Genomic DNA, 144,179 nt, shown 5'->3' with positions numbered 1-144,179 from the left:
GCGTGTCTATTTAGATGCTGAAATGTTAATGCTTTTTGTGTTAGAATTTCTAACACAAAAAGCATTAACAAGCATTAACAAAAAGCATCAACATTTCAACACAAATTATTTTTGTGTTAGAATTTCTAACACAAAAAGCATTAACATTTCAGCATCTAAATAGACACGCCTTGTTTGGGCATGAGCTCATTGAGTAAATAGACCAATTTTTTTTTTTTTTTTTTTTTTTTTTTAATATTAACTGATAGACCGACAGCAATAACCGAACAACGACGTTAGCGACGGTTAATCGATTAACGGTTAACCGTTGACATCCCTAGTCCCCATCATATAAGAACAGCTGGATGCTAAACTTGCATATGTTGAGAAATTTGCATAATTAGCATTAATTAGCATAATCAACTATATGGACAATATTTCAGCAACTGCTTGGCTGATTTGGAGAATATTGGAGTGGTTTGGGCGGTTATTGAGGATGCTGAATCCATTTCTGGCATTGTCAAAATTCAAAATGGCTGTTTAAGCCAGAAGTGGCCACATCTCAACTCCCGGTGGGGCCGATGATGATGTTTCAGCCAAAAGACGTTTTAGAGGACGCTGAATCGATTGGATTGGACAGATAAATCATTTATTTGAAATAACTGAAATCATTTTATTTTAATTCACAAACCATTGGAGGTAACAAAGGCATCCAACTAGAATATTATGTATATTGCTAAATAATATGCTCAAAAAAGAGAAAGGGGAGTATATTAGTGAAAATGTAGGTAGAACAGGTAGAAAACACGAGTCCTGGAACTTGTTGTAAAGAGAAGTTTACTCAATCTGATCAGAGCAGAAAACAACACGTTACAACTGGAAAGCTTTCATCAAGCAAGAGCACCTTGTTCTTCTAATCTGCACTGTTACAAACATCCTCATCATCATTGTTACGAGTCAATGTTTACATGTGTGACCTCAGTTGCTATAGGACCAATCAGCGTGACGTCACTGACACCCAGTATTGCAGAACCCCGCCACAGTTAACTAGTATGAGTTGTGCCAAACAAATGTTAATATCTCAAAAACATCACATCGCTTATATTTTGACATTCTGAGTGAGAGCAGAATTAGCTCAAGAGTTTGATATATAATATATGCATGTCGTGTTAAAGTTGTGTGAGCTGTGGCAGTTTTTAAAATGTAAACAGGGTCAGCCAGCTAGAGTCAGATGCTCAAACTCAGGCTCCATAGGGTTCTATTGCCGGTGCCACCCAGTGACGAGGTTTGTTTACCAAAATGCTGCTCGGGTGATCCCTCGTATACACATTGTGTCATGCTGTAACTGTCCTGTACATAAGTTCACTCTGGGTGCAGTATTGTGAATGAGCCACTGTGAGGCGCTAAAGCGATAGGGGAGGATGCATGCTTGCTTCATCAGTCTGAGAGGTGTGCCCCCCTTGCTTGTGTTCAGTGTGTTCCTGTCAGTCGAGCTGAGCAGAACGAGGTGTTAACAGCACTGCTAAATAAATAAGCTGTGAGGCTAAAGAGAAGAAAAGTCTCCACGAGTTATTCATCATCATCATCCCTATTATTAACAGACACAAGGTCCAGTATAAAAACAGACAATACATAAAATCATTATGACCCAGGAGATCATATGTGTATTTTGTATCCCGATGTGCTGTGTTTTCCCTCCCTGCCTGGCGTGGAGCTCTCCACAGTTTACTCTTGAGTTCTTACTGCAGGTGCGGCTGGTGATTGGTTGGAGACTGATGCGGGCCGGCTTTAAAAAGAGGGCTGTGCCGAGGCCTCCTCACTCTCTCCTTTCCTGCTCCCAACCAGCCTGTGCCACACCAAGAGCTAGCTTAGTCACTCCTTTGTTAGCCTAGCTGGTAAATGGGTCATTGTAACCTTGCTCACCTTTGATCTTAACACCTTAAGTGCCATAGCCGAAATAATTCGTCTTACATAATCCAGCGCTTGAGTGCCAGAGCCGAAATAACTCGTCTTACATGTTTTTTTGACGGTGGGACATCAATCAACCCCTTTTACATCTTCGAGATAACTATTTGGAGCAAGAGCATGTGTGTAATCTATTTTACCGACCACTAAGTGGCGACAGAGACCGAGAGAAGTCACAGCCACGGGACCCAAAAGCCACAAAAGCAGCCGCCTCCCGCGGAAATGGCTTGGCGATTTTACAGTCAGAAGCCCGGACACACACACACAGAACGGACAGAGATCCCTTCCCCCCAGAGCCGCGCAGCAACGCGCGAACACACACACACACACACACACACACACACACACACACACACACACACACACACACACACACACACACACCGCGGGAGAAAGCCATTCAAGGAAATGGCGACGCGATTTTACAGTAATCCATTTCAGACTCGTCTTGCCCGACAGGCAGACAGGCAGGCAGGCAGCAGCAACGCGCTTCTGACACGCCCGCTGTTAGAGCCAGGAGGAAGGAGGAGAAGACACACGGAGGGAGGAGTTTGAATGAGAGGGGTGTTTCCTGTTGTTATGGAGGAAATTACTGTTCAAAACTATTGTTTAGAATGTCTGACGGTCTTACTGATGCCAAAAATGAATGGTTAAAGTGACTGTTTCACAAAAAGCCATTTATCTCTGAATAAATTTCCAGACGCTGAAACCATGCTGTACTCAACGGCTAATATCTACATAACTACTAACTCTGCAAACTAACTCTTTTAGACAGAGAAAGCACACATTCTATTAGTTATTTTTAGATGATTGGTGTTCATGAATTCTTAACAGAAAAGAATCCTCGGCTCTTCTAAAATGAGCCAGAATCGTCAAAAACACCCCTGGCACAACTTACCTACAGGAATGAAAACATGGCTGGCATTCAATGTGTTAAAAGCAGTCCTTATGACTGTATGTAGGGGTGAGAAGCCCTGATTTTTCTTTAGTTGTTTTCTCCTGTGTTTACTATTAGTTCATCAGGTAAGGTGCCTGTTGTTTGTTTGGGGGGGTTTTGTTTGGAGGTAAGATTAGGCCTTTAAAATAGATTGTGTTTATTATTTTGGGTATGCTCACCCTGATGCTCTCTACTGTCATTTCTTCATTAAAACATTGATGTGGACTGCAAACCTCTGTGGCATGGTCATCTTTGGGAGAGGGGAAAGGGGGGGAGTCGCTTTTTTTATGTTATGTTTGGTGTCCCCTAGGCCGGGCATAACAATGACATACACCAATACAATATTAACTCCGTCAAGTCGTTTTCTCCGGGTGCAACGCGGGAGAGTTGTGCATCTGCCTTCTTTACCGTCACAATCATCAACCTCATCCTCACTGTCTGCTCTGTCTTCATCTTCTTCTCCAGACTCGATGTTCTATTCCTATGAGTGTGTGAGCAGGTTTCAACATGTACTATGGTGCAGCAGCACAGTAGCTGGTACAGGCCTGCTGTTGTACCTGGTTTTGAACCAGCTGTGAAGCTCCAACTGATCATTTCCACAACAGCTGGCCCCTTTTCTTCTAATGATGTTCAGCAGAAGTATTATGAATGAATCTCTGGTCCCTACTCTATCCCGAGGCCTGATTCCTCTCATAGCAAACCTAGAAAAGATCATCACTGATTGATCATTGCCGCCCTGAATAATCATTATAAATTACTAGCTTCACTTCTTTTTTTTCTTTTTTTTTAATCTTTTTTCCAGAGTTTTTTATCCCATTTTTATCCCCCGTTAGTGCTCATTTTCATTTATTTATCCTGGTTGCTGCTCCACCCTCTGCCAATCTGGGGAGAGCCGAAACTGGCTCCATGCTTCCTCCGAGACATGGGCAGTTAGCCAGCCGCTTCTTTTCACCTGACAGGGGAAGCTTTACCGGTAGGACATAGCACGTGGGAGCAGGGCCGTAACCAGGGTTCCGAAATAGGGGAGGTCCAGCAAGGGGAGGCGCATTCGGTGGCGCCCGCAAGGGCGCCGCGGAAAAAAATTTGAGGGTTTTTTTCACCCTTTTTTAGCCATATTTAGAGTAATATATCATTTTAAATCAACATTAGGATTATACTGTTGTGATGTCATTATTCAGTATATTCTCTTTCATGTCACCACCTGCTCAGCTCTCCTGTCAACATAATTGTAACTAACAAACACAAACTGTTTTAGCCAAATTCATATCAAAATGACACCTACAAACACAGGTACACAACCCAAGCCGTACACAACACACAAAGTCATCATCGATAATTAAAAAAAACATACAGAGGGACATTTATTTATTCCTGATAGGAACGATTGAAAAATAAAATAAAATATATTATGTTGTTTTTAACTTTACACCACCTCTTTTTGTTACTTATTGGGTCATGAAACTGAAACCATGCATATAGCCACCTGCATACCTGACTTCGGGAGCTTGGCAATTGACATCATGCATGATTAGCCAGTAGCATCCCAACGTGTCACACAGGTAACATTACTTAAGAGACAGACTAGACACTTACTTTCTTGGTTGTTGCTAAAAAATCTGTCAGTGTCACTCACTGTCTGTCGTTCACTCGCTCACTGTCTCGCAGCTCGCTCACCTTCAATTATCTCGCCAGGCAGACAGACAGTCATCACTCACCACCATGCTGCTGCTCTCTCGGAATCAAGTTACCGCGGACGCGGCGTCAGATGACTTCCTGCCTGACCTGCCTTTCGTTTCAAAATAAAAGCGATCCCGTGTTTTTCATGCTTTTCCATGCAGATTGTTTTATAAAAAAAAAAAAAAAAAAAAAAAAATTTCCCCCTCTGAAATATTAGGGGAGGTCCGGACCTCCCCGTCCTCATAGCTAGTTACGGCCATGCGTGGGAGGATCATGCTATTCAAACGAGTTCCCCTCCCTCTGAACAGGCGCCCCTAACGACCAGAGCAGGAACCACATCAGCAACCAGGATATTGCATGTTTTGTTGAAGGGGTTCCTATATGAAGGAAACCCCCGGGAGGCACGGGGAGAACATGCAAACTTCACACAGAAAGGCCCTTTTGACGACCCCACCCGGGCGGCGGGCACCTGTATGTTGTTACAGTAACATCATGTTTTCTGTTTTGTATGTTACAAGCTGTATTTTCTCTCTGTGTACAATGTGCTTTGGCAATACAGTTATTCGTCAGGCCAATAAAGCCTCTTTGAATTGAATTGAATTGACAACTAAAGCTAAGTTCACACTAGGCGCTCCAAGCGCTTGGCGAGCTGATTTTGTTGCTCGGGGACAAACCCCTCCTGATCACAGGCAAATCATGTTGTCTCAATGCTCGCTTGTTAAGGGTGAACTGTGCAAAGACACAAGCGGGGAGCTCCAAGTACTCGCTGATGAGCCCATCATAGCCCAGCCTGCCAACAGCACCAGCCTTACACCCTGCATGCAAGAAAAAGTAAAACTGATTAGAAATGGGAGAAACCATAGCATGAGTGGGTCAAGTCAAAGAGGATCCCACAGCAGGACCACTGAGCCCGGGCAAGTGGTCTGTCCTCCCAAGAGGGTCTTGGACCACGGGAACACTGCTCTAGAAGAATGATTATAAACTTTTAACATGTTTGAAGCCAAAGTCTCCTAAAATAGCATCACATTTAATTTGATAAAAGTATATTAGTGAAATGTGGTCATATTCACCCAGCTACACACGACACAACCAAATAGTCAAAACACAGCAAATATACAAACACACAGAGACAGATTATGATACAGCACCAGGCAAAGCCGTACTCCCCCCCCCCCCCCCCCCCCACCACACACATGCACGCACGCACGCATACGCGCGCGCACACACACACATACAGTACACACACACACACACACCTCCTGTGCTGACACACAGGACATTTTGGGACAGCTACAGGCACGTACACACACACACACACACACACACACACATACACACACACCTCCTGTGCTGACACACAGGGCATTTTGGGACGGGTACAGGCAAGCACACACAGAGGCAACTACACACGATCACCTGAATCTCTACTCTACATTCATACATACATTATGGTTATTAAAATGATTTTGAATGTTTATATCTTGTTGCCACTCGTTTCTGTGCTAGAAGAGGAAGTGTGACTTAGAGCTGTTTGCACCATGTTCACAGGAAACAGGAAACCAGCGGTGACGGCCAAATGGAGCTTTGTGAAGCTTTGTGGGTTCCTGTGTTGAGCACATGATGCTTCACTTCAGATGAGACCAGACTTATGGCCTCTATAGTGAACAGGCAGAAGGCCTGACAGCTTGGAGCAGATTGACTGAAGCTTGACCCACTGTTAAAACACACAGTCTACAAAAGAACAAGAGTTTATCAATACCCTCCTCTTACAAATTCCAAGTCCCATTTTTCCCTAAGGATTAAATTCCCTCTTGTAAAAGTACAGTGTTCACTTTGATTCACTTCTGTCTAGATTGTATCCCACAGTAAAATAACAGAAGTGAAAGTGCATTCAGGCTATCTGCAAAGCAAATGTCAGCTAATTCTGTGGATCTAATACAAGAACGTTTTGGAAGACAGTGAAAAACAGAGAGGAGAGGAGAGGAGAGTAAACCCCATCCTGTCAGTTACCTAATTCTAATTCTAATTATAGAATTATAGAATTCTAATTCTAATTCCTAATTAAACAGTTATGTTTAATTTTTTTTACAGACTTAACAGACAACAATACATCCAGCACAAATAAAATAAAATAAAATAAATAAAAATAAACAAAAAAGCAGATAGAAATACATAGAATCGCTTCGACATTAATAACTATTGTCCCACTCCTCACTAGAGGTCTTCACGGGTCCAAAATGACCCGGACCCTGATGGACCTGGGAAATGTGTTCCCGGACCCGGATTCGACCCATCTATTATTAGAAAGCTGAGACCCGGACCTGTATAGAAGCGAGCTACCGGACCCGTACAGAACCGAGAAATACCGGGGCTTGAGTGGTGCCGATGTCAAAGTTGCTTGCTAATTGCTATTACAAGTTGTATAAATGGAACTTTAGTGCATCTTTCTTACCTAATGTTGACGTTAATGTAGCATTCTCCCCTGGCTGCTGCTGCCAGACAGTGCCTGACCATGACGTCATGCATAATCCATTCAATGAGCCTTGCCAAGAAAGTTTGTAATACAAATAAATCCACGTTTTCTGTTATTCTTCTTGTTGATTGAAAAGCCATGGTTAACATTAATCCACTCATCATTTACTGTCACAGATCACATAAATGATGCATTCCCTTGTTTTCAGCTTTGAAGTTGTTGCCATGTAGCATAATAACAGACGCAATGATAACTTGACTGTCATTTTGAACTATGAACTACTAGTGGACCCGTGGGAGTTAGACCCCTCTGGTCTGGAACACAGTGGTCTCCAAAACCTCCGGGACTCAAATTCAGCATCAATCACTGATATCACTTATCTATAATAACAAGGGCAAATCTGGCACAGGACCATGTGCGTCATGTGGCAACCATGGGAGCAGGCTTGCCTGGGTTGTGTCTAGATGTGGTACAGCCACAGTGTGACGCGACATCGTGGCAATCGTTATTCCATTTTATGTGTTACTCCTTGTATAGTGTCATGAAAGCAAAGATATAACACAGTGAGCTAAAGAACACATCCTCCACAATATTGAGTGTGTGTGTGTGTGTGTGTATGTGTGTGTGTGTGTGTGTGTGTGTGTGTGTGTGTGTCTGTGTGTGTGTGTGTGTGTCTGTGTGTGTGTGTGTGTGTGTGTGTCATTTTTCGGATCAGCCAAAACATTTTTAATGCAAAGTCATAGTTTTTCCAAACTTAGTGCTGTATTGTAACCAGCAGGAGGCCATTGATGTGTGACGTGATTTTGGTGAAGCTACAATGTACGACAGCAAAGTTATAGATTATTTTTGTAGTCTGTGTTGCACTTTGTAGACGGTCCCTCAGCACTCGGCTCACAGTCGGCTGCACATAGAGACCAATAACCTGTGACGTATGACCTCCCGACAATTCCGGGTCCAAGTGCCAAGCCGAGAAGCCTCTCTGCGTTGTCAATATGCCGCAGTGCTGTTTCCTTCATTGTTGGAATAGATCCAAGACAAAAAAAAAGATTCAACTGTCATTCTACCGCTCTCCTTGCGATGAGAAAGAGAAGAGGACATGTTTGCAGTTAATAAGGTTCACAAATACAACAAAGTTTGGCACTAAATCTAAAAAGATTATCTATAAAAATGTATGTTAAAGGAACACTCCGCCCATTTTCAACCAGCTTTGTATCATTAGAACATCAGTAGTATATCAGAAAACGGTTTTGAAGTCTGTCATTTAATTTGACAGTTATTGAGTGTTAAAGTGTGGACCAGTGACGTGACATCACTGGTCCACACTAACTCAAATTAATAACTCATTAACTCAAATCAACTCTCAAACTGTAAACGGTTTTGAAGTCATTCATCTAGTTTGACAGTTATTGAGAGTTGATTTGAGTTAATGAGTTATTAATTTGAGACCAGTGATGTCACTGGTCCACACTTTAACACTCAATAACTGTCAAATTAAATGACAGACTTCAAAACCGTTTATAGTTTTCTGATATACTACTGATGTTCTAATGATACAAAGCTGGTTGAAAATGGGCAGAGTGTTCCTTTAAGTTAAAAAATGATTTATATAAAGATATCTAAAAAGATTCACGGGATCCGTCATAGTTGTTTTGAATGAGGCGAATGAGGAGCGGTGCCGCTTGGCCCCGGAGGTGACACGGGGTGAACATCTGTCATCAGTCTTAACAACCGATATTTGTCCAGCTTGTCCAGGACGTTTAGGTGAAAATGAGGTTGTAGCTCGTGGTCTACCTTCTTAACCTGACATTGCCAGATGGGGGCGGTATTGAGATAATCCAGCTTGATTGCAAGGTTAGGTCTTCCTTACTAAGGTGGGAAAGAGGCGTGGTTTATGTGCATTATAAATGCTTTGCTTCTGAGCTATTGATCTGGGAAGTGTGAATCTGTCAACGGGACTATTGCAATAGCATTTTCTCCGGCCTCACTAAAAAAGAACTTGGACAACTCCAGTTCATCCAAAATGCTGCGGCTAGAGTTTTAACCAGGACTAGGAAAGCTGATCACATCACTCCAGCTCTTAGGTCCTTACACTGGCTTCCAGTATCCTATAGAATAGATTTTAAGATATTGTTGTTAGTATATAAATCGCTAAATGGCCTTGGTCCAAGTTACATCGCCGACTTGCTCCCACGCTACGAGCCGTCTAGACCTCTCAGGTCTGCAGGGTCCGGCCTATTAGATCTTCCTAGGATCAACTCCAAACACGGAAAAGCCGCGTTTGGCCACTATGCCCCCACTAGCTGGAATAAACTTCCTAGAGACCTCAGGTATGCCCCGACATTACTTGCCTTCAAGAATAGACTTAAGACCCTGTTGTTCTCAGTCGCCTTTGACTGTTAATCAGCTCTTCCACTGCCACTTTTAACCTATTTTTATTTATCCTATCCTATTTATCCTATCCTATTTTATTTTTTGATTTTAAATAAGGCGTGTGTGCCTTTGTTTTCTCCTTTTGTAAAGCACTTTGAGTTGCACACCCTGTATGAAAGGTGCTATATAAATTATTAAACTTGAAACTTGAAACTTGAACATATTTCCAACTTTAGTGAATGTGAGCGGAGCTGTGTTTTAAGGGAAGGCAGACGAGACAGGCAGTATTCACGCCGTAAGTAAGTTGCATAATCGTCACAAACAATCTTGTCATCTGTTTCAGGCAGTTACAGCACTGAAAATGCTAAAGGATTTTGCACACAAAGTCTGTGTTTTTCGTGCAAAATTGTCGCACGTTTAAAAATAAATACAACCTTATGTTGTGTCACCTACGTTTACACACTGACCACAAAACCTTCGTCAGTCATTAAAGTTTTCGGAACAGGTTTGATTTTCTCTGTTTTTTTCCTATCAGTCAAAAGGCGTTTGCGAGCTGTTTGACCCATCTGTGTCTGTTTTTGGGGGGAGGAGAGAGACAGCGGCCGAGCGGGACTCCAGTCTGAGCAGAGGCAGCAGCTCGCTCACTGGCCCCTCTCTGCTCCCGCTTCCCGGGGAGCGGTGCTGCTCGCCCACCCAGCAGATGGCCCGCTGTGCAGGCTTGACATTACAATTGTTTGAGTGAATATCACTGTTCACATCATGGAGTGCTCGAGTGACATCACTGATGATGTCATAGACATTGTGACAACATTACTGACAAAAATCATCACAATTCTCACAATGTGGGACCAAAATTGCAGACAGACAGACAGAGACAGACAGACAGACAGACAGAGACAGACAGACAGACAGACATAAAGACAGACAGACAGACAGACAGACAGACGCCACTTTGGCAATTTGATGTATGATGATGATGATGGGAGTATAAGTAATCAGTTGTGTATATAAATAAATAAAGGAGCAAAAAGAAGGGAAAAAAAGAAAGAATTTGGGTGTGTCCCGGAGGCTTTGGAGACCACGGGGAGGTCTAACTCCCACGGGTCCACTAGTGTATAGAATTGGTGATGTCACCAGTGATGTCACTCAATGCGGATGTCATCAGTGAGTGATGTCAACAGTGATGATGTCACCAGATTATGTCATCATTGCTCGAGTGACATCACATCATCATTGCGTAATTAGGACAATCATCATTAGGTAATTAGGGAAATTAATCTGCCCTAATTACCTACAGTAATTAAAGTGTTCTTCCTGAAAGTTTCAGCCCGATCGCCCGTAGAATGGCATAGCTGTGGCCGAACAAAATTCTGCTGTGTTTTGGGGAATTTTTGACCATGTTGATCAATTCTCGAGTGATCAAAATGGCTAAATCTAAATCTGGCACCAGATATGTGCCTCAATCACATCAGTGTCAAGGCAGGTCTTTCCATGCCTTTAGTATTTGGCCTTTGCCCATTATGGGCGTGGTTAGAGAATGTTGTTGTGCATCATGTACTGTAACTGCCATGCCCCCAACTCACTTCCTCTTTTCTGCATCTTAAAGCTGTAGGCGATCTGACAACAGGCACAGACTGACGGAAAACTCTGTCTATGTTCTCTTCATTAAAACCAGGTCAGATGTCCATCCCATCTCTATAGACCTCTAGAGAATGCCAGGTAAGATCTGTGCAATTAATGATTTAAGTGTATAATGTTGCTGTTCTTATTATGTTTTTCTTATTGCGTTTATTGGAGGGAAAACCATTACAAACTAATTCTAAGTTGCAAAATGCTCTGCCTTAAAATAAAAATTAAATAAAAGGACCCACTGACTGCCCCCCTGCAGCTACCGTGGCCAGACAGCAGATTTTGAGACATTAATGTGCAGGCAATCAAATGCATTTGCACTGTAAAAGATTTTTTTATACCTAGAATAATATGTGTGAAACTTAGAATTATCTTTTAATTGTTTTCTCTCATAAGTGCTTCAAGCTAAGTTTGAAGAAGCTAAAGACTCAAACCAATGATGCGGTGCCCTTTACAGGGAGCTTGACCGTGTTTTGAATTATTTTATTTTAGACAAGGGATTGCATATACAAGGAAACTGACTTAGTGTGGTTGGTGCACAAGTAGCGCCACTGTCTGGCGGAAACGTCATATCTCCAAAAAAGCAATTTTTAACAAAGAAAAAAAAAATCATTCCCATTTTAACATAGTGTAATAATAACAACTTTAATAACAAGTATAACATTTTTTGCTGTGCCAAAATACCTGAAACTTTCACAGGTTATTTTCTACCTACTAAATCTTGAAAATGTCAGGATCTCTGTGAACTCTGTTTTGTTATTCTTGTGTGGCCTGCTTCCTCCTGGTCACTTACAGGCTGTGTGTACAGGCTGCTGAGACGTTTGGAAAAGCTGATCTTCTGGTTGCACGTCTTTGTGCTCAGTGTCTGGCCATTATACAGTATGTCAGTATAGTTGTTGGTTTGTTTACACATTGCTATGAATAGCTGTGCCAGGCAGCTTTCATGTCAGTGGCACAGCTCAGTGATTAGGACCCTCTCTAATTGATGACAATAGGTTTTGGTGTCTCAACAATTCATCCTACTTTATAGACCGTTATTCACATGCAGTCTTATTTCAGACAATGACTACTAGACATTACAGTATAGCTTTTGTTATTATTGTCTGTATAGTCCCTGTGTACTGTTTCCCCCCACCTGTTGCCTATGTTCCCTCATTAGTCTGCCTTTTCCTCCACCTGTTGCCTATGTTCCCTCGTTAGTCTGCCTTTTCCCCCCACCTGTTGCCCATGTTCCCTCATTAGTCTGCCTTTTCCCCCCACCTGTTGCCCATGTTCCCTCATTAGTCTGCCTTTTCCCCCCACCTGTTGCCTATGTTCCCTCATTAGTCTGCCTTTTCCCCCCACCTGTTGCCCATGTTCCCTCATTAGTCTGCCTTTTCCCCCCACCTGTTGCCTATGTTCCCTCATTAGTCTGCCTTTTCCCCCCACCTGTTGCCTATGTTCCCTCATTAGTCTGCCTTTTCCCCCCACCTGTTGCCTATGTTCCCTCATTAGTCTGCCTTTTCCCCCCACCTGTTGCCTATGTTCCCTCATTAGTCTGCCTTTTCCCCCCACCTGTTGCCTATGTTCCCTCATTAGTCTGCCTTTTCCCCCCACCTGTTGCCTATGTTCCCTCATTAGTCTGCCTTTTCCCCCCACCTGTTGCCTATGTTCCCTCATTAGTCTGCCTTTTCCTCCACCTGTTGCCTATGTTCCCTCGTTAGTCTGCCTTTTCCCCCCACCTGTTGCCCATGTTCCCTCATTAGTCTGCCTTTTCCCCCCACCTGTTGCCCATGTTCCCTCATTAGTCTGCCTTTTCCCCCCACCTGTTGCCTATGTTCCCTCATTAGTCTGCCTTTTCCCCCCACCTGTTGCCCATGTTCCCTCATTAGTCTGCCTTTTCCCCCCACCTGTTGCCTATGTTCCCTCATTAGTCTGCCTTCTCCCCCCACCTGTTGCCCATGTTCCCTCATTAGTCTGCCTTTTCCCCCCACCTGTTGCCTATGTTCCCTCATTAGTCTGCCTTTTCCCCCCACCTGTTGCCCATGTTCCCTCATTAGTCTGCCTTTTCCCCCCACCTGTTGCCCATGTTCCCTCATTAGTCTGCCTTTTCCCCCCACCTGTTGCCTATGTTCCCTCATTAGTCTGCCTTTTCCCCCCACCTGTTGCCCATGTTCCCTCATTAGTCTGCCTTTTCCCCCCACCTGTTGCCTATGTTCCCTCATTAGTCTGCCTTTTCCTCCACCGGTTGCCTATGTTCCCTCATTAGTCTGCCTTTTCCCCCCACCTGTTGCCCATGTTCCCTCATTAGTCTGCCTTTTCCCCCCACCTGTTGCCCATGTTCCCTCGTTAGTCTGCCTTTTCCTCCACCTGTTGCCCATGTTCCCTCATTAGTCTGCCTTTTCCCCCCACCTGTTGCCCATGTTCCCTCATTAGTCTGCCTTTTCCCCCCACCTGTTGCCCATGTTCCCTCATTAGTCTGCCTTTTCCCCCCACCTGTTGCCTATGTTCCCTCATTAGTCTGCCTTTTCCCCCCACCTGTTGCCTATGTTCCCTCATTAGTCTGCCTTTTCCCCCCACCGGTTGCCTATGTTCCCTCATTAGTCTGCCTTTTCCCCCACCTGTTGCCTATGTTCCCTCATTAGTCTGCCTTTTCCCCCCACCTGTTGCCCATGTTCCCTCATTAGTCTGCCTTTTCCCCCACCTGTTGCCCATGTTCCCTCATTAGTCTGCCTTTTCCCCCCACCTGTTGCCTATGTTCCCTCATTAGTCTGCCTTTTCCCCCCACCTGTTGCCTATGTTCCCTCGTTAGTCTGCCTTTTCCTCCACCTGTTGCCCATGTTCCCTCATTAGTCTGCCTTTTCCCCCCACCTGTTGCCCATGTTCCCTCATTAGTCTGCCTTTTCCCCCCACCTGTTGCCCATGTTCCCTCATTAGTCTGCCTTTTCCCCCCACCTGTTGCCTATGTTCCCTCATTAGTCTGCCTTTTCCCCCCACCTGTTGCCTATGTTCCCTCATTAGTCTGCCTTTTCCCCCCACCGGTTGCCCATGTTCCCTCGTTAGTCTGCCTTTTCCTCCACCTGTTGCCCATGTTCCCTCATTAGTCTGCCTTTTCCCCCCACCTGTTGCCCATGTTCCCTCATTAGTCTGCCTTTTCCCCCCACCTGTTGCCCATGTTCCCTCATTAGTCTGCCTTTTCCCCCCACCTGCTGCCTATGTTCCCTCATTAGTCTGCCTTTTCCCCCCACCTGTTGCCTATGTTCCCTCATTAGTCTGCCTTTTCCCCCCACCGGTTGCCTATGTTCCCTCATTAGTCTGCCTTTTCCCCCACCTGTTGCCTATGTTCCCTCATTAGTCTGCCTTTTCCCCCCACCTGTTGCCCATGTTCCCTCATTAGTCTGCCTTTTCCCCCACCTGTTGCCCATGTTCCCTCATTAGTCTGCCTTTTCCCCCCACCTGTTGCCTATGTTCCCTCATTAGTCTGCCTTTTCCCCCACCTGTTGCCTATGTTCCCTCATTAGTCTGCCTTTTCCCCCACCTGTTGCCTATGTTCCCTCATTAGTCTGCCTTTTCCCCCCACCTGTTGCCCATGTTCCCTCATTAGTCTGCCTTTTCCCCCACCTGTTGCCCATGTTCCCTCATTAGTCTGCCTTTTCCCCCCACCTGTTGCCTATGTTCCCTCATTAGTCTGCCTTTTCCCCCCACCTGTTGCCCATCTTCCCTCATTAGTCTGCCTTTTCCCCCCACCTGTTGCCTATGTTCCCTCATTAGTCTGCCTTTTCCTCCACCTGTTGCCTATGTTCCCTCATTAGTCTGCCTTTTCCTCCACCTGTTGCCTATGTTCCCTCATTAGTCTGCCTTTTCCCCCCACCTGTTGCCCATGTTCCCTCATTAGTCTGCCTTTTCCCCCCACCTGTTGCCTATGTTCCCTCATTAGTCTGCCTTTTCCCCCCACCTGTTGCCTATGTTCCCTCATTAGTCTGCCTTTTCCCCCACCTGTTGCCTATGTTCCCTCATTAGTCTGCCTTTTCCCCCACCTGTTGCCTATGTTCCCTCATTAGTCTGCCTTTTCCCCCCACCTGTTGCCCATGTTCCCTCATTAGTCTGCCTTTTCCCCCACCTGTTGCCCATGTTCCCTCATTAGTCTGCCTTTTCCCCCCACCTGTTGCCTATGTTCCCTCATTAGTCTGCCTTTTCCCCCACCTGTTGCCTATGTTCCCTCATTAGTCTGCCTTTTCCCCCACCTGTTGCCTATGTTCCCTCATTAGTCTGCCTTTTCCCCCCACCTGTTGCCCATGTTCCCTCATTAGTCTGCCTTTTCCCCCACCTGTTGCCCATGTTCCCTCATTAGTCTGCCTTTTCCCCCCACCTGTTGCCTATGTTCCCTCATTAGTCTGCCTTTTCCCCCCACCTGTTGCCCATCTTCCCTCATTAGTCTGCCTTTTCCCCCCACCTGTTGCCTATGTTCCCTCATTAGTCTGCCTTTTCCTCCACCTGTTGCCTATGTTCCCTCATTAGTCTGCCTTTTCCCCCCACCTGTTGCCCATGTTCCCTCATTAGTCTGCATTTTCCCCCCACCTGTTGCCTATGTTCCCTCATTAGTCTGCCTTTTCCTCCACCTGTTGCCTATGTTCCCTCATTAGTCTGCCTTTTCCCCCCACCTGTTGCCCATGTTCCCTCATTAGTCTGCCTTTTCCCCCCACCTGTTGCCCATGTTCCCTCATTATTCTGCCTTTTCCCCCCACCTGTTGCCCATGTTCCCTCATTAGTCTGCCTTTTCCCCCCACCTGTTGCATATGTTCCCTCATTAGTCTGCCTTTTCCTCCACCTGTTGCCTATGTTCCCTCATTAGTCTGCCTTTTCCCCCCACCTGTTGCCCATGTTCCCTCATTAGTCTGCCTTTTTCCCCCACCTGTTGCCTATGTTCCCTCATTAGTCTGCCTTTTCCTCCACCTGTTGCCCATGTTCCCTCATTAGTCTGCCTTTTCCCCCCACCTGTTGCCCATGTTCCCTCATTAGTCTGCCTTTTCCCCCCACCTGTTGCCTATGTTCCCTCATTAGTCTGCCTTTTCCTCCACCTGTTGCCTATGTTCCCTCATTAGTCTGCCTTTTCCCCCCACCTGTTGCCCATGTTCCCTCATTAGTCTGCCTTTTCCCCCCACCTGTTGCCTATGTTCCCTCATTAGTCTGCCTTTTCCCCCCACCTGTTGCCCATGTTCCCTCGTTAGTCTGCCTTTTCCCCCCACCTGTTGCCTATGTTCCCTCATTAGTCTGCCTTTTCCTCCACCTGTTGCCTATGTTCCCTCATTAGTCTGCCTTTTCCCCCACCTGTTGCCTATGTTCCCTCGTTAGTCTGCCTTTTCCCCCCACCTGTTGCCCATGTTCCCTCGTTAGTCTGCCTTTTCCCCCCACCTGTTGCCTATGTTCCCTCATTAGTCTGCCTTTTCCTCCACCTGTTGCCCATGTTCCCTCATTAGTCTGCCTTTTCCCCCCACCTGTTGCCTAGTTCCCTCATTAGTCTGCCTTTTCCCCCCACCTGTTGCCCATGTTCCCTCGTTAGTCTGCCTTTTCCCCCCACCTGTTGCCCATGTTCCCTCATTAGTCTGCCTTTTCCCCCCACCTGTTGCCTATGTTCCCTCATTAGTCTGCCTTTTCCCCCCACCTGTTGCCCATGTTCCCTCGTTAGTCTGCCTTTTCCCCCCACCTGTTGCCTATGTTCCCTCATTAGTCTGCCTTTTCCTACACCTGTTGCCTATGTTCCCTCATTAGTCTGCCTTTTCCCCCACCTGTTGCCTATGTTCCCTCGTTAGTCTGCCTTTTCCCCCCACCTGTTGCCCATGTTCCCTCGTTAGTCTGCCTTTTCCCCCCACCTGTTGCCTATGTTCCCTCATTAGTCTGCCTTTTCCTCCACCTGTTGCCCATGTTCCCTCATTAGTCTGCCTTTTCCCCCCACCTGTTGCCTAGTTCCCTCATTAGTCTGCCTTTTCCCCCCACCTGTTGCCCATGTTCCCTCGTTAGTCTGCCTTTCCCCCCACCTGTTGCCCATGTTCCCTCATTAGTCTGCCTTTTCCCCCCAACTGTTGCCCATGTTCCCTCATTAGTCTGCCTTTCCCCCCCCACCTGTTGCCCATGTTCCCTCATTAGTCTGCCTTTCCCCCCCACCTGTTGCCCATCTTCCTATACAGACAGATATAAAGATATCAACAGTATTAACAACCAAGTGTGGCAAACCAGCAGGTTATATTTTGGCTGATCAACCGTGACAGCTTTGTTTGTTTGATTGTGGGTCAGTTTAGGACTGTGAGCAGGTCACACTGGAATCTGGTGTTGGGTCAGTTCAGGACTGTGAGCAGGTCACACTGGAATCTGGTGTTGGGTCAGTTCAGGACTGTGAGCAGGTCACACTGGAATCTGATGTTGGGTCAGTTCAGGACTGTGAGCAGGTCACACTGGAATCTGGTGTTGGGTCAGTTCAGGACTGTGAGCAGGTCACACTGGAATGATCTGATGTTGGGTCAGTTCAGGACTGTGAGCAGGTCACACTGGAATCTGATGTTGGGTCAGTTCAGGACCGTGATCAGGTCACACTGGAATCTGGTGTTTGGTCAGTTCAGGACCGTGAGCAGGTCACACTGGAATCTGATGTTGGGTCAGTTCAGGACCGTGAGAAGGTCACACTGGAATCTGATGTTGGGTCAGTTCAGGACTGTGAGCATGTCACACTGGAATCTGATGTTGGGTCAGTTCGGACCATGAGCAGGTCATACTGGAATCTGATGTTGGGTCAGTTCAGGACAATGAGCAGGTCACACTGGAATCTGATGTTGGGTCAGTTCAGGACCATGAGCAGGTCACACTGGAATCTGATGTTGGACACATTAAAAAACAGTGCGAACAAACTACAAATTTGATCTGAGCAATAAATCAGAATTGAGCACTAAGGTTTTAGTGACACAAACTGTCTTCCTGCAGTTGTGTGCAGAGGGGAGAGAGAGACAGAGAAAGACAGAGAGAGAGAGAAAACAGGGAGGGGGCAGAGACACAGAGAGGGGGATACAGGGAGAGGGAGAGAGAAAGACAGAGGGGGCAAAGACAAAGAGAGGGGGAGACAGAGAGTAGGCGGGACAGAGATAGAGGGGGGCAGAGAGAGAGGGGGCTCAGGGAGAGAGAGAGAGAGAGGGGGCTCAGGGAGAGAGAGGGGACAAAGACAAAGAGAGGGGGAGACAGGAAGAATGCGGGACAGAGAGAGAGGGGGCAGAGAGAGAGGGGGCAGAGAGAGAGAGGGGGGGCAGAGAGAGAGAGAGGGGGACAGAGAGAGAGAGGGGACAGAGAGAGAGAGAGGGGGACATAGAGAGACGGGGAGAGAGAGAGAGAGAGAGAGAGAGAGAGAGAAAGGGCAGAGGGAGAGAGGGCGAGAGACAGAGAGAGAAAGGGGGCAGAGAGAGAGGGGGGCAGAGAGAGAAAGGGGGCAGAGAGAGTGGACAGAGAGAGAGAGGGGAACACACAGAGAGAGAGGGGGACACAGATAGAGAGTGGGCAGAGAGAGAGAGGGGGCAGAGAGACAGGGGGGGAGACAAAGAGAGGGTGAGAGACAGAGAGATAGGGGGCAGAGAGAGAGAGAGACAGAGCAAGAGGGGGGCAGAGAGAGACAGAGCGAGTGGGAGACAGAGAAAGAGGTGGAGACAGAGAGGGAGGGGCAGAGAGAGAGGGGAAGAGACATAGCCGCTTTCACACACAGATCGCGCAAAATTGCAGTTCAGAAGGCCCGCAAAGCCGGCAGCCTCGCCACAGAAATTGCTTTCACACACAGCCAAGCATCACTGCCACATTCCCGTCCTGGGGTGTGCTTTCAGGTGACAGCCACCGCTCCGGGATTGAAAGGCGAGCGGAGGCATTTCCACCCAGCTCCTCCTAGCCCAAATAAATATTTTCATAGGTTTCATAGTGTAGCCTAGGCTACTGTATAATGAACGAATTCATTCAACAACCAAACATCGCCGATGTACGCCAGCCAACGACGTGCAGCTGCGGTCGTTAAGGATACAATTATTCGGAGGCGAAACACGTTCGATATTAATACATTTGTGTTCAATCAAGCGTGTGCTCCTTCAAGCCCTGGCTGAAGTGTCAACACTGCTGTGAGTACAGTCGTTGAGTAAACAGGGTCATTAACTAAGTCAAGTCAAGGCAAGTTTATTTGTATAGCACATTTCATACACAGAGGCAATTCAAAGTGCTTCACATAAAATGGTTGACAGGAAAAGAAAAGAATAGAAGAAGAGAATAACATGGACATTTAAAAGCATCACCACAACAAAACTTAAAAAAAATATATTTTTTTAACACGTTCACTGCCAATGACGTGTTTTTCGATTTTGTTTTTTTGACGGTGGGACGTTGATCTAACCCTTTTACGTCTCCTATACCAGAATTGGAGGTATTGAATGTGTATAATCTATTTTACCGACCCACTGAGTGGCGACATGTCTCTCCACAGTAGGAGAGGCGAGCCAAAACTATAGGGAAAAGCGCGAGGAAGCCGTTCTCATACAGTAAAATGGATGGCGAAAACGCTTTCACTTTCGCGCTGATGCACAGCGGTGGCAACGGTGGGGGGTTCCAAGAATAGATTGGATGCACACTTTGAAACACGCACCATAAATAAGCCCAGAATCGCAAGAGCTTCATCAGAGCTCTCAACCGGACCGCCAAGAAACCAGCGAAACCCATCCAGCGAGCCCCATGCAGACTGCCAGGCAGCAGCAGCAAAGCAGCAACTCGTTTGTCACAGACCCGCCGCAGAGCCAAGGAGAGCGGAGGAGAACGCCCACGGAGGGAGGAGTTGGAAGCAGAGGGGGGTTTCCTGCTGTAATGGAGGAAATTACTGTTCAAAACTATTGTTTAGATGTCTGACGCCAAAAATGAATGGTTAAAGTGACTGTTCTATCGAATTTCACAAAAAAGCCATTTATCTCAGAATAATTTTTCTGACGCTGAAACCATGCTGTATTCAACTGCTAATGCTTACATAACTACTAACTCTACAAACTAACTCTTTTAGACAGAGAAAGCACACATTCTATTAGTTGTTTTGAGATATTGTGTGTTCACAAAATCTTAGCAGAAAAGAATCCTCGGGTCTTGAAAGATGAGCCAGAATCCTCAAAAAAACCCTCTGCCAGAACCTACCTACAGTAAAAAAAAAACGGCTGGCAGTGAATGTGTTAAAAGGGTATAAAAAGTGCATTAACTCATTGAGTGCCAGCCACTGTGGCACAGTGCCAGAGTTTCAGAGCTTTTTTCAGTGATTTCTCGAGGCCCACAGAATATTGTGTGATATTACTATGTAAACAACGAACACGGAAAAAGAACGATGAGACTCTCTTCTATCATCAGCAAAAACAGGTTTATTGATATCATTTTCCGTTCTTTAGTTATCAGCCGGAGAAGATAGCTTGATTTAACCAAAAACAGCCGTTTTTTTCTAGAAGCTGAGATAATGAGCCTTTTGTGAAATTAAACATTTCAAGCACATCACTGACTCTGAGGATAATATTTTCTGATGTAGTCACACCTCAAAAATAATTTCCTTCAATAAAACAGTGAAGGCCAGGGAATTTTGTTTGGCAGAATAATATTTTTTAGCTGCAACCAGCAGCGCTGGCCCCTGCGTGTGCTGCTGGTTGCAGCTTCTTGCTGGTCTTGATTTGCTGCTGGTGGGCATCGGATATTCTGGCTTGCGTTTGCCAATCCTCTCCTGCTGTCTGGGTCTGTCTGGGTCAGTGTTGTGTGCTGCTCTGCGTGCCCCCCCCCCCCCCCCCCCACCCCCCTCAACTGCAAACCCCTCCTCCAGTCCGTGGGAGTGTCTCTGGTGGCTTTCTACTGCGTTTGCTGTGCACAGTGAAGGGTGCGCTACATCCAGCTTTTTTACAGCGTTCCGCGTGTGTTTGTCACCGGCTCCCATGCTTCCAGTTGAGAATAATAACAACTCCACGGCTGATCATGCGGATGGGCTGTCGCAGCGGACATGGAGGGGCTCAATTGTGGCAGCAGATTGGCTGCTGCAGGCACAGCTAACGTTATGCTTCATGCATATCGATGCATACGGATGCGATGCGATTTCCGTTTCCCCAACGACTTCTTCTCTGTTTTTCTCTGCCTTTCTGTAATCTGGAGAGCACTGTCGCCACCTAAGGGTTCTGTAAAATAGGTTATACACATTCATTAGCTCCCATATTTTTATAGGAGATGTAAGAGGCATAGATCCACGTCCCACCGTCAAAAAACGCAATTGACGACAATCGTCGTCTTTGGTACTCTACGTTACTAATTAAATTGACGACGATTATCGTCATTGGCACTCAATGAGTTAAAAACTTATAGAGGAATAGACTATATAAGAAACATGACTAGACACACATATGATAGTGATTGAGAAATAGCTGTCAGCAGTTAAAAGCGACGGTAAACATACAAGTCTTTAGTCTATTTTTAAAAATAAGTAAGGTTGGGGCAGATCTGAGGTTTTCAGGCAATTTGTTCCAGCTAGCAGAAGCATAGTGGGTAAATGCGGCCTTCCCATGATTTGATTTGATCCTAGGGACAGTTAATAAGCTGGACCCTGCTGACCTAAGAGTTCTAGACGGTTCGTAGCGTGGGAGCAATTCAGCTATGTATTTTGTCAGATCTTGACATCTGACAAAGTAAACATCTCTCAATCTGGTGTGTTACCAGTTGGAGTCAGTGACCACTTTGTCACATACTGCACAAGAAAGACCTGTCGCAGTCAAATTGGCAGACACAGCACTGTCAGGATAAGGTCAATGAAAAAATATAAGCCTGAAAACTTCCAGAAACTTTTACAGACCACTGATTGGAGTCAGGTTTTAAAGAGTAACAAAGCCGAAGAAGCATGGACCAATTTTAAAGTCATTTTTGTATCCATTCTGGACAAAGTCTGCAGCCCCCTCAGGTCGGTCAGAGTCAAACAGCGTTCGCAACCATGGATTGACTCAGACATCCTGGAACAAATTCAGCTAAGGGACAAAACCCTAGCAAAATTCCGGAAATCTTGTGATAGAAAGGAAGGAAGCGACAGTGCGCTATATGATGAATATAGACGTAGGCGAACTAAAGTAACTAATCTGGTGAGAAAGGCCAAAAAAGAATACTACGAAACAAAAATACACGAATATAAAGACTCCCCAAAAAATCTATGGCAAACACTTAAAGACCTAGGGGCTCCCATAAAAAAACAAATGTGCAGCCTCTTTAAAGATCGGTCTGGTGATTGATAAGGAAATCTGCTTTGATAGCGCAAAGGTGGCCCAGAAATTTAATGATTTCTTTACCACAGTGGCGTCATCTCTAGTCAGCAAGCTTCCCCAACCCACTGGTCAATATGACCAAAATCATGTGCGTAATTTCTACGCCGATAAGGTTGCTCAGGATGCTTTCAAGCTCCAATCAGTTGATAAGGAACTGGTGTTAGAAATAATACAATCCCTGGGCAGTAATAAAGCCACGGGTATAGATGGGCTCCCAGTGAGGTTTATTAAAGATGGAGCGCAACAGATTAGTGCATCCCTAGCTCATGTCATTAACCTGTCTATACAGCAAGGCAGCGTTCCCAATGACTTAAAATGTGCCCGTGTGGTCCCACTTTATGAAAAAGGAGATAGGACTAATGAGGGAAACTATCGCCCAGTCTCTATACTCAGCATCATCTCAAAAGTCCTTGAAAAGGCTATCTTCAATCAAGTATCAGATTTCCTAAACAAGACCGATCTTCTGTACAAGTTTCAATCCGGCTTTCGTCCTGGGTACTCCACGGAGTCCTGCCTCATCCATCTCACCGACCATGTCCGGACCCAGATGGAGAGCGGCAAACGCACTGGTATGGTCCTGATTGACCTCCAGAAAGCGTTTGATACCGTTGACCATCAGATCCTTCTGGAGAAGCTCAAATCCTGCGGAATGGACAGTGGCTCGGTGAGATGGTTCAGGTCGTATCTAACTGGAAGGACCCAGGTCGTTAGCATTAACAGCGTATCATCCTCTTATAATCCTATAACATGTGGAGTACCGCAAGGGAGCATTTTGGCTCCAATGCTTTTCTCGTTGTACATAAATGACATGGTCTCTGCAGTGTCTTGTAAATTATTACTGTACGCCGATGACTCTGCACTTCTGATATCCGGAGATGACCCAAAAGAAATCCAAGCTGGTCTCAGTAGGGAGCTGGGAAATCTTCATAAATGGTTGGTGGACAACAAGCTCTCGATCCATTTAGGAAAGACTGACTCCATTCTTTTTAGTTCAAAATATAATCTGAAGAAATGCTCTGAACTGGAGATCAGCTGTAATGGAACTAGTGTCATCTCCAAAGACTGTGTCAAGTATCTAGGTGCAGACCTCGACCAGACTTTGTCTGGAGAAACCATGGCCTTGAAGGTTATTAAAAATGTCAACACAAGGGTAAAATTTCTGCAACGTAAAAAAATGTTTTTATCATTAGACACTAGAAAACTACTTGCAAACTGTATGATTATGAGCCAATATGACTATGCATGTACATACTGGTACAGCAGTGTCACAGCAAAAAACAAAAACATGCTGCAAACTAGCCAAAATAAAACCCTAAGGTTAGTGTTAAACATGCACTCACGAGCCCACATAGGACCAGCTCACTTCAAAAAGGTGGGCTGGCTCCCTGTGGAGCAGAGAGTCTCGTTTCTGAAACTAGGATACATGTATAGAATGGTTAATGGAACTGCCCCTAGGTATCTTAGCTCCTGCATCGTTCTGCGTGGCCAAGTCCATGGACGGCAGTTACGGTCAGGGACACTAGCCGTTCATGAGCCTAAAACAGGCTCCAAAGGTTTTTTATATACAGCAAGCCGGCTGTGGAACTCCCTGCCCAGGGCCATCCAAAACATCCCCACTTTAGCCAGCTTTAAGAGAGCTGTAAAAAAGCAGCTACAGGCATAGGTTGCAGCATGCACCAAGTAGATTTAATGTTTTGAATTCAAAATGTCTCATGTATTTTAAAAACTCAGAATTCAGAATGCTGAAATCTGAATTCTCGTGTGTGTTTTATACAGTATGTGCTCTCTCTCTCTCTCTCGCCTTCTCTCACTCTTACTTCTCTTCTCTACTACTCCCACTTCTCTTCTCTCACTCTTCTTTCTCTTCTCTACTAGGGACCACATTGGAAATAAGCTCCAGGACTTCAAAGCCCTGGGACTTTCATGTGTTTTTTTTATCCCTGTACGCCAATTCTTTGCATTTTACCTCTACATGAAATGTTTATGTGCTTGTACTAAATAAAATCAAATCAAATCAAATCTAGGGCCTAGGCCATTTATAGACTAATAACAGTATTTTAAAATCTATTCTATGACACACTGGCAACCAGTGTAAGGACTTAACAACTGGAGTGATATGATCAGCTTTCTTAGTCTTCGTTAGAACTCTAGCAGCAGCATTCTGAATGAGCTGAAGTTGCCCAAGTTCTTTTTTGGAGAGACCAGAAAAAAGGCTATTGCAGTAGTCTAACCTACTGTAGATGAAGGCGTGAATTAGTTTTTCTAGATCCTGTCTGGACATGTAGCCCCTAATTCTTGCTATATTTTTAACACATTCACTGCCAGCCATTTTTTTTTACTGTAGGTAGCTTCTGCCAGAGGGTTTTTTTGAGGATTCTGGCTCATCTTTCAAGACCCGAGGATTCTTTTCTGCTAAGATTTTGTGAACACAAAATATCTCAAAAGAACTAATAGAATGTGTGCTTTCTCTGTCTAAAAGAGTTAGTTTGTAGAGTTAGTAGTTATGTAGGCATTAGCACTTGAATACAGCATGGTTTCAGCGTCTGAAAATTTAAGCTGAGATAAATAGCTTTTTGTGAAATTCGATAGAACAGTCACTTTAACCATTCATTTTTGGCATCAGTAAGACGTCAGACATCTAAACAATAGTTTTGAACAGTAATTTCCTCCATAACAGCAGGAAACCCCCCTCTACTTCAAACTCCTCCCTCCGTGTGTGTTCTTCTTGGCTGCAGTGGGCGTGTCACAAGCTCGTTTCTGCTGCTGCTGCTCCTGTCTGCTGGCGGCCGCTGGGCGAGGATGGGCTCGCTCGTTTCTGGGGGGTTTCGGTTGAGAAACCCCAAGAAACGGGGTTTCTTTTGCGATTCTGGTCTTATTTATGCTGCGTGTTTCAAAGTGTGTTGCACCCATAATCTATTATGCAAATTTGCAATCCCCCACCGCCAGCAATCAGCGCGAAAGCGAAAGCGTTTTCGCCAATCCATTTTACAGTATGAGAATGGTTTCATCGCGCGTTCCCCTGCAGTTTTGGCTCGGCTTTTTCTAGTCTGGAGAGCGCTGTCGCCACTTAGTGGGTCGGTGGAATGGGTTGTACACGTTCGGTGGCTTCAATATTTATATAAGAGATGTAAAAGGGTTAGATCAACGTCCCACCGTCAAATTTTTTTTTTTTTTTTTTTGACGTATCAACACGTCATTGGCAGTCAACCGTTGGATTTTTTTTGACGTATCAACACGTCATTGGCAGTGAACGTGTTAAGATGATAAAAAGCTGATTTTCTGATTGACTTAATGTGGGAGTTAAAGTTGAGATCGGAATCAATAATAACGCCATGACTTGATCCTTAGGCTTCAGGGATCGAGACTCAAGGCATGCAGTGATTTTAAGCCTTTGTTCTTTGGGACCAAAGACGATCACCTCTGTTTTGTCTTTGTTTAGCTGTAGGAAATTCTGGCACATCCGGTTAACTAAGTCAACATCGAGTCCTTGAGATTGAATGGGGGGGGGGGGGGGGGGGGGGGGGTGTTATCTTATAAGGGGTCCTTGGCTGAAAAACATTTGAGAACCTCTGCTCTAGGGCAACACCACTTCCGGGAACCCGCATCCTGTGTAGTAGTAGGGTAGTAGGTAGGGTTCCCAGAGTAAAACCTGGCCATTTCCACCACTGCTTGGTGTCAACGAGAATACCCTGTGGCAGTGGAGGGTAGCTACATAAATTCTAATTTATTTGACTAATCAACACTTACATCGGTTGAAGCCTTAGACATGTTCTCTGAATATGGGTGTGGAATGTGCCGGACTACAACATCAGAAAAGGGCTTGAAGGCATTGAGATGGGTGGTAAGGATTCGGCTTCCAAGGATAGTGAATTCCCTCAGAATGTTGGCACTCTTTCCTTTGTTTACTAGAAACATTTGAATGTCACAGTCCAGGGGCCTGTACTACGTAGCTAGATTAATGCCTTATCCGAGTAAGTTTGAGTTTGAACCCGGTTGCAACAGCAAGTTAACTTCTAATCACAATGGCAACTCATGCTGCAAAGCTAACCTGGTCCCGACCAGGTTAGCTTCAGAGGATAAGATCAAAATCCATGACAGACCCATATAATCGGCTCTCTGGAGTCACTCACCATTCATATAAGATCGCCATTTGAAAAATAGATTGCAGTCAACTGAGAATAGAACAAGAAAAACATTCGCGGCTCTGTAGGCTACATAATTAAATTAAGCCTACTTACCACTTTAGAACAGCTGAACGATGTGTGGAGAAATATGATCACTATTAATCACCGCAGCGCATATCATAAACAAAGCCTCAAATGGAGTGAGGGTGATATTCTCCTACATGCCAGAAAAGCCTATACATATAATATAGATATGGGATAAATATGGGATAGCCCCAATACTAAATATGCAGGCTACTCTTGCATGTTTCAGCTGGAACTGTGTCCTGTAGGGTAGGCTGTATGCCAATATATGAGCAAAAATAGGCTAGTTTTTATCAATGAAAACTATGCCCGCATCGTCTCAATTCAGTTCAGCAGTTTTCTCTTTTATATTACGCATCAGCATTATCATTATTTTATATATGAATTATTCGATCAGTGCAACCACGCACATAATGAGTGATAGAGATCATTATTCATTGAGCATGCGTTTCTAAATCTATGGTCTAAATAGGCTTACAGATTGTGGAAATTTATAGACTGAGATTACACATTAACATTTACACTCGCAAAAAGCTGCTGTAGGAGACAGAAATCGCTGATCAAAGTAAATCAAATGACTGATGTGAATACAAGCGGCAGCTTTAGCAGTCCTTCAGCAGACTATATCCAACGCAGATTTTCATTCTGACATAGGTTACATTAAATATCCGCTAAAACTCTGATCACACTGGCTTTCATTGAACGAGGAAATGGGTGTGGAAATGGGTGTGGGCGTGGATCAACTCAGCTGTTCATAATGTGATTGGCTAGCGCACCTCTTTCGCGTGGACGCGCGCCTGTGCAGGAGCGAAAAACGTGCGCGTGCACAGGCAGATCCCAGATAAAGCCAGCTTCAGTTATCGAGTAGAAAACCAGCGTCGTAGTATCGTTAAACTAGATAGCTTTGATCCTGTTCAGTCAAACCAGATCAAAGTGACAGATCGCGGGTCTGTTAACTCATTGAGTGCCAATGACGACTTTAGTCGTCAATTGCTTTAGTAATGTTGAGTGCCAAAGACGACTAAAGTCGTCAATTGCGTTTTTTGACGGTGGGACGTGGATCAAAGCCAGATCCATCTCCTGTAAAATTTTGGGGCATGTTGAATGTGTAAAAGCTATTTTACCGACCCATTAGCTGGCGACAGTGCTCTCCAGATTAGAGGAAGGTCCGGAAAACTGCAGGAAAAAACCCCGTGATCAAAGAGAAACCGCTCATGCTGCAGCCAGAGCCATATAGATGGCTCTGACTGCACTCTGACTGCAGCTGATGTTGGCTGCCAACAGCAGTCAATCTGCGCACACAACTGAGCTCCTCTGCCTCTGTCTGTCTGTCTGCATAGTTTCTTCACACGATTAGCCGCCAGAAAGGCAGCACCCGACGCCGAAGGGCCAAACCTTTCCCTCCAGTCCGGTTTGGCATTTCCTTGTTGCGCTGGGAGCAAACGGAGCGCTCCGAAAATAGACTGGGTGCGTGTGGGGAGGAGTTTGCAGCTGAGGGGGGGAGAGGGGGGTGGGGCACGCATGCACCACACAACTACACCACGTCACTACATCAGAAAATATTATCTTCAGACTCAGAATGTGCTTGAAATGCTGCATTTCACAAAAGGCGGAATAACTGAGCTTCTAATTTGAAAAGTGGCTTTTTCCTCAAAACAGCCTATCTTCTCCGGCTCATAACTAAAGAACGGAAAATGGGATCAATAAACTTTTTTTTGCAGTTGATAGAAGAGAGTCTCATCGTCCTTTGTGCGTGTTCGGTGTTTACATAGTAATATCACACAATATTCTGTGGGCCTCGAGAATTCACTGAAAACGCTCTGAAACTCTGGCACTGGGAGCGTCCGTTCTCCAAAAGTGGCTGGCACTCAATGAGTTAAGATAGCTTCGTAGTATAGGGTACAGGTCAGCCTGGGGTTTGGCGCTGCTGAGGTGGTGGGTGGGGACTCTGTCCTCCACAGCCATATGAGTCCAGTGTATTGATTTGTTGTTGCCTTGGTGTATGGACTGGTGGTGTGTGTGACTGTATAAGTCCAGATTGTCAAGTATTATGGAGTAGCTGGGTGGTGGCTGGGGCGAGAAGCCTTGGTGGTGATGCTGGTGCTGCTGCTGAAGGCAAGACATCGACATCCATATCAGCTAGGTCTTCATTCCTCAACAAACAGCATGTGAAGCCACCGGTCCCCTGAGGTCTTCCTTCCGTGCCCCGGAAGTCTGCTGTGACACTTTCCCCCTCAGTGCCTGGAGTGTTTGGTATTGCTCCCTCTGTTGAAAATGATAACAAAAATAAGCATAAGATATTATACAAAAACAAACAATAAGAAGAAATTACAAACATATTCACACCTTGAGCCTTTTGAGATTAGAAAGTACAAAAAATAATAAATAACTGCCCCTCTTACCAGACAAGTCACGATGCTCCATGCTTCTTGAATCCTCAGTCCTCGCCAGCTCTGAGTCGATGAACGATTCATTTGCGACTTTGAGCACCCGAAGTCCTTCACCACATGTGTTTGCCAGCGCCTCCTGCTTCCTTACTGCACAGGAATGAGAGGTTGCAATCCCAAACTTGCTGAGCCTTTGAAAGACAGATTTTTTTGCACCACCATACTAGGGTTGTGCGATGTCAGGAAATTATCCATCGTGATTATTCCACAGTGAACCATCGTGATCCACGATGGCATCGTCATTGGCGGGGGTGGGGGGAATAATTAATAATTTATTAAGTCGCTGCGGTGCGGTAATGCCATTCATTGCAATGCGTTCATTACAATTGGACAGCTGAGCTCTTCACGGAGACCAGCGGGCTTCGATAGGCTACTATTAGCCTCTGTGCTAACAGCACAGAGCCAGGTGACTGAATGAAGCAGTGGCTCTCACTACCAACAATTTGAACAGCGCAAATAACAAAACGTTAATGTTACAGGTCCTCACCAACAACGTGTGTGTGTTGAATTTAACTAGCTGGCAGTAAACTGACTGAATTACTGGCTGATATAACGTTAGATTCGTGTGGGCTTTTGAACCTAATGAGAGCGATTTGACGAGAGGAGAGTTGAGAGAGAAACACAGCTGCTGCTGCTGTAGCCTCAACGCGAGACTGATCAGTCATTCAGACTGATGCGTCTAGCGTTGAGGCTGCTGCTGTGAGCGACTTCAACTTTCACTTTGGAAACAGGCGAGTTAAATTCACAGTTGAAGACTTGTACTCACTTTGGGTTGAAAACAGGAAAGAATGTGAAGTTTCTTCTTTGTCTTAAAAGTTTTCGCAACAAAAGAACTGACTTCTCATGCGCGGGGGACGCCTAGGCGACATTAAACAAGCGCTCCCAGTGCAGAGAAGCACTAGAGCGGAGGAGGGGGAGGGGAGGCTTCTCTGAGTCTGAACTGGCCGCGCTCGTTTAATGCCGCCGGCGCGTCCCCCACGCGTCACGGTGAGTGGACTTGGTATTTTTTATTATTAAAACGTCACAAATTTATTTCGAACAGATAATTAATCACGATGATCCGATGTAGACGGCTCAGAGGTCGATGGGGGTCGGCCAATCACGATGGTCGATGCCATCATCCATCGTGCCAACCCTACACCATACTGCAGAACACTGTTGATGTACAGGGCAAATGCTGACAGTTGTCGACTTCTTCCCCTCAAGGCAATGGCGGCTGCAGCACAGGGAGAACAGAAATGGAGCCAGACGCTGGAGATCTGACTCCATCCGCGCAAATGAGAAGGCCTTCAAGTCCTCAGGCGAACAGCGCTGGAGTATGAGGTCTGCAGACTGGCAAAGCCTATTGCATTCAGTGTCCAGCATAACAAGCACGCCTTATTTTATTTTGTCGATCAGTCCATCGTGTTTCCTCATGAGGTTGGCAGCAGCTGACCAATTGCCCTTATATTCTCCACAATACCTGCGGCTGATGTGGGGCATGGCACTCTGGTCTGTTTGGAAGGGTATTGAATTAATACCTGAAAGAATAAACAGAGAGGACGTCAGTACTTACAGTGCAAGTTGTGATAAAATAAACAGATCATGACAGGAGTCTATCCGAGAAAACACATTATTGATACACCTCTTCTAAATATTAAGTTGTATGCAGAACATAATTAATGTGGCATGGCCCAATATGGTTTATTGAACAATTGTTACTGGCTGAAAACCTAGGATTCAAGATTCAAGAGTCAAGATTCAAGATTCAAGATTTTATTACGTATCACGTGTGAAATTCTTGTGCTGTAGGCTCCGTTACAACATAGTGCAAAAAATAAAAATAAAAGATATGTAAATAAAAAACAAGAGGCAACGGGCAATAGAGCAGTAAGACACGCCACAGACAGTGGCGTATTCACTGCCCATAGTGCAAATGGCATGAACATACTTTAAACATAATTAAACATAATAACATTCTGTTAGGTGCAAATAGCGTATACCTAATTAAACATACTATTGAACATTAGTCATACATAATGGTGGCATCTACAGTGCGGTACAGTTCGGCTACTACACTATTTGTATATGTTAACTCATTCAGGGCCAATGACGTCTTTGACGTGTTATCAGGAATAGCCCAGAGGGCCAATGACGTGTTTGACGTGTTTTTGTTTTTATTACTGCAGGGCGTAGTTCAAACACTTCCTCAGCCTGTGACATAGTATCAGGTCCCTAGCATCTAAGACAACACGTGAACAAACACATACCGCAGCTGTTGTTTTGAAATTGAGCAAGAGGAAAAGCAAAAAACGGATAAACGCTTCCTTGTGCACTATGTGCAGACAGGAGAAACGCCATTGAAACGCCCCTCGCGCGCTGCAGGAGCTGGTCGCTTTCCTGTGTGCCAGCCGGAGAAAACGGGAGAAAGTAATCCACAGATGCGTTTGATCATCGGAGGAATGAGGAAATGATCGATCAGAGGGCGGTGAGGAGGACGTGTTGAATAGCCGAGGGGAAAACGGGAACGATCAAATAGCAGGCAGGATAGGACAGTCAGGGAGACATGGACGAGGACGGGTGCACCAGAACAAAACAAAATAAACACACGGCAGAAGCGGCAGTCACAGCAGCCCGCTGTCTCTCAAGAGCTATTCAGTTGGTTCATGAAATCGCTGGGCTGCGTGCCCTCCAGTGTTGCTCCTGGCCAATCCCGGCGCCACAGGGCGTGGTTATTGCTTATCCTATGTGGGGTTAGAAATCACGCAACGAAGGGGGATCGTGTGTGTGTGTGTGTGTGTGTGTGTGTGTGTGTGTGTGTGTGTCTGTCTGTCTGTCTGTCTGTCGGTGTGTCTGTCTGTCTGTCTGTCTGTCTGTCTGTCTGTCTGTGTGTCTGTCTGCACACTCACTCACACTGCTGTATTGTTGAATGTAAAAAAAAAGCACTTCATGTGTATATATATATATATATATATATATATATATATATTTTTTTTTTTTTTGTGTCATAACGAATAGTATTTACATGTCTGATGTCAATACAGTTCAAAATAAAAGAATTGAGAGCGAGTTCTGCTTGAGAATGTGTATTTTACAGAAATTGACTTTTCTCCTGTTTGTCATCTCAGAGAGACCTATTGGGTGAAAACAGGGTGTATATAAATGGATATAAGTAGAGTACAGAACATGCTAAAAGCTCACTTTTTTTTTCCTGGTGAACCCAGAGACGTACATCTTCATTTTGAGGTATTGCAAATCACTCTGGTGCTAATAAATAATTTACTGTGGGTCTTGAAAGATGACCAACAATTATGAAAATCTTTGGCCTGTGCTAAATATTGGCAGTCCTAAACTGGCCATGAATGAGTTAAGGAGTCTCGTGGCCTGTGAGAAGAAACTGTCCCTCAAGCGATTTGTGCGTGCTCTTGGGACCCTGTATCTCCTCCCTGAGGGTAGCAGGGAGAACAGACTGTTGTGGGGGTGGTTTGTGTCTTTGATGATCTTCAGGGACCTCCTGAGGAATTACTGAATAACTGTAACTTTGCATTGTGCATGTTCATTTTTGTCACCACATTTTTGTGGAATGTCACCACAGACACAAGTTCATATTACTGTAAATATGTATAAAAACTTTCATCAGTGGGCCATAGGCTCAATAACCATTGTGTTAGCTCATTTGGTGATATAACAGACATTTATTTAAATAAACAATCTTTGTCATCTAAAAGTAGTGTAGACTTGGCCAATCTATTTTGTTTAACCTTGGTGCTCTATGGTACATACCTCAGTCAGACTGTCGAGGCGGCATTGTTGATGTCCCTCTCGACTCGAAGCGCTTCGGCGATGTTGTGGTTCCTCTGGAATCATAGCGCTTTTGCATTGTCGTTGTCCCTCTTGAGTGGAGGCGCTTTGGGGATGGGAATTTCAGCAGCAGTTTCTTTTTCACTGTCCGAGGCGTTTTCCTCGGTGATGTTGTGGTTGATTTGGAATCAAGGGACTTCGGCGTGGTCGCTGTCCCTCTGGAGTGGAGGCGCTTCGGGGATGGGAAAAGCAGTCGTTTCTTTTTTATTGTCCGTGGCATTTTCCTCTGAAAAAATGCTCTTTCCTGCTTTGAGTCTTGTGGTTTTGTTGGCGTTGCCATCAGAGATGGGAAAAGTACTGACATTCTGTACTTGAGTAGAAGTACAGTTACTTGTGTAAAAAACTACTCTGGTAAAAGTAAAAGTACTGACTCAATTATTTTACTCAAGTAAAAGTAAAAAAGTACAGGCTCTGAAATGTACCCAACGAGTAAAAGTAAAAGCATTTTTACCGTATCTTTCTGAATGACTGAACCTCACATCATAGAATATAATTTGAGGATAAAAGATCCCCTACACATGTTTTACACATCTTAAAACTTTAAATAGTGTGCTATGGTTTTTCCACACAAAAAACCCCATTAAAATCACATCTAGTCCTCCCTCATTAATATTTCCATGATATATGAATTAGGGATGGGCATCGAATTTCAAATTTTCGAATAATCGTTATTATCAAGGTCGACTTTTATTATTGAAAGTCGAAATTCGTTTATTGACAATCTTGTCTTAAAAAGTGTGTCTTACCGGCGGCTTCCACACGAGGGCAGTATAGCGCATTGAGACCAGTGTGTGAACAGAGTGAGACGTGCTGCATCCTGCTTGTTTGTGCATGCGCCTGTAACTCGTGGAGAAACTCACTTCCACAACCAACCCGATCTCCCAAAAAATTGTAAAATAGCAACGTTTGTGGACAAACGTTGCTATTTTACAATTTCGGCTAAGAAATTGTAAAATGGTAACGTATGTGTCTACAGCAGTGGGCGTGGTTTGGGCGTGTTTTACGGAGATTTTCTGTTTCTAACCGCTCCCCCTACTCTAATCCTAACCCTAAAATCTCAGAACGTTACTATTTTACAATTTTCGAGGCGAAATTGTAAAATAGCAACGTTGGTCCAAAACGTTGGTATTATACAATTTTCTGTGAGACTGTATTGTCCACAACATGCATCGATTACTGCAGCAGCCAACAAAAAGTTGTGTGTGGAACAACTTTGACAAACTAAGCGAAAATGAAGTGCAGTGCAAACTCTGTCAGGCAAAGCTGTCATATCATAAGTCCACATCGACGATGCACACTTATCTGCGAGCGAGGCACCTAGTAGCAGAAGCCGACAATGGGGGTGCGGCGGCAGCCTCCACAGCGTCCACCCAGCCTTCAATGGCTAGCTTTCTTTCCACCAGACGGCTTGATGCGAGACGTAAAGAGCAAACGACGGTCCTCATCTCAAAGATGATAGCGAAAGACCTTCTTCCCGTCAACTTCGTTGAAGGCGAGGGTTTTCAAAGTTTGATGGCGTATGTGGAGCCCGAATTTACGGTGCCATCAAGAAAAACCATTACCGCAAGACTGGATAAACTCTACAATGCGAAGGCGAGTGAGTTGCGTACCGAGCTAACGAGTGTTGAAAAAGTGTCTCTAACTACAGATGGATGGACAGCGCTGACAACTGAAGCATATGTTACGGTCACCTGCCATTACATACGCAACTGGGAAATACAGAGTGCTGTTTTGCAGACCAAAGCAATGCCAGAGCGGCATACTGCAGAGAACCTTGCAAATGTGCTTTCCACCGCTGCTGATGACTGGGGACTGACCGGAAAAGTAACTGCATGCATCCATGACAATGCTATTACGCTAGCCAACAACCAGTACTTGGAGTGGGACTCTCAGCCGTGTTTTGCACACACGCTGCAACTCGCAATAAACGATGGATTCAAACTTCAAAACATAAACCATGTGGTTGCTGCTGCCAGCCGTCTTGTCTCTCATTTCCATCACAGTACAACAGCAACACAAGCGCTGAAACAAAAGCAACGGCTTCAAAGGCTCAGTGAGGGCGAGGAGGGGGAGGGTCAGCAGGGCCCGAAGGAGCACAAGTTAATGCAGTACTGTCGAACAAGGTGGAATTCTATTCACGACATGTTTGAGCGACTACTTGAGCAGCGATGGGCAATAACTGCAGTTTTGTCCGACAGAACGTTCACCAAACTGTCAGATGCACGCACTGGAAATGACAGATGACGCCTGGGGTGTTATGGAGGAGATCATACCTGTGCTGCACTCACTGAAATGTGCCACTACTGTGATGAGTGGAGAATCGGGAGTATCTGTCTCCATGGTGTATCCGCTTACAGCCAGTCTTCTGTCAAAACACCTCAAAGTCAGCGAGGGAGAGTCACGCAAAGTGTCTCAATTCAAACGCACCGTGTCTGAGTCACTGGAGCGGCGACTTGCACCTGAAGATGTCAGCAGCGCTCACAAGGTGGCATACATCGCATGCTACTTGGACCCAAGATACAAGCACATGAGGTTCACTACTGATGAAGTCAGACTTGCAGTACAGGCGAAGGTGCTTGCACTCCTCTCGAGCATTGAAGAAGACGAGGAGGACATGGAGGAGGTGGATCTAGCTGAGCCGTTGCCCAAAAAAAGTCCCTCTGTTATGGCAGTTTTGTTCGGTGAGGATTACGAGGAGCCAATGGACACAGCTAGTGAAATAAACGAGTACTCCCGGGAGAAGTGTCCACCTCTCCACATCGACCCCGTGGGCTGGTGGAAAACCAGTGAAAAGAAATACCCCCGACTGGCAAAATTGGCAAGTGCCTACTTGTGTGTGCCAGCTACGTCCGTGCCTTCAGAAAGAGTGTTTTCAGCGGCAGGACTTATTGTAAACCGACTGCGCACCGAAAATGTGGACATGCTTATCTTTCTCAATAAAAATATGTAGGCTATTGGCCTGAAAAGTCAATTCAAAAGTCATTAAGCAGACGTGTTAAAAAAAAGTTTGTCGTGTCACTTCATCACTCAGGTATGTTCAAAATCATCACAAGGCATATATTATTATTTTATGGGGTTGTTTAATTTATTTTACATATATTATTATTTATTGGCTATTGTGGTCAGGTATGTTGAAGTTCTATGTTCAGAATTTAGACCAACTTCAAAATCATCATTATTATTATTTTATGTGGTTTTATTTATTTTCTATATTATTGTTCATGGCTATTGTGATCAGCGGGAGCGCACATTTTCCCCTGATGTAGTGGTCGTAATAACGTTACTGTGAAACAAACGATAAACTCACACAAGCACCTTGAATCACAAGTAATAATAGTAGCCTACTGTATAATTTTTATTTTCTTTATTTGGTGCCGTTTTGTTGGGCTTGAACTGAAGTGAAGGATCATGTATTACTATTTTTGTATTCTAAGATGATGTTATGCCTGTTATGTTATGATATGTTATGCCTGGGGAAGTAGGTGTGGCGCAGTTCATAAATGCTATGTTTGGGGGGCTTTATTAATTAATAGAAAAAGCTTCTGCTGTGGATTTTTAGCTCAAACAAGCATTGCACCACTGAAGTAAAGAACATGTTACATGACATTGACATTTTCGAAAATAAAAAACAGTTTTGACAATCATGAGTGGTTCATTAAATATTTAGTAGGCTCAGGTCTGAGTGCCAAAGGGGTGCCAAAGTCACCCCCTCTCCCTCTTCATGGGATTTCATCCGCCATTAATTTTTCCATAAACCTTGCTTAAAATGCTTATAAAAAATGTTTTACTTGCTCAAACCAAGCGATTCGGCTATACTTAGAATCAGGGGAGACAATGCAACATTTCACTCACAAATTCAAGGTTTATTATTAAGACAGAACTGTCTCTGGTGTTCGAACACCACCATATTCCATATTAGCTGAATGTTGACAGTGCACAAACTGAATGTATGTGTTAGAACAACACCATAAGGGGCCATGCACACAGGGAGCGGTTATTTAAAAAAGAACGCTTGGAAAAGCCGGATTATTGGCAACTCTGGCATGAAAATGAAAATCCTCCTCTCCTGGGAGAGGAGGTGGGAGGAGTGAAGAGGAGCAGGGCGCTTTTCCTGTTAAGCATTCCTCAGCTTTCAGCGCCCAGAGCGCTGCGCTAAAAAAGAAAACAGCTTTTAAATGCGATGAAATGCTTCTTGAAAGAGATGCGCGCTAAGCGCGTACTTATAGAGAATGAATTGCAAAAAGACGCTGTGAGTGCTAATAAGTGCTGGCTGTCTGCACGGCCCCTAGTGTCTCAGAGAACATCTGTGTTTCTCTTCTTTGTGCTTCTTTGTCCACGCCCCTTAAGAGACCATCTAGCCAATGAGGTTTCATAATACTGACAGAGAGGCTGAGAGAGCCAATCACAAGCAGACATCTACGGCACCGGAGGAGTGCCAAGTCATGCCAAGTCATACTATTGGCGGAGCTGGAATGAGCTTTTATCTATTACTTCTGCTCCGTTCTCCTGTTTCTACTTGTTTTTAAATTACTTTCTCGTGCATTTAAACAAAAGTAACAAACCTGTTTTGAAAATGTAAAAGTAAAAGTACAGATACATGTGTTAAAATGTAACGAGTAAAAGTAAAAAGTCGTCAGAAAATTAAATACTCAAGTAAAGTACAGATACTCGAAAAATCTACTTAAGTACAGAAAGTATTTGTACTTCGTTTTTTCCCATCTCTGGTTGCTACCGCTTGTTCTGAGCTTGATTCTTCACTCCGTTTCCATTTCTGGAGAGTACTCAATGTTTCCTCTGCTCTTGTAATGAAATTGGAACAAGTTTGGCAAATCCAACATGATTTGCTGTCCTGTTGGTGCACTTTCACACCAACCCGCTCCAGGCGTAGAACCCTTCTCGAGTGGTTTGCAGCTGCCTAACTTGCCTTTAAAACGAAGGTTTTTCTTACAAAACCTGCAAAAATCGTTCACATTGGTGGTAGCCATCGCATGCTAGCAGTACTGAATGTCTAATGTTAGCTCCTTTGCTAAAAATACAGGGCGCAGAGTGATGACGCCTGTTGCACTGCGCATGTGCTCTGTGTGCTAAGCTGGTTGGCTGATGGAGTGGTCTATCACCCACCCCTCCCCATCCGTCAGAAATCGCTCTGAATAGCGCAGCCTCCAGACTCTTGTGACTGATAGCACATATAGATAGAGGTCACGTGGAGGCTGGGTTTACCCAGGCTAGCGTGAAACAAAAACTGTTTAAAAGCAGTCTTTCCACAGCCTGTGCTGAATTTACGCTAACAATGGCTAGCCAGGCTAGCCATTGTTAGCAATAAAAAGTTGATAACAAGGCATCTCGCGGCATTTTGCACATACAAACACTGCAGCAACATGTCCACACAGATAGAAGTTAGGCAGTGAGGTGTGTACAGCTGATGTAATGAGACACAAACAAGACAGAAGTGCTAATAAACAACATTTACTACGATTATAACTAGCTACTGTTGTTGCGCGGCGCAGCCATCTTGGATTTTTGAGGTCGGGGCTGCTGAGGCTCCTACGAGTTTGGAATGGGAAATACCAGCTCTGGTGACGTCAGCGTCCCAGCTCATGACCTTTGAACTGTAAGATTACCAGTTCCCAGTTATAAAGGAATGCACGAATAGCCTGCCTACTACACCTGGACCCCGTACAGTTTGCCTACAGCAGGGGTGGCCAAACTGTTTTGGTTGTGGGCTGCATACAGAAGAATATAAGGAGTCGCGGGCCATTAAGCATGGGGCAGTTTTCAACCTGTTTAGACTGAAAGCGGGGGGCTGGGGGAAAATAGACCAGAAAACCCTTGTGCCATCAATCAAAATAAATATATGACACATAGAGCCCTATTCTCCCACAGGCCTTCGGCGCTAAAACGGGCCTTAAACGCAAAAAAACGTGCCTTGCGCCTGTTTTGGGACGATATCAATATGGCTTTACGCTGCCAAATGCGCTTTAGGCCGAATGGGCGTGGCGCAGTCCCAGAATGGGCCAAAGTGGGCGTGTCGGCCTTAAATCTCGGCGTACTGCTATCTTCGCACCCCCCCTAAATTTAGCGCTTTGCGCCTTTGAAAACCAGGCCTATTCAGTGCGCCAGTGCTCTTCTGCTGCCTCTCCCCTGTCACCCTTCTCTGTCTCTCTCTGAAACCAGGCCTATTCAGTGCGCCAGTGCTCTTCTGCCGCTTCTCTGTCACCCTTCTCTCTCTCTCTCTGACTTCCTCGCTCAGACAGACACAACACATAGCAGCACCCAGCTTCCCATAGGAAATAGCAGTTGTAAGTTTACTGCCTGTGAATGTCCCTGTCCCAGCATGCAATTGGGTCCTCCATTTCGCTACTAAATAGCAACCAAATGAGCCGAAATAGATATAAAAGGTAGATCTAAAATAATGTGTAATGGTAAGACAACCTGCAATTGTAGAAGATTTCAATATTGGACCAAATAAAACATCGAAATGAAACACCACCCTATGTGAAACATATATGTCCTCTTGAGCCTATATATACCCTGTGTGGATTTAACGTGATTTAGATAAGTGACAGCGGAACGCGCTTCGGAAGCTTCTACTGTCATCTGCTATACTGTGATGTCCGCTCCCATAACTTGGCCCTACTCCACATTTAGTTTTACAATAAAAACACATTTATGCAATGACTTTACATAATGTAGGCTATATTTATGTGCATCATCCTTCCTGCAGCAGGCGAGAGAAAATGATATCTTTCTGGACAAACTTTCACCAATCTAATAGGCTATATTTTTCTAGCTGATGCGTTTAGAACATTATTTTCACTTTGATCTTGCTATAGTGTAGCGTATTTACATGCTTGCAGTATTGAAACTGCAGTTAGATTGGTTTGAGAAGCATAATAATATGGAATAATAGCCTATAATGCAGACATACAGACTGGATGAAGGGAGGGGGGGGGGGGCAGAGCGTTTGGCTTTCGTCTGGTTTTGCGGGATCACTGGAATTGGAGCTAAAAAGGCAAGCGTGCGATTCGTTTATTGCAGTTATCCAATGAGCATTACGGTGCATAATTTTACGCTTAAAAGGCGTGGTTGTAATGCTTTAGGCTGCGTGTAGCGCCAGCACGACGATATCAATTGCGCTGGTCCACGCCCACTGATTTGAGCTGCGCCAGGCGTTCGGCCTAGAAACAGCGCCGATGCAACGATAGGGACCATAGTTTATTGATGTGCTTACCTATTACAATGGGTATTTCTGGATGTTTTCAAATCTTTTCCTGTGCCAACAGGAAAAGACAGAGATAATTTCACCAACATTAAAAATGTAAGAGAAAAAAGACAAAAAAATTAATAGACCAGGTCAGGGTACTCAAGTAACCCATTTTCAATGGTTTTACATGGAAAAAACGAAATGGGAATACAAAGTTTTTCCGTTTCCGTTTTTCCGTTTCAAACTTTAAAAAGAGAGAAAGAAAAAAAGTTAAATTCATGACGGGCCATTTAAAAACGGGTAGCGGTCCGCAGTTGGCCCGAGGGCCATAGTTTGGCGACCCCTGGCCTACAGAGCCAACAGGTCTGTAGACAATGCAATAAACATGGCCCTCCACCACATCCTCACACCCCTGAACAATGCAGGAACCTATGCCAGGATCCTGTTTGTGGATTTCAGCTCAATTCAAGATTCAAGATTTTTATTGTCACTCCATGGTACAAGTACCACGTGTGAAATTCTTGTGCAGTGGACTCCGTTTACGACATAGTACAAATAGGCAACAAGCAATAAGTAATAGGCAATAAGAAATAGGCATCAATAAGCAATAAGGCAATACGAAATAGGCATCTATAAGCAATAAGACAAGTCGGTGGCTTATACGACAGTGGCATATTCATTGCACATAGGTGCACATGTCATGTGCATACGTTAGACGTGTTCAGACATTCCAAATTCGACGTTTTATACATACATGTGCAAATAGCATGTACCTTATTAAACATACACTTAAATTTACAATTAAACGTTAGGCACCTTATTAAACATACACTTAAATTTACAATTAAACGTTAGGCATCCGTAATAGTAGCAGCTGCAGTACGGTACGGTACGACTACTGCACTATTTGTGCATATTAAGGAGTCTCGTCGCCTGCGGGAAGAAACTGTTCCTCAAGCGATTTGTGCGTGTTTTTGGAACCCTGTATCTCCTCCCTGAGGGTAGCAGGGAGAACAGGCTGTTGTGGGGATGGTTTGTGTCTTTGATGATCTTCAGGGACCTCCTGAGGCACCGCTGGTTGTACAGTTCGTGCAGTTCTGGCAGTTCACCTCCTGTTACGTGCTGGGCCGCGCGCCTCACCCTCCGTAGCGCTCTGCGGTCCATGGTGGTACAGTTCCCGTACCAGGCGGTGAATGTTTGACACGATCGGTAACTGTCTGCCTTTCCGAAGCCCTGCCACTCCGAACGTTAACTTCCATTATTCGGACTGGCGGTCCTTCACCTTTTTTTCATAGGCCCCACCATTACGAAAATTCCTGCCTTCATTATTCGAAATGTCGGCCCTTCCTCGTTTTTCTAAAGGAGCCGCCATTCAGAAGTGCCGACCTTAGGTTTAGGCGTGGGGGTGGGAGAGGTTAGGTTTTGGGTTAGGGTCTGGGGGAGGTTAGGTTCAGGCATGGGGGGAGGTTAGGTTTGGCGTGGGGCTGGGAGAGTAAATAAATAAGTTATGTTTATACAGCAGCTTTCACAGACAGTCAAATCAAGTTCGGAGTGGCGGACCTTATGGAAATCGGAGTGGTGGGATTTCTGAGTGGCAATATTTCTGAGTGCCGATATTTCGGAGTGGCAGAACGTCGGAGTGGCAGCACGTCGGAGTGGCAGCATGTAACCGACACGATCATCCCAGCTCTGCTACAGGAGAAACTCTCCCAGCTGGGCGTGCCCAACGACTTTTGCAACTGGACCACAGACTTCCTGACTCAGGAAGCAGCACGTGAGGCTGGGTAAGTACACAAGCACATAACTGACTTTCGGTCCATCAGCACCGGTGCTGCCCATGACGGTGTCCTCTCTGGGCCATGGACAATGGAGATGATGGTGGATTACAGGAGGAACAAAGCCCCACCTTCCCCCATCACCCTGGGTGACTCCCCACTCAACACTGTGGAGTTCTTCCGCTTCCTGGGGACGATCATCAGCCAGGACCTAAAATGGGAGCTGAACATCAGAGCTCTCACCAAGAAGGCACAGCAGAGGATGTACTTTGTAGGGCAGCTGAATAAATTCAAAGTGCCAAAGGCCACGATGGTGCACTTCTACACCTCCATCGTTGAGTCCATCCTCACCTCCTCCATCACCGTTTGGTATGCTGCTGCCACTCTCAAAGACACTAACAGACTTCAGCACATCATCCGCTGTGCTGAGAAGATAATCGGATCCAACCTGCCATCCCTCCAGGACCTGCATGCAGCCAGGACACTGAAGCAGTCTCGCAAGATCATGGCCGACCCCTCCCACCTTGGCCACAAACTCTTTAAGACACTCCTCCATGGCAATATACTGAGGTCTGCCTAGACCAGAACCACCCGCCACAAGACCAGCTTCTTCCCAACCGGCATCAGCCTCATCAACAAGGCCAGGAAACCCCTTCCACCGAGGACATCGCCAACACCCTCCGCAAACCCACTACCTCCTCCTGAACTCAGCTGAACCCCCCCACACAAAACTGGAACACATATCTAATGTAATGCCTGCTTAACTGGGACTGTAAATTCATAAATTCACTGCTTATTTAATGCATATTTAAGTTAGAAGTTAATTTCATGTACATTCAATTCAACTCATATTTTACTCAGACTGTAAATTTATGTAAATTCACTGCCTATTTAACTGTGGCGATAAAAGTGATTCTGAATCGCTGCACTCTGCATGCTACATACTGTAAGTGAGTCTGTGCCACTTCACAGCCACTGCTGGTTTTTGAAGGCGGGTTGAAATTGAATGAGTGACAGGTCGTAGCACCGATGAGAGAGCGGTTCGAAAAATGGGCTGCGCCTCCCATGTCGTCTGATCACAAAGTCCTTACTGATTGGGGAGAACTGAATCCATCACTGGCCATGTGAACGGTTCCCTGCCATAACCAGCCGGCTTGGTGGAAGCGTCTCAGACCCAGAGAGAGATCTGCATGCCCAAAACAGCCACCCCACCCCCTGTACCAATTTTGGAATTGTTGCATCGCTAATTTTAATCTTGTCATATTCGTCTACTAACTAGACCAGTGGTTCTCAACCTTTTGGCTCGTGAAGCTTTAAAAACTCTTGATGCCTACTGTGGTGACCCCTGTTACAGGAGCACATAGACTCTATTGCCTCATGTAACAGAAAGAGTAGAGAAATAAAGATATAGGCCTAACTTTTTCAGCTTGTTTCAATGAAAGCTGTTTAGTGTTTTTGCTTACTTTTAGAAATAAAATAAGTTTGGATACGAGTTATTGAATATTGGTCTGTCATGCAACATAGACGAACTATGATAAGGTATTTCCCAACATTTGATTAAAAAAATTGCCCTGGAATTTATCCAAAATGCCCCCAAAACATATTCCATGGAAAAAGGGGTGGGGGGTGGGGGAGTGAATTTCCTACCCTGCTCTGGAGCATAAGAAGAAGATTGTGGAAGAGACTGGCTTGACCTAACCCCAAACCTAACCCCTAACCAACCACCAGGGGGGCTATTGCCTAACCCCGACCTTGTCAACCTCGTGCCTAGTTTCGCTGCCGCCACATGGCTGCAGTGCTATTGGAAAATAGTTTCCAATAATCCAACTTGCCATTTTCAGCGTGTAGCAACGAGCTAGCGTGTAGGTTTCTGCTGTTAGCTTGCTAGCTTGTTAGCGTTGTTGTTTTCACTATTTACAGCTACACATAAGGAGCGGAAGCCGCTCTGATTGACATGGTCGTTGGCAATGACAGAGCTTGTAATAAGCCGGGAGCGGACATCTGGCACCGACTGAAACAGTCGCTCCAATGGGAGAGCAGAGTAGAGCAGGGGAGGGCTTATCCCAGTAGCCTGTTTCCATGCAGCCAGACTCCTCTCACGGAAGGGAGAGGAGGCTGGCCAGCGAGACTACCTCATGCCTAACCATACAACATTCACTGCCAACCTCGTCAGCCAACCACGTCCCGACCTCGTTGAAAAGTAAGAGAGTTACCCCGGGCGTGAAAAAAGTTCCTGAGCAAATGTTCTACTGTTTGAGGACTTGGCTGTGAGAATATGTTGTGCTGGAGCAGCCAGAGAGTTCTACTGTTTGAGGACTTGGCTGTGAGAATGTGTTGTGCTGGAGCAGCCAGAGAGTTCTACTGTTTGAGGACTTGGCTGTGAGAATGTGTTGTGCTGGAGCAGCCAGAGAGTTCTACTGTTTGAGGACTTGGCTGTGAGAATGTGTTGTGCTGGAGCAGCCAGAGAGTTCTACTGTTTGAGGACTTGGCTGTGAGAATGTGTTGTGCTGGAGCAGCCAGAGAGTTCTACTGTTTGAGGACTTGACTGTGAGAATGTGTTGTGCTGGAGCAGCCAGAGAGTTCAACTGTTTGAGGACTTGACTGTGAGAATGTTGTGTTGGAGCAGCCAGAGAGTTCTACTGTTTGAGGACTTGACTGTGAGAATGTGTTGTGTTGGAGCAGCCAGATAGTTCTACTGTTTGAGGACTTGGCTGTGGGAATGTGTTGTGTTGGAGCAGCCAGAGAGTTCTACTGTTTGAGGACTTGACTGTGAGAATGTGTTGTGCTGGAGCAGCCAGAGAGTTCTACTGTTTGAGGACTTCTGAGGCAGCCACACCCTGTTGGCTTTTGCTGCTTTCTCCATTTACCAATTTACCAATAAAGAAAGGAAAAATATATTTAACAGTTCACAGAAATAAATGAAGTGAAAACTGGGAAGCACCCTCTGTTCTGACGATGCTGAGGAAACATACATGTAGTATTGAGTGTTTGTAACAAAGTGATCCTGTATATATGGCATCAAAACACATTTACTAATAAGTCCTGTGTATTTTTTTCCACTAGGTTTTCACACTGAAAATGAGCAGCGCTGACTACGGCTCCCTAGATTGTCCAATATTGGTGGCTGACCTTTCCTGAACCCCTTCAGAGGTATGTGAGCTAAAATGAAAATGTGCAGTGCTGTCAGCCTTTAATTCCTGGTGCAGGTGATGCCAGGGAACATCAGATGAGTAGTTGAAGGAGAGTCACCGCACACAGGTAGGCTGAAGTTCTTCACTTGAATTCATATTTTAAAACAAGTACAAAAAAAGACATGCGACCAACACGTTTCGCCTGCTGGCTTCTTCAGGTTTGCTCTAAACACTAGTATGGTCCAGGTGTGTTTAAATTAGGCCATCAGTGTGGCTTGTCCAATCAGCAGAATTTTTTTAATGAAGTCTATTAAGGATCAAATCAACATAACAATATAGTACAAAATAGGTACAAGTTACATGCATGATGGATACAAAAGAACAACCTCACAGGTAAATAGGAACTAGAACAATGAAGCTGCTTTACATCAAACACCTATCTCTGCTAAAGGAGGGGGAGGGAGGGTAGTGAGAGGGGAGGAGGGAGTGTCAGCTGCCTTCTTCACCCTAATCAGCTGCAATTATCTGTAAGCAGAAGATATCAATTAGGTCATAAAAAGGTGAACAGTCATCATTAAGAATACAAATGACATATTACAACAAAGAGGAACTCAGATCCAAAGTTGGATTGAGGCCATGTGGTTCCATAGAGTTTAAAGGAGAATTTCGGTTTTTTACACCACGGTCCTCATTTCCAGCTTAACACATTCACTGCCAGCCGTTTTTTTTTTACTGTAGGTAGCTTCTGCCAAAGGGTTTTTTGAGGATTCTGGCTCATCTTACAAGAGCCGAGGATTATTTTCTGCTTGGACTTTGTGAACACAAAATATCTCAAAAGTACTAATAGAATGTGTGCTTTCTCTGTCTAAAAGAGTTAGTTTGTAGAGTTAGTAGTTATGTAGATATTAGCCGTTGAGTACAGCATGGTTTCAGCGTCTGAGACAGAAAGCGGAGATAATCGCAGTTTTGTGAAATTCAATCAAACAGTCACTTTAACCATTTATTTTTGGCATCAGTGAGACATCAGACATCTAAACAATATAGTTCTGAACAATCATTTCCTCCATAACTCCTCCCTCCGTGGGCGTGTCTCTGGTGGCTTTCAGCAGCGTTTGTCACAAGCGAGTTTCTGCTGCCTGTCTGAGCAGCATCCCTCTCTGGCGGCCCCCTCGTCGGCGAGTCTGGATGGGGCTCGCTCGTTTCTTGGGTTTTCGGTTGAGAGCTTTGATGAAGCTTTGTGCGATTCTAGGCTTTATGCTGCGTGTTTCAAAGTGTGTTTTGCACCCAGTCTATTTTTGGAACCCCCCACCGTTGTGCGCCACCGTTGTGCACCAGCGCGAAAGCGTTTTCGCCTACAGTATGAGAATGAGGCTCGTTCGTTTCTGGGTTTTCGGTTGTGAGCTCAGCTGGAATGAAGCTGCGTGCGATTCTGGGCTTTCTGCTGGTGTTTCAAAGTGTGTTGCACCCATAATCTATTATGCAAATTTGCAATCCCCCACCGCCAGCTCCCAGCGCGAAAGCGAAAGCGTTTTCGCCAATCCATTTTCATGAGAATGGCTTCCTCACGCTGCAGTTTTTGCTTGGCTTCCTCTAGTCTGGAGAGCACTGTCGCCACTTAGTGGGTCGGTGGAATGGGTTGTACACGTTCGGTGGCTCCCATATTTATATAGGAGATGTAGGGGGCTTTGATCAACGTCCCACCGTCAATTTTTTTTTTTTTTTTTTTGACGAGATATCTCGTCCACGGCAGTCAACCGTTGGATTTTGTTTGACGAGATATCTCGTCCACGGCAGCGAACGTGTTAAAATATGATGTTTTACTCACCGAAATATGTTTGGCTGGATGGGGTCACAGTGCCCATCTTCCCCCTCTGTGAAACCACACTTCTTCAGAGGAACCACAGAAGGGGGAAGATACGCACTGTAACCCCATCCGGGGCAGATCAACGTTGACTGTTGTGTTGTTGTTAGCTTAGCTTCTAGCTATTAGCTAAATAATTATATTTACAACCATAATGAACCGTGATCTGACAGAAAAAGTGTCATTTAGAGAGCGCGTGCAGCATGCCCCGCACTCGCCGCAGGCTCTCGTTATAGCCTGTTTGAGGAGACTACTCGGAGCTCAAAATCTTCCGTGGGCATCCGAATGCATGCCAAACATATTTCGGTGAGTAAAACATCATATTTTAAGCTGGAAATGAGGACCGTGGTGTAAAAAACCGAAATTCTCCTTTAAAGTAAAGATCCAATATGTCTATCTTTGTAGCCATTTTTGGACTGGATTTCCTCCCCTTGGATTAGGAAGAAGCCTCTCTATCCCAGCAGAGCCATGGTTTCTATCTCTGTAGTGTCTGGCAATGGCACAATCCATGTTTCCATTTCTAATGGCAGCTTTGTGTTCTGCTATTCTCAACTTAAGGTTACGCTTAGTTTATATATCAGACCACATGGACACTTTAACATATAAACAACATGTGTTGACATGCAGTTTATGAACTCCTTGATTTTGTATTTTACACCTGTTTGAGGGTGATAGAATGTCTTAGTGTAATGTGTGTTTGAACAATGCATCTTCCACATTTGTAATTTCCATATACCTGCTTAGTCAGCCAATTTGTGGAGGGGATGGACTCTCTGTACATGGAAGAAAACCACAGCATCTCTGATGTTCCTGCCTCTCTTAAAACAAAACCTAGGGCTAGACCTTGTGATTCCTTGTAAATTAGGGTCACAACTTAAGATATTCCAATGTTTTCTGATAATGGTTTTTACTTATTTAGATATATGGCTATATTCAGAAACAAATGTAATAGGATTTTCATTTTGCCTATTAGGGACTGGTTCTAATAGTACTTCTCGATCTTTTTCTTTGGCTCTATTATAAGCACTCCCAATGGTTTCCTTCCTGTAACCTCTCTGAGTGAATCTACATCCCATCTCTTCAGCTTTAGATTTGTTTTGGATGATGGCTTAAGGCATGCAAGATGGTGTTTCTGTCCGTGGCCTCAATGTAACTTTGGATCGGAGTTCCTCTTTGTTGTAATATGTAAGGTGTATTCTTGATGACTGTTCACCTTTTTATGACTGACCTAATTGATATCTTCTGCTTACAGATAATTGCACCTGATTAGGGTGAAGAAGGCAGCCGACACTCCCTCCTCCCCTCTCACTACCCTCCCTCCCCCTCCTTTAGCAGAGATAGGTGTTTGATGTAAAGCAGCTTCATTGTTCTAGTTCCTATTTACCTGTGAGGTTGTTCTTTTGTATCCATCATGCATGTAACTTGTACCTATTTTGTACTATATTGTTATGTTGTTTTTGTGACCGGTGACCAACAAGTGTTAGCACCACAACTAAGTATATGAATGGGGAGCCACCCAGAACCACCAGACATGGACAAGAGTTGGATACACAATAATCTTTATTTATAACAGAATGATAGAAAAAAAATGGTAAAACCCCAGCACCCCCTCAGTCCAGGTATAATGGTATTTCTCCCAAATGTCCTCCGTAGGGTCCGCTTGATCCTCACTCCAAACACCTCCAGGGGAACTAAAGAGTGAATAATGAGTAACAGTCACTTGACTGGGTATTGACTGGGTAGAGACCCAGGCTCCCAAGGTAGATGGTAGTGGGTGGTCAGAACATTCCACACGTGACACTGCAAGTCCACACATTTAAGAACCTCTTGGGTATTCGGCTTTGTAAGCTAGAAAGTTGAAGGGAGGGGGGGGACAAGGCTCCACGCTCAAATTGTACTACACACTGTGCAGGTGCGGGGAATAATATAAATACACACGTTTATAATCCACTCCAATGAGACAGTTCTTGGCCCCCACGACAAGCCACTAAAGTGCTGAAAAAACCAAAGGGAGTTTGGTTGGGCAAGCCACTAAAGTGCATGAGAAACACAGGGAGTTTGGTTGGGCAAGCCACTAAAGTCCATGAGAAACACAGGGAGTTTGGTTGGGCTGGGCCGAGGTAGATAGACCGGGAGGTCTTCGCTAAAAGTACAGTGGTAATTGTTCAAATATACAGTTCCGGCTCGTCCAATGCAACACAACGATAAAAACGCGAGTAGAAAAAGCAGGAGAACAGGAATGACGGCAACTGTGGGATAGTCACGAGAGGGGTACTTAGCTTAAAGAGGGGTGCGTCGTAACAACACCCCTCTACGTTTCAACGACGCATCCCCTCTGTAGTTGTGCAGTGGCAGTCTCTCGCGCTGCTGTCGGCGCTCCAAGCAGTGGTGGGTCAGGATACCGTGCGCTGTCTGGGGTTGTGCTACCCTCCGTAGCTCTCCTGTCCAGACGTCCCGTCCACTCTCAGGTTTGGCTGTCTTGCCCGGGACTGCTGTATCCGTCTCCTGCGTCCAATTCTGCACACCCTCTCACCTCCACGGCTGCCTTTTAAAAGAGAGAGAAGGACGCCAGCCCACTGCAAAAAGCCCCACTCTCCTAATCAGCCCGCAGCTGTATTCAATTAGGATTTTCCCACACCATTCAGGTGGTCACATCACTCATTCGTCTCCTCCCCTTAAAGTTAAATTACAGGGACATAAAGCATTTCAAAACTGGCTTGTGACAATTTGATCCTTAATAGACTTCATTAAAAAATGCTGCCGATTGGACAAGCCACAATGATGGCCTAATTTAAACACACCTGGACCATACTAGTGTTTAGAGCGAACCTGAAGAAGCCAGCAGGCGAAACGTGTTGGTCGCATGTCTTTTTTTGTACTTGTTTTAAAATATGAATTAAAGTGAAGAAATTCAGCCTACCTGACTCTCCTTCAACTTCTCTCTCTCTCTCTCTCTTCTCTCTCTCTCTCTCTCTCTCTCTCTCTCTCTCTCTCTCTCTCTCTCTCTCTATATATATATATATATTAGCATATAATTGTTTCCTGTGTGACAGGATAAGTGATTTGTGTAAGTTTACCAACGTCTGGTCAACATCTAGTCTCTTATGCAAATCTGTCACGTTTATCATGTCCTTGATGAGGTCACATGACCTCAGTCTTCAGTTTTAAATGGTCATGAGCCAAAAAGCCACCAGGACACCCCATGAGCTGAGATGCATTTTTAATCATCACAGTGAAGAAATGACATAATTGTGTTGAAAATAACCTCTGATTTGCAGGGAGAAACAAGGATGGCATCTAACAAGCTGCTAAAAGTATTGGAGGGTTTGGACGATGAAGAGTTCAAGAAGTTCAAGTGGCTCCTGCAGAAGGCGGACTTCCTGGAAGGCTTCCCAGTCATCCCAAAGAGCCGACTGTGTAATGCAGACAGGATGGACACAGTGGATGAGATGGTCCAGACCTACCCTGAAAACTCTCTGGAGGTGACCAAGAGAGTTTTGAGGGAGATGAAGAAGAATGATCTAGTGCAGAGTTTGTTAGAAGGTAAGTCATAGGAAGAGAAAAGTGCGGACAGGTGACAAACCTCGACCTTTTGGTCATATGCATAAATTAAGTATACTATATTATAGGAACAATAGCATGAACTGATAGCCTATCTTGCTTGCAGATAGATGTGTGAGGAGGGAGTCCCCTAACAGATAGATGTGTGAGGAGGGAGTCCCCTAACAGCAGATAGATGTGTGAGGAGGGAGTCCCCTAACAGATAGATGTGTGAGGAGGGAGTCCCCTAACAGATAGATGTGTGAGGAGGGAGTCCCCTAACAGATATATGTGTGAGGAGGGAGTCCCCTAACAGATAGATGTGTGAGGAGGGAGTCCCCTAACAGCAGATAGATGTGTGAGGAGGGAGTCCCCTAACAGCAGATATATGTGTGAGGAGGGAGTCCCCTAACAGATAGATGTGTGAAGAGGGAGTCCCCTAACAGCAGATAGACGTGTGAGGAGGGAGTCCCCTAACAGATAGATGTGTGAGGAGGGAGTCCCCTAACAGCAGATAGATGTGTGAGGAGGGAGTCCCCTAACAGATAGATGTGTGAGGAGGGAGTCCCCTAACAGATAGATGTGTGAGGAGGGAGTCCCCTAACAGCAGATATATGTGTGAGGAGGGAGTCCCCTAACAGATAGATGTGTGAGGAGGGAGTCCCCTAACAGCAGATAGATGTGTGAGGAGGGAGTCCCCTAACAGCAGATAGATGTGTGAGGAGGGAGTCCCCTAACAGATAGATGTGTGAGGAGGGAGTCCCCTATAACAGAAGATAGATGTGTGAGGAGGGAGTCCCCTAACAGCAGATAGATGTGTGAGGAGGGAGTCCCCTAACAGATAGATGTGTGAGGAGGGAGTCCCCTAACAGCAGATAGATGTGTGAGGAGGGAGTCCCCTAACAGATAGATGTGTGAGGAGGGAGTCCCCTAACAGCAGATAGATGTGTGAGGAGGGAGTCCCCTAACAGCAGATAGATGTGTGAGGAGGGAGTCCCCTAACAGATAGATGTGTGAGGAGGGAGTCCCCTAACAGATAGATGTGTGAGGAGGGAGTCCCCTAACAGCAGATATATGTGTGAGGAGGGAGTCCCCTAACAGATAGATGTGTGAGGAGGGAGTCCCCTAACAGTAAACTTCATGACAGCAGGTCAATGGTTCAGGTTTAATTCAACTGAACATGTACATGGGTCTGCACAGAGGAACACAGTTTGTGTCACTTAAGGCTGTTACACACCAGGAGCGAGCAAATAAACATTAGGAAAATTCAGAATCATTCGCAGGTTGAAACAAGAGGCAATTTTGTGGTTAAATAGGTTCTAAACAAACCATCACGACAGGAACAAATATAATCAACATCAAGCAGTGATGTCTTGTGAGAAGAGGAGAGAGCATGCAGAGTTCCACTGTTTGGTACAGGAGCTGAAACCATGGCCGCTTTCACACCTACTTCAAGACGTCTGTGGGGAAGTTTGACCCCAGAGAGACGACTGCCCCAGAGTAGAGGCTAGGGGCCCTATCTTCCCCCTGGCCTTAGGCGCTAAACTGGCGTTAAACGCAAAAAAAACACGCTTTGCGCCTGCCTCGGGAAGATAGCATCATGTTTTTAGGCCCCAAAATACATAATAATACATTTTGACAAGAAATAGCAACCAAATCAGCCTAAGTAGGCTAAGTCGTAGATATAAATAATATTTATGTTAACACAACATGCAATTCTAGAACATTTCAATATTGGACAAAATGAAACGTAAAAATCAAAACACAACCCTATATGAAACATACATGTAATCCAGGTCGTATATATATCCGTCGCAAATACAATGTGATATAGACGAGTGACAACTGTAACACGGTTGTACTGTGATGTCCGCTCCAACAAGACTTAGTTTACTTGACACATACTTTTTCAATAAAAACACATTCATGCCATGACTTTACATAATGTAGGCTATATTTATGTTGCATCATTTAGCCTGTGCTGTGATGTGCAGGAGCAGCAGGTAGCCTACAAGTTATAAATCTAAGCCTGTCCTGAATGAGCCGAGTGCTTGTTCACTATTCACTAACTATAAAGTTATGTGTATACAACATAAAGATCATGGAATTGGATGCTATCAGGAATGTCACCGATAGTTAATCTTCTATATAGGCTAGGGAGACCGCATCAGCCCTGCTGAACAGATCTGTATTTGCCTGGCTGTAGGTTGAATCGCTTTATTCAGGCTGATCTGTGATGAGATATCCAAATTGGCATGAAGAGTAGGGCTGGGTTCAAAAAATCGATTCCCAGAATTTTTAATCGATTTTCATTTTAATCCCTGATTATCGATTCATATGTCCAGAGATCGATTTTTTTTTTTTTTTTTTTTTTTTTTTTAATAAACAGGCTAAAATATTATGCTGTGTGTGGTTGAAACATAGTTTCAAGTTGACGTTTAATTATGTTTGTAGTTGAAACAAAAACATAAATACTGTAGGCTACATGAATGGAAATGTTTGAAGATTATTAATATCTACTTTTAGAAATTATATAGGCTGAAATCAAATCACTGTGCATAATTGTGAAAGTGTCTTTATTGACAGATGAAAAGGCTGTTATTTACCCTTTGTCACCACCTGGTGTGTAGCTAAAACCATTAAAATTGACAACAGGTCTGCAACTTTTTTCCCCCATGTATCTACTTGGCTGGTTGGCAACCCCTGTGTTACATAACTGGACAGTCATGTAATTCAGGGTACAGCTCAAAAACCACGTTTTGGTATCACTAACCAAATCAATATTGAAAATTGATCGAATCGGAATCGAATCGAATCGAATCGAATCGAATCGAAATTAATCGATTCGCAACCTTGTGAATCAGAATCGAATCGATTCTTGAAATTTGAACCAATACCCAGCTATAATGAAGAGATGACAGCATGGAGCCTCAACCCGGACTGGATCGAGTGGATCGGAGTTTGGAAAGGAAGAATGTCATAGCATAACTGGAGTTCACCAATGACCAGAGTTGTGCATAATTCTACGCTTAACACGTTGAGTGCCAAGGACGAGATATCTCGGCTTACATGATCCAACCGTTGAGTGCCAAGGACGAGATATCTCGGCTTACATAAACATTTTTTTTTTTGACGGTGGGATGTGCATCTAACCCTTTTACATCTCTTATATAAGTATTGGACGTGTACAACGTGTACAACCCATTCCACCGACCCACTAAGTGGCGACAAGGAAGGAGGAAGGCAAGCAAAAAGCAGTGTGACGAAGCCATTCTCATGAAAGTGGATTGGCGAAGGCGCTTTCGTTTTCGCGCTGATTGCTGGCGGTGCGGGATTGCAGGTTTGCATAGTGGATCGCGGGTGGAGCACACTTTGAGACACGCGGCATAAATGTGACCGGAGTCGCGGGGGCTTCATCAGGGCTCTCGGCCAAAGCTCCAAGGGGCGAGCGAGTCCAACCAGACTTCCTCAAAGAGCGGCCGCTCAGACAGGCACAGCCGCACAGCAGCTGCAAAGCAGTGAGACTGGTGACAAGGTTGTGGTGCAGCAGGCCATTTTGCCTTGCAAAATAGCACCAAATTGGAAACAGCCATAAAAGGCCGGGTGTAGCGCCGAGGGGAAAATAGGGACTGCGCTGACCACACCCACTAAATAGCGCTTGGCCTGGCGTTAAATGCTATTTTAAGGCCAGGGGGAAGATAGGGCTCTAGGTGTTTGTCTGAGGTCAAAGGTCAGAGCAGAGGCTAGCCGTGTGTCTGATGTCAAATATCAGAAGTCATAACTGAAATAAGTCCAGTTTGAACACAGAGCCAGCTGTGAGCATTTGGTAATATGAGGGCATTTGGCAAGCTGAGTGCCGGTGTTATGCCGAACTCTAGCATCCCCGGCAAGAATTGCATCCCCCACCTTGTGGGGCACATTGTAATGATTTCTATGGCAACGTACTGTTTAAAAAATATAGGGCTCTATCTTCCCAAAAGCGCTAATTTAGCGTTTTTGCTCGTTTAACGCCGTGCGGTAGGGCTGCACGATATATCGTTTACACATCGTCATCGCGATGTGCGCATGTGCAATAGTCACATCGCAGGACGTGCGATGTCAAAAGCAAATTAACTCGTGATGTTGCTTGATAAACTCTCACTTTAGGGGTAGTCTACTGAGTGAAATGGCTCTCTCAAAGGAGAGAGACGCCCCGCTACTGTACTCACTAATTTAGTGCTTAGCTTCAACACAACAAACATGCACATAGAGCTAAATTGAATTACTTTTGCTCATGTTGCGTTGCTGACAGTAGCCCGTCTGTAAACGATGTGATTGCGGAGGCGGATGCGTCCACAGTTTGCATTGCACTAGCATACAGCAGGCTGCTGTAACTCATGTCCATGGAGTTCCACCAAAAAGCAAGACAGCAACTTATAATGACACGAAGGCTAAAGTGATTATTACTGAGAAGTTGTCCATGTTATCACTGCGGCTCTCTCTCAGGCTCAGTCTCTGATGATGCATCAGATGATAGCAGTAACTTTACGGTAGAGTTAATCATACATAGCAACTCATTTACACAAAACATTTAAGTGAAAATAAAAAGACAAGAGACATCTCGCCAATTAAATCTATTTTTATTACTTTTCAAGAATGAATTGTTTGTCACCGGTCTGCTGCATGTGAATCCTCGTCTCTCTAGTCTGTACTGCGGTGCGCTCCAAAACCGGAACTCCCCAGATGCGGAGCGTACCACTTGATAGTTTCTGGAGGGGGTTTCTGGGGGGTCAGACCAAGTGTGTAAAGTGACAGGGGTGTTTCACTGTTGATTTATTGAAACATTATTTAATACCTTTGAGTAGAAAATTAAAATTAAAACAGCGGACCTCAGGCTCATTTAACGTCACAAGTCACAATGAAATCTAATGTTTTTCTGCAAATAGCATCATTGGGAGGTAGATTCTGGCATTCAATATTAGGGTGGGCAATATATAAATTTTATATCAATCTTGTGATATGAGACCTTTATATGGTCTTAGATGTTGGATTATGGTAATATGGTGATACGGCATAAATGTTGTCTTTCCCTGGCTTTAAAAGCTGCATTACACTAAGTGAAATGTAGGCTAGTGACATTTGAAAGTAGAATGTCGTAACTCACTCACTTTTTCATGTATGTAAGTCATGGAAATCCATTGGTCAAAATGTGTATGAACCCTGATAGATGGCACTCTGAGGCCTACCAGTGGGCCACAGCCCAGTGGTTGAGAAACATTAAAATACCTAATTCGACCTCCAAAATCAGATGGACTCCTCTACAAAATCACCCCAATCATTATTTTCTTTAAAATAGAGCTATTCTGGTAATCTGGTGAAAATCTCTGTATTTTTTCATATCGCAATATATATCGCAGGCGGGGGAAATATCGCAATGTCAGTTTTTTCCAATACCGTGCAGCCCTACCGTGCGCAATGCAAATTGGGGGCGGACACAAGCGCATGCCTCACCTGTAATAATTGTACTGGGCATTGGCTGCCAGAAGCCAAAGCAGGCGTTTCAGCGCTAAAATGTGGTGATAGATGGCATTATGCTATGTCAGCAGCGCGCAATTACTTTGCGCTAAGACCTTTGAAAAGGACCTCTTACGCGCAAATACCTCTCTGCGCTGGGTGCACTGCACGGAGATTACGGCTGCGCTCCCAGCGCAGAGAGGTATTTGCGCAGTGGAAAGTGGAATTCCTTTTGGATATGTCATTACGCACAGCCTTGCCACGCCAAGACATCAAATTATGCTGCTAAAATTGGGTATTAGCAGATAATTCAGTGAGGCAATCAACTATAACTCACTGAGAAACTTTTATCACATCACAAAGAGGGAAATTAATTGAGAAAACTTGTTGGACAATGGACATAGGCTATTTACCTTCATAAGCCGGAGGGTAGTTGACGACCACAGACGATCTGTCAATAAGCTCTCTCTGTCCTCGCATGAGTGAGTACACTCTGGTAGTTAACTTAAGACCGCACAAATCCCGTTTGCGCAGGCAATTTGGGGCGCAGATGATTTTGGCACGGCTCTAATTTGCGCTTGCGACACCTGCCGTGAACCTTTCCGCATCCCGGCCGAGAATTGCATTCCCAACATATTTCGGGGCTGTTTCAACTTAGAAATCAGGGGCGTCACATCTACCAGACAATTATATCACTTTTAAACAGTTACATTTCTGTATAAATTATTACAAGTATGCTCCCGTGAGGTGGGGATGCTTTTTTTTGCTGATTGGCGGGGGAGCAAAACTCGGCAAAACACCTGGCGGATCAGGGTAGAGGTGACCTCCAGGCCTGGGTCTCTCCTGGCTCATAGAGGCCGACTTTGGTGCTTAAAATCAGGGTAGAAGTGACCTCCAGGCCTGGGGGTCTGTCTTGGCTCATGGAAGCTGAATTTGGTGCTTTAAAAGAGGGGGATGCAAATCTCTGCGGTTTGTACATGCTGAGATTTGCATCCCCCTGTTTGAGCACAAAATATGGTGGGGATGCAACTCTCACCAGGGATGCAGAATTTGGCATTACACCGGTTTGGTTCAAATTGTGTCAGGAGTGAAATAATGGAGCTAATATATTGTTTTATAACTGCAGAGTGATGCACTTCATAATCTTTCATAATCGAAACATTGATTTTCCTCTGGTCAAGTTTGTAGGTGTGACTTGTGTCCTAGATCCTATAGTTATCAATACACACAGACAAATACAGTATAACCAACCTATGTAGCCACCTATCTAGTCATCACTCCGACATGGTATTGTCGCCTACACATCATTTTGTCTTTGTTTATCTATGTAGATTTGTTCATGTTGCAGCCGAAAACTCAGAAAAATCTGCCTTGATCTGAAAAATGTGCTGCAATTTCACTCAGTGAAATTTTGACGTCAATATTCACAGTTGCATTGATTGATTATAGGTTTGAAAAAATATATGATTGACGTGTGAATTAATGGCACAAAGGAATTACTCTTGGTGTGTAAAGGACCTTTATTCATGTGAGAGACTCAGATGAAAACTAAACATGATGAATGTTCACTTCCTTCAGTTCTTCAGTATAAATGTAAAGAGTTGTGGGATGAATAGGAGCTATTGGCTGGTTTGCTGGTGTTAAATTCAAGCCCTTTTAAAGTTTCTCTCTCTCTCTGTCTCTCTCTCAGTGGATGTCAGTGATGTCGGGGAGCCTTCAGAGAACAGAGGAGCTTCTCCTCGTCCGCAGCCTCCCACTGACAGTCAGACTGAAGGTAAAGCTATTCTCTGGCTCCCCCTGGCTGCCATGTTGGTCTTCTCACTGACCATTGTGTGTGGCTGTTAAAATGATTGAAGGCGCTGACAGGGTTCTGCGCACCCTCGACTTGGAGCCTTGCCGCCGACTAGCGGAGACAGCGAGACTGTGCATACTCGAACATAACTCAGCGCGTTGGCTGCGGTACACATCCAAAACACTAGGTGGCTTGTGGTACACTTATGTCCGTTACATATGACGTTATCGTGTCGTTTACCAAGAACTTGCAATCATGTCGGTGGGGGGACATTTTATTGTCCCTCCATTTCAAAACTCATTCCGGTGAGCCTGCAGAAGGCTTTGCTAGATGAGGGACAAGCACTGTTAAATAAGGAAATGGCGTTTCCTCATTCCTCACAAGTACTTCATGTGTGCGGCCCAAGGCAACGGCCAATCACAGCTCTCGTGCTGGTCACGTCACGTCCGCGTTGATGCCGCGGAGTCACATTTTCGAGGAGCTGCACGCCTCCTCCACCGAGCTGCGGCGATAGGACGCCCAGCAGCGGCGACCCCCTCAGCGCAGTTAGCGCCGGCGATTTCACGTGAGCATAATTTGCGCTTTAGTTCATACAGTATGTTTCTTTTACTTGATGTCACAGCTCCTGAAAGCCTTATAAACTACATAAGATTATATGACCCATGAGAAGGCGGGTATTATGAACTATAGAGACACTGTGGAGCACGTCATCATTCAGAAACCACACCCAAAACAGGGGAAAGCAAACCCCCCCAATCCTGGCATTCTCCTATGTTGCATGCATGGTCGTGTGTTGCACACAAAGATCATATATATACGGAAGTTGAACACTCCAACTTACTTCCTTGACAGCTAGATCCACATTTTTCTTCTAGCCAATTCTCAATGGCTTCCTTGTTTTGCTCGGGAGATGAGAGAGCTCTGTAACTTTCTGCATGCCAGTGGAGATAGAGCCAAAGATATCTTCTATGATATCCTGAAGAAACAGGAGAGGTTTCTTATGGTGGACCTCAACCAAGAAGGTTACAATAATATAATTTCTATATAAAGGTACAACATCGGTACTTTACAGTAATATAATGTCTATATATAGGTACAACATAGGTACTTTACAGGTATTAAACAGCTCTGGTCATGTGACAATTCACATGAAACATGTGACACTGCACATATTTGATTGAGACACTTTGTTATGTCAATATTTGCAGGAAACCTATTGATAACTCGTTCAGTGACATTTTTAGAGCCTTATAACCACAAAAGGTTTTTACGGTCACTATTGTGACCGGTGGGATTCAATAAGCAGCAGTCTTTAAACAGCACTACATTAGGAAAACATGATGTGATTTTTAAGAGAGCCCAGTTCAATGAAGTACCGCGGGACCCCGCCTTTTGTTATAGCAGGCGGGAGCGGGTGGTAATAACGTGGCTTGCAGGCGGTCAATGACTCACGTTGTGGGAGCGGGCGGTAATGGTCAGAAATCGAGCAGGCAGGAGCGGGATTTAAAAAACAGTCCCGCGCACTCATCTATCTGGGGCTGACATTAAGCTGGAAGTGGTTGGACTCCACTTCCCCTTGAGAAATCTCTCAAGGGGAAGATCATTGAACATGAGGTCCATACACTTCACATTGGATGCTGGTTCAGAGAGTGGTATGCTGGGTTCGATTCCAACCTGGGACGCTGTGAGCGCTGAAGGAGTGCGTGCCCGTCCGCATGTCCTCGAGTGGCCACCGCCCGGGTGGGGTCGTCAAAAGGGCCTTTCTCTGTGGCATTTGCATGTTCTCCCCGTGCCCCCTGGGGGTTTCCTTCATATAGGTACCCCTCACCAAAAGATGCAATATCATGGTCGCTGAAGTGGTGCCTCCTCTCGTCGTTCGGGGCACCTATTCGGAGGGAGGGGAACTCGTTGGAATAGCGTGATCCTCCCACGTGCTATGTCCTACCGGTGAAGCTTCCCCTGTCAGGTGAAAAGAAGCGGCTGGCTACTGCGCATGTCTCGGAGGAAGCATGGAGCCAGTTTCGGCTCTCCCCAGATCAGCAGAGGGTGGAGTAGCAACCAGGATAAATACATTAAAATTAGCACTAATGGAGGATGAAATGGGATAAAAACAAATCTGGGAAAAAAGGGAGAGTGGTATGCTCTCTAGGACAACTGTATAATTTGACAGTCTTCATGTACGGTAGTTGGGGACCACCCATGGCACAGAGTTCACTCCCTTCTCTGGCAAGCTGAATAGCATCTTCGGTACTTCCTACACTTGTGAGGCCGCCATCTACACTCTATATCTTGACATATCTTTAACATTTCTCAGCACAAAAACACAAACGTGTCTTTGATAACTCAACAATAGGAGACAGGATAGGTTAATGACATGGGGATCCATTTTAATTATTTCACCTTTGATTCTGAGATTTGTTTTTGTCAGTTTTGAACAATAGGCGAAGGCTACATTAGCCTACCCATCATCCCCAGCACCCGCTACTATAGTGAAGCAAGACGCCAGCCGAAGCCATCAAATAATGTAGTCTTTATCATTCCTCAATACAAAAACACATGTCCTTATTATGTTGCATCTCTCTCCCACTCTCTCTCTGTCTCTCTGTGTGTCTCTCTGTCTCTCTCTCTCTCTCTCTCTGTGTGTCTCTCTCTCTCTCTCTCTCTCTCTCTCTCTCTCTGTGTCTCTCTCTCTCTCTCTCTCTCTCTCTCTCTGTGTCTCTCCCTGCCTCCTCCTCTGTTTCTCTTTCTTCAGAAAACAAAAGAGCTTCCTCGAGTCAGCCACAGTCTGCTCCTCTTCCTCAGCTTCCCACTGACAGCAGTCAGACTGAAGGTAAAGCTCTTCTCTGGCTCGTCCTGGCTGCCAGTATGGCTGTTAAAATGAGGAAGGTCTTAACTGAGTCTTAACTTGGCCTAAAACTTCCTAGCAAGCAGTTCTATTTTAGGAGTGATTTAAAAAAGTTCTTCTAAAAGTGACTCACCTCTGAGAGAGTAATGGTCAAGAACCTTGATCGTAGTGAGGAGGTGTGGTCCGCTCTGTTGCTAGGTATGACACTCTTTTAGATGCTGTCATTGGTCCATCAGGACAAATCTCAACATGCCTCTTGTAATGATTCAGAATGTACACAATGAATCAAATAATCACACAATTTAGTGTACAGCAAATAGAAGTGTAGTTTACTTACTGTCAAAAATGAAAATCCCTGTTTAATGGATAGTTAGTCTGTCCCATCAGTGACCCCGACAACACCAGGCTAACCCCCTGTATCCATAAATGCTCCACTCGTCACTGGTCCACTCGTCCAGTGAATGAAATAAACTGCATCATAGGTCTTTTTGGCCAGCGCACGCAGTGGCGCAGGCCCTATAACAGGGTTTGTCCACCCAATTTACAAGCCCATTTGGGAGACCATTTGGAAGCCCATTTGGTCGCGTAACACGTCAGAACGGAGCACTTTGGCAGAGGAGGAAATGGGAGATCTCCAAAAAACACAGAGAGGTAAACACTGCGCATGTGCTTATATTACAGAGATTATTAATGATACAAAGTGAGTTGATTACCGGTAAAGCCATCCTTTAAGGCAGGGGTATTCAATTAAAATTCAAAGAGGTCCAGTTAGAGAAAATGTCCTCAAGCAAGGGTCCGTAACATCGCAACGTCTAACTTTTGTGACTATTCAGTAGGGATGGGTACCGAGACCCGGTATCAAACTGGCCCCGGGGCCGGATTTCGGGATACCGGAGGATCAATTGATTTGATTTGATTTGATTTTATTAGACGTCAATCATAGAAAAAACAAGTTACAACAAGTTTATCAGAGCGTCAGGGATACAGACACATGAAAGTCTTTCGACTTATTTCCACTGTGGTCCCTGGACTGGGACAAACAACATAGTAACAAATACATACAATACACCAATTAACACCAATAAATAAAATAAATAAAGCATCCTAAGCTACACTACTGTACCTACAGCATAAACACACCAAGAGTTAATACTAAAAAAGGTGACCATTCTATTCTGAAACATTATCTAAAAGCCATGCTTTGACCTTTATCTTAAAACTGAGATGGCTGGAGATGCTCTTTATAGCTAGGGGTAGAGAGTTCCAATTAACTGCTCCCCCAAACTTAAAAGAGCGTTTACCCATTTCGGTGGTGAACGTGGGCACGGTCAGGTCTGCAATACTGGCTCTGGTGAGGTGTGTGTGGGCTTCACTACGTTTCTGGAAGAGCTTACAAAGGTACGCAGGGGCTCTGTTGGTATAGATGCTGTGCACCTGGTTCAGCTGTAGTTGAACTGACCTGGCTGCCAGAGGGAGCCAACCCAACTGCCGGAAATGCAGCTTACCAACATGGTCCATCGCAGACAGCCCCAAGACAAGCCTAACTAGCCTATTCTGAGAAGCCTGCAGCTTCTTTTTTAGGGCTATGGTTAGGCCACCGTACCATGAGCCAATCGCATAATCAAAACAACATAAGACCAGTGAATTTGCTAGTAGGTGAAGGCTATCCGGGTCCAGAAACTGCGCTTTTCTGGCCAAGAACTTGGTTCTGCCATTCACCTTGCTTATCGTCTTAAGAGCCATGGATTCGCCGCCCAGACTGCGATCTAGCAGACAGCCAAGGTAGCTGACTGAGGGTTTAGCAGTAAAGGTCTGGCCCCCAAGAGAAATACTGGGTGAGCCAAGTTTGTGTAATCTGGGCTGGGAACCAAACAAGATATATTCAGTTTTGGCCGTATGAAGGGATAGCTTGTTATCAGAGAGCCAGGTCTTAACGTTGTTGAATTCTCTGATGAGAGTGGCATCAATAAGCTTTCACGTTAACGGTTCTCTTATCGGTACTGTCTGGAGTGGAGAAATTAAGAAAATAGATTTCCTCTATAGGCTATATAATTGCTAAATAAACGTTACGTTATCTTGCACATTTTATCTCACCAACTCCGTAAGACAGGCTTATGATGTGTTTTTTGCGATTTCCGAACGAGAAAAGGGATAATCTTTTCCGCGTTGCGCTCTCCGTCAGACAAGAGAGACACAGCTGCTGCCTGCAGCCAAGATGAGAGGAGTGGAGGACTGAGGACTGAGAGAGGGGAGGAGCTGCTGGGCGTGCCTTACAGCACACACACCACACAGGCAGGGAACGGGGAAGGCAGGCAGGCAGATAGACATGCAACTGAGCAGAGCACACGTTAAGAATGGCTGAAAGAACGAAGCGGTCTAAAGTGTGGTTGTACTTCACTCGAGTCGATGGTGACAATTCACGTTGTCACAAGTGCAATAAAACCTAGTAAAGGTGGAAACACGAGCAATTTGTCTAAACACTTAGCCAAAGTGCATCACATTCAAACGGGAGAAATGCACCGTTTTTGACAAGCTAGCTCGCCCTCCATCATCTCCTGTCAATGATGCCACGGCTGCTGTTACCCAGTCTACCTCATCAGGTAACATAATACATAATGTGAACGTGGTAATGATTAAGACAAGAGTGTAAAACATTTCCCAACGGTTTGGGTGTGTTAATCATCATAAATCCAGTCTGATATAAATCGTCAGGTGACGGTCATCATCTCATCATCTCAGTTGTCGTTCAGACATTTTACTTTCAGAGCAGGGGGGGATATTTAGTGATTTGGGGGGAAGTGCAGCAGACAGATACTGTCTTGCTTTATTTTTATTATGCTTTCAGTTTCCCTAGCTGAATGTTGGTACTGTATTGGCACAGTGTGGTAGAAGGATATTTTAGGATATTTACATTAATAATAAAAACGCACCCATTAAGATTTTGCAACTTTTTTTGTTAAAGCTGAGCCTGCAGCTACAATGAACCAGCCCAGTCCCACTGTATGCTGTTGCTGCAGTTTGCTACTCGTGTGAGGAAATAAAGCAATTTCTATTCCTAATTTGTCTCTTTTTCCCCCTTTCTCCTCTTAAAAATAACAAAAAGAACCGACAACAACCAGTCCCATTTGTTTCTGGGTTTTTTCTCTTAAAAATAACAAAAAGTACCGATAAGAGTACCGTTAAAGTACCGGATCGATAAGGAGTATCGATAAGAGTACTAGTATCGTTAATTCCTTAACGATACCCATCCCTACTATTCAGTGCCATATATATTGAAGTAGCCTAATAGTTCTAACATCTGCATGTAGTCAACAACTGACTGTTAAATCAAATAAAGTAATTTCAGTATTTCAACAATGTTTATTTTCAGAAAAAATATATTTGAAAATAAAAATAAAATATTTTCAGTTTTCACGTTTAACGGATATTAGGTGCACTGCGCAGATCACACACATCAAAAACCTTCCCTGGAAAATAGATGTTTAAAACAAATTGTGAATGGAAGCAACCCATAACTAATTAGCGGCTACTTGTAATGCAATATCTGAATACTGCCTGATATCACAACCTGCCTGTTCCACTACGGCTGCATGTAGTCAGGAAAACATTGTATTGATGTTGACAGTGAGAACATGATTGTTATTCCCAGAGCACCAACCTTTAGTAAAAAATAAAAAATTAAATAATAAAAACAAGCTCACAAGCATCTGTTAATATGCTACCTGTCAAATAGCCTAATACTTTTAGTTGCAGTTTAGATTTCATGGATGCTACTTTGTTCTACACAGATTTGCTGGTGAGAACAACAGAGCGTCCACGACTCATCACATGGTACCAACAAGAACTCCAACCTCACTTGAAGGACCTGTTTAAGTGGGTACAAGTAGGATGGTTCGACAAGAACGATCAGAATCTGGTTGATATCTACACATGGCTCTACATCACATATGGAGTTGACATACGCAGGCAGCATGAGATATGGCAGATTGAGATGACATCAAGAACGATAGCAGGCACAGAGGAATCCATCAAACTCAGTGACATCTTCAAACACCCTTCTGGAAAAGACATAAGAACAGTGTTGACCACTGGGATTGCAGGAATCGGCAAAACGTTCCTTGTGGCCAAGTTCATCCTGGACTGGAGTGAAGGAAAGACCAATCAAGATGTCCATCTCATATTCCCCTTCACCTTCCGCCAGCTGAATTCACGGAAGGGAAAGAGTTTTAGTTTGGCAGAACTAATTCACGAATGTATCCGGGCAACCAAAGTCATCAAGAAGGAGGCTCTGAATTACATCTTCACAGAACTGCAGGATTCAGCAAACAGCTATGACAAGAGTAACTTCAAACTCCTGTTCGTGTTGGATGGTCTGGATGAGAGCCGCCTTCAACTAGACTTCACTGCCAATGAAAAGTGCTCTATTGATGTGTCAACCAGAGTAGAAGTACTGCTGACAAACCTCATCAACGGCACACTGCTTCCCGCTGCTCGCCTCTTGGTGACCACACGACCTGCAGCAGCCAGTCAGATCCCTGGAGACTTTGTTGACATGGTGACAGAGGTGAGAGGCTTCACTGACCCACAGAAAGAGGAGTACTTCAGGAAGAGATGCACAAATGAGGAGGAGGCCAGCAGCATCATCTCCCACATCAAGACTTCACGAATCCTCCACACAATGTGCCACATCCCAGTCTTCTGCTGGATCACTGCTCTAGTTCTGAAGGCTCTGTTGAAAACCAGTGACAGAGAAGACCTGCCCAAGACCCTGACTGAGATGTACATCAAATTCTTGTTGTTTCAGATCGATCAGACGGAAAAGAAGTATGATGGTAAAGGCTGGATTAAGTCACTTGCAAAACTGGCTTTTCAGCAGCTGTTACAAGGCAACTTGATCTTCTATGAGGATGACCTAAAAAAGAGTGGCATTAACATCAAGGAGGCCTCAGTGTACTCAGGGGTGTTCACAGAGATCTTCAAAGAGGAGGATGGGCCAAAGGACAGCTCCAAGATGTTCAGCTTTGTCCATCTAAGCATGCAGGAGTTTATGGCTGCTCTTCATGTGGTCCTGTCACTCAACAACAGCAACACAAACGTAATGCCTAAGCCACGACTGACTGTCTGTGGAGATCTGGGGATGTTTTTCAGCAAAACATCTGCCACAAAAGTCTACAGGATTGCTATTGACAAGGCCTTACAGAGTCCAAATGGACACCTGGACTTGTTCCTCCGCTTCCTCCTGGGACTTTCACTGGAGACCAATCAGAAGCTCCTAAAGAAAATCCTGACACAGAAAGCCAGTAGCTCAACCAAGACCAATCAGAAAACAGTCCAGTACATCAAGGAGAAGATCAGGGAGGAACTGTCTGCAGAGAGAAGCATCAATCTGTTCCACTGTCTGAATGAGCTGAATGACCGTTCTCTAGTGGAGGCGATCCAACAGCACCTGAGATCAGGAAGGCTCTCCACAAAGAGACTCTCCCCTGCTCAGTGGTCGGCTCTGGTCTTCATCTTACTGTCATCAGAAGAGAAGCTGGATGTGTTTGACCTGAAGAAATACTCTGCTTCAGAGGAGGCTCTTCTGAGGCTGCTGCCAGTGGTCAACGCCTCCAGTAAAGCTTTGTAGGTGACAAGAAAACTGGATATATTAACTGTATTAAAATGTGATCATAGTGTCGTGAACGTTCACAATCACAACCACCAATAATTACATAATGTTAGGCAAACAACAGCTGACTAAGTTCAACGTTAATGATAATTTAATGACAACAATAGCCAATGAGCTGCATCTAGTCATGGGGGTAAGAAATCCATGGTGCATCATGAGAATACAGTACTTTAATTGAATTAAACTAAATTGTAAATTGTATTAATAATGTATCAAACTTGGGGATGGTGCTTAGGGGGACCTGATGGAGTGCAGTGCCGAAATCTTGTGCAATTTGGCATAGCGCCACCTACTGGCAACACAAAATGTGGTTTATCTCAAGAGCCGTTATTCCGATCGACTTAAAACTTCTGGAGTGCGCTGCTGGGAACCCGGCAGAGTCCATTGCCTAATTTGTAGGGCTGTCCCAAATACCCTATTTAGAGCGTCGACGATTCGCGGAGATTATTTTTCCTTTTTCTTTTTTAAAGAAAACTAGAACGACCGCAACGCGGACTTATGCCTCCGCCATTAGTTAATTCTTGAGTCCAAATCGCCATTTGAGGCAAATTGGAAGAAATTCTGTCAAGGCGCTCCTGTGATGTTGCGTTACAGAGCTTGGAAATTGGGTGTGTGAGAGGTCACAGTGACCTTGACCTTTGACCACCAAAATGTAATCAGTTCATCCTTGAGTCCAAGTTGATGTTTGAGACAAGTTTGATTAAATTGCGTCAAGGCATTCCTGAGATATCGCGTTAACAAGCTTGAAAGTGGCGTTTGAGAGCTCACCTTGACCTTTGACCTTTGACCACCAAAATCTAATCAGATCATCCTTGAGTCTAAGGCGATGTTTGAGGCAAATTTGATTAAATTTCGTCAAGGCATTCGTGACATATCGCGTTAACAAGCTGGAAAATGGCGTTTGAGAGGTCACAGTGACCTTGACCTTTGACCTTTGACCACCAAAATGTAATCAGTTCATCCTTGAGTCCAAGTCGATGTTTGAGACAAGTTTGATTAAATTGCGTGAAGGCATTCCTGAGATATCGCGTTAACAAGCTTGAAAATGGCGTTTGAGAGCTCACCTTGACCTTTGACCTTTGACCACCAAAATGTAATCAGATCATCCTTGAGTCTAAGGCGATGTTTGAGGCAAATTTGATGAAATTCCGTCAAGGCATTCGTGAGATATCGCGTTAACAAGCTGGAAAATGGCGTTTGAGAGGTCACAGTGACCTTGACCTTTGACCACCAAGTTCATCCTTGAGTCCAAGTCAATGGTTGAGACAAGTTTGATAAAATTCCGTAAAGGCATTCCTGAGATATCGCGTTAACAAGCTTGAAAATGGCGTTTGAGAGGTCACAGTGACCTTGACCTTTGACCTTTGACCACCAAAATCTAATCAGATCATCCTTGAGTCTAAGTCGATGTTTGAGGCAAATTTGATGAAATTCCGTCCAGGCGTTCCTCAGATATCGCGTTAACAAGCTGGAAAATGGCGTTTGAGAGGTCACAGTGACCTTGACCTTTGACCTTTGACCACCAAAATGTAATCAGTTCATCCTTGAGTCCAAGTCAGTGTTTGAGACAAGTTTGATTAAATTCCGTAAAGGCATTCCTGAGATATCGCGTTAACAAGCTTGAAAATGGCGTTTGAGAGGTAACAGTGAGCTTGACCTTTGACCTTTGACCACCAAAATATAATCAGTTCATCCTTGAGTCCAAGTCAATGTTTGAGACAAGTTTGATTAAATTCCGTAAAGGCATTCCTGAGATATGGCGTTAACAAGCTTGAAAATGGCATTTGAGAGGTCACAGTGACCTTGACCTTTGACCTTTGACCACCAAAATCTAATCAGATCATCCTTGAGTCTAAGTCGATGTTTGAGGCAAATTTGATGAAATTCCGTCCAGGCGTTCCTCAGATATCGCGTTAACAAGCTGGAAAATGGCGTTTGAGAGGTCACAGTGACCTTGACCTTTGACCTTTGACCACCAAAATGTAATCAGTTCATCCTTGAGTCCAAGTCAATGTTTGAGACAAGTTTGATTAAATTCCGTAAAGGCATTCCTGAGATATTGCGTTAACAAGCTTGAAAATGGCGTTTGAGAGGTCACAGTGACCTTGACCTTTGACCTTTGATCTAATCAGATCATCCTTGAGTCTAAGTCGATGTTTAACAAACATCGTACGGACGGACGGCCGTACGTACGGACGGCCGTACGGACGGACAACCCGGATCCATAATGCCTTCGGCCTGGCTATCGCCGGCGGAGGCATAATAAAAACTCCAGTAGTGTTGTGCGTGTTCTCGGCTGTGGCGATCCCGCTGGGGAACAAACAAACATGTTGTAGGCTACTCACAGAGTTGAAAGCGCACTCAGCTCAGCACCATTCCTTCCAGGCTTCTCCTGACAAAACGCACATCTGCTCCTCAACTGCTCTGAGTCTGACGTGCGAGTTTTATTTGCCATGAAATGTTGTGAATTTAACGTTATACTAACAACACGTTCCACGTGTTGATAATCCTAATATGACCGTGACGTGCGCTCTGGCTGTATCCATGTGATAGACGGAGCCAACTTCAGTTTCACTACCAGTCAGTAATAACAAATCCATGGGATAGACAGATCCAACATTATAAACAAATTAAAGGACTTGAATTCACTTGAACACTTGTAACGTTACTCACACTGGGTTAGAAAAGAAGTGTACAAAGATTCATGTTTACAACAGCTCTGCAGACCACAGCTCAACGTCAGGTGTGACTACTGGCTGGCTGTTGGGTGCATTTGTTTGTTCTCACGGCGCGTGCCGGTGTGAGTTCCCCGTGTTAAAAACAGTGTTGGCCTGAATGACCCGCCCAGCCAGGGAACTAGAGACTGTCTCACAAAGCTACACTCCACGTTAGATATTATGGAGAGAGAAAGAGAGAGGAGAGGAGGGGAAAAAAACAATAACAATAAAGCGTCTATTGCTGATTTGAGCATTGATTACCATGGCAATGATTCTAGCTTTGAAGCGTCGATTTTTTGGGTCAGCCCTACTAATTTTGTGCTATTCGGCATAGCACCACCTATACTGGCAAAAACAAAAAGCGCTTTATCAAAATGTGACGCGAGTACTAAATGGAAAACATTTTAAAGTTGTTTGTCTCCATCACTAATTCTCATGCAGACTGAATGGCTGTCAGCTGTCAGAGAGAAGCTGTGAAGCTCTGGCCTCACTTATCAGCTCCCAGTCCTGCAGTCTGAGAGAGCTGGACCTAAGTAACAATGAGCTGCACGATTCAGGGATTAAGCTGGTCTCTGCTGGACTGCAGAGTCCACACTGCAGACTGGAGACTCTCAGGTAAGATCCATTCACAGCTTTCCTCATGTGATTTGACACGTTGATTTCTCCAAAATAAGGTCCCTGGTCTCAAAACTCTCAGGTCAGTATTCCTCAATCTGCAAAGGGAGACTGCAAGTTTGACATCAGGACTCCAGAACATTTTGTCATTTTCACTGAAAATAAAGTTAGGATTTTCCAGAATGTGTTTTGTCTTGACCAACATTCATACACAGCTCTGAACCTGGAGGACTGAGAGAAGATCCTCCATGCTTTTATCTCGTCATTTTGAATACTTAAACAAATAGTAAGCAACGTTAGGAGTAACACTTTATAATTACTATACACTATAAAGCATTAATAAAGCATTATTAAATACTTAATTCACCATGAACTCATAATTTATAAAGCATTATTCATACATTACTAAGCATTAGTAAGTAAGTCATAAACACAGTTATAAAGGTTTGATTCCCGATTAATAACCTAATCTGTGATGTGTTTAATGACTGTATTCTCATACTTTGTAAATGATAGATTCACCATTTATAAACAAGTATCATATCAATTATAAACCATTTATTTATGAGTTGTTAATGGTTCATAAGATCATTTAGAAAGTGTAAGTAAAGTAATAATTATCACTTTTCAAACTGAAACCCCCCCAATTGTCCTATTTCCCCAAATCCTCGAAACACACAATTGACCTATCGCTAAGCCCCACCCCCCCGTCCTCACTCGGACGAACACAAGGCAGACTGACTAGAGTAAATGGCAGCCGTCACTGTCAAAGTTACATCCCAAGACGCTCTTCACAACCTTTTGAGCCCTGATATCGGCTAGAAGCCATCAGAAAGTACTTCACTATGCCATGGCAGTAGCCTACAACATTTAAAGCTATCGATAAAAAAAAAAGCGATACGTGCATGCCTGGAAACAGCTTTAGCGAATCTTTAATCAAACGTTTTAACGGAGGAAGACAGCAGGCGGGGATAACAGACGACTCACATCCATAATTGACATACACTTAGAGTAACCTGCTGGATACTGCTGTACAATACTGGAGGGGCGCCGGGAGAGTGAGGGCGACCAGCTGGCGAGCTCCGTAAACTTCGTAGGATATAGGCTTTTTTCTTGGAGTAATTTCGTTTTGTTTATAATTTTGTTGCGTCTATTCGCTTTGTAAATATCCAGTGTATATATCAACGTCTTTTATATAGTGCACATAGTAGCGTATTTGCACTTTTGCGGGAAAAAGCTCAGGCGGAAAAAGAGCACAGGACAACAGCGCACAGCGAACAAAGGACTATTGTTGCTCTCGCTGCGCGCAAAATGGAAGAGGGGACCCTCACCAGCGCTACCACGCACAGATACGATAGGGACACTCTAATGAACATCAGAGTGTCTATCAGAAATGGACATCAAAATCACCCCAACCAGGACTGGTTGGCACCGGACCTCGCCAAATTCCCCGAACTCAAGCAGCAGCGGCGGAGAAGGGGGAGGCGAGGAGGATTGACCGTCCGCCTACGGAGACGGGCAAACAGGCCACCTTTGCCAAGCGTACTGCTGGCTAATGTTCAATCGATTGAGAACAAGATGTGTGAATTAAGAGCACGGGCACAGTTCCAAAAGGACATAGCGAGCTGCAACGTTATGTGTTTGACTGAAACCTGGCTCTCACCTGAGACAGCAGACCACACCATCACAATACCTGGATTTAGCCTGCACAGGTCTGATAGGGACCCAAAGCGTTCCGGTAAGAAAAGAGGGGGCGGTGTTTGTTTGATGATTAATAAGAACTGGAGTACCAACAACACTAATATCGGGACGTTTTGCTCAGCAGACCTGGAATTGAATATGTCATGATTCAGTGCGTACCCCACTACAGCCCGCGGGAATTTACCACAGTAACCCTAACATCTGTGTATATTCCACCACAGGCAGACACAAAGAATGCTCTCAGAGAATTGGACCATGCGATCAGCGCACAGAAAGCAAGACAGCCGGAAACGGCGCTGGTGGTCGCAGGAGATTTTAATAGAGCGAACCTGAGGAAAAGAATGCCCACCCTCCACCAGAACATACATTGTAGCACACGGGGCAAAAACACACTGGACCAATGTTACACGGACATTCCTGGCTGCTACAAAGTAACTCCCCGCCCCCCATTCGGCAAATCGGACCACGCCTCTATCTGGCTCGTCCCCAAACACAAATCAAAGCTCAAACTCCACCCCCCAGTCCACCGAACCGCCCAACGCTGGTCAGACGAATCAGATGACATCCTGAGAGACTGTTTCGACCAAGTGATATGGAGAGAATTCAACACAGGAGACCTGGAAGAATACGCTGAAACGGTGTCATGTTTTATTAAAAATTGCACAGAGGACATAGTCCCGACAAAAACAGTTAAAACAATGCCGAACCAGAAACCATGGATCAATAGTGAGGTCCGGGCTGCACTGCACGCCCGGACCACCGCCTTCAAGTCCGGGACGCCAGAACAATACAAGCAGACGAAATACGCCCTCCGAGTTACAATAAAAAAAACGCGGAGAGAATATGGAAGGCAGCTGGAGGCAAAACTGGACTCCAACAACCCCAGAGACCTGTGGAGAGGACTGCATGCTGCCACATGTGTAGCAGATCAGCAGAGGCATAGCTTACAGCTTTTAACATCATGTTTTCCTCCTGGATCTTTTCTCTTTAGACTACGGTACCTCACATTTATTTGGAGAACGGGATTCATTCCAATGTTTTATGGTTTGACTGGTGTCTGGCGATGTTATAATCACATCAATCAATGTGCCTCCTCTTCACTAGTCTCGCTGGCCTGCCTCCTCCCCTCTCTATCTCTTCACCAACTCATGCGCATAACGTAATGACTGGAAACTCGCATAATTCAGCATTTTATTTTGCCGAATTTCTGAATACCATGATGATTTTATGATACCTTTTGGATCATGGAAGCCAAATGAGGGAGAAGACTCGTCATCTCGCTGTCACTCACCACGATCGCAGATTTAACTCCAAAACAGCAGCATTGTGGATGTGAGTGGATCTACATTTACTAGTTTAATATTATCAATTGCCTGGCCTCCCAGGATACCTCGTAATGTTGCATTTACCCCCATGCATATCGTTTGACCATTTTTTCAACTTATAAATGTATAAAACCAGAGGAAACTCGCGTTTTCTAGTGCTTCTCTATGGAGCTCTAAGCTGAGAATGTCCGAGTGTATTGTAGAGCTGCACGCGCTGTGATTGGCTCGTCTGCGTTCGGGGCGTGGCTTAGCGATAGGTCAATTGATCCCAAGTGAACCGCCCCATCTGCAAAGCTTTAGGGGAGTAACCCCACCCATCTACTGTTTAGGGATAAATAATTATTACACCTTTGACACTTAAAAACCTATAAAAATACACAAAAATGTCAATTTCACCCACTTCCCGAGGTCGTAGAGACTCATGGACGGTTTCGTTGTAAAGCCCATGCTCACTTCCTGGATAAGCGATGACAATTTCAGAAAGATCCGAGCGTCGGTTCCAGAGTTATTCAAGAAAATCCTCCTATTGGCTGTTTAAAAGGCTCTGGCAGGCTTCATTTGCATTTTCTCCCCATCATGCAATTCTGACCCTCTTAAGCCGTTTTCCCACATGCATACCGGAAAATTACCTGTAAGTCAATATCGGACATTTCCCTGAATTTCCCTTCACACCTTAGCGCTCGCATGTGGGAATCTAGTCGTCAAATAGCCGGTATGTTGGGGGGAGGGGGGAGCTTATTTGGGGGGTCGGCAAAACTCAGATGGTGAAAAAGTTTGCTTGTCACACAATACATCACACTCGTTTGACTTAAGAGCAGCGTCAAGCCAGTCGGGCTGTGACTGAAGGAGGAGGAAGGACTGTGGCCAGCGAGCAGGCAGCAGAGAGGAGAGAGGGGGAAATCAGCACGCCCACACGCTCTTATTATCACAAGATCATTTCGCCAGTTTGCTTTAATGTGCGCGAATGATTAGATTATGCCCGCTGGAACGTTAAGCAACGTGTGTAGACCTCGCCCATGAGAGAGGACCGGTGTCGCGGAAAATGACTGGACCCGTTCTTCACTTGAGTCCGCTATAGCGCATACCGCTCTTCTGACTGGTTCGAAACTGGTGAAATGTCAGCGACGTCGGGGTCGCGCTTATAGCGGTACGACCACTTTCCCACATGAAGGCATTAGACCACGTTCCGGTCATTTTGCGGTACAAAGTGTATGTGGGAAAAGGGCTTTAGAGACACAAAACCCTGAGTGAAACACATCTCTCAGAATCACCCCCCTGGCCGTTTGGGCATTCAGACATCTGCCTCCATTGGTCAAGGCCAGCCCAAACCTTCTATCTCATTTATTACATGCTTTATAAGGCATAGATAGTCCTCACTTTAGATGAGCTCTCATGAAATACTTAACTAAGGACTAGTAACTACCTTAATTAATCATGAGTTTGAGTATCAATAAGTGTTTATAAACCATCTATTAACACTCACTAACCATGTCCAAATCATATGCACAAATGTACACATGAATGTACATACGTTGATTAACCATTTACTTACACGTTCTAAATGATCTTATGAACCATTAACAACTCCTAAGTAAATGGTTTGTAATTGATATAATACGTATTTATAAATGGTGCATCTATCATTTACAAAGTATGAGAATACAATCATTAAACACATTAGAGATTAGGTTATTAATCAGGAATAAAATGTTTATAACTGTGTTACTAATGCTTAGTGATGTATGAATAATGCTTTATAAATGATGAATTCATGATGAATTATGTATTTAATAATGGTTTATTAATACTTTATAGTGTATAGTTATTATAAAGTGTTACCACATTGGGTGCTGCTCAGTGATTTTCACTGCACAGTGAGGTTATCGTTTCACAGCACACTGTGGGATATGTCGCTAGTAATCACAGTAACGTGAACGTTCACAATCATGACCACTAATCATTACATAATGTTAGGCAAACAACAGATGACTAAATAAATGGTTAATGATAATTGAATGACAGCAATAGCCAATGAGCTGCATTGAGTCATTCGGTTAGAAATCCATGGTGCATCATGAGAATACGGCACTTTAATTGAATTAAACTTAATTGTAAATTGTATTACTAATGTATCAAACTTGGGGAGTGCACTTAGGGGGGCCTGATGGAGTGCAGTGCTGAAATATTTTGCAATTTGGCATAGCGCCACCTACTGGCAAAACAGAAAGTAGTTTATCTCAAGAAGCGTTCTTCCAATTGACTTCAAACTTGGGGATTGCGCTACTGGGAACCCGACAGAGTGCAGTGCCTAATTTAATGCTATTTGGCATAGCACCACCTATACTTGAAAACACAAAAAGTGGTTTATCATTTATGAGTGCTAAATGGAAAACATTTTAAAGTTGTTTGTCTCCATCACTAATTCTCATGCAGACTGAGTGGCTGTCAGCTGTCAGAGAGAAGCTGTGAAGCTCTGGCCTCACTTCTCAGCTCCCAGTCCTGCAGTCTGAGAGAGCTGGACCTAAGTAACAACGAGCTTCACGATTCAGGGATGAAGCTGGTCTCTGCTGGACTGCAGAGTCCACACTGCAGACTGGAGACTCTCAGGTAAGATCCATTCACAGCTTTCCTCATGTGATTTGACACGGCTCCCACAGCTCATCAAATATGGCATTCACAAAAAAAATGTATTTGCAAGACATTGTTGAGTGACACTCCTACTTTGATGTCACATCAGTGATATATATTGAATATATTGAGATCCCGCCTCCACTCCGTTCTTGTGAGCATGACTGCTCACTACAGTGTGGCAGACTGTAGTAAAAAGCTTCTCCATCCGCTAAGTGGTTTCTACTTTAGCCGTGCGTGACGACCGCATGTTTTTGATCATTGTCAGTTCCTCCAAAACATACAACTGTTGCTGTTTTCCACCTGTGAGTTTTGTTGCTTTCACACATGTATCTCAGTCAAAATAAAAGCTCTCTGCAGAGCTATGTCATTGTGACTTCATGACATTTCATATCACACACACACACACACACACACACACACACACACACACACACACACACACACACACAGGGCCCAGTTGCACAAAGCTCCTTATGTTAAGATTTCCATTAGGGTCCGAGGTAAGGTGTCCATAAAATAGAATCGACTGCACAAAACACCCTTAAATCTTCTCGATAAGGTTAAACATTTTAGGGAAAACATAAGCACAAGATTTAAGGGTGTTTTGTACAGCCGATTCTATTTTATGGACACCTTAACTCGGACACAAGTACAAAGTAACATTTGCTTTGTAGGCATAAACAAAAGTAAAACAAAACTAGAAAAGTGCACTCAGTAGAGTGCAGATCTCCACCAGGTGCTGCTACACCTCATCATGGCCAAACCCAAACCCAACTGCGAAGAAAACCACTTGCAGATTACAAGGCAACATTAACATTGTTTAAAGGTCCATTCAGCGATGTTTTTGTGTTAAAATAGCCTAAATGTTAAATGGCTCTATATTCTGACAGCAATCACTGAAATAGAGTGTTTGGTCAGTAACTCCAAACCCCCCGCTGTACTCTGTCTCTCTCCTGTAGACATATAGTCCACCTCCCACTATCCAATCAGAGAAATGTTGACATTTTCTGGGAAACAGAAGGTCAGATCGCGATGGCTCTAAAGGACTATAATGTATTTTTTCACAATTGTGAATTGAGACTGGCTGCCACAGCTGTCAATCATCCCTTTGTATATCGTCAAATAACTACTTAAAAACAAACTGATCAGAAACATGACCACTTGAACATGATTAGCATGATAAGAATGATCTAAAATGATAGAAACCACCTTTGGGAAATAATATCTGATGTGTACGTTGATTGTTTAGTTTGGCTCATTTCCCACCCACTAACATGGCGGAGGCGGGACTTGTGACGTATACTGGGACTGACCGCCAGGGCGGCGATCTAAGATGATTTGGCCTCCTGAAAAGAGCTGATATCCTGTCCATTCTTTTTACAGTCAATGATCTATACCTCCATATAATGAAACTGTGTGTGTGTGTGTGTGTGTGTGTGTGTGTGTGTGTGTGTGTGTGTGTGTGTGCAGGCTGTCATTCTGTATGATCTCAGAGGAAGGCTGTGCTTCTCTGGCCTCAGCTCTGAGCTCCAACCCCTCCCATCTGAGAGAGCTGGACCTGAGCTACAATCATCCAGGAGCCTCAGTGAAGGTCCTCTCTGATGGACTGGAGGATCCACACTGGAGACTGGAAACTCTCAGGTATTGAGAGACAACGCCTGCTAGAAGGCTGAGAGTCACACACATCTTCTCTGTCTCAGTGAGAAGAGGAGGAATCTGCTGGTCTGACTTTGTTTATTCCTCCAGTGTGGACCATGGTGGAGTGCAGAGGCTGAAACCAGGTGTGAGGAAATGTAAGTGTGTATTTAGTTTGATTCATTAACAAACTAACTTCAATGTCAGAATCAGAGTTATTTTACTCACCCAGGTATGTTTTCACTTACAAGGAAACTGACTTGGTGTGACCGCCTAATTTTAGTTGTATGAACGACCGTGGACAATAGCTCCCTCTTGAGGGACTTTCTAAGAGACTTAATGTGAAAGCAGCTGTGAGCCTATAACCATTATGACTTATAAGCATATATAACCCTAACCCTCCTGAGGGACTTCCTAAGAGAGAACAGTTCAAGTTAAAAAATATAGCTGCAAGCGGCAATTGAGGCGTCCAGGCACAATTTGAAAAGACAGACAGAGAGACAAAACATTACTATACTGTAGGTAGAAAGTAGAAATACAGATAAGATATTAACTTTTTGCATTTTTAGCACCCACTAGTGGTAGTTTGGGTGTATTCCAGCAACACTGCTCAACATGTCTTACTTTTGGTGGGATTTGATGAATGGATTATGAGAGTTAGGAGGACATGTTTCGTTAAAGCGTTGGGGCCCTATAGCGTACACCGGTGCAGAAGGCATCTGCGGTAGCGTTTGCGTCTGTGCTGGCTTTCTTTTCTATCGTCCACCTGCACACCTGCAGGCCGTGCGCCCGGTGCCGGGAAGATAGCAAGCAGCTTTGTGCTCCCAAACGCGCCCGTGGGCGTGCTGCTCTGAAAAGTAGGTGTGTCCATGGAAAATCCTGACACACTGCCATCGTACAGATGAGCACAAACAACTGTGTTTAGACGAGCTGAGACCACTTCTTACCACAATCTACACCTCTCTCTCTCTCTCTCTCTCTCTCCAAATCTCTCTGTCTTGTCTATGTCTCTCTCTCAGGTTTATAACTTCATAAAGAAATTAAAGACCCACTTATTTAAAAAAAACCTCAAATAGTAATATAATATTACAACTACTACTAATAATAATAAATAAATAACTTTATTTATATAGGACGAATCAGCATTACATCACAACAACAAAAACAGCACTTAGTGAACTCAGTTAACTAGTATGAGTTGTGCCAAACAAACGTTAATATCTCAAAAACTATCCATCACATCACTTATATTTAGACTTTGTGAGTGAGAGCAGAAGTAGCTCAAGGGTTTGATGTATAATATATGTATGTTGTCTTAAAGTTCTGTGAACTGTCACAGTTTTGTGTAGATTTAGGCCATGTCCACACGGAGACGAGTTTAGGTGTATCCGCTAAAGTTTTTTGTCATATAGACGTTTCGTCCAGATGGAACCGCGTTCTGGGACTATACGTTCTGGGAGTATACGCTAATTTTTCAAAACGGGTCCCAGAGTGATTAAATCTGAAGACGCCACCCTTGCATTTCCGTGTTTACAACCCATACGCATCTTTCCTGAAACGATGACGCCATAGCCCCACCTCTCTCCACCAGCAACAATAACAATCATGGCAGTAGCTACTGAGCCTGTTGGGGATCTTGCAGCAAAATATAATGCTCCTCTATTACCACCGTCAGCAACAAGTGGACACGGAGAACAGCGTGTAGCCTACAACATCCTCAGGGCTCCACACAGCTGACTCTTCCCATCCACCCCTCCCCTCCCTTCATCGGATATTTCCCAGAAGGCTTAGCGGCGGCTACATTTTTACAATAACACAAACAAAATCAGGCTTAACGTGTTAGATAGAAATTTATTTTTAATACAACATGCAATTCTGGAATATTTTAATTTTGGACAAAATGAAATGAAATGTAAACCCTGAGTGTAACCGACATACCCCGGCTTGCCCTATATATAGCCCTCGTAAATACAACGTGAATAGGGAAGTGAGAGTTTTGAGGAACACGCGGTTGCACTGTGATGTCCGCTCGTCCGCTCTGTCCACTCCAACAAGACTTGAACTTACTTGACGCGACTTTTTCAATAAAAACACATTTATGCCATGAGTTTATATAATGTATATTTATGTTGCATCATTTAGCCTGTGCTGTGATGTGCAGGAGCGGCCAATACGCTGGGATGTGTTTGCAACATGTCTAAAGATCATGGAAGTGGATGATATCAGGAATGTCACCTATAGTTAACGTTCTATATTGTAGGCTACAGGGAGACCATCAGCCCTGCTGAACAGCTCTGCATTTGCCTGTATACTGTAGGTTTCATCATTTTATTCATCGACATGGCAAACCTCCCCGCAAAGCCAAGGGTTTAAGCTGCTGCTACAGTGAGATACACATTATAGACTGTGCGCCCCTAGAGGTTGTATGCCATTATTGACGAGATTGTCTTTCTCTGTTATTCTACAGCGGTTTCAGTGGTTTCATGTGGATACACACATTTCTTGAAACGTTTCCATGTTTATGGAAAACTTTTCTGAAACGAAAAAAAAAAGATAGCTTCCGTCTCCGTGTGGACATGGCCTTAGTCTAAAGTACAGCCTGCTATGTGAGACACACTCAAGGCTGGTCCCATTATAAAGGCTGAAAAAAGCATCAAACATAAACTGTGATTTCTCAAATAGTACAAACGATAAATTAAAGCTGAGTTAAGCTGATAAAGTCCTAAAAGTGCTGACTCGTTGAAAGTTTAAATGGAGTGTTAAAGTTTGAAGGAGCAGTTAGAGGTCAAAGAGGGCGTGGTTTCACATTGAACACTGTTTAAAACCAACAGCAGTTTCCTCCAGAAGCTGTGAAGCGGTTTGTTCCAAACAGCCTGATCCCTCATCCAGCAGCTTTCATCAGATCAAATACAGCTCAAAGTGCTTCACACACACACACACACACACACACACACACACACACACACTAGGGTTTAATCCCGGGAAACGGGATTCCCGGGAAAAAATGTTGTTGTATTTTTAAATGCAGAACATATTGGAATAGGCCTATATTTAGAAATATGCAGACAGTTTACTTTCTTAAATGATGTAGCCTATGTTTTAAAAGAACATGTAATATATCGTCGCTGTGCAATGAAAACCACCTAAGTCCATTTTTTATGATTTTTACTTTTGAATATAAATGGAATATATCCATTCTCCTCCATCTACTGGCAGGTTTTGGCGTCTAAATGACCAATAAAAACACGTTTTACTGGGTAAAGTATGTAACACGTACCACCATTGGATGCTAGACCCGCCCATCACATCACGTATGTGACAGTCAGACCTCCATGCTCCGCCCCACCTCATGAGGACTTCCCCAGAAAAGTCACCAGGCACGCTGCTGACCCGAATGCCGGCTGTGTTCGGCTTGGTTTTGTGTGATTCTGGCATCGTCTGACGTAAATAGATCAATAAGGTGTTTTCGGGTTGTCCTTGGGCTGCAAACTCATTTAAAGTATGCAAATCGCAGTTGTTTCTGACAAGAATAATGTCACGTTACTCCGGGACTGCTCAACCCATGACAGAGCCACTCTCCTCGGCTTGGCAGAGTGAAGCGCTCCGCCGCGCGTCCCCGCTGCCTGGAGCACAGCGGCTCGTGCGCGCGCTCTAAAAGGCAGGCTCCCACACGCTGCTGTCTGGCCGCCAGAAAGTGCTTCAGACTCCGTGTGATTATCCTGTAACAGCATTTGAGCTTATTCAGGTAAGATATTTATAATGTAATGACACATTCAGCGATAAACTGTCTACAATGAAGACATGTGTCAAATATGACAACGTGGTGTTCAGTATTTTATGAGCACAGGGTTTTTCCCATTTCCTGAACAGTTGGCGATTTGGAGATACGTGGCTTTCATTGCACAGCGACGATATATATATATATATTAGGCTACTGTAAGCATTGTAAAGTCATTAAATGATCACGATGTACATGTATAGACCTTATTCTCTAACGCTGGACAGCACCATATTGTTGACATACCGTCCTGCGCGCACACAGCGCTGCAGCTGACAACTAGTAACAGCCTTATTGTCGTTTCTGTTCCATTACAAAATAGCGATGCTAATGACACCAATAAAAACCCCACAGTTGTTGTTTGTATGCTGGCGACGGCAGCCATTAATGCCTGTAATAAATAAACAAAAGAACGAGCTGAACAGACTTTGCTGTGAGGAGCTGTCAGAAAGTTTCACCTGTCTCAACTAACTATCCACACATCTCCTGTGCTGCTGTCTGAGGACGGTAGAGATAGAAACAAACCACGGGGACTTTATTGCTGTCATTACTACAGCCGTGTGTAACGCAGGTCACCATCCGAACACAATTGGAACGATACAGGTAACGCTAACGGCGGCTAGCTTCCTATAAACGCTGCTCTTACATAGGCTGTCACTTTGAGAGCTGCTGCGTTATGTCAACAATATGGCGGCGGTGGGCGTGTCAGTACGTGAGTGACGTCAATCGAATAAGGTCTATAGGCATTTCGGAGACATCAAAGTGAATCAATGAACCAACAATCAATCAATTTTCTATTTATATAGCGCCAAATAACGAGGTATTGCAGGCAGATTTTAATACTATCTTCTCTGACAACAATGCTATAGCCAGTCATTTGAAATTTGATATCCTTTGCAGAGTGGAATTAATTTCTGATTTTATTTCGGCGTGTTTTAGCCATGTGCCTTTGTGTGCTGTGCGCCGGTGGAACACACTGAAAGCTTATTGCACAACATAGCCTAATAAACACAAAGCCCACGATGTTTCTTTTCTTTTCTACTACACTTCTGACTTGCTTGAGGGGATTGTGCCATGACCGTTAATGCAGTAGCCTACGAGACGGAGATTGAGCACCGTGCAAACTTCACCAGCGGTGAAAACGACAATCAGCCCAGCCGTGCGTCCTCGGTTCGTGTGCCCCAGGTTGGGCAATGGGCATGATGGTCTGGTTGTAGGCGATGTCCGTGCACAGAGGGGTGGAGATAGTCTGATACAGCCGTGCTCCGGTATGCGGTATGGAGATGTCTGGGCACGGCTGGAAGACGAGCGGTGCAGCTGCCAGAGCGCAGCGCAGCAGCCCATATAAAAGCACACGTTGACGGGTATCAGACAGCATTGATGTTGTGCGTAAAAGAGGGTGAAAACAGGCTGATCGACTCATTTTCGGGAAAAATATGAAACCCTAACACACACACACACACACACACACATAGACACACACACACACACACACACACACACACACACACGACATTATTCAAACCATAAGGAATAAGATCATAGAAAAGACAAACCATCTCACTCTGCCCATTGATTGAGACAATTATGCATGAGGAGATTCTGTTCCAACACACACACACATGCACGCACACACACACGCACACACACACACACACACACACACACACGTGCGCGCGCGCACACACACACACACACACACACACACACACCTAGACACACACGCACACACACATGCCCACACATAGACACACACGCACACACACAGACACAGACACACACACATGCGCACGCATAAACACACACACAGACACAGGCACACATAGAGCAGGGCTCGACATTAACGGATGCCCGGTTCCGGGCATCCGTTAATGTCCCAAAAAATTGAAGAACCCAAAAACCCCAAAAATTGACAACCATTTCTTGGCCTTTGGTTGCCATAGTGGCAACCACGTTATGTATTTGTTTTAACAAATACATATTTTTTAATACTTGAGTGACACGCTGACATTTTATTGCTGTTACAATGGGAACGATGTTGCTAATTACCAGAAGGAACCCAGTAGACACGTGCGGTGTGTTTACTCAGGTCAGACGCTGCGCGCACACCGGCTCAGCTGCAAGCACACGTTTGATATGGCCAAACAGATAGAAGTTGTCTGGCTGTGTGAAAGCCCCAACTAACATTAACCTGGTGTGGTGTCAACATCACAAATGAACGAGCAAGAAAGATGATTCGACTGACAAATAACCAGATGAACCGCTTGCACGAAAAAACAATGGCATTTGAGAAAAAGAGGACAACCGTGTCAGGGGAAACACACCTACTCGTAAACTATGTATGAATGTAACGAGGCGAAGTGCGTCTGAACTGCACGCGGAAAGTATTCCACGAGAAAACACCCGCGTGTCATACATACGCAGCCCATGAGATCGGGTTGGAGAGAGAGGGATTGCGGCGGGGACAGAGCGGGCAGGCCAAGGCCGCTTCTGGGCCTTTTGGGGCCATCGACATAAAAAGAGATATCATTCATATATATCTCAATGTTTGGGGCCCCATGCAAAATCTTCGAGTGGGGGCCCCAAACCACTGTCATCATAGTATGAACATGAATGAGAGGCATAGGCTACTTCATTATCAATAACGCGTTTAATTAATAAATTAAGCACAATATGAACAATAACTGCTATAAAATATATGAAAATGAAAGTTCACAAATATTAATTAAACAAATCCTTTCAGTGCAAATGCATTATAAAAACAAAAAAGAACTAAGATTTGTTTAGAAAACGAAATTACACAAATGTATTATTATTATTATCATTATGTAACCTCCTCTTGCCCCCTGTAGGCTCTGACCAGCAGAGTCACATACACAGCAGTATCTAGAATGAGGTGGATGTTATACTGGCCTAAGTATATCATTTCAATAACAGGATCCTGAGTTTCTAGCTGTTGGTGTTGAGCTGGCTAGATCTCCTATTTATCAGTAAGAGTCAGTTCAGGCTTGAATAAATGAATAATAGCGTGGTGCCTCCACTGTGGAATTACTAAACTCTATGAGCTAAATGTGTATTCCGCAGAAATAAAAGTAAGTATGTGTGTATCAGTATGTAAGTGTAAACCTAATAATAATAAATTGTTCAGGACAACAAGATAAAAAGGAATAACAAATATAAATGTATTTAGATTGTGTTGTATTGGTTTAACACAAAATAAACACAAAATTCACAATACCAGGAATCTTAAAATAACAATAAACGTTTCAAGTTTACCCAATAATAAGATAAAAGTTCCAAATGTACCTTGTGTTAATTTACCTTATAGTGCAAAAATACCCCAAAGAAAATATGTAGGCCACTCACGATCCAGCCACGTTAATCCTCTTCTCGCGATTTTGCGGCGTTATTTAAGCTGACTGTCCCTCACGCGGGTTCGAGCAGAAACGTCCATCTTGATAGTAAGTTACGAGACTTGCACGTTATCACTTTAGTCATGAAAACAACAAAACGGCTCGGCTTGGCTTCACTTCACTTGAAACTGTAGAAAAGAGTTTCGGACTGCGACACGCACACGAGTCTCGACTGCACAGTAATATTTGTGCCAATACCTTGACGTATTTCAGTCAACAAATATTATTATCTCCAAACGTTAAACTTTGTTTTATACTGCACGCAGCTCAGTTCCCAAACGTCTTCACATGTGTCTCTCTCTGACCAGACTGGTGACAGCCTAGTATGCTTTCCGGATTCCTCCTAGCCCCACCCCAGTCATTTTTCATTGGCTTAGAGCACAGCAGCGCGATCCCCGATTGGCTTAGCAACATGTCACTCAACAAACAATAAGAACTTGGCGCAAATAGGAAAATGAACATTCACAAGAAAACAAGCATCACGGTGAATGTAGTTTCTCATTAAATTCACCCATACTGGAATAAAAACACTCTAATCACATTTCCCATAAGAAAGAAAACACTGTTATCACGTTTCTCATTTACCTATATTTTTGAGGTCTCTACAATTATTACTACTACACCCGGTGCGCGCACTGAATAGGCCTATTATTACTATATACTATAGACTATTATACTTTTCTGTCACATCGTCATTATTAAGCCGGCTTATCAGAATCAGAATCAGAATCACTTTTATTGCCACAGTATGCAAGTTACATAGGAGGAATTTGTCTTAGTGTTTGTATGCAGCGTAGTGGGCACATCAATATACAGAGATAAGAAGTAGGAAGATAACTAAAGATAATCACAAAGTTGCAAGTGCAATCAAATCGAGTAAATATATACAATATGTACATGAGTGGTGAAGTGTTCTGTGGATGATAAATATGAATTTACGTTGAATTTACATGAGATTTACAGACTGAGTTAAATATACATTAAATAGGCAGTGGATTTACATGAATTTACAGTCGGAGTTAAATAAGAGTTTACATTGAAATGTACAGGCTAAGTTAAATAGGCATTCAATGCGCAGGGAGTTCCAGTTTTATGGGGGGGGGGGGGGGTTCAGTTGAGTTTAGGAGGAGGTAGTGGTGAGTTTGTGTGTGTGTGTGTGTGTGTGTGTGGGGGGGGGGGGTCGGCTGATGGCGGTTGGGAAGAAGCTGGTCTTGTGGCGGGTGGTTCTGGTCTTGGCAGACCTCAGTCTCTTGCCGTGGGGGAGTGTCTTAAGGAGTTTGTGGCCAGGGTGGGAGGGGTCAGCCATGATCTTGCGAGACCGCTTCAGTGTCCTGGCTGCATGCAGGTCCTGGAGGGATGGCAGGTTGCATCCGATTATCTTCTCATCGCAGCGGATGATGCGTTGAAGTCTGTTAGTGTCTTTGAGAGTGGCAGCAGCATACCAGACAGTGATGGAGGAGGTGAGGATGGACTCAACGATGGAGGTGTAGAAGTGCACCATCGTGGCCTTTGGCATTTTGAATTTCTTCAGCTGCCGTACAAAGTACATCCTCTGCTGTGCCTTCTTGGTGAGAGCTCTGATGTTCAGCTCCCATTTGAGGTCCTGGCTGATGATGGTCCCCAGGAAGTGGAAGAACTCCACAGTGTTGACTGGGGAGTCACCCAGGGTGATGGGGGAAGGTGGGGCTTTGTTCCTCCTTATGAATGCATAGTATCTTCATTACTCAAAATATAAGGCGACCAAAAATGGCAACCATATTTTTAGTCGGGCAACCAAAAGCTCCTGCCAGGTTGCCACTCCGGCAACCACTTTTAAAAGTTAATGTCGAGCCCTGTAGAGACACACACACACACACACACACACAGAGGCGGGCACACAGACATGCGCACACATATACACACATGCACACACACACACACACAGACACAGGCACACACACATACGCATACAGACACACAGACACAGGCACACACACATGCGCACACATAGACACACACGCACACACACACACACACACACACACACACACACACATGCACACACACACACACAGGCACACACACATGCGCACTAGACCTGTGAATCTTCACTGGCCTCACGATTCGATTACGATTCATCTGTCAATGATTCAATTTGATTCCACGATGCATCTTGATACAGCTCAAAGTATTGCAGCTCCACGTATCACATCCTCAATTTTCTGTACTATTACTGCACATTTCATCAATTAATACAAGCAGTCAGATAAATATCAAGTCCCTTTTTTACTTTAAAGTGCTTTAAAATCTGAATGTCAACAGAAATTTAAACATAAACGATTCTACGATTCATCTGTCAACTAGGGCTGTGCCGATTCACTTATCTCCCGATTCGATACTATCACGATACTTGGGTGCCGATTCGATATATATTGCGATTCTTAAGTATTGCGATTCTTAAGTATTGCGATTCTACGATTATTGCGATTCGATATTACGATTTATTGCGATTTCTTTTTTCTTTTTTTTTCTCCTTTTTCGTTTTTTTTCTTTTTTTTTACACTAGAACATGGGAAAAGTTGAATCATACACTTCTAGAGACTGTATATTATATCATGAGTAGGGCTGGGCGATATAGTTAAAAAGTATATTGATATAACATCTTTCATATCAGTCGATATCGATAATTATAGATCATTTTAATTACCCGTTTTTATTAATAAAAAACCTGAGAAGAAAAAGGTTGCATTAATAGCCACTTCATTTTGAACCACCTTATTTTCAAGGCACACAGGTAGGTCTAATTTGTCACACACACACATACATGCTCTGAGTGCAACTGCAAGCAGTAATTTACAGACATGGTGACGTTTTACTTTGTTGACAGCCTAGCGTTGACAGCCTTCTAAAAAAACGTTTGGTAACGTGTATTTCAGGGTTGTAGGGTTAACGTTAGGTGAATCAGAGGTGTGGAAAAGCCTGGGTTTTGCTTTGACTTGCTTAACTACATTATGTCATAGGCTTATGTAGGGCTGGAGGGCGACCGCGCGCCGTTTGTTGGGTGAGAAAAAGCCTTGCCTCGCTGGAAATGCGGTACATTTCTGAAGTACAGTTTTATATACGCATCAAGACTCCGCCCAAGCAGAAGACATAAAGTCATATAAGCTGTGTGCTCAATAGATGACACAATGAGTTATTCCTGTCCCCAAAGTACAAGTAGAACCTTTCCAACACTTCAACTTTGTCTCTGCTCACAGAAGTGAATTGAGCTGCGGATGCCATTCCGTAAAGTAACGTTGCAGACGTCCGTATTTGTGAAATTGGTGTCTTAACATTAACGTTAATTTCCCTGGCGCTTATTAATAGAACAGATGTTAACACGTTACGTTAACACGAATTGAAACTCACCCACATCGAATTCTTTGTAACGCCGGGTGAGATCAAACGAGAGGCGTCAGCGGAGGACCAAAATGTGAGACTCATTAGCCAGGAATGGGTCTCGCGCTACTTTTGCATGCTAAAATAAAGCTGATAATGTACAATTTGATTCAAGGGGGGGAAAACCCTTTCAGAGTACAACACAAACTGTCTATTTTGCTGCAACTCGACAGTGCTGCTTAATCCAGGAGATGTCGGGACTCTCTGCTCTGGATCAAACCACACACACACACAGAGCATGTGAGTGGAGTGGAGCCGCTCCATCACTCCAGACAGATTTCACCCATCCCTGCTCACATGCTCTGACACACACACACACACACACACACACACACACACACACACACACACACACACACACACACACACACACACACACACACAGACGCACACACACACACACACACACACACACATTCTCTCTCACACACACACACACACACACATACGCACACACACACACATAGACACACACACATAGACACACACACATAGACACACACACACACACACACACACACACACACACACACACACACATAGACACACACGCACGCGCACATTAGGGTTGTGCGATGTCATCAAAATACCCATCGTGATTGTTTTACAGTGAAACATCCTTTTGTACGATGGCATCATCATTGGGGTTGGAGGTTGGGGGAATAATTAATGATTTATTAAGTCGCTGCGTTGCTGTAATGCCATTTCGCTAGCCGCTGCAATGCGTTCACCTTAACAACAGGACAGCTGAGCCTGAGCTCTACATGATACCAGCGGGCTTTGATAGCCTCTGCTCTGTGCTACAGCACAGAGCCAGGTGACTGAAGTGGGCAGTGGCTGTCACTACCAGCAATTTGAACGGCGCAAAACAAATAACGTTAACGTTGTTACATATCCTCACCAACAACGTGTGTGTGTTGAATTTAACTAGCTGGCAGAAAACCGACTGAATTAGTGGCTGATATAACGTTAGATTCGCGTGGGCTTTTGAACCTAATGTAATGAGAGGGAGTTTAGGAGGAATGGCTTGAGAAACGCAGCTGCTGTATCTATATGGAGTGATTCCAACTTTCACTTTGGAAACAGGCGAGTTAAATTCACAGTTGAAAACTTGTACTCACTTTGTGTTGAAAACAGGAAAGAACGTGAAGTTTCTTAAAACAGCACACATTTATTTCTAACAGATAATTAATCACGATGATCCGATGTAGAAGGCTCAGAGGTCGATGGGGGGTCGGCCAATCACGATGGTCGATGCCACCGTCCATCGTGCCAACCCTAGCGCACATACACACACAGAGACACGCACACACACGCACACATACAGAGCAGACACACACACACACACACACACTAGGGGGGAGACACTGGCACCAAGTATTGATATTTTATTAAAAAATGCAGGATCTTGAAACTGATTCCCCCACAGCCATTTTGATAAACAGCGTCGTCGGGTTGTCAAAAATATTGATACTTAAATACTTACTCGACATTTTAAACGGATAGAATACTCATTTTCTACACTATCAAGTTTATCGATACCAGCAGCGCTTCCTCTGCCTCCTCCACGCACACGCACGCACGCACACGCACGCACACACGCGCGCGCGCACACGCACGCACGCACACACACACACACACACACACACACACACACACACACACACACAGCAGCTGTTAGCTACATGAGCTAATCCCACTACTGCTGCTGTAACCACTTCACCAACAGTGTGAGTGACCAAATGTTTCACTTGTTAACCAGTTGGAGTGATGCTCTTTCCAGTAACATTTAGGCTTTGAAATGTGTTGATACATGGACCCTGCTTGTAGATTGCAGCTACATTGAACGTGAAACACATTGCCGGTGGAGGTACCCGGATGTAGCAGACAAAGAGTATTGAAGGCAACAGACGAAGCCTGTTTTGTTGTTTTTTACAACAGCGCTCCCGCCTTGATGTTGCAGTGGAACCACTGAGGGGAACAACTCAGTCGTCAGTTCTTATCGATTTAACTTCTTTGGTGCAGAATTGTCGAAGTTGTCCTGCTTTGCTACTCGATGATTGACACAGACAGCAACCAGTCTGTACGTAAGTGAATCAGTGGGGATAGCAGAGCGTCCAGAGCCTAATGATGATTCATTTGGAATGGATTCATTGGGGTTGGTCAACTTTAGGCTAAGAGGCACACTGATGGCAGTAACAAATAGCAGACACTGTGATATTTAGAAGTGAATGGTGGACATGCAGAGCTGCTGTTTGGGCTGTCTTGGGCTACACTCTGAGCATACTGGGGGCAGCAGCTCAGCTTGAGGGAGGCTTTGGAGGGAATTGGAGCCTCCATGAAACATGAAAGCTGGAACATCCCCACCCCCCACTAACTACTTAAGACAATTTCAAAATATATTGTGAATATATGCCATTGTTCTCTTGTTTTAATAATAACAAAAAAAAGACTCTTAATGTGTAATTTGTCCTCCGTGGTATCGAAAATGGTATGAGTGAGTGAGTGAACTCTAAGTGAGTTCATGTCAATTCTGCTAATAAATACATAATAGCTGCTTCTTGCCTTTTAGGGGTATTTTTTTCTCTTCAGTTACACAGATATCGTGATGTATCGTAGGTTAAATTTGTACCCTGAATATATCGATTATCGTAGAATCGCTGTATCGTGATAATATCGTTATCGAGGGCCAAGTATCGTGACCATATCGTATCGTGAGTTACTCCGCGATTCCCACCCCTAGCACACACACACACATACATGTGCTCGTGCATGCGCACATACACACACACAGACATGCACACACGCGCACACATACAGAGCAGACAGACACACACACGCACTCGCACACGCACACGCACACACACACACACATACACGTGCACATACTGTACACACACACAGACATGCACACACGCGCACACATACAGAGCAGACACACACACAGACACACACACACACTCGCACACGCACACACACACACATGCACGCGCACATACTGTACACACACACAGACATGCACACACGCGCACACATACAGAGCAGACACACACACAGACACACACACGCACACACTCGCACACGCACACACATGCACGCGCACATACACACACACAGACATGCACACACGCGCACACATACAGAGCAGACACACACACAGACACACTCACACTCACACTCACTCACACACACACACACAGACACACTCACACACACACACACACACACACATTCACAGCTCCTCTTCTGTCTCTCCCTCAATAAAAAAAGAATAGATACAAAACTGCCCTTAATCTTAATCTGGCTTCCCACCCGCAGACACGGCCAAATGTGCCTGTAAAGTTACACGGGGGCTCGAACCTGCACCCCCATGTTGGTAGGCAGGGATTCTACCACTGCACTACGCAGACGCCAATGCATTTGTTACCTTCTTGAGGTTGGTTTCGCTTTTATTTTGATTTAAATCAATAAATGAATATAAAATAAAATGAGCCACAAAAATGAAACAGTTGAATCATAAAGAGTGAAGTTATTCATAGAATAATAATCAACACAACAGGTGTGTTAGATGAGAAGCTGCTGTTGTATTGAGTCTTGTTCTCTCATCAGATGCCTGTGAACTCACACTGGACCCAAACACAGCACACAGATACCTCCTCCTGTCTGAAGACAACAGAAAGGTGACATATGTGAGAGAGGAGCAGCCATATCCTGATCACCCAGAGAGATTTGACACCCTGTTGCCTCAGCTGCTGTGTAGAGATGGTCTGACTGGTCGCTGTTATTGGGAGGTGAAGAGGGAAGGATGGGTTTCTATAGGAGTGACTTACAGAGGAATCAGCAGGGAAGGAGATGGTCTTGACTGTAGGCTTGGATGGAATGAAAAGTCCTGGAGTCTGTTGTGCTCTGATAACAGTTACAGAGCCTGGCACGATAACAGAGACACAGACATACCTCGCCCCTCCTCCTCTCACTCTAACAGAGTCGCAGTGTATCTTGACTGGCCTGCTGGCTCTCTGTCCTTCTACAACGTTTCCTCTGACAAACTGATTCATCTCCACACGTTCAACTGCACCTTCACTGAACCTCTGTACCCTGGGTTTACTGTCTGGTATGAAGGTTCAGTGTCTCTGTGTTAGATAGAGGAGGAGTGAGAGAAAAACACACTGTGACCAAACACAGCTGCTGACATGATGCTTCACTCTGTACAGGTTCAAATATCTTTCTTTTGATCTTTGGTATTTGATTCATCTCATCGTTCCAAGCTGAACATTTTGATGTTTTCTAGAACCGTTTCCCAGAGTTACATGTTAAATAAACACGGTTTTATCTGTTTACAAACCTGTTTTGTAATAAATGTGTTGACATTGTTCACTCTGTGTGTGTGTGTGTGTGTGTGTGTGTGTGTGTGTGTGTGTGTGTGTGTGTGTGTGTGTGTGTGTCCGTCCGTGTGTCCGTGTGTGTGTCCAACAGTGGTATTAGTAAACAAAACGAATAGCCTACTATCCACCCTAACACTCACTGTGTGTGCGTGAGCACGTGTGTGTGTGTGTGTGTGTGTGTGTGTGTGTGTGTGTGTGTGTGTGTGTGTGTGTGTGTGTGTGTGTGCGCACAATAGAGCACACACACACACACACACACACTGAGGACAGACATGACTTTTAAAATGGGAAGAGAAGGTGAGTAGATTTTGCTTTGGGAAGAGGAAGAGAGAGGAGAGAGGAGAGGGAGAGAGAGGAGGTAGAGAGAAGAGGGAGCGAGAGGGGAGAGAGGGAGAGGAGGAGGAGAGAGAGAGAAGAGGGAAAGAGGGGGAAGAGATGGAGGGAAAAGAGGAGGTGAAGAGAAGAGATGAGTCACTGATAACAGTTTGAGTGTAGAGTTCTGCTACGTCCACATGGACACAGATAGATTCTCCTCCATTCATAAAGAAACATGGCCTCCACACCTCCATCCACATGACAACATGAAGAGCATTTCAAACAGCATCATTTACTATCAAAGCCAGCGTCCAGATTCCACACTCACCCCGTCGGGCGACGAGCTGATGTGGGCGTGTCTCTCACTAAATGTCAGGAAGCTGAAGCTGTGGTTCAATACGACTTTTTCAACAACACTTTTTATGGCACAAGTGAGTTTTTTGTTTTCTTTCTTTCTGATGTTCATTAAGAACAATATTCATCACATTTTCTGAGTTTGCTGAAGAAATGCTTTTGATTTCTGAAGTGACGAGAAGTTTCTGAAAGTGAGTTGGAGCCAACCAGCTATTCAGTGCCTGTGTGTTTTAATGTAGAAAAGGCCACACAACACATAGTGAAAGCTACCAGGCTACTGATGACAATAATAAGCTTCCTGTCACCTGCTCAATATAAACTAAACAGACATTTCCATGAGCAAGTTGAAGTGATGATGTCAGCGTCTTCAAAAAGCTCTGCTCCACCTGTCCACACCAATACAGCTAAACTGACTTCTGATATATCTCCTCACATGGAAGGCATGTTCCACTGTGGGCCTCCCCCCAGACAAAGCTTGAGAAAAGGTGCCCCCCCCCCCCCCCCCCTCTCGCTCAATTCCTGGATGTCTATGAGATCATGATGATATTATTTGATCCCATAGACACACAACAATTGAGCCAATATGGCCTGATATCATATTGCTGTTTGAGATATTTCAGACTACAGCAAATAGCAAATAGCATAAAACAGGTGTGTCTGTCTGAAGGCATTTATTTGTTTCTGACTCTGGGAAAATGGGATAAAACACAAAAATTCCCCAAATTCTGTTTTGGTCTTCTGCAATGTTTTGCTGTATTGGTGTGGACAGCTGGGGCTTTTTGAAAACTCTGACATCATAACCTCAACCTGTGCATGGCGTTGCTGTTTCATTTGTATTGAGCGTGTGTCAGGAAACTAGGGCTGCACGATATTGGAAAAAACTGACATTGCGATATTTCCCGCGCCTGCGATATATATTGCGATATGAAAAAATAGAGATTTTCACCAGATTACCAGAATAGCTCCATTTTAAAGAAAATAATACTTCTAGAATGATTGGGGTGAATTTGTAGAGGAGTCCATCTGATTTTGGAGGGGAAATTAGGTATTTTAATGTTTCTCAACCACTGGGCCATCTATCAGGGTGCATACACATTTTGACCAATGGATTTCCATGACTTACATACATGAAAAAGTGAGTGAGTTATGACATTCTACTTTAAAATGTCACTAGCCTACATTTCACTTAGTGTACTGCAGCTTTTAAAGCCAGGGAAAGACAACATGTATGCTGTATCACCATATTACCATATCCAACATCTAAGACCATATATAGTCTCATACAATATTGATATACAATTGATATATTGCCCACCCCTAATATTGAGTGCCAGAATCTACCTCCCAATGATGCTATTCGCAGAAAAACATTAGATTTCATTGATTATAATGACTGCTTTCAACTTCTTTCGTTCTTCTAACATTTCAATAAATCAACAATGAAACACCCCTGCCACTTTACACACTTGGTCTGACCCCCTCCAGAAACTACCAAGTGGTGCTGCACTCCGCATCTCTGGAGTTCCGGTTTTGGAGCGCACCACAGTACAGAGAGACGACGATTGACATGCAGCATCACTGGTGACAAACAATTCATTCCTGAAAAGTAATAAATATACATTTATTTGCCCAGATATGTCTCTTGTCTTTTTATTTTGACTGAAATATTTTGTGTAAATGAGTCACTATGTATGATTAACTCTACCGTAACTGCTGTCATCTGAATGATGCATCATCAGAGCCTGAGGGGGAGAGAGAGCTGCGGTGATACACGGACAACTTCTCAGTAATAATCACTTTAGCCTTTGTGTCATTATATTATGTTGCTGTCTTGCTTTTTGGTGTTTCAAGAGTAAATATCTCCAGTCCACAGACATGTTGAGTTACAGCAGCCAGCCTGCTGTAAGCTAGTGCGCTGCAACCTGTGGACACGTCCGCCTCCGCAATCACATCGTTTACATCAGACGGGCTACTGTCAGCAACGCAACATAAGCACAAATAATTCAATTTAGGTCTCTGTGCATGTTTGTTGTGTTGAAGCTAAGCACTAAATGAGTGAGTACAGTAGTGGGGCGTCTCTCTCCTTTGAGAGAGACTGCATTTCACTCAGTAGGCTCCTCCCCTAAAGTGAGAGTTTATCAAGCAAAATGAGAGTTCATTTGCTTTTAACATCTCACGTCCTGCGATGTGACTATTGCGCATGCGCACATCTATGGGCTGATATATGTGCCACCTCAAATTGAATTCGAATTGCTCAACTTGAATTCGAAATTTTTCATTTTGAATTTGAATTGCTCTTTTTGAATTCGAAATTTTTCATTTTGAAATTGAATTGCTCTATTTGAATTCGAATTTTTTTATTTTGAAATTGAATTGCTCTATTTGAATTTGAATTGCTCTATTTGAATTCGAATTTTTTCATTTTGAAATTGAATTGCTTTTATATTTTGAAATTTTTATTTTTTAATGTGAGTTGAAAAACTGAATCTGAATAGCATAATTTTAAACTGAATTTATTTGCTTTGAAATTATTCAGTTTCCACATTCCTATTTCAAAATTAAATTCAAAATTTTCAGAATCTTGTGTTCAAAAATTTCAACATGTGTGTGCGCCATCCGGGTCCTCAAGGAGGAAGAGGAGGAAGGAGGAAGAGCAATCGAGCGCAGATTGACCGAACTCCTTTTTAGGTGAGGGGCCGAAGGCTGCTATCTGCTTTCGTTTTTGAGATGATCGATCCCCATTTTGAGGTTAGATGCTTTTTTCATATGAACTAAATAAAATTCTTCTGAACACGATTCCGTTTGTTGGCAGCCTCAAATCGAACGCAGTTTAATGAAAACGTAACTTATTAGATCAGGGAAACGTTATGGCAGTGCTATTGCAAAAAACAATCAAATGCTCGTTTTAGCGTCACATGACTTGAATCAGCCAATGATATTCCCGCAAACAGGACGTATAGGAAGTGTGAACAAACCATAACAAACGCATCACAGAACGAAGCCGCTGGTAAGTCTGTTAAGATAATGTTTAGCGAATATAATTCATAATCGTTTTAATAGTAATAGTAATACTACTTTGCTACATCTTTGATGCAGTCAATATTGGCAACCGGCTAGTGTTAAATTAATTGTCATCACACAAGTTGTCTCTTTGCTGGTGTTAGGCTACAGCTAACACCATGTTGGACGTTACCAGAGTGGGAAATTAATTATTTTGCGTCTTAAATCTACCAGCCACTTTAGTATTTCACCAGCATTTAGCTGCAGTGCTAGATTCTCACCCTGCACATAAGGCTGCTGTTGCAGTAGTGGCCTTGTGTCCATTCTAGACAAGGAAGACAAACCCCAAGACTGTGTTACAGTAGGCTAAGTGTATCTTGTCCTATAATTGACCAGACTAGACAGAGGTTGAAGTAGAAGAGATAACATTTATTACAAACGTTTACATCATCTGCAGCTCACCAGTTACTCGTGTCAATATTTTAACCTAAAATGTTTTAGCATTGATTTTTAAAAGAATTGCAAAGAATAACAGTTTTATGTTCTCCTGTAGGATGTGTTTTGGAGAGCATTGATAAAGGACTACCAGTACATCCCAGATCTCCAGAGCCTGAACAACGTTTTCTGTCAAGCTGCGAATGAGGGCTAGGTGTGACAGGAAACATGTCGTCACAGATTGTCTTTTGAAATGTAGCATATGAAATATAGCCCAATTAATTATAGTATATAGTAATCTTATTTTTTCCAACTAGAAAATGTTCAGTTTGTAGCAGCAAGGTGCATACCTCTGACACTAACACTGTGTTAAACTGTAAAGGTGGAGGTTACAGGTGTAGCCTCAGCAAGTGAGACATCCAGGTGGAATGAGGAGGATTCAGAGGAACTAATGCCAAGGGTTTTTATTTACAAACCAAATCCCTTGATTAATGATGGAAAATCATGTGGACAGATGATTTGGCCTAAAAGACAAACAAGGTATTAACAAAGGATTTGATCAAACAAGGGAAAACAAATTCAACTGTAAAGTAATATAATAAATCAAATACTCAAACACTTCAAACGATGCATCTGCACATGGACAATCAATTGGGAAGAACAGAGCAGAGCAGCCTCCTCTCAACAGCATACATGGCCTACTGAGCTTCACCCAATCAACCACCCTTTATTGAGCCCATGTGCAGCTCAATCAGGGCCCCAGGTGTGGCTGGTTAGGTGGGGCTGAACTGGTGGGGGGATTTTGTACAACTAACATTTAAAAAAGTCTAACATTGAAGTATTTTTTACTCTGAAGAAGACTAGAAGAAGATTACCTGTCAAAATGTCACTCAGCCCCTATTAATAAACGTGCAGACAGAAAAGAGTGCTCCATATGTCTTTACTCCAGGCAGTCTGTGAAGTGCCCAGGTAAAACTTCTTTCTATGTAGGTTCCACTATAACATTTCTAAATGAAATGCTGCCGGTCACTAACACTAACCCATCTTTGCAGGCCACATCATCAGTGCACACTCATATTCATGCAACTCCATTATTCAGCACTGTAAATGTTACTGTTGCAAACAGTATGAATAGTTAATTGATTGTGTCCCACATCTGTTATTTTGGAATAAAAAAATATTCTATGCCCTGAAATGTAATGTCATGCATAATTACTTAGATTTTCTGACATCACATTAGGAGGGGTTATGCATTGTCATTTATGCTGTGATGGTAAATAAAAGGCACATATATAAATGTCCTTATTTATTACAGGTAAAACCAAACATGAAACTACTAACAAGTACTGTACATGTTTTATCAAATTTAATGATAGCCTGCATATCACTGTATAGATTAAGACTGTTCTTCACAGCCACAAATATCAATATGCAAGATGATTGGCAGGGTTCCTACATGCTTTCCATTTTTAAATTACATATTTTCCCATGCAGACCCTATGTTCTTGACTGGATTTGATTTATGTAGGTATTTGATAATGCATAGTGACAGCAGCTAGATAGTAAATAGCATCCCTCTATCTGAACATTACTCACATCAACAAAAACTGGACTCAAAGTGGCTACAACATAAAAGCTGTCTTCCCCAACGTCAACGACGGGTCTTCATCCCATACAAGGAGCAAAATGATAGTAGCATGGAGACACAAGAGTATGGTGGTTGCAGAACATCTCTCCAAATCTGCGGGTATCTGCAGTCTGCAGGTTTGGGTCCGTGATAGACACAGCTAGCAGTTGTCCTGTTCTCCATCCCACCGTCACAGTCATCGCCAGAGGCAATGTTCTCTCTTCTTGGAATCTCTAATAAAAGAAAACGTAGTAGTTACTGTATGTTACATGTGTGGCCAACGTTGCTAACCTAGCTTCTGAAATGTTTACGGCTAGAATTCATTAGATCGATAATGCTACCGTAGCGTAATCTAGTTAACGTTACCTCCACCTCGCTAGCTATAGCAACATACTGTTCTAGCTACAGCCTACAAGGAAAATTCATTCATTTATCAAATGTCTTTATCTTACCAAACACAATTACGCTAGTTTCTGAGATAATATATAGTGTGGCATATACCTGTGAATAACATGTAATGTAAATGCTCAACATTGTGCGTTTATTCTTACCTGGAAATCACACATCGATCCGTAGCTTGTTTCTGTGGCAGTTAGCCTCTATGGTTAGCCTAGTTGGCTAGCTAGCCAACTAGGCTAAGCGCCACAGAAACAAGCTCAGCTGGTGTAGCTACGTTACGTTATGCCGGTGAAAATACATGGTAACCAGTTGGTATTTACCGTGGTTGGTGTCCTCTCATCCATGATGATGAGCAGACAATGGAAAGACTGGCGGGCGGCTAATTTAATACATCCACGGGAGCAAAGACCTGTGGTGTAATCTCAGTACATGATGTTGACCTGTTGATGATGTCACGGGGTCGGGGGAGGATCAGTTCCGGGTTCACGAGATTCACTGTCATGTACTGTTCAATGATATATACTGTATAAACATCCTTGTTCAACTCAAAGTGGTCTTCTATGATTGTAGCGTATGGAGGACCAGGAGAGTCTTACGCTAATGAATAGAGTGTCCCCTTAATAATTATCCAATCGTACAATTAAAAAGAGTAATTTCAAAAAGAATTCACAAATGACGTATTAATACGTCATTAAAAAGTCGTATTTGGAAAAGGAACTTCAAAAACATCCATTAAACAGTGTATTTCAAAATGGAATTACGAATACATCATTTAAAACATCATTTAATACATTGTTTCCTTATTCCTATTCGAAATAACCATTTGGAATTGTATTTGAAGTCACTATATTAAATGCCCGATTCCAAATAACGATTGGAAATGCCATTTACCCATTGCATGACACTTTTGGCCTTAGCCTAGAAAAACTGTGTAAAACAATGCAAATTAGACATGTACTTTAATTTTAAATTTGACATACCTTGTAGGCCCTGGAGAGTCTTAAGCTAATGAATAGAGTGTTCCTTTAATAATTATCTAATCGTACAATTAAAAAGAGTAATTTCAAAAATAATTCACAAATGACGTATTAATACATCATTAAAAAGTCGTATTTGGAAAAGGAACTTCAAAAACATCCATTAAACAGTGTATTTCAAAATGGAATTACGAATACATAATTTAAAACATAATTTAAACAGTGTATTTCAAAATGGAATTACGAATACATAATTTAAAACATCATTTAATACATCATTTCCTTATTCCTATTCGAAATAAGCATTTGGAATTGTATTTGAAGTCACTATTTCAAAACCAATTCAAAAAACCGATTGGAAAACCATTTCGTTTTAACATGACACTTTTTTGCTCTTTGTCCCCAGCCAAACAGTGTCAATCGTGAATCCATGGTCCTAATGCAAATGAGCCATGTAACAGGCTCTCTGATTGGCTAGAGAGCTTTGAGGTGCGAAAGAGCCTGGCTCAGTTAAGCTCTCTAGCCAATCAGAGAGCCTGTTGCATGGCTCATTTGCATTAGGGGGCTCAATTCACGATTGACACTGTTTGGTTGGGGACAAAGAGCAAAAAAGTGTCATGTTAAAACGAAATGGTTTTCCAAACGGTTTTTTGAATTGGTTTTGAAATAGTGACTTCAAATACAATTCCAAATGCTTATTTCGAATAGGAATAAGGAAATGATGTATTAAATTATGTTTTAAATGATGTATTCGTAATTCCATTTTGAAATACACTGTTTAAATGATGTTTTAAATGATGTATTCGTAATTCCATTTTGAAATACACTGTTTAATGGATGTTTTTGAAGTTCCTTTTCCAAATACGACTTTTTAATGATGTATTAATACGTCATTTGTGAATTCTTTTTGAAATTACTCTTTTTAATTGTACGATTAGATAATTATTAAAGGAACACTATTCATTAGCTTAACACATTCAGTGCCACAGCGCTTCAGTAAAATTGTCTGGAGCCTGTGCCAGGTTCACTTCCATTCAGTTGAAAACAGCTATATAATTTTTTCTATTAGGGGTATATTGACAGGACTGGACTCAAATGAAACATTGGACACTCCTGCTTCTCTCAAAGAAGAAATTTTGTTTCTAGACAGTTCCATTATGAAATGACAGCCTCTGCAGGAAGAGCACTTTCAAGGGTTTTCTGCTGTTTTTTTTTACTTTCCGAGATAAACACACTTTTATGTAAACAAAGGTCACAGAATGAATTCTGCTTCAAGTGTGATAAAATGCTATACCTAAATGAAAGGTTGGAATGTCTACTTTACCTTGGGGGAAAAAGTATGTAAAAAGAATGTTTCATTGATTTTTTACAAATATTTGAACACTGCTTAGTCCAACTTCAAGACGCTGCTTTTTATGGCATCAAGGTGTATGTTGCAGGCCATCTCTCCATAAAGAAACATGATATCAACTTTTTTTTTTGTGATGATGAAAGTACACTTCCTAAGCTTTCATTTGGTGTGTAACAATCAAATATTCCACCACAACATTTCATGCAGTGTATTCTTTTCTTCAAAAAAACCTTCAAAGTAGTTTCAAAATAAAACACATTTTTATGCATAGTATTTTCATAATAGCCCACAGAATGAATTCTGCTTGATAAAATGCTATTCCTAAATGAAAGGTTGGAATGTCTACTTTACCTTGGGGGAAAAAGTATGTAAAAAGAATGTTTCATTTATTTTTTACAAATATTTGAACACCGCTTAGTCCAACTTCAAGACGCTGCTTTTTATGGCATCAAGGTGTATGTTGCAGGCCATCTCTCCATAAAGAAACATGATATCAACTTTTTTTTTTTTGATGATGAAAGTAGACTTCCTAAGCTTTCATTTGGTGTGTAACAATCAAATATTCCACCACAACATTTCATGCAGTGTATTCTTTTCTTCAAAAAAACCTTCAAAGTAGTTTCCAACTAAAACACATTTTTATGCATAGTATTTTCATAATAGCCCACAGAATAAATTCTGCTTAGAGTTGAACAAAATGCAATACCTCAAACGAAAGGTTGGAAACTCAACTCAAGTCAATAACAACAAGTATGTGAAAAGAATCTTCCATTTATTTTCTACAAATATTTGATTCCAGCTTTTTTTTTTTTTTTTTTTTCAAAAGAACCAACACATTTTATGAAAAAAAGGCATACACATGACTGATGCTATTACTGTGTTACAACTGCTACTATTCTTGTTACAGTAATGACACTGCTATTGGACGGCTTGACAACAGTCAGACAGCAGGCAGTTTGTGTTTGGAGGTAACGTTACTGTAGTCTTGAAGGACTGAATCCCGCTACAGCTTTCTCTCCAGTGTCTCTACTTTTCAACTGTCAAAGCAAATAAACATAATAAAGCTTGATGGACTGCCCACACACTCGTTGACACTAACTAAACTAAACTAAACACTGCATCACTGGCTGAAGCGGGGGTGGGGGGGGGGGGGTCGGGGAAAGTATCACTGTGAGTGATACTCAAAGTAGCACGGGTAGAGGCAGAGAGGTACGTGGTCACAGCCAGGGCAAACGTACTTGGTTTCTTTTCGTTGTCCCTTGGCTGCGCAGTGTGCACATTTTCGATATATTGTTTTGGTGGCTGGGTCTGCCACTGGCAGTGGCACGTGCCCCGCGAAGTCCACATCCAGCCTCGCTGAAGCGGACCTTTTGCGTGGGTGGGCTGGTGCTCTTCCTGGAAGAGGAGTTTGGGGAGGGGCTGGAGGAGGAGGGGGATCTGCGGTCCAGGACTTGAGCACAGACAGGATGAAGTCTTTTAGGGTTCTGCAGCTGGTCGTTGGGTTGCGTGCCCTGTACACAATGAAAGCATTGCTCATTGCGATCTGCATCAGGTACATGACGAACTTAGAGCTCCATTTTGAAGTCTTCCTGATGAAGGGGTAATAGGAGATCTTCTGGTCCAGGCGATCCACACCACTCATGTACTGGTTGTACTCCACCACGCATGCTGGCTTCCTCTGGGGGACTCTCTCACTGTTTCCTTTTTGTCTCACCGCCACAGTTGTCATCTCATCCTGGTGGAACGTCGAAATCATCCGGACGATGCGTTTGTCTCGCCATGCCAGGACCATCACTGTGTCATTGTGACGAGCGCGGTGTTCACCTACTGCCAGGTCAGACGTGGTTACCTCGCGGATGGACGGCGGTTCTCCCCTGTTGACACGGAGTGTGCCAGCTGAGTGGATCTGGAGGCCGAGGAGAAGACGACACATTGACTCGCTGTTGTAGAAGTTGTCCATCCACAAGCGATATCCAAACCCCTCGAGGCCGGCAATCAGGAAGCGCACGGTGTCCTGCAGGGTACTGTGAGTTCCACAGTATGGCTTCATGGCGTAGCAGTAACCATTGGCTGAATCGCACAGAATGTAACTCTTGATTCCGTACTTGGTGGGTTTGGCAGGATTGTAGACACGGAAACGTAAACGTCCTCGAAAGTGCAGCATCCCTTCATCCACCGAGATGTTTTGTGACGGCTGGTACAGCTCCTTGAATTTGGAGAGGAGCAGATCAAGGACGAGACGAACCTTGTGGAGCCGGTCGCTGCCATCGACCTCCCGATTGTCGCTGAAGTGGAGAAACCGCCAAATGAGCTGGAACCTGTTGCGTGGCATTGTGCTCCCGAAGTATGGTGTTTCAAGCGCCAGATCAACAGACCAATACTCGGCCCAACTCGGCTTCTTGACGATGCCAGTAAGGAAAAGCAATCCCAGAAACCGCTTCAGCTCCACCAGGGTCAGCGGTTGCCAGGCGTTTACCCTGGAGTATGGCAGACGCAGCTCCTCTATGACAGCAATACACTGTTCAGCGTACTTGTTGGTCTGATCAACAATGAGCAACAGCAGCTCGTCGCAGAGGAACAGTTCCACAAAGTCGACAGGCTTGTCGGACTGCAGTGATGCTGCCGCACTGGGACCTGGCACTGCGGTGAATGGCAGCGTTTTGGGGCTCCAGTCAGCCATATCCCGCCAGCTCGGAGGATCCAGGGAGGGACGAGACTTGCCCGCTGAAAACAATGAAATAAAAGGTTTTTCTTCAGACAATTGTGATATGTAAACAAGCTGTCTTTTTGACAAAATCCAATAATCTTCTCACCTCTTTTGCTTGAAGATGCCGGCAGATGTTGCTCTTCTTCTTCCTCCTCCTCCTCCTCCTCCTCCTCCTCCTCCTCCTCCTCTTCTGTATAGTAAAAGTGAGTTTATAAAAATATATTGACATTTCTTGAAGGAAAAAAAGTTTGTTTTCAATATCAGATGAATAATTGTAATTCTAAAATGGCCTTCATCTCACCATCACTGGAGCTCAAGCGCGCACGACGTGTGACGCTGGGGGGACGTGTGACGTCGTCGTCTTCTTCCTCCGAGCTGTGCTCCAACTCTGAAATTGAATATTTTACATGGTATTATTAGTATGCTAACTAATTGCAGGATCGTTATTCTTACCAAGCTTTGTGTTGACGAAAATAAATTGATGAATAATAAAAGGTGTGTGGGTGTGTTTATTTTATTTTTTACATTTCTACCTCCTATTTTTCTCCTGCTTCTTTTTATTATTAGACATTACATTACGGCATTTGGCAGACGCTTTTATTCAAATCGACTTACAATATCAGAACTTACAATATCACATTTTTGTCAACAATCGAGAAGTCATCTATGCATACAATCGTCTGGCATTTACAGCTTTAGTAGTAATAGTTTCCTGTAAAGGATCAATAAAGTAGGCTATCTATAGCCTATATGTAGGTTCTAACCTCTGGAAGCCGCCTCCTCCAAGAATGTTCGCCTCTTAGGTCCAGGGCCAGGGGGCTGCCATTCCTCATCTCTGGCGTCATCAGGAGATGATGAAGCCGTCTCCTCGGGCTCATCCGTGTCTGTTTCAGGGAGATCTCTCTCCCGAACAGCACGGCTGAGAGCCTGTTGCAGTGTGAGCTGCCCAGGCCCTGGGAGCGGCCCACCACGCTTACGCCTGGCCTTGGGCATGACAGCTAATCTAACTAACGCTAGTCTAACTGTACACTAACGCTAATCTAAGACTAACGCTAGTCTAACGCTAGTCTAACACTAACGCTAGTCTAACAAAACAGACACACAAGACAGACAGACAGACAGACAGAGACACACAGACAATTTTTTTTTGTTTTTTTGTTTTTTTTTACACAGATGCTATCTACCCTGACCTAACTAACGCTAAATGCTAACTGCTAAATCTAACACAGGCACACTCGCTAGCACACTCAGACACACCCGACACAACCCACCCACGCACGCACTCACCTCACACCAAGCACTCGAATCCACTCACTACACAATCTCACAAACTAATCTAAAATCGCTATGCTACTAAATTCTACTAAATGCTACTAAATGCTATAAATCTATTCTCTTCTTCTGCTACGGATACTGCTAATGCTACTGCTACTGACCAACCTACTCTACAAAGAGCCTCTGAGCGTCGCAAGGTTTTAACGTGGCTGCACTGCGCAGCTGCGATGTGATTTTTAAGGTGGCGCCGTGTGATCCCTTGAAGGGATTCATGCTCACTGGCTGGGTACGACCTTAAACAGAAGAATTATGGAATAATATGAATTATGATTTTAGGACGTCCACAGACGTCCTTGGCACTGAACGTTACTTTTTTTTAGGACGTCCACAGACGTCCTTGGCACTGAATGTGTTAAGACTCTCCAGGGCCTACAAGGTATGTCAAATTTAAAATTAAAGTACATGTCTAATTTGCATTGTTTTACACAGTTTTTCTAGGCTAAGGCCAAAAGTGTCATGCAATGGGTAAATGGCATTTCACAATCGTTATTTCGAATCGGGGATTTAATATAGTGACTTCAAATACAATTCCAAATGGTTATTTCGAATAGGAATAAGGAAACAATGTATTAAATGATGTTTTAAATGATGTATCCGTAATTCCATTTTGAAATACACTGTTTAATGGATGTTTTTGAAGTTCCTTTTCCAAATACGACTTTTTAATGACGTATTAATACGTCATTTGTGAATTCTTTTTGAAATTACTCTTTTTAATTGTACGATTGGATAATTATTAAGTGGACACTCTATTCATTAGCGTAAGACTCTCCTGGTCCTCCATAGTAGCGAACCTGAATACAACAAGACCAAATAGTTCTAGCGGGAGTGGGTGTGTGGTGCCTCGGCCAAAAAGGAGTTAGGTCAATCAGCGCTCGATTGCTCTTCCTCCTTCCTCCTCATCCTCTTTGAGGACCCGGATGTCGCACACACATGTTGAAATTTTTGAACACAAGATTCTGAAAATTTTGAATTGAATTTTGAAATAGGAATGTGGAAACTGAATAATTTCAAAGCAAATAAATTCAGTTTAAAATTATGCTATTCAGATTCAGTTTTTCAACTCACATTAAAAAATAAAAATTTCAAAATATAAAAGCAATTCAATTTCAAAATGAAAAAATTCGAATTCAAATAGAGCAATTCAAATTCAAATAGAGCAATTCAATTTCAAAATAAAAAAATTCGAATTCAAATAGAGCAATTCAATTTCAAAATGAAAAATTTCGAATTCAAAAAGAGCAATTCAAATTCAAAATGAAAAATTTCGAATTCAAGTTGAGCAATTCAAATTCAATTTGAGGTGGCACATATATCAGCCCATACACATCGCCATGACGATGTGTAAACGATATATCGTGCAGCCCTACAGGAAACTACGAGCCTAACTGTCTGATGTGTTTTCTAAAAAAAGAAAACATTTATTTTCCAAAAGTCATCAAAGTTATTAAAGTTTGTGAAGATCATCCTGCTGAACCCAAATTGACGTTCCCATAAACTTTTGATAACCACAGACCTTGTTTTATCCATATAAGTGAAATCCCCATTCTAAAAGCCCATTCACTTTTCCCCTGATGAACAGGGCCGGATTAACACAGTGTGATGCAATGTAGACGACCTCTAAAACACCTTGACACTATAGACACGAGCCACATTCCATATGGTTACACAGAAACGGATACTGTCTCAAATCTGAATGCAAGTCACATCCCAGACACATTTAAACACATCATATTGTGACAACCTAGACTTGTCCCCGGACCATACGTTTCACAACGATACAGACACACCCCCGGATACACCCATCTACTTACGGATTCGTTCCCGTTCGCGCCATTATTCAACTCCCTTCCGCATAAGTTCATTCAGTTTTTCTTCTGAGAGGAGGAAGGAGGAAAAAGCGAGAGGTGCGTCGCCGCCGGAGCAGCACGTTCAGATGGGACATCAAACAAAAAGTAAGGCTGTTTAAAGTAAAGCTGGTCACACTGTTTATCCACCTGCCACTGAAGCCGTCCTCCGTGCCTTCAACAAACTCTTGTTTTCTCCCAGATCGCTCCATTGCCTCTCTGCTCGGATGCTCTCCTTTCAGCTCTCTCGCTGTTTACCCAAGCCACTGAAGCCAGCGTCACTCACCCACCCGCAGCAGCAAAACCCGTTAAGGATTCGCGGACTGCATATTGGACTGACTGACAGACTGTAAGTGAGAAAAGCTATTCTTACTTGACCGGGTTTTGTGGATTCTTTGCTTTGTTTTGGGTTGTATTAATAAGCTGAACTGAATTGAATTGCACTGAATGTAATTTCCTTGTTTCACCAGGGCTTTTTTGCTGGGAGCACATAACCTGTGAAAAGAAAACCTGTAAATGGAATGGATTACTTTTTGTGGTACTATGAACCATTGAACTGACTGGATGGGTCGGGTGTAAATCCTGGACTGGATTACCTGGGTGAACTGAGGGATATGGACTGGAAATGAACTTTTCCCTGAAACTATTTCTTGCACAATATATACTGAAACTGAGTTGTTGGGTGTGGTCTGAAATTATTTGAGTGTTTCTGTGTTTGCCTTTAATGTTTGCCTTTAATGCATTTGTTCTTGCTGGGTTGAACTTTGTTCATTCAATGTGCAGGGTGTACATGTTGTTTTGTGTGCACCTTTGTGAGGTTTGGTAAGACTGAATGACACAACCCTGACTTAACTCTTAAATGCTAGGAGAGAGACCTGGCTGGCACCCCTAACAAAATAATACAGAAAAAAGAAGGAAGGATAAGTCAAAGTCAAACCGTCACATAATAAGTGGCACCCCAGATGGGACACAAAAAAAACTAAAGTAACATTGAATTGAAGAAAGAGGAAAAACCCAAGCCAAGATACTTTTTATTGCTGGAACAAAGGAAAACAAAATGGCTGCTAATTCTGAATTTGTGGTGTGGTGTGGAATGGAAAGAGGGATGGCTCAACCTTCAAATCCAGTCGCTGACCAGTTGGTGCACACTACATACTCTGTGGAGGACATGGAACTGACTGGGACTGAGTATGCTCTTCTACCAAGTGCTGTGAATGTCAATCAAAATGGAGGACCTCAGCCTGCAACTTCAATCATGAAGGAAAATGGTTCTAGCTCTGGCATTCAACAGCAGCTGCACAAAATTGTATTGGACCAAAATCAACACCAGCAGGTGCTACAGGATAACCTGAAAAAAATGACAAAGGAAATAACCACTCATACTGAACAAGTAATAAAAGCACTGACAGATTTGTGTAATGAAAAACAAAAGGAAGGGATCAAACATATGGATGATCAGCTGGACTATATGAGAACACAGTTTAATGCAGCCCTTGGCTGGAGGATAAAGGAGCACCATGAAGAGCTAGTAAAGGATTTTCAGGCTGCCCTTAAGCCAATATCAGATGCCATGACTCACCTACAGGGGGAGTTTTCCCAATGCAAAAACACAATCGATACACTGTCAAATGAGGTCACAACAGCTAAAGTTTCTCCAACATTTGGTGATGCAAGTGTTCAAACCTTCTCTGAAGATGTACAGGAAGAACAGCCCCTAATCATTTCAAACCACCCTAGACTACACTCTACCATGCACGGTGCCATGCCAGGGGGCAATTTCAGTTCACCTGGAGGGTCCATTCATGGTGAAGTTAAGAGCAGGTTCTTGGGAACGAGCCCTGTCAAACTTCAGTTTCCAACCTTCGGGGGACTGAATGATACACCTGACCCACTTCAATACCTGGAAAGGTGTGATGATTTTCTAGCCCTCAGTCCGCTCACAGATGAAGAGCTCATTGCCACCCTGCGGAATGTGCTGCACGGGACTGCAAGAGATTGGTGGGATGTGGCCAGTCATAAAATCTGTACTTGGAAGGAATTCCATACTCACTTCCGTGCTGCCTTCCTCTCAGAGGACTATGAGGATGAATTGGCGGAGAGGGTGCGCAATAGAGTCCAGGGAGAGGAGGAGAGCATCAGAGACTTTGCCTACATGTACCAGTCACTGTGCAAGCGCTGGAAAGCAAATATTGAGGAGGAAGAGATCATAAAGTTAATTTTGAAAAACATTAAACCCCAACTGGCTAGTCAGCTGAGGAGCAGCAGAGTTACCTCTGTTGATGGACTTATCCGTCTTGGTCAGCAACTAGAGAAAGACCGGGAGAACCAGCAGCAGTACCAACAAAGACAGAATTTATTAAAGAAAACATACCAGCCGTCTGCCTCTGAAGCTGTTGCTCTGTCTGCTAACACTGAACCCCCTGACCGACCAAGCCAACCTAGCCATAACCGACCCGCCCAAGTGTATTGTTGGCGTTGCAAGGGAAGTCATGCACCAGCTTCCTGTCCACAGTGGAAACCCTCCCGCCCGCAAACGGCCAAAACTTCCCAGGTTCAAGAAGGCCAAGCTACCCTTGGTTCACTCACTCACTCAAGTGAACTGGGAACAACCGCCTCTGTAAACTCCTCTTCCGTGCTATCTGACAAACCGCCCCCTTGTCAGTTGATGATCCCACTGAACATTGGTCCATGGAGGGGAACCGCTATCCTTGACACTGGTTCTTCCTACACTCTGATCAATGAAAATGTGTGGGCAGGAGTGAAAGGACAGCGGGATGTGCTGAAGCCTTGGACAATGGGACCCTTGTACCTAGCAGATGGAGAAGGAAGAGAACCTTTAGGATGGAGTGAACTAACCCTCACATTACAGTCACAACCAGTGAAACTGCCTTGTGTTGTTTTACCTGCTAGCAGCCTTGTTTTTCCTGCAGTGGTGGGACTGGACTTCATCTTCTTCTCTGGCCTACAGTTGGATGTCTCTGAGAACAGCTACTGGTTTAAATCAAACAAGAAGCACCAGTATCAGTTCTGGAAAGAATCTGGGCCCCATTTTGCCTTTTTCTCTGCCATCTCTCCTGTAGACTTTGTTCCTCTGCCACCTGGCCATGACGTCCTACAGGCTGCCATCAGTAATGCTCATCTGGATGATTTTGGGAAAACACATTTGTTATATCAACTGCAGGAAAACTCAGCTGTCTGTACCACAACTCTGGGATGTACAAGTGTTCTCACACACAAAATTTACCTCCAACATATAGTGCCCATCAAACAGAAGCCCTATCGTGTGTCACCCACCAAGCTTCAAGTAATCAAACAGCACGTGCAGGAAATGCTGGACAAAGACATCATAGAACCATCCACTTCTCCGTATGCTGCTCCAGTTGTTTTGGTGCCTAAAAAGAACGATCCAAAACTAAGGTTCTGTGTGGACTACAGGAAACTGAATTTAGCGACGCACACAGATGCCTATCCCATACCAAACATACAGGAGATTTTGGAATCACTGGCAGGAGCTGTGGTGTTCACTACCTTGGACCTGAATAGTGGCTATTGGCAGGTTCAAATGGATGAAGACAGCAGAGACAAAACTGCCTTCATCTGTCCTTTTGGCCTGTACCAGTTCAAGGTAATGCCTTTCGGACTGAAGAATGCCCCAGCTACTTTCCAACGGCTGATGGAGCTAGTTCTTGGAGACCTGCGGGGTAAAATCTGTTTTGTATATTTGGATGATATTATCATTTACTCCACTGAGTTTGAACAGCACCGCTATGACATCCAAGCAGTTCTGGACAAGCTACGAGAGACCAACCTTACCGTGAACATGAAGAAGTGTCAGTTCTTTCGAACTTCATTGAAGTATTTGGGTCATGTTGTTTCTTCGGATGGTGTTGCGGTGGATGCGGAGAAGACCAATGCGGTACAGGACTTCCCCGTTCCTCAGACCATCAAGGAACTTCAAAGGTTCCTTGGGATGGCGGGTTGGTACCATCGCTTCGTGCCTGGATTCTCTCAGCTAACTGAACCCCTCAACGCCCTTAAACGGAAAGGAGTCAAGTTCATTTGGACTTCACCATGTCAGACAGCCTTTGAAGGCCTGAAACAACATCTGGTCTCTTCACCAATTCTGGGTCATCCAGACTTTAACCTCCCATTCATCATCTACACTGATGCCAGTGATGTTGGTTTGGGAGCTGTCCTGGCTCAACAGACTGGGCTGGGTACAGAACAGGTCCTTGCCTTCGCCAGCCGCACTTTAAACCAGGCAGAGCGGAATTACTCCACGACAGAACAAGAATGTCTTGCTGTTGTATGGGCCATGGAGAAATGGAGATACTACTTGGAAGGGAGACATTTTACAGTGGTGACGGACCATTCATCGCTTGTCTGGGTTTTCAAAACCCAAAAGCCCAGCACTCGATTGATCCGGTGGGCCATCCGCCTCCAAGAGTTCTCTTTTACAGTTGAATACCGCAAAGGGAAGTACAATACGGTGCCAGATGCTCTGTCTCGAGCCCCGGTGGTTGATCAACAACACCCATCTGCCACTTGTGCTGTTGTGCTCCGCTCCAAGAGGGACACCTCTAGGAGTCTCCTTGTTACAGATGAAGACATTTGGAAAGCCCAGCAGGAGGATTCTGTCATCCAGACCCTGTATGAGAAAATCATGGAAACGGGTGAAGTGATGGAAAGTCCCACTACCAAGTACACTGTTTTGGAGGATAAAGTATACAGAGTGGTACAATTCCCTCACAAAACCCTCTACCAGGTATACCTACCTTCTTCACTCCGCCAACAGCTTCTCCACCATTATCATGAAGACCCCCTGTCCGGCCATCTTGGAAGATACAAGACATACAAAAGGTTGCAAGCCCTTGTGTATTGGCCTAAGATGAGCCTGGATGTGAGAGAACATGTACGCTGTTGCCAAGTTTGCCAGGTCTACAAACCTGAGAACCGGAAACCAGCCGGGAAACTCCAGCAAACTGTGGTGAATCGGCCATGGGAAATGCTGGGGATGGACTTGATGGGTCCCTTCCCCAGGAGCTCCAATGGAAATCTCTACCTCCTGGTGTTCGTAGATTACTACACCAGGTGGGTGGAACTCTTCCCTTTAAGGAAGGCTACCGCTGAGACTATTTCTCGCATCCTCACCCAGGAGATTCTGACTCGCTGGGGAATACCGGACTACGTGCTTTCGGACAGAGGCTCTCAATTCGTATCGTCCATTTTCGAAGCCACCTGCCAAGCATGGAACGTGTCACACAAACTAACATCTGCATACCACCCTCAGACAAATATGACAGAAAGAATAAACCGGACTTTGAAGCCCATGATATCATCCTATGTTGGCTCCAGGCATAAACACTGGGATAAGCATCTACCTCAGTTCCGGTTCGCCTTGAACTCGGCAGTGCAGGAGTCCACCGGAGTGACGCCAGCTGAACTTAACCTCCACCGGCCACTCAGGGGACCATTGGATGTCTTGCTGCAGCCCCGAGATGTTGTGCCTGAGTCTTCAGCCCATCCAGATTCTCCAGCCTATCCGAACATCTCACAGCTCAATGAGCTCAAGGTCTTTGTCACCCAGAATCTTTCTCTGGCTCGGAAGCGTCAGAAAATGAATTATGACAAGCATCGCAGAGAGATGGATTTGGAAGAGAAAGCCAGAGTCTGGCTACGTGCTCACCCGCTCTCCAAGGCTGCACTGTCATTCGCAGCAAAACTTGCTCCCAAATGGCAAGGCCCTTACCGTGTTATCCGGAAAGTGGGACCTCTGAATTACGAGGTGGTTCTGGAGGATAGTGGACTGGACAGACGTGTGGCACACATCTCCCAACTTAAACCTTGTTATCCAACTGCCCAGCAACTGGATGAGCAGCAACGCCAGCGGCTGAAGAAGATATTCGAGGAGGAGTCTGAGGATGAGGAGTTTTTGGGATTTGCACAAGTTTCTTCTCCATCCGCTTCACCTGAAACGAAGTGAAGAAACTTTTCTCAGGGGGGAAAGAGTGTGACAACCTAGACTTGTCCCCGGACCATACGTTTCACAACGATACAGACACACCCCCGGATACACCCATCTACTTACGGATTCGTTCCCGTTCGCGCCATTATTCAACTCCCTTCCGCATAAGTTCATTCAGTTTTTCTTCTGAGAGGAGGAAGGAGGAAAAAGCGAGAGGTGCGTCGCCGCCGGAGCAGCACGTTCAGATGGGACATCAAACAAAAAGTAAGGCTGTTTAAAGTAAAGCTGGTCACACTGTTTATCCACCTGCCACTGAAGCCGTCCTCCGTGCCTTCAACAAACTCTTGTTTTCTCCCAGATCGCTCCATTGCCTCTCTGCTCGGATGCTCTCCTTTCAGCTCTCTCGCTGTTTACCCAAGCCACTGAAGCCAGCGTCACTCACCCACCCGCAGCAGCAAAACCCGTTAAGGATTCGCGGACTGCATATTGGACTGACTGACAGACTGTAAGTGAGAAAAGCTATTCTTACTTGACCGGGTTTTGTGGATTCTTTGCTTTGTTTTGGGTTGTATTAATAAGCTGAACTGAATTGAATTGCACTGAATGTAATTTCCTTGTTTCACCAGGGCTTTTTTGCTGGGAGCACATAACCTGTGAAAAGAAAACCTGTAAATGGAATGGATTACTTTTTGTGGTACTATGAACCATTGAACTGACTGGATGGGTCGGGTGTAAATCCTGGACTGGATTACCTGGGTGAACTGAGGGATATGGACTGGAAATGAACTTTTCCCTGAAACTATTTCTTGCACAATATATACTGAAACTGAGTTGTTGGGTGTGGTCTGAAATTATTTGAGTGTTTCTGTGTTTGCCTTTAATGTTTGCCTTTAATGCATTTGTTCTTGCTGGGTTGAACTTTGTTCATTCAATGTGCAGGGTGTACATGTTGTTTTGTGTGCACCTTTGTGAGGTTTGGTAAGACTGAATGACACAACCCTGACTTAACTCTTAAATGCTAGGAGAGAGACCTGGCTGGCACCCCTAACAAAATAATACAGAAAAAAGAAGGAAGGATAAGTCAAAGTCAAACCGTCACAATGTTCAATAATATCACTATTTGAAAGAAGCATGGCAGGGGGAACTTTGTATTGATCTATCTGACATGATATGGGAAAAGAGTTTGTCTGTGGTACAACTATGCTCAGTTAATAGTAGACACCAGCTCATTAAATTTAAAGTCGTTCATCGCCTTCACTATTCTAAGCATAAGTTGCACAAGTTCTTCCCCTCTGTCTCACCACTGTGTGACAGGTGTCAGGTGTCAGAGGGCACTCTGTCTCATGCCTTCTGGTTCTGCCCTTCACTGACGGGATTCTGGGCCAAAATATTTGACTGGTACTCTAAAGGCCTACATAAATAACCCTTCAGCCGGAGGCAGAACTCACCATCTTCAGCTGCTCTGAGAACTCTCTGGGCTTCCCCACAGCTGTGCAACAGTCTCTGACACTGGGGACAACTGTTGCCAAAACACTTATCACTTGTCCCCCTCTCCACCTCCTTTCCAACTGTGGTTGATGGACATGATCTCGGTCATAAGGATGGAGAGGCTCAGATCCCTGAGAAACAACTCACTTTATACGTTTCTAACTATTTGGGACCCGTTTCTGGCCTACCTGGACGAGGTTGGAGGTGGTGGGTAACTTGCCCAGGTGAGTGGGACCGTTTCTGGCCTACCTGGACGAGGTTGGAGGTGGTGGGTAACTTGCCCAGGTGAGTGGGACCCCACACACAACATTCCTTACAAGCACATAAGCACCCTATATGGACGCTGTCACCACATTATTGTCAATGTTTTTTTTGTTTTTTTCTTTTTTTTCTTTCCTTTCCTGTGTCTGAGCTTGTTCGTTTGTTTTGTTTGTATTTTGTAAAAATTGAAATTGAAAAAATAAAATACTAACAACAAAAATAATAATAATATCACTATTTCCATCAGAAATGTGCCAAAGGCCTCTATGAGGACTGAATGCCAAACCAGGGACTTGGACTTGAGACTTATACTTAGGTCACACACACAGTGACTTGAGACTTGACTTGTTCTCAAAGACTTGAGACTTGTTAACAAGCTTTTTTTTTTTTTTTTTTTGGTGCATTAAAAGTATGAAGGACAAGCTGCTGAATGTCATTCCCTCCTCCCTCATTATCATGCGTAACCTTAAACATCTAGTGAGCACAGCCTCAGATGACATGCGTCCCGTACAGATTTGATATATTCTACAAATGATTTGAAGAATTTAGACACCGCACTGTCAGAGACAGAGGAACAAAAGTGGTAGCCTGGGTAAACCCATCCCCCACGTGACCTGCTCTCAGACCTGTTCTCAGTCACTATGGTCTGGAATCCCACCATTGTTAAACGATTTCCTGCGGTTGTTGGGCCCCCCTCGATAGACCACTCCACCAGCCAACCGTCATCCAATCAGCTTGGTGCACAGAGCACATGCGCAGTGCAACAGATGGCGTCATCACTCTGCGACCTTTGTTGTTAGCGCTCGAGCTAACTCCACCTAGCTAACTCACTAGGCTACTGCTAGCAACCACAACCGGAGCGCGATGGCTACTAGCAATGTGAACGATTTTTGCAGGTTGTGTAAGAGAAACCTTCGTTCTAAAGGCAAGTTGGGCAGCTGCAAACCACTCGAGAAGGGGGTATTTCTACGCCTGGAGAGGGTTGGTGTGAAACTACACCAACAGGATAGCAAATCATGTCGGATTTGCCAGAGTCTGACTGAGGTATGTACTTATAACCTAATGTACTAGTGCTGCACGATTAATCTCCACTTCCCCCGCGCACTCCCGCAAATAAGTAATGTTATGCGCAGCCAGTTTATCAGATAATTTCGCCGTAAAATGTGTCCAGGTGATGAGAAGCCCCAGCTTGTACAAGCTGTCCTTTGTATGGTCGCTGCCCGTCCACTAAAACGCGATTTCGATATAGCGTGAGGTGATATTTTGATCAACAGACCTCATAACGGGGATCTATACTGTTACATGTGTCTACTGTACTGACGTCCTCTCTGTTTATTCTTTCAGGTATTAATTCAATACCCTTCTCAGTCAGCTGCTGCCAACCTGATGAGGAAACAGGCGTGCTTGTTGGACACTGAATGCAAGAGCCTAGCCAGTCTGCAGACTTCATCCTCCGGTGCTGTTCGCCTCAGGACTTGAAGGCCTAACGTTGTACCATGGACTGTATACATTCTGTGCTAATAATGCTAGCATGCTAACATCCTTTTCACACACACACACACTGAATATACCGAAATGCTAGATTTGATCATGGACTTAACGCTAATGTTAATCAAAAACGGCCGCAGTCATAACGGTAAGGTGTGTTTGACCTAATTGAAATATTAACGTTAATGCCCTCACATTTCAGCGTGGTTACAGATAAACCTATTTAACGCTAGCTAGCTACAGTAGAGATTTTTGGAGGCGTTAATGTGAATGTCATGACCTAGTGAGCGTAGTATTATACTGTATATTATACATAATCCAGATGTAACCTAGCTATAGCTAGACGTTAAGAGGTTAGCGTGAATGCGACTGAGACCTGACATTACTGGCTTGATATCATATTCCAGATGCAACCTAGCTAGATGAGCTCCACACTGCTGTATGAGTAGCTACAATCAAATGTACCAAGCCTTGATATCATATTCCAGATCCAACCTAGCTAGCTAGATGTTAAGAGGTAGGAATATACCGAAATGCTAGACTTGATCGTGGACTTGATGTTAATCAAAAACGGCCACACTCATAACGGTAAGGTGTGTAGCTAGAAATAACGTTAATGCACTCACATTTCAGCGTGGTTACAGATGTAGCTGACGCTAGCTAGCTACAGTAGATTTTTGGAGGCTATAGCGTTAACGTGAATGTCATGACATAGTGAGCGTAGTGTTATACTGTATATTATACATAATCCAGATCATATTCCAGATGCAACCTAGCTAGATGTTAAGCGCCACACTGCTGTATGAGTACAATCAAATCTATCAAGCCTTGATATCATATTCCAACGTGAATTCAGCTGAGGGGTTCGCTCCAGAACGAGACTGTTGCATTCAATATTTGTACACGTTACTGTGCAGTAGTTAGTGCAGGCTAGTTAATTGTTGGAAGTATAACGGTAAGGTGTGTTTGACCTAATTGAAATATTAACGTTAATGCCCTCACATTTCAGCGTGGTTACAGATAAACCTATTTAACGCTAGCTAGCTACAGTAGATTTTTGGAGGCGTTAATGTGAATGTCATGACCTAGTGAGCGTAGTATTATACTGTATATTATACATAATCCAGATGTAACCTAGCTATAGCTAGATGTTAAGAGGTTAGCGTGAATGCGACTGAGACCTGACATTACTGGCTTGATATCATATTCCAGATGCAACCTAGCTAGATGAGCTCCACACTGCTGTATGAGTAGGCTACAAATGTATCAAGCCTTGATATCATATTCCAGATCCAACCTAGCTAGCTATATGTTAAGAGGTAGGAATATACCGAAATGCTGTATATTATACATAATCCAGATCATATTCCAGATGCAACCTAGCTAGATGTTAAGCCATTAATAATGACATCCGGTGACAAGCTGAAATGTCAATTCTTATAGCAAATCTAGGTAAATTTCAGACTTTAACGTAGTGTCTTGTCTGAAGTGAATACAAGTGACCTATATTTTTCAATCCTGTCTTTGAATAAAAGTTGTACATTGTGTTATACTTGAAAACCATGTCTTTGATCCCTTATTTGTGTTCACAATTACAACAAATCTGTATGGTTTATCTGTTGGCATTAAACCGTGGTATTTCCTTGGGTGATATTCCATATTTGTCATTAACCTAGCTGTTCACATCTGCATTTTCTACGTGAGATATCACAAGTAGCCTACTTTTATTAAAAAACAAAATAAAATGCAAAGAGAGGTTTCCTTCTCTAACTATTGGTGCGTTCACAAAATATTTACACAATGAGATTTTTTTTATAAATAATCTTCAATAACGTGGATAATGATGACATCTGCAGCTGCTGGACGAGAGACAGAAGAAACTACAACAGAAGATTGGAGCAGAGGACATATACAGAGAAACTTAACCGACCAGCACTCTGCTTCAATCAATGAATGCTTATAAATAAACCATACACATGAGAATTACCGTTAACGTTACAGCATTTAATAACATAAATATGGTGATATCTGGTGGTCTGAAATTACTCTCTCTAGGGTAACTGGCTCCTATTGTCTTATTATTGTAACGTTTGAATCAGCGTTTCATAACTATAATAGCCTAATCATAATCACAATGCTATGAAGACATTAGCTGATCACCACAGAGCAGCACAGACAAGTTTATCAGATAATTTCGCCGTAAAATGTGTCCAGGTGATCAGCTCTGAAGCCCCGGCTTGTATGATCCGCTAAAATCCGATTTCGATATAGGTGTTATTTTGATCAACAGACCTAGCATCACATCATCATCACTTGAATTTCCTCGACGTAGTTGCATAGCCATATAGCTAGTAGCTAGCTCGGGAGCTATGCTTTAGAGAGGCCAAATGCTAACGGCTAGGTAGTGCTAAGCCGCTGCAGCTGTTACACGTCTGTAAAGGGGTAGCTTTGATGAGGGCAAGGCATCAGGAACAGAGGACAACCAGAGGGTTCAGCTTTCACCAATTTATTTTGAAGTCATCAAAATGGTGAAAACGGCTTTGAAATCTTACAGGAAACATGAACACTTTAAATAGAAAATAAACAAAAATGTCTTAACGGACTTGAAAGCTTGATCTAACAATCAACCACTTTAGGTTTGCTCATGGCAACAAACCTTAGTTGGGACAGAGCATCCGCATAGTGCCCCCAACCTCTCTCCCCCAGGTCTGAGTACAGACTGTTTAAATGCAGGCCTCAACCCAGGCCCCACTCCCAAGACTAAACCATTTTACAGCCAAGGGCAACATGAAGTTTCACCTCCGCACAGGTAAACTTTAAACACGCATCAAAACTAGAACAGGTGCATCTAAAATATACAATCCCATATAAGTAGTTCTGAACATCATTATTCTTAAATAACCATGATATCAAACGTTAGAAACCCTTCTGAAAACATAACCCCCCTCCACACAATGGTAGCAGCAAATTACCTGGTCTCCTATAAATATGGCCGACACCCACACAGACTCTTTTGTCTGTAGGACAGTCTGAGAGAAGGTAAGTATGATCTGTAAATGAGTTTTGTGATGCATTTACCTGTATCTAATAAACATTCATTAATGGACCAGTATTCTATGTGTCTGTGTTTGTAACTTGTAAGTTGTTAACTCTGTGGTGCAGTAGGTGGTGGGATGAACACAATAATACCAACAAACATTTGGTGTTAGCCTAGCTAGCATAGGCCTCTGCAAATGTTTGGTGTGGTCAAGTCTGCCAGTTGAACTAAACATAACATAACAAAGGAAATGTACATTTGTGTGGGCACTGTTTACACTGAGGGTCAATATGAACAGTTTCAAATATGAATATACAGAACCATACAAATTTAATATTAATTAGAATTTAATAAAGAGGAAGAAAAGACAAGAAACACTGTGCGATGTCCATAAGGAGTCACATCGTCACACACCCCCACCCCTCAAAATCTGTCCATCATCTATCCTTCCTGGACAGGAAGTCAGCCACTACATTGTCCTTTCCAGGGCGGTACTTCACTTTGAACCTGTAGGGCTGCAAGGACAGATACCACCTTGCAATTCTGTCATTTGAGTCTTTCATGTTGTGAATCCACTGAAGGGCACGATGATCAGTTTCTAAGAGGAATTCTTGCCCAAGGAGATAGTATCTGAGTGTATCTACAGCCCATTTGATGGCCAGACTCTCTTTTTCAATAGTGGAATATCGAGTCTCCCTTGGAAAGAGTTTCCGACTGACGTACACCACTGGCCTCCTATTGCCCTCCTCACCTTGCAACAACACTGCCCCCAGACCAATTTCAGAGGCATCGGTCTGTACAGTGAAAGGTTTTGAGAAGTCTGGGCTCTGAAGAACTGGATCCTGGCACAAACACAGTTTGAGGTCTTGGAAAGCTGCTTCACACCTCGGTGTCCAGATGACTTTCTGTGGGCAAGATTTTCGGGTTAGGGAATTGAGAGGCTCCGCCCTTTCTGAGCAATTTTGAATGAAGCGTCTATACCAACTTATGAGCCCCAAGAACGATTTTACCTGTTTCTTGGTAGTTGGGGTTGGGCAGGACCTCACAGCTTCCACTTTGTCCACCTGAGGACGAATCTGGCCTCGCCCCAGCTTGTAACCCAGGTATTTGACCTCTGACCGGGCTAGTTGACACTTTTTGGCATTTGCCACCAACCCAGCTTCCCAGATGCGCTCGAAGACATCAGTGAGATGTCGCAGATGCTCTTCCCAGGTTGAGCTGTAGACCACCACATCATCTATGTAAGCTGCTGCATAGTCTTCAGCCCCCCTCAAGACTATGTCCATGAGACGCTGAAATGTTGCGGCAGCACCATGCAACCCAAAGGGCATCACAGTGAATCTATACAGTCCAGAAGGCACTCTGAAGGCAGTGATGTCTTTGGCTTTCTCTGACAGGGGAACCTGCCAATAACCTTTGCAAAGGTCAAGGGTCGTCACATAATGGGCATTTCCCAGCCGTTCGATAAGTTCATCCACCCGCGGCATCGGGTAGGGGTCAAAAGCAGAGACATTGTTAACTTTAATGAAATTGATACAAAACCTCAGCTCTCCATCTTTCTTGGGCACTAGAACTACTGGGCTGCACCATGGACTTGAACACGGCTCTATGATGCCCATATCTAGCATTGTCTCCACCTCATTTTTGAGAGCGGGAACCAGTTTGGCTGGTATTCTGTAACTGGTCTGGCGGATCGGTTCAGGTGAAAGCAACTGTATATCATGAGTGAGTAGATTGGTACGGCCAGGCTTGTCACTGAACAGTTCATCTGGAATACAAGCTTTCAGTTCTTCCTGCTTTGTGTGACTTAGATGACTGAGGTCTGGAAAGGAAGAAAGTTGGTGGGGTACAGGGAAATATTGCTCCTCCACCTCCTCCTCATCTGGAATGACCCTGGCCCACAGCTGGTGAGACACTGGGTTCCTCTCTCTCCACGCCCTTAGGAGATTTACATGAAATGTCTGATGTTTCCTCCGTCGATCTGGCAAATTGAGTTCATATGTAACCGGTCCCATCTTGCGGGTGATCTCATAAGGACCCTGCCATTTGGCTAGTAAACTGCTGTCTGAGGTGGGTAACAACAAGAGCACCTTTTGCCCTGGTTGGAAAGAGCGGTATTTACTGGCCCTGTCATACCCACGCTTCTGCTTCAGCTGGGCTTGGTCGACATTGGCATGAGCCAGCTGAGCCAATTGCTCAAGTTTGTCCCTCATCTTGAGAACATATGAGATGACTCCTACTTGTTTGCAGGGCTGTTCTCCCTCCCAGGCCTCTTTTAGGACATCCATTGGCCCTCTGACGTGGCGTCCATACAAGAGGTCAAATGGGGAAAAACCGGTTGAGGCATGGGGAACTTCTCTGTAGGCATACAACAGAAATGGAAGCCACTGGTGCCAGTCTGAGCCAGAATCGGACACAAACTTCCGAAGCATGGATTTTATTGTCTTGTTGAAGCGTTCTACCATGCCATCAGTCTGAGGGTGGTAAGGAGTGGTTCTGATCCCCTTTATGCCTAACAGACTGTAAACATCCCTCAAAAGCTTGGACGTGAAATTGGTTCCCTGATCGGTAACTATCTCTTTGGGAATCCCTACCCGGGAGAATAACTGTATCAGACAGTTAACAATCTGGCGTGCCTTGACTTTTCTGAGGGGGAAAGCCTCTGGGAACTTTGTAGCATAATCACACACTACCAAAATGAAACGATGGCCTGCTGCACTTCGCTCCAGGGGACCAACAATGTCCATAGCAATACGGGTGAATGGGGTTTCTATGACTGGCATGTTAATTAAAGGGACCCTATCACCTTTCCTCCCTGGAGTAGTGAGTTGACACTCTGGGCAGCTCTTACAATACTGACCTACATCCTGGTACATTTGAGGCCAAAAGAACCGACCAGCTATGCGTGCATAGGTTTTAGTATGTCCCATGTGTCCTGACCAGGGTATAGAATGACCTAAGTGTAGTATTTTGGGCCTTAAGCTCTTTGGCACCACCAACTGGTCACCTGCACTGCTGCGCCTGTACAGTTTCTGCTCTTTTGTAACAAACAACTCTTTGTCTAACACTGAGACTTTAGCTGTCTCAGCTACACTCCTTTCAAAAAGTGGCTTGAGGGTAACATCTTGTCTCTGTAGTACACCAATATCACTTGGCAGGGAATCAAAATTGGGCTCTGGCACCTCTGGTAGCTCTGGCTCTGCCACCACTGGCTTAGTTCCCCATACTTTCTCTCTGCGCTTCTGTCTACGGGTCTTCTTTTCCCCCTCTTGTCTGACACCCTCTCCAGCAAATGGTAGCTCCTCCCACCCAGGGTCTAAGTCTGCCTGTCGTGTGTGTGACCTAGTCACCACCATAGCTTCTCTGGAGCAGTCAATTGTTTTGTCCTCAGAAAGACAATCGGGCACCCTAAATTGGCTTAACAGATCATAGAGAATAGGAAGATCTTTGCCTAACACCACAGAGTATGGTAACTGCTGCAAGACTCCTACTGTCAGCAAGTATTCCTGTCCCTCAACATTAATGGGGATCTCAGCTGTGGGGTAATCCTTGTCATCACCGTGAACACACGTTACCTTAACACGCTGCTGGCAAGGCACTGCTTCTCCTGGCAAACAATCCTGCCTCACCAGTGTCTGATCACTGCCTGAATCTAACAGGGCTTTACATTGTCTGCCGGCAACACGTACCTTAATAACACTGTCGTTAGCCGGTGTGCGTGGTAATGGGCATGTGGGGGGTCTGGGAACATAACACAATCGGGTCTTACAAAACCGTGTAACGGGACAATCTGCTCTGAGGTGTCCGGGCTGACCACAGTTATGACACAAAAGTGGGGCTTTCTTAATAAAGTTTTTATCTGGGGCCTCATTATCAGAGCTGGTTCCCTGCTGCCTGTTAAAACCTCTAGAACCACTCCCATAACCACCACCCCCAGACTTACTAAGAGAGGAGCTAGGTGGGTTGCTTGCTCGCCCCAGGTGGTAGCTCTTGGAGGTCCGCCGCGCTGCGATGAATGCTTCTGCCAGCTCTGCCGCCTCACGAGATGTAGTGGGGTTGCGTTCTCGAATCCACGTTCGCAGGTCTGGGTTGACGACACGTAGAAACTGCTCCATGATGACTGCATCTCCAATCTCGTCCTTCGTCTTCTGCCTGGGATTCATCCACTTTTCATAAAGGTCTTTCAGCCGGGCCTGGAGCTCTTTAGGGGTATCCCCCTCGTCCAACACACTGGATCGGAATCGGCTGCGATAAGTCTCTGGGCTTATTTCAAACTTGGCCAAAATGGCGTCCTTTACAAAGTCATACTGCATAGCGTCCCCAACGTCCATAGCCACATAGGCCTTCCTTGCTTTGCCAGTGAGGAGTGCAAAGCCCAATCCTGTTGTGGCCACTGACAGGCTAAGGCTATGCGTTCAAAAGTGGTCAAATAATGTTCAATGTCCTCATCCTCTCTGTATGCTGGCATCTTAGGCCCCTTCCAACCAACCTGGACTCTGCTCACTGCTGGTGACTGGGCTGAGGAGCTCGGTGGTGACATTGCTTGGCCTGGATTAGGAAGAGACCCCGACGTCCTCCACGGTGCCCAAGGACGCCCGCCATCAGCCGGTGGCGCCTCTGCCGCTCCACGAGCACCGTCATCGCCAGTCGGCGGCCGGTCCAAACGATCAAGCTGGATCTCCTGTTGCAACTGACCGAACTGGTGCTGAAGAGCCCTGAGCCGCAGGTCCTGGCGTTGGCTTTCCTGTTCCTGTTGCTCATCTCGCCGTTGCTGGTTCAACAGGAACCTTCGGAAAGTGTGGCTCAGGCTCTCAATGGTCTCAGGTGGCCCTCCGTCACTTCTGCTCGGCCCTGGCTCCTCTTCATCCTGGTGCTGTGGTTCTGGTTCCTCCCCATCATGCTCTGACTGGTTCTCCATGATGGGTGGCTCACCCTGCTCCAACAAGAGCCTTGCTTCAGCCCGGGTGGGTGGTTTCTTAGCCTTGCCTCTAGATGCCATTGGAGTTCCTGTAGCCCTTCCAGCCACTCATCCCACCACTGCCACCAAATGTAAAGGGGTAGCTTTGATGAGGGCAAGGCATCAGGAACAGAGGACAACCAGAGGGTTCAGCTTTCACCAATTTATTTTGAAGTCATCAAAATGGTGAAAACGGCTTTGAAATCTTACAGGAAACATGAACACTTTAAATAGAAAATAAACAAAAATGTCTTAACGGACTTGAAAGCTTGATCTAACAATCAACCACTTTAGGTTTGCTCATGGCAACAAACCTTAGTTGGGACAGAGCATCCGCATAGTGCCCCCAACCTCTCTCCCCCAGGTCTGAGTACAGACTGTTTAAATGCAGGCCTCAACCCAGGCCCCACTCCCAAGACTAAACCATTTTACAGCCAAGGGCAACATGAAGTTTCACCTCCGCACAGGTAAACTTTAAACACGCATCAAAACTAGAACAGGTGCATCTAAAATATACAATCCCATATAAGTAGTTCTGAACATCATTATTCTTAAATAACCATGATATCAAACGTTAGAAACCCTTCTGAAAACATAACCCCCGTCCACACAATGGTAGCAGCAAATTACCTGGTCTCCTATAAATATGGCCGACACCCACACAGACTCTTTTGTATGTAGGACAGTCTGAGAGAAGGTAAGTATGATCTGTAAATGAGTTTTGTGATGCATTTACCTGTATCTAATAAACATTCATTAATGGACCAGTATTCTATGTGTCTGTGTTTGTAACTTGTAAGTTGTTAACTCTGTGGTGCAGTAGGTGGTGGGATGAACACAATAATACCAACAAACATTTGGTGTTAGCCTAGCTAGCATAGGCCTCTGCAAATGTTTGGTGTGGTCAAGTCTGCCAGTTGAACTAAACATAACATAACAAAGGAAATGTACATTTGTGTGGGCACTGTTTACACTGAGGGTCAATATGAACAGTTTCAAATATGAATATACAGAACCATACAAATTTAATATTAATTAGAATTTAATAAAGAGGAAGAAAAGACAAGAAACACTGTGCGATGTCCATAAGGAGTCACATCGTCACAACGTCATTGACAAAGACGCACTCTCTGATTGGCCGATCACGGCAGGACTGATGTTGGCAGTCACGCCGTCACTCATTGGCTGCGGGTGGCTGCGGGTCTGCGTGGGTCTTTCAATCGCCCCAGCAATCGTTTTGAATGGCCCGGGAACTAGACCCTAGTGACTGGGAACTGAGAGAGCAGGTCACGTGGGGGCTGGGTTTACCTAGGCTACAAAAGTGGGCCCAGCAGATTAATAGGCCAGAGGGCAACAAGTTGAGCACCTATTGTCAATTCAAGAATGTTATTGAAAGCGAGCCATATGTACAAAAGATCCTATCTAGACAGTACAGAAGCGCTTTAGCCAAATTTAGATGTGGAGTAGCTCCTTTAGCCATAGAAACTGGTAGATATACAAATACCCCATCAGCTGATAGTCGTTTCTGTACTCTTTGTAACAATGGTTCTATTGAATCAGAAGTCCATGCACTTATTCATTGTGAACTTTATGTGGACATTCGTTCAGAACTGTTTAGCTCTCAAACTACGTTGAACATTTTAATGATCTAGAGCAGTGATCCTCACTATTTCTTTGATGAGAGCCGCACTGGCAGGACAAAGTCAATAGGAGAGCCACTTTTACCGCAAAACACTAAAAGCCACCCCAACCAAGCACATCTGCCTATACCATTTTTTTGTGTTTTATTGTTTTACACACATACACACACACACACACACACACACACACACACACACACACACACACACACACACATACCAGTTTCCCCTAGAAAATCCTTCAGGCCTGGAGGGATTTCGAAACGTACCCCGACCGCAACGGTGGGGGCCATCGCTGGTGACGCTAAGCTTTTAGCTAACCTGTTCACATCTATGTTCACAATGGCATCCCAAGTATCATCATACTATTATGGTATGCGATGCGAACAGTTGTATTATGGGATGTGCGTTTCCCAGGCAACGACACACGTTGACACGTTTTGGAACAGCGCTGCACGCTGGCACAATACTCCTAATATAAAAGCAAAATGCTTATTGTTTTGAATGATTTGGCACCTTCCATTACTGTCAACACCAGTGTTGTTGTATTGTAATAATATGCCATAAAGGTTTATTGAAATTTTGGGGAGAGCAGGGGGGGGGGGGGGGGGGAATCTAAAAAAAAAAAAAAAATGCAATTTCTTAGAGCCGCCAACTAAAGCTTCGAGAGCCGCCAGCGTCTCGCGAGCCGCGCAATGAGGAACTAGGATCTAGATCAGGGATGTCAGAGATATGGCCCGCGGGCCGGATCACCGCGAGATGTTTTGGAATATATATAAATATATATTTTTTTTTTTGTAATTATTATTATTATTATTATTAAATTCGCACCCCATTATCATGAACTACGTGTGGCTAATAAGCAAGCTAAGAGTTCATTCATAAGTTAATTAACCTGCACTACAAGGAAGTATGTCAGTAGGTCATCAGGTGTAAACAAAGTTACATACATACATAGTTATAACCTGCATTCTTTCAAATGTAGTTAATGGACAACAGATATTCATTGTGTGTATGAATAGGAAAGATGCTTTCTATGGCACATATGATGTGCTATTTGTTGCACTTATTTCTTACTTTTTTGTATTTACATTTTTTGTTGTGTCAGCCTGTGTGGTACATAGGAGTGCAACTTATTTCTTACTTGAAAATCTTGTCAATATGTTGCATCTTGAACTTTGTTGCAGTTCTCTGCTTTATGCACTTTGTTATTGATGGGTATCTGTGACGCAGGCGTTCTTGAATGATTCCAAATAATAAATCCACGTGTAGCCTAAATATCCATGTGTTGAGTCGAATTGATTTTAGTTACAAAAGAAAGTCCGGCCCCCAAGAGGTCTCAGTTGAACAAATCCGGCCCTCTACCTAATATGAGTCTGACACCCCTGATCTAGATCAGCGTTTCTCAACTGGTGGGTCGCGACCCAAAGGTGGGTCGCGGGGCCGTTTTGATTGGGTCGCGGACATTGGCCAAAAAAAAAAAATCATATTTCATTTGAGTTAAATTCAGATTATTGAAACTGGATTAGCCTGACCAGTTTTACTTGTTTAACAAGCTGAAGCATATGCTCTGCCTGTAATTCAAGAGAAGTCTGCCTTTTCATTTCATATTTAATTTTAGTTCAATTCAGATGATTAAAACTGGATTAGCATGGCCCCAGTTTAATAAAAAGTTATGACCAGTTTAACTAAAAAGCATATAGCCTGCCTGTGATTCAAGAAAAGTCTGCCTTTTTATTTCATATTAGTTACTTGTACCCCGCTAGTCCATCTGATGGACTTTTCCTGCATTCGCGTATGGGCCGTTTCGACATTTTTTGAGTATATGGTCTTAAATTAAGGCTAGGTATTTTTTGGGGGGTATTTGACAAAAATCAATCATAGTTATCATTTTTATACGATCCTAAGACCTATTTTCAAAAATACTCCTCAATTTACTACTGGTCCATCTGATGGACCCATTGACTTCCATTGAAACCACTCTATTGGTACTCCCAGAAAATTTTCACAAAATTAATTTATTTCATTTATTTCAGCGGGCATCCTGGACCAAATACCTTGAACTTTGACCTTAATATCTAACCTTGGAGTTGGTAGAAATTTTGGGGGAGTTACATGGTCTCAAAGTCCATTGCATAGTTGTCCCATTGATTTCAATGTTAATTTTGCACAAAAATAACTTTTTTTTTTGACTTCCAGCAAATTTTTCAAAAAATCATTATTTCCTTGATGTTACACATCTCACCTTGACTCAAGCGGTTAAAATTGTAGTTTCTAATGTGTTTGCCTATTTCCCCATATTCCCCCAGTTTTGGCATAGCAATCAATTCCATACAGTTTACATGAAATGTAAAAAAAACTGATTCCTATGCCAAAGATGGGAAAATATTATAAAACTGAATTTGACAGTCCACACTACTGATTTGAAGCCTTTAGACCAGGATAGATGCTGGACTAAAGCTCGTTTGTGTTTTTTGGGGAAAATGGCTGGTAATCCAAAACATGCGCTTTTGGAATTTTTGGCTCAACATATGAAAAAATACTATTTTTACAAAAAATCACAAAAAATACAAAAACCCACTGATGATGTCACAATGTCTGTGACATCATCAGTAATGTCATCAGTGACATATTATTGACAAAAAATCATCTCATGACATCACTGATGATGTCATAGGCTAGTGATGTCATAGCTATTGTGACGTCATGCCTGCGAATCTTTGATACTAGGCATCTTGCAGTGGTGACTTTTGTAAAACACCCCAACTTGCCCATAATATCAGACCCAAAGCCAGTTTGTCTTTATGTACTTTTTTTTTTTTTTTTACTGTACTTACATTTGGCATTTGAGGGGTTAAAATTCGAATAGGTATGAAATGTTGGTATGAGGTATTAGGGAAGAAGTTACCAATGAATTATAAACAGTCAAAAATTTAAAAATTTAAATTAATATTTATAAATTAGTACAGTATTCTCGTTAAGGTCCATCGGATGGACCAATAGTAAATTGAGGATTCCGCGGCAGTAGGGTACAAGGGTTAAATTCAGACTATTGAAACTGGATTAGCATGACCAGGTTAACTTGTTTTATTATTATTATTATTATTATTATTATTATTATTATTATTATTATTATTAGTATTATTAACTTGTTTAAAAACATATAGGCCTGTAATTCAAGTCTGCCTTATTTAAATTGGTTTTTAGCCCTAGTTGCACTTCTGTTGCACTTTTTTGTTCATTTGAGGTTTATAACAGTGCATGAAGGCATTGGGCTCTATCGTTGCAGCGGCGCAGTTTCTAGGCCGAGCGCCAGCCGCAGCGCAAAGCAGTGGGCGTGGAAAGGCGCACTTGATATCTTGGTATCGGCGCTAAACTCAGCCTCAACCATTATAACCACGCCTTTTAAGCGTAAAATTATGCATTGTCCGCTCATTGGAGAATTGCAGGGAAGAGACACACGCTTGCCTTTTAAGCTCCAATTCCTGGACAAATCCGGTAAAACCAGACAAAGCCAAGGGCTCCGCCGCCCCCCCCTCCCTTCATCCGGTCTGTCTATCTCCATATATAGGCTATTATTCCATATTATTATGCTTCTCAAACCAATCTAACTGCAGTTAAAATACTGCAAGCATGTAAATACGCTACACTATAGCAAGACCAAAGTGAAAATAATTTCTAAATGCATCTGATAGAAAAAAATATTGCCTATGGCTGGATGTCATGAGATTAGATGAAAGTTTGGCCAGAATGATATCGTTTTATCTCTCCTCCCCCACTGCACGATGCAACATCCTCTGAATGACACCTATCACTTTTACTGGATCTGATAACTTTATTCTATTTAATGGACTGGATAATAACTGGATTTTATTATTGAGTAATAGTATTTTATTTGGCCTATATATGCGTCCCCCCCACCCCCTGCCCACAGGCTCTGACAAATATGTTCATTCTCAATCAAATCTTCAGTAATCAATCAGAGTGGCTTTAAAAGCCAGATTGGCAGCAGCTGGCGCAGTGTGATCATGGCAGACCAAAACAGATCCGCGAAGTTCACAGCTGAGGAGAAATTGGTGCTGGCGAATCAGGTGATATCCACCATCCATTTTGAATAGCTACAAAACAACTCTTTACTTAAGTTGTTTATTCATCTATCCATTCAGGCTCAAATGTACGATCGCGCACTGTTTGGGGAGGGGAATTACCCCGCCGACGCCCTGCGCCCAGTCCTGGACCGCCTGAGTGAGCCGCCCCAGGTGGCCGTCTATGCGCTGCGGCTTGTTCAGCACCTCGGACAGCTCCGCTGCCACAGACGGGGGAAACATTTGGAAATAATTCTAACTACTATGCACACAGAAAATATAAATACAACAGACAATTCTGTAATGAATAGCTGTAATGAAGAGTGGGGTTTGAAGAAGCGCTACACAAAAGTTTCTCCAGTTTCTTTCTCTCTTTCTTTCTCTCTCCCTTTCTCTCACATTAAACGATATACATGCCTATAATGTCAATTATCTGAATGAAATAATAATACATATTAATTAGGAATATTAGTAATATTAGTAGCCTAGCTAATTTCGGGGGGGGGGGGGGGGGGGGGTAATAAAACGTAGAGCTATATTACACATAAATGGGGATTATTATGATAGCCTAAACTAAATTTATGAAACTGCATTACAGCTTCACCCAAAGCCTGAGAAGGGTTGCAATCTTATATTCTATTGTATTCTAAAGTATTTTTTTCTATATATTGTATTCTCCATTCACTTTCCTGTCCCCGGTGCACAGAATCCTGCTTTAGGCCTGCTTTTCAAAAGCGCAAAGCGCTAAAAGTAGGCCAGGTCGGAAGATGGCTGGAAGATAGCAGTACGCCGGTATTTAGTGCCGACACGCCCACTTCGGCGCATTCAGGGACTCCGCCACGCCCATTCGGCCTAAAGCGCATTTGGCAACCTAAAGCCTATTGCTATTTTCCCGAAACAGGCGCAAGGCACGTTTTTTTGCGGTTAAGGCCCGTAATAGCGCCGATGGCCTGTGGGAGAATAGGGCCCATAGTGTATTAAATTAATGTGCTATTTTTTGTGCAATAAATTTGAGTGGTTTAAAAAAAAATCTGAAATTTGGGTTGCGACTTCATGACAAGGAAAATAGTGGGTCCTGAGGCTACACCAGTTGAGAACCACTGATCTAGATGATATAAACCAGTTGTGTGTAATTGTAGCTGGTAAACAAAGCTGTGCCAAAGCTGCCATCTCATCCTGAACAGGAGACAGTCTTTTCTGTGTGTTTAAAACATGTGCTTTCTCTTTTCCCTCTTCTTTTTGTTATACTTCTGTGTATGATGATGACTGTGTGTGTGTGTGTGTGTGTGTGTGTGTGTGTGTGTGTGTGTGTGTGTGTGTGTGTGTGCGTGCGTGCGTGCGTGAGCGTGCGTGCGGGGGGGGGGGGGGGGACATGCATCTAATTAGCTGATCACTGTATGCTGTTACTTTTTCTTTCTTTTTCTTTGATCTGATGTGATTTATTGTACACTACTGTGTGTTTTTATTTTTTGTATTTTTAAAGTCTCTGGCCCCTATCGTTGCATCGGCCTAGTTTCTACGCCGAGCGCCTGGCGCAGTGGGCGTGGACCAGCGCACTTGATATCTTGGTCTTGGCGCTACACGCAGCCTAAAGCATTACAACCACGCCTTTTAAGCGTAAAATTATGCACCGTCATGCTCATTGGATAAGTGCAATAAACGAATCGCACGCTTGCCTTTTAAGCTCCAATTCCAGTGGTCCAGCAAAACCAGACCAAAGCCAAGCGCTCTGCCCCCCCCCCTCCCTTCATCCAGTCTGTCTGTCTCCATATATAGGCTGTTATTGCATATTATTATGCTTCTCAAACCAATCGAACTGCAGTTTAAATACTGCAAGCATGTAAATACGCTACACTATAGCAAGATCAAAGTGAAAAGAATGTTCTAAAGGCATCAGCTAGAAAAATATAGCCTATCCCTATATGATGAGATTAATTTTATATTGGTGAAAGTTTGTCCAGAAAGATATCGTTTTCTCTCCCCTGCTGCAGGTAGAATGATGCACATAAATATACCCTACATTATGTAAAGTCATTGCATAAATGTGTTTTTATTGTAAAACTAAATGTGAAGTAGGGCCAAGTTATTGGAGCGGACATCACAGTATAGCACATGACAGTAGAAGCGCGTTCAGCAGCGCATTCCGCTGTCACTTATCTAAATCACGTTAAATCCACAAGAGATATATATAGGCCCAGGAGGACATATATGTTTCACATAGGGTGGTGTATTCATTTCAATGTTTCATTTGGTCCAATATTGAAATGTGTACAATTGCAGGTTGTGTTACCATTACACATTAATTTAGATCGACCTTTTATATCTATTTCGCCTCATTTGGTTGCTATTTAGTAGCGAAATGGAGAAGCACAATGCATGCTGGGACATGCCAGGCAACTTACAACTTCTTTTTCCTATATGGGAAGTGTGTTGTGCCTGTCTAAGCGAGGGAGTCAGAGAGAGAGAGAGAAGGGTGACAGAGAAGAGGCAGAAGAGCACTGGCGCACTGAATAGGCCTGGTTTCAGAGAGAGACAGAGAAGGGTGACAGGGGAGAGGCAGAAGAGCGCTCCTTGCAACTGGCGCACTGAATAGGCCTGGTTTTCAAAAGCGCAAAGCGCTAAATTTACGCCAGGTGGGAAGATATCATTACGCCGAGATTTAAGGCCGACACGCCCATTCTGGCCCATTCTGGGACTGCGCCACGCCCATTCGGCCTAAAGCGCATTTGGCAGCGTAAAGCCATATTGATATCTTTCCGAGGCAGGCGCAAGGCACGTTTTTTTTGCGTTTAAGGCCCGTTTTAGCGCCGAAGGCCTGTGGGAGAATAGGGGCCTGTGTCTCATAACTCCTAGTGAGTGGTCCACAATACTTGTATGTAGGGGTGCACCGATCGATCGGCACGCAATCTGTATCGGCCGATTTGGACCTCAAATATGTGATCTGCTGTTTCCGATATTCCTTTATTGTCGCCGATCGCATAGCCGATCATGCTGCACGTGAGAAACATGAGGCAGCCCATTTTCATGTCTTCAATGTCCATCGTTTAACTTTCATATTGTGCTCTAACGTTTATACATCATTGTGTTGCAAAGCACACGCTTTGCTTTCGTCAGCCGTACTTTGCGCACCTGAATATAAGCCGCAGCAGCTAAATTGAATGATTGTTACATATATAAGCCGCACTGGACTAAGCCGCAGGTGTTTTAATGTTTAAAACTGGTCAGGAGGAGGCGTAGCGCCTGCCTGTAACAGAGATCTCCGTGTCTTATCAGCGGAGACCGTTTTGAGTCCGATGAACAAATCAATCAAAAACACTTCACTACGTCCAAGGCTACAAGATTCGTTTCATTCCATTGAATTTGGCAGCGCGGACGAAACATGGGTGGAACGAAACATGCAAATTACATGTTTTGCATCCTCATCGTCGTAACACAGCCAGTTCTCCATCTTTTGAAGCATGATGTTAGATTACAACGAGCTAGTTGTGTGGCTTAGCCTTCCAAAATGTTGCCGTTAAGTTTTTAGAATGTAATACATAGAATTGGGAACGTTACATTCAATTTCATTCAGACTGTGTTTCTGGCTCAATCGCCGACATTTTTCCCCCGGAGCGAGGGAGGGTGTTTTACAGTAGTGGCTGATAGAGCGTAGTGGCACAGTGGCACTGCTCCAAGCAGGTCGCGAGGCACATTTTTTGTCCACACACCACCCCAGACTGTCAACAACACACCCCTTGCGTCTTTGAATCACACACATCAGCTGGTGATGAGCAGACTCAGCAGAGAGAAGTTACCTCCAGTCCTCCCGCCTACCGAGGCATTTGCATGCTGTTAAGTCCGTGTTTGATCCATATTTGCGTGTATCCTCCTAACGTTAATAGCTCCGGTTAGCTTTAGCCGCTTTAGCTTAATCAATAAAATAGTTAACTTGGGTCGAAGTTATTTTTCTTGTGTAACAGGGAAATCCCGGAAAATTGAGTATTTTTGTTGAGTGAACTGAACTGCATTGAACTGGTAACATGGAAATCCCGAAGTGGAATGAGTTTTGTTCTTTTATAAACTGAACTGAGGGAACTGGACTGAACTACTAGCCATTGTTGGGCCAGACATAATGAAGGAAGGAACATTGATATTGAAGGAACATTGATATTGAATGAACAACATGTTGAACTAACACTGACATTGAATGAAAGACATGTTGTTTGAATACTAGCTGGTCCTTGTGGAGACTGGGGGAGCACACAACCCCCACACACCTGGCCAGTTGGCCAATTTGAATACCACACCCGTGATAAGGACCACAGGGGACCGAGCCGATTCCTTTGTCCCCCAGCAGCGAGATAAGGTGAGCCAATCGGTGTGCCCCGACCACAGCAAAGACACGCCCTGCACCCCAAAACATATACAGGTTTGAAGCCTGAAAACTTCAGTTCTAAGTGACCACTCGTCGCGACAGGACGTGCGTTTGTAGCTCGAGACAAACCGCCCTTCCCCCCTCCTCGCAGCCGAGCAGCAAGGCCGCAAACCAGGCCTGAGGACCCCTGCATCAGAGCTAAGCTAGCTTTGATATCCTGAAACCGACCCGCATCGCTTGGACCAGGCGAGTGCCCTCAACCCGAAGAAGCGAGCTGTGAGATTCCCCTTTCCTCCACTGAGACGACAGCAGATGCAAGAACCCAGCGTGGCCAGCTGAGTCCTACTGCCTGTTCTCAACCCCCGCTCCTCATCCGCTCCTCCCGTCCTGGGACAGCGTACGCCCGCTACACGAGCACCCCTCCTCCCTGCTGGAGGAACCTTGCGAAACCGACCGTAACAAACCTGCATCCGCGTTTGCAGAGCTGAACGAACAAGCCAAGTAAGCAGACTGAATTGATCACTCACGTCCGGGCTTAGAAATGTTTAGAGTTAGATGATATATATCCATAGATATACATGATTGACTGATATGATACTGTAAATGAATCTGTGACTGTTGTGTCTGACTGTGACTGTGTTTTATACATGCATTACTGAATCCGAGTGCTTAGACGCTAGCCATTTACTTCTTCACCGATCCACGGAGTGGATCTAGTATAGCCAAACGAGCCGAGAGGAACTTGTTTCGCCAATCCAAAGTCGGTTAACTAACCGTGGCGAAGTAAGAGCCTCGCGGCCCTGTTTTCATCGAGACAGTGTTATTTCTCCCTCACGGGCACGTGCGTAAGCGCGTGAACGGACCTTTCCTCTATAAATACTCACACACACAGCTACTAGTCGGCTAACCGCCATTTTGTGCCGAGAACACACTCCCTTAGTCTCCATTTTGGGCCGATCGCCATTTTGGCCCGAGAACACACTCCCTTAGTCTCCATTTTGGGCCGATCGCCATTTTGGCCCGAGAACACACTCCCTTAGTCTCCATTTTGGGCCGATCGCCATTTTGGCCCGAGAGCACACTCCTTTGTCATCCATCTTGTGTCGGCCTACCACTCCAGGTCGGCCATTTTAGGTCGAGATCGGTACAGTTTCCCAACCACACACACACACATACACACACACACACTCTGCCTCCCTCTAGTGTCCATCCGGTGCCTTACACTTTTCATGCAGATGAATATAGTCCCCTCACGCTTCTCTCACCATTGCAGCGAAGTGTTTTAGAATATAACTTAGTTATAACTGAAATGCATTGACTGTATTGCCAATACCTCTTCTTTATTTTATATATAATAAATATTGTCAACTTTTATTAGAATTCAACTGTTTCAGAGTGGCTTTGTGAGAATTGTGGTGAACATTGCCTAAGGGTTAAGAACTCCCCCACTTCAGATAGACTACCTGTGATTAAAGTTGGGTCCGGCGATCAAGCCGGTGGTGCCCCTAGGTTAATCCTTATCAAGGATTACATATTTGATTTTAATAATTTTATGAAATATTAATAATTTTCGGATTATTAATATTTTATTTTACCTAACTAAATTCACCCAAATAACGAGCACAACATTTGGTGCCCTGTGTGAGGCATCTTTCAGGCAGAGTTTACCACAAATATCACAATTTTGACTGAAACACTGAATTACCTAAATTGCATTGTGTATGCACTGTAAGCGCATGCCAAGCACTGAATGCTAATAACCTCCCAAAACAGCTTCCAGCCAGAACGAGCGGAGCCAGACAGAGCTACCACCGCTCAGACTGACACAGATTCAAACTGACACAGACGATCTAACACAGTTCAATCGTTTTGATTTAAGAACCCCTTATTTCAAGCTTGCATAACGACTAACTCCTAACATTAGGCAACTACAGTTGAATTAAAACCTGCTTATATTTAAAATTCAACCATAGGACTTTCGCAAACACAGTTTGACTACAAGCCTATTTTACGTTTGCCTCTCAAATACAAGCTATTTGACATTCAAGCTACAGGTACGAGCTCCACCTAAGCTTAAGAAGTGCACTGACTAGCAGGTAAGATGTCACAGCACAACGGCCAGAGTGCTGCTGCAGAGCACTCGGCCTCGCCCGACCAGCTGTTACATGAAACGCTCATGACGGTGGTTCCTCCTAGCGAAGGACAGATCGAATATCTGCGGAAGCTCACACCAGAAGAATGTGAGAAAATGTTGGAAGGAAAAGCAAAAGCCATAAAACTTGACGGTAAGGTAGACGCTACCATCCTGTCAGAGATGCTTTATCTTGTCCTCCACAGAGATACCTTTTACAGGAAAACCAACGCACAGCTGCAGGAACGAGCAGCTGAGTTGGAAAAGCAAAAGGCGTATCTGGAGGCAACCGTCGAGGACCAAGAGAAGGAAATCGATACTTGGGAAAGGAAAAACGCCCAGAGAGAGACGGACCTGGAGAGCGAGGAGGAAAAAAGGAAAACAGGTAGGTATGGAGCCAACCAGCGTGCGTGTTTGTTCCTCCCCCAACAGGTCCAGAACCAGGAGCTACAGGTAATCTCGCCTCCACAGGTATCCTCATCCCACGTTGCCCAGACACCTGCTGCACCAGCGCTATCGCGCAACGGGTCCGGTGGTGAGGTCGAACCCTCACTATATACCATAGACACGCCCGTCATGCCCGAGTCCCAGCCCAGGGGGTTCAGGGGACCCCAACCCCCATACGAGTCCACGCTTGTAAGGCCGTCGCATAGGCACGAACAAGGGGGGTCGCTAACCCGTGAGAGTGGCCACAAAAAGGCCGCCTGGGAGCAACCACACTTCGAGGACAGTAGGACCGAAGCCTCCCCTCCACCAGAGGAGGGGGGGAATAGACACAGGCGCGACCATCCCCCGCACCCACGCCCGGACGACTGCCCCCCGCCCACAGGGCGGCGGGCAGACGACCGCTGGGACAACGAACGCCTGGACGACTGCCCCCCGCCCACAGGGCGGAGGGCAGACGACCGCTGGGGCCACGAACGCCGCACCGACCGCCCGGACGACTGCCCCCCGCCCACAGGGCGGCGGGCAGACGACCGCTGGCGCACCGACCGCCCGGACGACTGCCCCCCGCCCACAGGGCGGCGGGCAGACGACCGCTGGCGCACCGACCGCCCGGACGACTACCCCCCGCCCACAGGGCGGCGGGCAGACGACCGCTGGCGCACCGACCCCCCGGACGACTGCCCCCCGCCCGCAGGGCGGCGGGCAGACGACCGCTGGGGCCACGAACGCCACGCCGACTCCCACCCACGGGAGGAGCAACGCCGGCATGGCCAGGAGAGTAAGAGGAGCGAAGGCTACTACCAAGAGACGCCCCTCCTCTTCTCGGGTCACATGGGGCGTGGCCTATGGGCGGACGACCTCAACGACTCATCGTCATCCGACTCCGAGCCAGCGTTCACCGCGCGGGAAAGAGATGTCCGTGACCGGCGAATCGAGTCCTTCGCCAGGGACATAGAACGTTTTGACCCGGCGCACCGTGCCGCCAACATCGATCGGTACCTACGAGACGTCAGTCGTTACCTCACCAACCTGGAGCGACCTACCACGCGTGAGAGGCTCTGGTTGGTTTGGAAGACCACCACGAGCACCGTCCGTGATTTCATAGACGTACTTCCCAGTCGGACTCAAAAGAGCTACCGACTCGTCTGCCGGGCCCTCCGACAGGAGTACCGCCAGTACTCTGACCCGATCATCGCGCGAAGGGCCGCCGAAGCCATCAAACAGAGAGTAGACGAAGATCCCAGAGAGTACTTCAGGCGCTTGTCAGCAGCCTACTTCCAGGGTAGAGGCCCCCCCGTCGGGGGGGGGGAGGGAGATAGGGAGTTCCTCCTCACGTACATGTCGAACCTGCACGAGAGCATACGCTCCGGTGTAGAGACTCATTGCAGGCTCCTCCAGTCCACGCTGAGCTATACGCGACAGTACGCACAGTTGGCATGGGAAGCACGACCCAAGCCAACCAGGAAACACCTAGAGACCCCCCAAGTCTACCCAGTCATGGGAGACTATCCTCAGGAGGAGGAAGCCCAGCATAGAGAAGTTTACAGCGTAGAGAAGCCAGTACCTGACCGTCTCGCCCTAGAGGGCGACGAGGTGCCCCAGGTCCGGAAGCCAACCGCTCCTCGACACCCTGCACCCTCACACTTAAAAGACAGGCAGCCCAGCCATCGAGGTAGGGGTAGGAAGCAGGAAAGGGGGGGAAAAAACAACCAGGGACGCTCCTGGCAGGGCCAGGACTGGGTACAGAACCAATCAGGGAAAGCTCACCATCCTAATCAGGGACGGCACTGGCAGAACCAAGAGTGGGAACAGAACCAGCCAGGTAACTCCTACCACCCCAGTCAGGGACGCTCTTGGCACAATCAGGACTGGGTACAGAACCAATCAGGGAACTCTTACCACCCCAGTCAGGAACGGCACTGGCAGAACCAGGACCAGTCAGGTAAAAAATCATACAAACCCAACCAGTATAAGAACCAGTCAGGGGACGACACCGACGGTAGGGATAGGCGAACAACCGCGGAAGACCAGTCGACCCGAGACGCGCTGAACGCTTTAAGTGACACGGTAAAATCGTTCCTTGACAAAGACAGACCAGCTGACCCCAAGGGGGGGCCACACAAACCCCCATCCGCATGACTAGGCCGAGAGCCTCCACCCGCCGCCAAAGTTTACTTTGTCGAATGGGGGAGGGGACCTCAGGGACCTAAACCGCTCCCCAACACCACTTCTCCACTTCCTCCTCACCAGTCTTCCCTAACCTTCCTGGGTGACCTTGTCCGCAAGGGAAACGCCCACCGCATCTACACCCCGGTTCTTGTAGGAGGGTGCATTCGCACCCTCGCCCTATTGGACTCAGGCTCCGAAATCAGCTTGATGTGCGCCAACACCTTCGCGACAATCCAAAAAGCCATGCTCGCAGCCAATAGATCGCCCCAAATCGAGCCTTGCAATGTTAGCATCACCAGCTACACTCAAGACCGATCCCCCATCGTCCAACGGGCCCGTCTTGATGTCGCCTTCCAAGGGATGGCTCTGAACCACCCTATCCACATCTGTCTCCTTGATACTGAGCCACTCCTCATTGGCCAGGATCTCCTGGACCGGCTGGGTCCGCTCATTGACTGCCACGGCAACCGCATTTGGGCGCAGGTCCCAACGCCAAAACCCCTGGCGACAACAGGCCCTCGGCCTGTGTCAGACAACCAAGTCACGGTCGTCACGGAGGTCGAAACGCCCCGCCCGGCAAGCCACCGTGCGGGTGAACCCTCCGCGCCGCCCCTGCAGCCGCAACTGCAGGACCACCCGTCGTTCTTATGCTCACTGGTCAACTCCGACACCAATCTGTACAGCCCCCGCCTTGTCGGCGGCGTGCGCGTGAATGACATGGAGGTCCCGGAGGCAATCTTGGCTCTGTGGTCGGAGAAATCCGTCGTTAGCCAAGAATTGTACGATGACCTGTGTAAACAGGATCTGCTTCTCCCCGCATTCGCCATGCGAACCCATCGCCTTCTTTCCGCTGAGTCACCTCAGACCCTTCTTAAGGCAATCGGCGTGTGCGCTCTCACGATACAGATTGGACGGAAGCGGGTAGAACACTTCATGAGCGTAGTGCCCCGGCTTCAAACCCCACTCTGCGTGGGGGCAGACCTACTGGTCAGACTCGGCGCCCAATTGGACACAGTTAACCAAATCCTGTGGTCCCGGGCCGACGCCGCGAACCACCCATTGACCTGCGAACCTGAACGCATGACGTCAGGGCAAACCATCCCACAGGCATGTCAGGTCATATGCGAGTTCCGCGTCACGGTCCCGGCTCGGACCGCGAGTGTCCCCATCCGCCTGGTCATCAGCCCTGGGCAAACCATACCCGGCTGGCTCATCGTCATCCGACTCCGAGCCAGCGTTCACCGCGCGGGAAAGAGATGTCCGTGACCGGCGAATCGAGTCCTTCGCCAGGGACATAGAACGTTTTGACCCGGCGCACCGTGCCGCCAACATCGATCGGTACCTACGAGACGTCAGTCGTTACCTCACCAACCTGGAGCGACCTACCACGCGTGAGAGGCTCTGGTTGGTTTGGAAGACCACCACGAGCACCGTCCGCGATTTCATAGACGTACTTCCCAGTCGGACTCAAAAGAGCTACCGACTCGTCTGCCGGGCCCTCCGACAGGAGTACCGCCAGTACTCTGACCCGATCATCGCGCGAAGGGCCGCCGAAGCCATCAAACAGAGAGTAGACGAAGATCCCAGAGAGTACTTCAGGCACTTGTCAGCAGCCTACTTCCAGGGTAGAGGCCCCCCCGTCGGGGGGGGGGAGGGAGATAGGGAGTTCCTCCTCACGTACATGTCGAACCTGCACGAGAGCATACGCTCCGGTGTAGAGACTCATTGCAGGCTCCTCCAGTCCACACTGAGCTATACGCGACAGTACGCACAGTTGGCATGGGAAGCACGACCCAAGCCAACCAGGAAACACCTAGAGACCCCCCAAGTCTACCCAGTCATGGGAGACTATCCTCAGGAGGAGGAAGCCCAGCATAGAGAAGTTTACAGCGTAGAGAAGCCAGTACCTGACCGTCTCGCCCTAGAGGGCGACGAGGTGCCCCAGGTCCGGAAGCCAACCGCTCCTCGACACCCTGCACCCTCACACTTAAAAGACAGGCAGCCCAGCCATCGAGGTAGGGGTAGGAAGCAGGAAAGGGGGGGAAAAAACAACCAGGGACGCTCCTGGCAGGGCCAGGACTGGGTACAGAACCAATCAGGGAAAGCTCACCATCCTAATCAGGGACGGCACTGGCAGAACCAAGAGTGGGAACAGAACCAGCCAGGTAACTCCTACCACCCCAGTCAGGGACGCTCTTGGCACAATCAGGACTGGGTACAGAACCAATCAGGGAACTCTTACCACCCCAGTCAGGAACGGCACTGGCAGAACCAGGACCAGTCAGGTAAAAAATCATACAAACCCAACCAGTATAAGAACCAGTCAGGGGACGACACCGACGGTAGGGATAGGCGAACAACCGCGGAAGACCAGTCGACCCGAGACGCGCTGAACGCTTTAAGTGACACGGTAAAATCGTTCCTTGACAAAGACAGACCAGCTGACCCCAAGGGGGGGCCACACAAACCCCCATCCGCATGACTAGGCCGAGAGCCTCCACCCGCCGCCAAAGTTTACTTTGTCGAATGGGGGAGGGGACCTCAGGGACCTAAACCGCTCCCCAACACCACTTCTCCACTTCCTCCTCACCAGTCTTCCCTAACCTTCCTGGGTGACCTTGTCCGCAAGGGAAACGCCCACCGCATCTACACCCCGGTTCTTGTAGGAGGGTGCATTCGCACCCTCGCCCTATTGGACTCAGGCTCCGAAATCAGCTTGATGTGCGCCAACACCTTCGCGACAATCCAAAAAGCCATGCTCGCAGCCAATAGATCGCCCCAAATCGAGCCTTGCAATGTTAGCATCACCAGCTACACTCAAGACCGATCCCCCATCGTCCAACGGGCCCGTCTTGATGTCGCCTTCCAAGGGATGGCTCTGAACCACCCTATCCACATCTGTCTCCTTGATACTGAGCCACTCCTCATTGGCCAGGATCTCCTGGACCGGCTGGGTCCGCTCATTGACTGCCACGGCAACCGAATTTGGGCGCAGGTCCCAACGCCAAAACCCCTGGCGACAACAGGCCCTCGGCCTGTGTCAGACAACCAAGTCACGGTCGTCACGGAGGTCGAAACGCCCCGCCCGGCAAGCCACCGTGCGGGTGAACCCTCCGCGCCGCCCCTGCAGCCGCAACTGCAGGACCACCCGTCGTTCTTATGCTCACTGGTCAACTCCGACACCAATCTGTACAGCCCCCGCCTTGTCGGCGGCGTGCGCGTGAATGACATGGAGGTCCCGGAGGCAATCTTGGCTCTGTGGTCGGAGAAATCCGTCGTTAGCCAAGAATTGTACGATGACCTGTGTAAACAGGATCTGCTTCTCCCCGCATTCGCCATGCGAACCCATCGCCTTCTTTCCGCTGAGTCACCTCAGACCCTTCTTAAGGCAATCGGCGTGTGCGCTCTCACGATACAGATTGGACGGAAGCGGGTAGAACACTTCATGAGCGTAGTGCCCCGGCTTCAAACCCCACTCTGCGTGGGGGCAGACCTACTGGTCAGACTCGGCGCCCAATTGGACACAGTTAACCAAATCCTGTGGTCCCGGGCCGACGCCGCGAACCACCCATTGACCTGCGAACCTGAACGCATGACGTCAGGGCAAACCATCCCACAGGCATGTCAGGTCATATGCGAGTTCCGCGTCACGGTCCCGGCTCGGACCGCGAGTGTCCCCATCCGCCTGGTCATCAGCCCTGGGCAAACCATACCCGGCAGACAGGCATTCTTCCAGCCACTGCCCCGCTTCTGGGAACTGAACTTGACGATCTGCGGCACTCCGTTCCTTGAACTGGACAATCGTTCAGCCTACATCTTGGTGCAGAACCTGACTTACGCACCCATCCAAGTCCCAACTCGACAACCACTGGGAATGCTAGTCGACAGCTCTTTTCATGACTTTGAACTGACGGTCCCAGTCATGGGAGACCTGCCCGCGTCCCTCGCTCGGGACGACACGTCCAGCGCAACCCTTTTCACGTATCCGACAAAAATGATCACAGTGACACGTCACGAAACCTTCCCCGACGAAGTAGTTCATAGCACGTCACTCAATGACAAGGGCGACCTCGTCGTGTATGCCCTCACGGCCCGGCCTGGGCCTGACGACCCTGGCCCGGAGCACACGCCGCCGCCGCCAGACGGACCCTACCCTGGGTTCGAGTCGGAAGTCGAACAGCAGATCGCGAAAGCGGACGCGCTGACGACTGAAGACGAGAGGGACGAGTTACGAAAGTTGTTCCACCACTTCCTGCCGATCTTTTCCAGGGACGCTCTCGACTGCGGAGTAACCGAACTTCACACGGTCCGCATCCCAACTGATCCAAACGCGCCTCCCACTTTCGTACGTCAGTACAGGATCCCACTAGCCGCGTACGAGTCCATTCAAGAGATCCTGGATCAGCTACTGGAGAAACAGATCATAAGGGAGTGTAACTCTACCTACAACTCGCCTATCTGGCCTGTTTTGAAACCATCCGGTAAGTGGAGATTAACGATCGATTATCGGCCACTGAACAAACAGGTACCGCTTTCTCGCTGGCCCATGATCCACCTGGACCAGGAGCTCCCTAAGCGAAAGGGAGCCCGCTTCTTCTCCACGGTGGACGTGGCTAACGGTTTCTGGACCATGAAGGTCGACACAGCAGACCAGTACAAACTGGCCTTCTCTTTCTGTAACCGCCAATACACCTGGAATCGGTGCCCCTTCGGGTATTCAAACAGCCCCGCTGAGTTCAACATCTTTCTCCACAAAGCAATGAGCGATGCCGCGGCCCGCGGGAACCTCATTTACGTGGACGATATCTTGATGCGAAGCCACACCTTCCAGGAACACTTGGCAGAGATCCACCACGTGCTTGACCAGCTTGCTGCCGCTGGGGCCAAATTGGCAGTCGCCAAAGGCCAATGGTGCCGTACCAAAGTCGAGTACGTGGGTCTGACAGTGGGCGCAGAGGGCATCGAACCCCAAGCCGGGAGAATTCGGGCCATCCAAGATATCAAAGCCCCCACCAACCTAACAGAGGTCCAAAGCTTCTTAGGCGTTTGCAACTACTCGCGGCAATTCATCGAAGAGTACGCAGAGGTCGCAAAACCCCTCACGGAGCTCACTCGGAAAGACAACCCCTTTCAGTGGGGAGAACCACAACAGCGGTCTTTCCTCCTGATGAAGGAGAAACTGTGCACTGCACCTTGTCTGGCCTATCCGGATAAAGACAGAGAGTTCTTCTTGGAGGCAGGCTTCTCCTCCCTTTGCCTCAGTGCCGCTCTGGCACAGAAATATGACACTGACAGACGCGTCGTTGCATACGCAAGCCGACCGCTGAGCGACGTCGAGGTCAAGTTCTCGGACTGCGAAAAGTCCCTCTTAACCACCGTATGGGCTGTGGAACACTTCCGCAGTTACATCGGGGGCCAAAAGGTGGTCATCGAGACCTGCCACCAACCCGTCACCTTCCTGAACAGCCAACGGCTGAGGGAAGGACGCGTGTCGAACAGTCGCGTTGCGTCGTGGATGATGGCATTACAGGGTTACGACATCGAGATCAAGTACGCCCAGAACCACAAGATGGCACTGGGGCAGGGCTTGTCCGAATGTCAACACTGCGAGTGCGAGAGCGAAGCAAGCATGCAACCTCCGCTCGCCCCCACGCCAACGCTTCCATCCGACCACCATTACCACGACGACAATGCCTGCACAGGCCTCCCCAAGGTCTACATTGATGGCTGCGCTTTCCATCACGAGAACCAAGCCCGGGCCGGCGCGGGCATGGTGTGGGTTAACCACAAGATGGCCGAACCCGATCACTACCAACTCGGCCCTAAAACCAGTCAGTATGCGGAAGTCGCAGCGGTACTCATTACACTCCAGCAGGCCGCCAGGCAGGCCGTGAGACAGCTGGTAATATGTTCTGACTCCAACTACGCCCGCCACAGCTTTGTCTCACACTTCCCCTCGTGGAAAGCAAAGGGCATGAAAAATGTCCGCAACAAAGAGGTCAAACATTCTGAGCTTTTCTTGGCGTGCGACCGCCTCGTCGCAGAGCAGGGAATGA

General features: G+C 44.9%; 1 protein-coding gene across 1 annotated transcript; it reads left to right on the top strand.

Annotated features, from left to right (window-relative positions):
• Positions 1-50,092: 50,092 nt before the first annotated feature.
• LOC310785736 (NLR family CARD domain-containing protein 3-like) lies at positions 50,093-91,676 on the top strand (the record flags this gene model as incomplete). The annotated part of the gene is made up of 9 exons (XM_083646869.1): positions 50,093-50,345; positions 57,526-57,609; positions 60,380-60,457; positions 64,261-66,094; positions 69,299-69,472; positions 74,932-75,105; positions 76,600-76,770; positions 76,876-76,922; positions 90,982-91,676. 9 exons carry the CDS (start codon positions 50,093-50,095, stop codon positions 91,509-91,511), a joined length of 3,345 nt encoding a protein of 1,114 aa, XP_083502995.1. The 3' UTR covers positions 91,512-91,676.
• Positions 91,677-144,179: the final 52,503 nt, after the last annotated feature.

The sequence above is a fragment of the Poromitra crassiceps genome, assembly GCF_964638095.1.
Source record: "Poromitra crassiceps genome assembly, chromosome: 11".
In the NCBI taxonomy this organism is placed as follows: Eukaryota; Metazoa; Chordata; class Actinopteri; order Beryciformes; family Melamphaidae; genus Poromitra; species Poromitra crassiceps.
The sequence above is the reverse complement of the archived record's forward strand: the minus strand, read 5'-3'. Positions and strand labels throughout refer to the sequence as shown.